General features: G+C 43.6%; 1 protein-coding gene across 3 annotated transcripts; it reads right to left on the minus strand.

The window, feature by feature from the left end:
• Window positions 1-31,154: 31,154 nt before the first annotated feature.
• CXXC4 (CXXC finger protein 4) lies at window positions 31,155-90,042 on the minus strand. Of its 3 annotated transcripts, XM_028743256.2 has the most exons (3): window positions 88,928-89,271; window positions 85,267-86,806; window positions 31,155-36,859 (listed from the first exon to the last, which is right to left on the minus strand). In XM_028743256.2, the coding sequence occupies exons 1-3, from the start codon at window positions 88,933-88,935 to the stop codon at window positions 36,815-36,817; spliced, it is 1,593 nt and encodes a 530-aa protein (XP_028599089.2). In that variant the 5' UTR covers window positions 88,936-89,271; the 3' UTR covers window positions 31,155-36,814. The 3 variants fall into 3 exon arrangements, with proteins under 3 accessions (XP_028599089.2, XP_077790012.1, XP_077790011.1); XM_077933886.1 differs by lacking the exons at window positions 31,155-36,859; window positions 88,928-89,271 and adding an exon at window positions 89,679-90,042 and having other exon boundaries at window positions 83,126-86,806; XM_077933885.1 differs by lacking the exon at window positions 31,155-36,859 and having other exon boundaries at window positions 83,126-86,806; window positions 88,928-89,261.
• Between the last annotated feature and the right edge of the window lie 54,137 nt (window positions 90,043-144,179).

A 144,179-nucleotide genomic window follows, 5' to 3' on the forward strand; every position in this document is an offset into this window, starting at 1 on the left:
CATTTCATTTTGTCCTCAACTAAAAAAGGAAAAAAAGAAAACTCCCCACCTTCAGCACAATCTCCCCTTCCTGGCTCTCTCCCACCCACCCACCGCCACGGCCCCTTTACAAAAGGCATCTCTATATTCTCTGGTCACCTTTTACAACATGGGCACTCTCACAATCTGGAACTGCAGACCACACACACACACACACACACACACACACACACACTCAAGGAGTTGTTTATGCATTTGCGTTTGATTCCCACGCATACTGTACCCATTGTTCTTTCAAGCTTCTCATGAAGATAAAATGCATTTACGATCAAGGAAGGAATGTTGTCAGCCCAATATTACCATAACAAGAACGGTCATAAAAACAACAATATTTTAAAATAATAATCATAATTATATCCCATGGAAATTAACTACTTATTTACCTACACAGCTATCTAGCAGGTAGGGTATTAAATTGGCCTAATCTCATCATCTCCCTCCATGATGCAGATTTAAGGTACATCATGAAGCAGAAAAGGACCATTTCTTCATGGGCAGCTACCTTATACCGAGTCTGAACACTGGTCCATTTAGTTCAGTATTGTCTACACTGATTTTCAGCGGCTCTCCAGAGTTTTAGGCAGGGGACGATGCAGTGGGAGAGTGCAAAGGGTTAAGCATTTGCCGAGGATTAGAAGTACACTTGTAGAGTGGAGTTGGGGGAATCTGTGACTGCCCAGATGTTGTTGGACTCCATCTCCCATCAGCCCCAGCCAGCATGGCCAATGATCAAGGATGTTGGGACTTGTAGTTCAACAAATCTTGGGGGCCATAGGTTATCCACTCCTGCTGTAGATGAAGTGATGGCTTGTACTTTTGACTTTCTTTTGCTCTTTTAACAGGCTATGTTGGCACTCCAGTGGAGAAGGGATTGCCCTTTAAAGATCAAGCGCATGACAAACCCATTTTGAAACATGTGCCACAATAATGATGGGGAGGAGCATTCTCCAGCAGGTGCCTCTGATAGTTAACTAGCCACATTACATAGCACTAGCGGAGCAAAGAACTGTCTTTCCCCAGCAACAATTATGTGCAACTAGAGAACTGAGTGGGACACAGGTGGCGCTGTGGGTTAAACCACAGAGCCTAGGAATTGCGGATCAGAAGGTTGGTAGTTCGAATCCCCACAATGGGGTGAGCTCCTGTTGCTTGGTCCCTGCTCCTGCCAACCTAGTAGTTTGAAAGCACGTCAAAGTGCAAGTACAAAATAGGTACCACTCCGGTGGAAAGGTAAACGGCATTTCCGTGCGCTGCTCTGATTCGCCAGAAGCAGCTTAGTCATGCTGGCCACATGACATGGAAGCTGTATGCTGGCTCCCTCGGCCAATAAAGTGAGATGAGCGCCACAACCCAGAGTTGGTCACGACTGGACCTAATGGTCAGGGGTCCCTTTACCTTTACCTTAGAGAACTGAGGGAAAAGGATGGAGCTTCAATGGAAGTGTAACCTGGATGGAAGATGTCTCTAGGCCCAACAATCAAAGGATACAATGGGCACAGTCCTCTCCCCCCCTCCATTGCTGCCTGCAGGGGTGCCAACTTGAATAAAATATTGGGGGAGCCCACGTAAGCCCTCCCCTGCATAATCAATCACATGACATGGTGTACACACACCATTTGAATGGCAATGATCATTAATATTGGGGCCTCCTGTCCCCCTCAAATATTATATTGGGGGGCAAAGACCCCTCGGCCCCTAAGAGGAGGCTCCTATGGCTGCCTGTATTTTTCTCATGAAGCAGGATGGATTGAATGTAGGGAGCTGCCTAACAGTAGAAAGAGACAAGACAAGCAGAGGAGTAACAGGAGGCAAGCTGGGATATAAAGTCTGGGATGGAGAGGCAAAGTACTTCAGAAGTACTGTCAGGGATCAATATGCCCAGGGATATTGCCCAGGGAGTCCCCTACTTCAGATTCCTTCTGATGGATCCTTAACTCTTCAGACAGTGAAAGACCCTTCTCATCACAGCATCCCCTTCCCAGATGCTGCACCTGTTGGTCCTCTTCTCTTGGTTCCTCCAGCTTGGTCCTGAGGCTGGAGCCTCATTCTTTCCTCCCAACCCGTCTCATCTTCTCTCCCAGCTGTTTCTCTCTTTCATCTGCTCCAGCAGCTTCTCCAGCAGCCAAGGTTTTCCCTCTGTGGCATCCACTTACCTCCTTTCCCCCACTTTTTTTTTTTTGTGGTCAGCACAATCTCTTTCTTCCTTCTGTTTCCTCGTCCACTTGTGCTGCTGCTGTACTCTCATGTCCCCAACGGCCACCATTTATGGAGCTGTGGGGGTGCCTACCCCACTGCAGCAATGCATATCTAGCTGAGCCATGTCTACACCTGGCTGAACTAAAAGCAAGATGCCACAAATTCTGATAAGAAGTGCCATGCTTGGGTCCTCGCAATACAGCCAAGACACTTGGACTGACTCCAGAAAATGACTGCAAACAAAAGAGTGCAGAGACTTACACTGCAATACAATGGTACCTTGGTACTCGAATGGCTTGGTGCCCGAACAAATCGGCTCCCACACACCACAAACCCGGAAGTAAGTGTTCTGGTTTGCGAATGTTTTTCGGAAGCTGAACGTCCGATGTAGCTTCCACTTGAGTGCAGGAAGCTCCTGCAGCCAATCGGAAGCCACGCCTTGGTTTTCGAATGGTTTCGGGAGTCAAATGGACTCCTGGAATGGATAAAATTCGAGAACCAAGGTACCACTGTAGTATCTCCATTGGGAATGAATACAGTGGAGCTTAATTCTGAGTAAGCTTATGTAGAATTGCCCTGTTAAAGATGTGGTTGACATAATCATAGTGATGAGAGATGGAATTAAGTTTAGGGGGGCGGAATCTAAACCGACTGGAAACAGATGAGATTGTAGCAGGAGGCACTAGCAGGGTACAGTGGTCTGGATGATGTACAGACAAAGTTTTGGCAGTAGTTATCAAAAGGAAATAAGAGATCTTGGAGATGCAAAATTTTTTTGACTAGGGCCTGAAGGCAAAAGGTAAAGAAAATGCAAGAATCAAAGGGGGTCAATCACTATGGTCCAGACCATTTTCAGAATATGAAGGTTAGCATGTAATTGTCCTGACTTTTCATTTGAAATCTGGGAGGAAAGAGGAGGGCAGAGGAACCATTAAGGAAAAATAAGATAGCAGTTATATGAAGATGTTCATGGAGATCAGACTAACGGGGTCTTCTTTTCCCTCCCCACTTAAGCAATATCTCACTTTTGCATCAATTTTCTAAAATAGAAGTTTTGCAGCACCATAATCTAGCATGGATGTCTTTGAATTCTCCGTGAAATGATATAGCAAATCAGGTGTGGTTTTAAAGGTACTATGCAGATTGATATCGCTATGGAGCAATAATATTTTCCCCTAAGAATTTAATGCTTTTTAAAAAACAACAACTTAACAGCGGCTTTTCTTGTCTACAAATTTTGCACATGCTAAATAACTCCCCCTGTGGGCCAGAGCAGAAAATTCGTCCCTGATAATATTCTGTTCTTTCTCAGCGTGAACACCAATGCAGCTTGTGGGGTGGGGCATTAGTTTGCAGCCTCCCCCGCTGATGTGTTGTGGTTTTGGTGGGATTTAAACAGTGATAGAAAGGCATGTACATTTTCTGCACTCTGGATTGCTGTCATGTGGCTACCAGTCACTCACTACAAAGTCATGATCTCATCAGCTATTCCATCATTTAGGACACTTTGTCAAATCCTTTTCTCAGAAAAGCCAACAATCAGAAATAAAAACCAGTGTGTCAGAACCCGTATCTGCTTGCTCCTTGTCTCAGTATAGCTTGTTGCTTTCGTGTCACAAATGTTAGATGGTTTCGCTGAAAGTCCTCCTACTCCCCCCGCCCTCTGAAATTTCAAAGTATTGGCATTGAAGATCCACCGGAAAGAAACTGTTTTCTTACCCTTTGTCTTTTGTTGACCTTACAGGTGTCAGCAAAACTGGAACTATTGACAGGATGAGATTCAAATGGGTCTAAAAGGAAAGGGACCACTGAGAATAAGCTGGACAACCCTGAGTAAAACGTAAGGATAAGGAAATATTTCCAGATTCATACGAAACATTTCCATCATTCTGGACACAACTGTTGGGTTCCTGTTGGGTTTTTTAAAAGCATCCTCTGCGAGAGGTTAACCTCCAGGAGAGTTTTCCTGTAACTTGCCTGATCATTATGTTGTTTTGATTAATTGCGTGATTTGTCAAAATTTGTCCCCCACAGGAACAAGACCGTTAACAAGTACCTTTCTGGGTGGCGTATCTTGTATATTTATTTGCTCCTAAGACGATACATCTGTTGCTTTAACGTCCTTTGTTGTCTGAATATATTTCACTCTTCTGTCACAGCGTGTCAACTCTAACCTTCCCTTTTGCTCTCGCGGCATCGCCCCACTCTTTTTTAAAAGGAAAAAAAGTGCCTGTTTGACACTTTCGTCTGAAACAGCCGCGACAACTCTTGGCATAACAAACTGGCTTTGGGAAAAAAATTAAAATTAATAAATCCATTACCCAGAAAGGAAATTTAAAAACTTCTCATTTGGGGCTTCTGTTGTCATTCTCTCAACTCAACATTTCCCAGTACAACTTCTCCTAAATTAGCACAAACATTAACATTCAGACACTAGTTTGGAGGAGGAAGGAGGTAAACCAGGTTTTATTTCTGAGCAAGAAAACCTTAGATTTGAGCCTATTTCCTCCACCTCCCTCCTCTGCCACCTTAATCTCCACAATGCCTGGAAATCTTTACTTACAGATATCTTCCTTTCAGTTTGAATATTCCCCTCCTTTGAAGAGGGTGGGTGGAATTAGAGAAGAGAAAATCGGTTTGCCACTTTTTGTCACGCTACTGGGTGACAATTGGGTTGGCCTAATAAAGGCATTGCCCTAATATGGATTTTGGAATTGCGGCTTTATGTTAAAGGTGCATTCTTCTTCCCTATTATAACAGCATTTCCACAATCTCATATGTGGGATAAAAGCAGGGTGTGGGGGGAGAGACAGAGAAGGCATGATACGTGTGGAGAGGAGCAGTGCCTTCGCCACCCAGAGAAAGAAGAGCTAAAAGGATTATAAAAGTTTAGATTAAAATGATATAAAATCTAGCATTTGGCTCCAACACTAGTGCCTTGGTCCTCTGTAGCTAATCTGTATGCACCCTGTGACCTCCTCGCAGCGAACCCTGCTAAATATATTATTCCCACGGGGGCTTTCACTGCTGCTTGGTGTCAGAAATCAATATGTATGAGGCGCGTGGATGGGAATTTCTAATAGATCTTGCCTGGCCCTGCGCTGCTTTTCAATATCTGCCTTGGACTATTAGTGCCGGCTCGGTGCCTGTGAAATAACCGAGATAATCTTTTAAGGTGCGCTGTTAAGGTGGAACCTAAATGTTGCTGTTTCAATTATCCCTCCACACACACACACACACACACACACACACACACACACACACACAGAGCAATTATATAAATCAGCTAACGTTGGACGTGTGTGTGTGTGTGTTGCCCCTGATTATAAAAAAAAAAACAGCGCTGGGGATTAGCGTTTTAAAGGCAGCATTGTCTGCTTCGGTTTCCTGGGAAGGGGTGAGGGTGCTGGGGAATGGAGATGTATTTTAGGGGTTTTTTGGTTGTGTTTTTAATTCTTAAAGTTGGGGGAGGGGAGAAATCAGCACCTTAATGAAGGTGTAACTGTAATGAAGGGAAATGCCTTCCTCTGGAATCATAAAGGAAGCTGGGTGGGGGGAGGGGAAAGAAATCTCTGTCCCAAATCCTGTATGTCGGGGGTGGGGGTGGTGTATAACCGGGGAGAGGGACAGCAAGATTGCCTTAATGCCCTAGATAATTCATCCATTTTACCTGGGAGCTGGGATTTTGCAGGGCTGTCATTAAAAGAAAGAAAAAAAGTTGACTTTAATTTATGCACACTAAAATGATTGCCTGTGTGTGTGTGCGCGCGCCCCCCCCCCACTCTCTCTCTGGAAGGTGGCGATGGAGGAGGGATTGATAACCACCCAAATTAATTTTTTATCATTATTATACCATTATGTCATGTCATCATTTATATCCTCCTATCTGCCTGGATTCCCTGAGTGGGCAGGAGAGAGACAGAGAGAAACAGGGTCATTAACGCGCCGACCCCCCCCCCGCCCTGCCCCCAGTAGACGGGGGCGCGCGCAGACACACACACACGCGCGCGCGCGCGCGCGCGCGCGCGAATCTGCTTCTTTTTTCTTCTCCTTTTCCTTCTGGTTTTTTTTTTTTTTTTAAACCACCATTCAGCCCATAGCGCCGCGACGCTCAGGTCTAAAAGCCCTGTGTACACAGAGAGCGGTGCTTCGTGCTCTTTCATTTCCCCCTCCTTCCTCCCTCTCGCTCCTTCTCCTCACTCTTTGTTTTCAGTTCAATGCGCAGAGGAAGCTGTTTCAGTTCAATGCACAGAGGTGCGGCATATAAAAGCAATAACTTGCAAAGAGAGTCTCTCTCTCTCTCTCTCTCTCCCTCTTTCTCTCCCACCACCTTTATTGGGAGGAAAGGAGGGAGGTAATCACTAATCCGTGCATACTTTTATCTGCATGCATATATATATATATATATATATATATATATACCCATGCAGCAAAGCTGAGTTGAAATCCCTGCTAGAGATGACATGGAGAGAGCAGTCAGTCTCTCTCCCACCTCCCCCAGGATGGGTTTTCAGCTACATTTGGCTCCCATGCCCTTCTGAGGTTGTCACCCGACCAAAGGTTGATTTGGCACACACAGCCTTATGGATTCCTTCCCTTCCGCCCCCTGCCCCCGCCCCACACCTCTTCTTTCTGCACACTTCACTTAGCACATCACTGTCCACCTGACAACTCTGCAAAATGCCCTTGACTGCTTGTCTGGCCTTATCTGGTTGTCTGTCTGTGTGTGTGTGTGTGTGTGTGCGCGCGCGCGCGCGCGTGTGTGAAGGCTATTATCAAGGATGTGGCAAGTTAAGGACATAAGGGCTTGAAGGGAGGGGATAACTCAAGACACATGGAAATAAACCCTTAAAAGTTTTAGAAGTGGGGTGCTGCCCCATTGTAATTTCAGTTCAAACTGCTAGTCAAGCAAGGCTCTGGTGGTTTCTCAAATTTAGCTCTTCAGTAATCCTGATGCCACTTTGCAGAGCAATCCTGCTCAGAAGCAAGTGTACTGAGCTCATTGGAAGTGCACCAGAATACTTCATTTTGATGGAGCTCAGTCCATACAAGCGAATAAGTGTGCTTAGTCTCCCCTGTTGACTCTTCTCTTGTTTCCACTTTTCTATTGAGCTGGGTGTTGCCTTTTCAGCTAGGAATAAGTAAGATATCTGGTGGGAAAGGGACTGTGAAGGCAAAGCTCCTACCACTTTCTGCTCTTCTTCCAATATGCCTAATGACCTCCAGATTTCAAGTACATAGCATACTTGGATTTTCAACGAGCTTTTGGTAAAGTATCTCATGAAAGTTTTGCAGTCCTGAAATTAGAGATGAGGTCTTCTTGTGGATCGTGAATTGGCTAAGTTTCAGGAAGCAGAAATAAAGTGACAGCTCTCCAAATGGAGGAGTCTAGAAAGTGGAGACCCTCAAGGATAAGTATTGGGACCTCTGCTTCTTAACTTGTTCGTAAATGATCTAAAGTGAGCAGTGAAGTGGTCTGGTTTGCTGATGATAACAACATTGATCAGGGCTCTTAGAACAAAAAGAGATTGTGAGGAGCTCCAGAAAGACCTCTCCAAACAAAGTGAATGTGATGCAAAATGGCAAATGCAACTCAATGTGAACACATGTAAAGAGATGCATGTAGGGCAAAAGAAAAAAGTTCTTAATTTCACATATGTGCTCATGGGATCTGAACTGGGAATGACTGACTAGGAACGAGACCTTGGTGTCAAAATGGATAGCTCAATGAAGATGTTGTCCCAGTGTACAGCAGCTGTAAAAAAGGCAAATCCCATGCTCAGGATCATTGGGAAAGGAATTGAAAATAAAGCAACCACTATCATAATGCCATTATACAAATCTATGGTGTGGCCATATTTGGAATACTGTGTACACTTCTAATCACCTCGCCTCAAAAAGGATATTGTAAAGTTGGGAAAGGGTGACCAAAATTATCAAAGGGATGGAACAACTTCCTTATGAGCAAAGGTTACAGCATTTGAGACTTCTTACTTTAAAGAAAAGGTGAGTAAGTGGAGACATGACGGCAGTTTATAAAACTATGCAGAGCATGGATAAAGTGGACAGAGAATTTTCTTTTTCTCCCTCTCTTGGAACACTAGAATCTGTGGACATCTAAAGAAGCTTAATCTTTAAAGATGCAGGACAGGAAAAAGAAAGTACTTCTTCATGCAATACGCAGTTAACCTATGGAACTCATTCCCAAAAGATGGTTACCGACCAGGATGGCTCTAAAGAGGATTAGACACATTCATGAAGGATGAGATGATCAATGACTACTAGCCAGGATGCCTATACTGTGTCTCCATGATTGGAGGCAGAAATGTTTCTGTATACCAGTTACTGGAAGCCTCTGGAGGGACAGTGCTGCTGAACTCAGGTCCTGCTTGTGGGCAGTGGCGGAGGAAGGGGGTGCAGTCCGCCCCGGGTGTCATCCCTGGAGGGTGTCATCGCCACGCCCTCATACTCTCACCACAGTTGGCGCACCCCTCTGACGCTCACCACAGGCACCAGACTTTTCAGATGGTCACCGCAAGCAGCGCACCCCCCCAGATAATTGTTGCGGGCAGCACCCCTAATATTCGCCGCAGGTGGCACCCCCCTGATGCTTGCCGTGGGCAGCGCCCATCCCCACGTGTGGCTAGCTGGAGCAGGTTGCCGGAGCAGCTAGCTCCTTCTCTGCTTGTGGGTTTCCGATCGACAACCTGGCGAGAACAGGATGCTGGCCTAGGTGGGCCACTGGCCCGATCCAGAATACTCTTCTTCAAGGTCCTCTTCAGCTGACTGGTTGCTCCTGTTAGAATGGAGCACTGAGACTGACATTTGAATTGTTTCTGAATATGTTGGTGTGCATGTGTGAAAGACAGCAATGGTGTTTTTTAAATGGGTTTTGTTGGCTGATGCCCATTCAGGAAGGTGGATTTACAATTCCATCTCAAATTACATTGTGTTGCCTACAAACAGATGCTTAGTCTTCCTTCCAGTATGCCTGCCCCCATTCAGTAGGACATGTGCATGTGTTGAAGGCGATTTCCCATTCTGAGCCAGAAAAGAATTTCCAGGAGAAATGGTGTGTGACGTGCAATATAGCCAAGGATTATGAACTGGTAAATTGGTGTTTCGAACCAGGTAACAGAGTCTTGTGACAGCTGTAGACACAACCAATCACACACAGCGATTGAGGTGCAATGTGGCTCTCTTGCCCAATTCCTGTTTATTTTGTATGAATGTGCCACATGGCACTTCCATTGCCACCTTCCCTTTCTGAACTCTGGTGAAATTGACAACTGATACTTTCTTCCCATTGAACCGATAAGACCGAGGGAAAGTCTTATACATTTCACCAGAAGCATGTGTTTTTTTCACCAGACATGGTGTGCACAGACATGTATACAGTACATACTTTGTCTTGGCTGCAGAATCTGTCTTCAGAACTGAAACAGCATTGCCGGTTGGGAGAGGAGGAGAAATAGGCTTTGCTGCAATGGATCCCAGCACCACCTGGCTCCAGCCACCTCCTCATCCCTTGCAGCAGTGCCTTCCAGCTTGCTTATGCATCCTGAAGCTGGTGATGTGGCACAGCTGGTGCCCCTGTGCATGTCAAGAGAGCTGCAGAGGAGGTGACAGATCTGGATTCCAAGGAATATGCCACGGCTATGAAGGTGGCAGGCAATGTGTTCCTTGGAGGCTGGATCTGCCACCCCTGTGGATCCTGCCACGCGAAGCAGTCACTTCCCATTGTCTCATGGTTGGCCGGCCCTGGATGTAAGTTCACTTCGGACATCACAGATCTTGGGCTGTGAATGTAGTAATTAGCTATATGTGGGAAAGGACATAGGCACCATAAGGGAGCATTTCCATCTTTGCAATTACAATGGCAGATTTTACTAGGCCAATAAAAAAGCCCCAAAGCCTGAAGGTAAATGGAGTCTACACAGAGAGAGGCCTGGATAGGGTCTGTGTTAGGAAGGCCATCCTTGATTTGCTGTATTTCAATGCTGTCACTGTTCTTAGGTTTAGGTTTTAAAATACCACATATTTTGAAGTTCCATCAAGGTCACTGAGTAAGGATGGAGGAGAAATTCAACTTGGTTTACCTTTCAATTTGCATTTCCTGAAATGATATGGAATCTGAACCACAGCTGTCTTTCAAAATTCACATTCTCCAAATTTTGCAGGACATTTCTACAACCAACCTGTACATCAGGAGAAAGCATGAAGCAAAATGCATATACTGGTGGAAACAGCATACAAACATGCAATATGTTCAATGAACTTTTAAATGCAAAAATGTATATACTGGGCTAAACTGCATTCACAACTTTGTATATTAGGAGTGATGGGAACTAAAATGATGGTGAATTTTCATGAGACTTTTCTTTTTTGAGGGGAAAGCAGATGGATACAGAAATGTAGTAAACTGAACAGAAAACTGAGAAAATGAGGAACTGAGATAAACTGAAATCGACAAATTTGTAAATGCATGTTGTTGTTGTTTAGTCGTTCAGTCGTGTCCGACTCTTCGTGACCCCATGGACCAGAACACGCCAGGCACCCCTGTCCTCCACTACCTCCCGCAGTCTGGTCAAACCCATGCTGGTAACCTCGAAAACACTATCCAACCATCTTGTCCTCTGTCGCCCCCTTCTCCTTGTGCCCTCCATCTTTCCCAGCATCAGTGTCTTCTCCAGGGAGTCTTCTCTTCTCATGAGGTGGCCAAAGTACTGGAGCCTCAGCTTCACGATCTGTCCTTCCAGTGAGCACTCAGGGCTGATTTCCTTAAGAATGGATGCGTAAATGCATACGTTCCATGTAAATGTGTTTAGGATTCATGCCAGCTTGAGGGTCAAGTCAAAGGTCTAATAGCTTTGCAAGAGCCAAGATTGAACTCATAATCATTTGAAGTTGGTCTGTGCTAAATTTCAGGTGTATGGTGTGTACTAATATAAACCCTCCCATCTTATAGAAAAATGTAGATGTTTACAAAATGCTCTATTGCTTATCACAAATGGAGCAAGGCAGCTTGCCAGTTAGTTCAATAGCTTTTTGAGCCCCCAGCAGTATCCATAGCACAAACAATTTTAATCAAATGCCAGTAATTTTCAGATGCATACCTGGTCTTAAAGTTCCTTTCTACTTTCTCTCTTCTTAACCTATGCCTTCTAAAATCCCATCTTTTAAAATCTAAGATGGGACAGTGATTACAATCATGTAATTTTATGTGCATCTTAAATGCTTGGTTTTATTATTATTAATTTGCTTCCAGTTTCCCTCAATTTCCCCCCCTTTAAAGATGACGATTAAAGTTATGCCTAGGGGATTCAATGACTCTTGTTCAGCCTTCACAAACCTCCACCACTTTCATTTGACACGCTTGATGTCATCTAGGAGGGGAAGGAAACTTGGGAAGCTTATCTTAAGTATGTGCAAATCTCTCACTGGTTTCATACACTCCTGTTTATGTTTCCAGAAATTTCAGCCTACCTAGGAGTAACGGAAGATGGGGACTGAACATCCAAAATTAGGTACAGGCATAAATCCTGGTTGGTTTGTACATGGGAGAAGTATGTCGATGAAGGTACAGCAGCCATCCATTTATAACATCTCAGTGGTGGCATAATATATAGTTGTGTAATCATTGAGATCAACGCAGAAGACTGTTGACCATACTGCAACCTGCAGATTTCCCTTCTCCAGCGTGGCACTAGTTCTCTAGACCGTTTTCCTCGCTCCTATCTAGGAAGCTCCAGATGTGTTTCTGAAGCTTCTTGAAAATATAATGTCGGGGCCGGAGTTAAGCATAGGTCAATAAAAAAACACTGTGTCCATTAAGTCAACTCTTTATTCACAGAAGCTAAAACAGCACATGCCTAGGGGTCCCAGCAACTCTTTCCCAGTCAGTCTTGCCCCAATGAGATGGTTGTGTGGACTGAAGGTCCCCACCTTCTCACCACTCAAGGCTCCTTCTCTCCAGGGTCTTCCCCAAGCAGCTGCAAACTGCATCTGCTCACAACCAATCTGTGCTCTGCTATTTTCATTTCTCTGTGTGTTCTAGGAGACCTGGGGGGAAGGGAGCTGGTCACAGCAGGAGAGAGTGATTCCCTGGATTCTTCAGCAGCCTGCCTCATCTCTGTCTCCTGTCTCCTGTCTCCACTCTTCTCCCGCCTCTGAATCTGGACTGCCATCTGCCACAGCCTCTCCCTGCTCACTAAAACCTGTTGCCTCTTCAGCTTCTCACACCTCCTCTTCCAAGTCTGCTCCTTCTCCATCTGACCACTCATTGTCGTCCCACCACGAATCCCCTAGCTCTGAGCCTTCTACCCTTGGGGGTTCCCTAGCTGCTTCCTCCCACCTCTCCCCTGCATCCAGCCAGTCCATTGAGAGCTGGATCATAGTGTTTGTTAATTTGAGGATTTTATAGTGTTTGCTTTATTTATTTGTTGCTAGTTATTTATATTATCTGTATTGTGGTGTTGTGTATTTTGAAGTCCTTGGATCTTTGGTGTTTTAGAGTTCTTGCCAGTGTTGAGATATTATATACACCATATAGTAAGCCCTCTATAAGTTAAATAATTAAGTACACCCATTTTCCCAAATACCTCCCTAGCACTTTGTAGCATGTTTACTTTTATGTTGCCTGGCAGGTAAAAAGAGGACAATGGCAAACACAGATAAAGTTAGTTTAATTTTTCTCAATTTAAAAAGATAATAGCAAACTACCATGTTCTTAAATGAGATTTTAAGGCTGCCACTTGCCCAGCTGGTTATAAGTTTCATGTCACAAATTATTATCCGCTTACTCTTGTTTGAATGCATGGTAGATAGGCAAACCCGAGATCTAAATTAAAGCTCATGTATCAATATATAAGCGCTTAAAGAAAAATGGCCTGATTCACAAAGGTGCTTGGTGCCTTTATCTTCAAATAAATGTTGAAAATTGGCTATAAAATGTCAGGCAGTGGTTGTAAACAGCTGCACCAGCAACAAAGCAGGCACCTTCTTTTGGATAAATAATGGTGATCAAGATTGGGGGTGGGGGGCAATACACACTGCTTGATTCCTATGAGCTGTAAGGTATGTGCTGTCTCATGAAATGCAACTGGGAAAGGCAAGACAGAATATATAGGAAAGAGTTTATAGGAAGCAGGAACCCTGATGTAGAAACCTTTGTTTCAGTTAACTGTTCATTGAATCCTTTTCCAGTGTTTGTGTTCTCTTGAACTGTGGCCCTGAGCTCTAAAACCAAGTGTGTTCTTACCATTGCCAAGTGGTATGTCAGTGCTATTTCCCAGGTGTTGGCAATGAAGTGCAGCAATCCTAATGCACGGTCCATTCATGCACCATGACAAACTCTGTCTCTGTTGCATTCAGAACAGGATACGGCGATTTTTATGGAAACATCAAGAAATGGGTATTCTTAAACCAGAACGACAACTCTGGAAATAAACATCCTGAACCTAAGTAAAGGTAAAGGGACCGCTGACCATTAGGTCCAGTCATGACCGACTCTGGGGTTGTGGCTCTCATCTCGCTTTATTAGCTTTATACAGCTTCCGGGTCATGTGGCCAGCATGACTAAGTCGCTTCTGGTGAACCAGAGCAGTGCACGGAACCACCGTTTACCTTCCTGCCGGAGCAGTACCTATTTATCTACTCGCACTTTGAGGTGCTTTCAAACTGCTAGGTTGGCAGGAGCAGGGACCAAGCAACGGGAGCTCACCCCATTGCAGGGATTCAAACCGCCGACCTTCTGATCGGCAAGTCCTAGGCTCTGTGGTTTAACCCACAGCGCCACCCATGTCCCATAAAGACATCCTGAACCTAAAGACATCGCATCCTGAACCTAAAGACATGTAAATGTGATGATGCACTAATATAGAGTGGCATCTTTCTTGAGGTGGGAGAGATGAAGGCCGGGTGTGCTCTGCTGGGCATGAACCACAACATTTTAAATAAGAAGTCTCTTAAAATTAGGCACATGTGGCTCATTTGGTAATGGAGGCAGGCAGTTACCACACATCCACATCCTGTCTCAAACTATAGGTGCTATCCATACACAGTGACTTCCTTTGGCCATTTGGATAGCTTAGCAAAGTCATTTATCATTCCAGTGGTGATAAATGTATGCACTGGGCATTGTGTGGACCTTGATTTCCTGGGATTTGAAAGCAAATAGTTGCTTGCTTGTTTGGTGTTTTTACCACACCTTCCCTTCCAATGTAGGCTGGTCCATTAGGGTGGCTGGGAAGCTGCGCCATCATCCACAGTTGACCCCCACCTACCTGACTTCCTACATCCATTCCATGGAGGGGTGCTGGCCATCAGCTTCCTTCTCTTTAGCCTCAATGTTGCCTTTGTAGAACTCAGCATGGAAAAGGATGGGGACAAAACTGAAATTAGTTGGCTCCACCCATCATAGGCTCCACCTCTGCAAGTGATTGGATCTGAGTCCACCTATCCTGAGGCTCCTTACCAGTCCCAATGGGAACCAGCCAGCATTGCCACCTTTGCACTTGAAAAAAGAAAACAACCCTTCAAGGCAGCTTACAAAAGAAAATTGCATAAAATAGAGATTGTATAAAAATAACAGGGATATTTTTAGTGGGGTGGGGCCTTAACCCCAGGTTTTTTATGTTGGGCCCCATATCTCCTGCCCCTTTCCTCCTTTCTTCTTCTTTTTTTTAAAAAAATATTTTATTTCATTTTTACTTTGCATGAAGAGTTTTTACTATGCAGCAAGTGGGACTCCAGTCAGCCACCATCTTAATTTGCTCAAAGGTCTAAATTTGTATCTATACATACAAATGAGTATGTGCAAACTTTGTCATGGGTCTGTGCCCTGAATCCATTAACTACCTAGCAATGCCTACTGAACTCCTAGCCTTCAAGCAGAAGGAGGGAAGGCGGACAGGACTGGTGCTACCAGATTGATGAGGCTGCCTGTGTCTGATACTGAGGAACAGAAAGAGGCATGTGTGTCATGTGACTTGCTCTGTCCTCAGTTACATTAAAGGATGCTATGATCTCACCAATGTGGAAGTAAGATGCAGTTGCCAGCCAGTCTAGTCAGTTTTTGTACCTGCAAGAAGAGTGAGGTACCATCCTGAACTTCCCTCTTGCACCTGGGGGTGTGGGAGCCAATTGGCGGTTCTTCCTAGGCATCTGAAGGAACCCCACTCTCCACCCCGGTGCAGCCTGAAGGAATGGATACAGATGGACACTGTTCTTTGAGGGGAGGAACTAACTGGCATCTGGTTCCAACAGGGGGAGGCTTTGGTAATATGGCGGCAGAAGCAAGGACAAAATTTGGTGCCCTCCCTAAATTCACCCCTAAATGGCAACCCAATCGCCCATCTGACTGGGGCCTAACTTTGAGTAGGTAAACATGTGAATAGATGTGTTGCTGCTGCTGCTGCTGCTGCTGCTGCTGCTGCTGTTGTTGTTGTTGTTGTTGTTGACCCTCTCAGCTCAGTGCCCTGTGTGAGGAAACCAGCCACATTGCCCTAAATCCAGAGCTGGTTTCAAATATTTTATTGACCCAAGACCCAAGATCCTGTCCCAAATTGATCTGGCATAAAGCTCCAGTTTGAGCGCACTGCAGCAAAAGGTAACGTCTCCGTCGACTTCAGCCTAGAGACAACACATACAATTTGTCCACTGATTTCTTCATAAAAAGGTGGGTCATTTTGTATGCATGGCCTGTACCCTACTAGATCATAAACAGGCATCTCGTAATCTGGCTCTGCCGGGTGAGGAAAAAGATATTGTAGTAAGTGGTGCACTAGATTTATCCAATCTTGGAGTCACTCCTGCTATATTGCCAGGCACCATATAGAGATGATAGAGACAGAGATATAGATATAGATATAGATAGAGGTAGAGGTAGAGGTAGAGGTAGAGGTAGAGGTAGAGGTAGAGATAGAGAGAGAAAATTATCTCCTTGCTCCTCCTACCCAAAAATTCAGAAAGGTTCAAAATCTCTCTTCTCTCTCTCCCTCCCTCCTTGGACCAAATGCGAAATGAATTTTAAAATCAGGGTTCTATAAGCAGGCATTTCTGAGTTTACTACCAGAAGCAGCTGTAGGCACAATTACAAATATCTGGTCCCATCCAGTCAATGCTGGCTTCAGATTTATGTGCCTTATGCTTGTTTGTGCTCTTTTAGCTGCAGAAGGGAAGTGCTAGTTCTTTGCTTTTAATCCCGATCTAACCCATGTTTATTAACCTGTAAAACTCTGCATCTGCAAACTAATCATACTGCCATCTGTCATGGATGCTTTAGTTGAGATTCCTGCATTGCAGGGGGCTGGACTAGATGAACTTTGGGGGCCCTTCCAATTTTATAATTCTTTCATTCTATAATTCTATATGTGAATAATGCTTATGGGATGTGGCATCTCCCAAAGCATGCATTAAGTTAGCAGGAGGCTGGAGTTTGATGGGCTCATAAGAAAGGAAGAAAGCAGTCATTGGTCCATGTGGTGCTCATCAAGGAAAGGGCAAATCAGAGAAGAAGAAGAAGAAGAAGAAGAAGAAGAAGAAGAAGAAGAAGAAGAAGAAGAAGAAGAAGAAGACCTTCAGACAGTCTTATCAAAAGGGCCAGACAGAGACTGGCTGAATGTATGAAGGGAGCAGCCAATGTCTCCTTAAAACAAGGTAGGGTTCCAGTGTGTCTAAAGGAGGCAGTTCTAAGACCTTAATTGAAAAAGCCCTCCCTGAATCCCATCATATAGGATAATTATCAGCCAGTCCCCATTTGAGCAAGGTACCAGAGCATGTGGTAGCATCTCAGCTCCAGGGTTTTCTGGAGCAGAGTGATTATTTAGATTATCTAGATTTCAATCTGGTTTCAGGTCTGGTTATGGGACAGAGATGTCTTTGGTCACATTGATGGATGACTTATGCCAGGAACTGGACAGGGGGAGTTTGTCCCTGTTGGTTCTACTGGACCTCTTAGTGGCTTTCAATACCATCAACCATGGCATTCATATGGACCACCCTGCTGGGATGGAACTTGGAGGCACTGTTTTATAGTTGCTCTGTTCCTTCTTAGAGGGGCAAACCCATTGGCCTGAGGGGTCCCTCTAGGGTTCGGTTCTGTCCCCCATGCTATTTCACATTTACCTGAAACCACCAATAGGGGTTGTCCAGAGTTTCAGGGTTTGGTGTTACCAGAATGCTGATGACACCTAGCTCTAATTCTCCTTTCCACCTAAATCTAAGGAAGCTGTCTCAGGAATGAACTGGATGAGGGTGAACAAACTGAAACTAGATCCAGACAAGACAGAGGTGCTCTTGGTCAGCCAGAAGGCAGAACAGGGAATAGGGATTCAGCCTGTGCTGGGTGGGGTACCACTCCTGAAGGATACGGGTTCGCAATCTGGGCATAATCCTGGACTCAGCCCTGAGCCTGGATGCCCAGGTCTCTGTGGTGGCCAGGAGCACATTTGCACTGATGAGTGTGCCAGCTGCACTCATTCACTGAGCTGTCTGGTTTAGCCACAGCGCCATATGCCTTAGTTACATCCCATTTGGATTACTGTAATGCACTCTTTGTGGGACTGCCTTTGAAAAGTGCTCAGAAACTGCAACTGGCTCAAAGAGCTACAGCCAGATTGCTGGCTGGGGCTGGTTATAGGGAGCATATGGCTCCCTTGCTGGAACCGCTCCAATGACTACTGGTCTGTTTCTGGACAGAATTGAAAGTGTTATCTGAAAGACCACATCCCCTCATATGAACCTGCTCAGGGTTTTAAGATCTTCAGGGGAGCCCCTTCTCTCAATCCCACCACCCTCACAGGCATGCTGGGTGGGGATGTGGGAAAGGGCCTTCTCAGTGGCTGCTCCTAGACTCTGGAACTCTCTCCCTGGGGAAGCTAGAGTGGCTTCTTCTTTGTTGTCCTGGTGAAAACCTTCTTGTTCTAACAGGCTTTGGGGAACTGACTGCTTTTAATGAACGGACAGGTGCTGTGCTGCTTTTATTGTAATTATTGGTAAGTTTTAAGCAGCTTTTATTCTATATGTATACAGTGGTACCTCGGATTACATATGCTTCAGGTTACAGACTCCGCTAACCCAGAAATAGTGCTTCAAGTTAAGAACTTTGCTTCAGGATGAGAACAGAAATCGTGCTCCGGCGGCGCGGTGGCAGCAGGAGGCCCCATTAGCTAAAGTGGTGCTTCAGGTTAAGAACAGTTTCAGGTTAAGTACGGACCTCCGGAACGAATTAAGTACTTAACCCGAGGTACCACTGTATAGTTTTAATTCTATCAATGTTTAATTGTTTTTCAATGATTGTTTTTTCTATGTTTCAGCCATTCTTGTTTTTATCTGTAAGCTAACTTGAATCCCTTCCGGGGGGGGGAGGCGGAATATTATAAAATATACAATCATACCTCAGGTTGAATATGCTTCATATTGAGCGCATTCGAGTTGCGCTCTGCAGCAACCCGGAAGTAACGGAGCGCATTACTTCCAGGTTTTGCCACTCGCGCATGCACAGATGCTCAAAATGATGTCGCGCGCATGCGCAGAAACGGCGAAAAGCGACGCGTGCATGTGCAGACGTGCCGTCGCTAGTTACGTTTGCTTCTGGATGTGAACGGGGCTCCGGAATGGATCCTGTTCGTATCCAGAGGTAGCACTGTATAACTATCGACATGTTACCTTTTCTTTCGCTGATATTCTAGGTGAATGTGAAGATTCAAAAATTTGCTCTTCCACTTGCCTTGGAATAGTAGTTCCAGTATCACAAGTCTGTTATAAAATAAAAAATGCAGACATTTCAGAGTAAGGAGTTCAAGGACTTCAGTATTTATATGTGGAGGAAATCAGGTACTTGAGTTTCTTTCTAAAGGTATCTCTTGGTTACAGATGTTGAAGAGGCTGTTTTCGTTTGGCTTGTCAAATGCCAGCCATAGTTTACAGGTGTACAAGTAAAACTTGCAAATGAGCTGCATCTCGCTGGCCTGTGGTAGTTTTCTCATGTGTCCCCCAATTGTCAAGTTGTTGCCCCGTTGCTTAATTAATGATACCCAAAGTAATTCAGAAAAAGGGCTGGCCTGACCATCTTTTCACTTTAAAAATGCCATTCCACGATCTCTGTTCTACTCTGTGTGTGTGTGCCACACAGAGTCCCAGGTGTGCCTTTAGTCTTATGGATATTGTTGGCGCATTTGCTTCATTGAAAAGAGGAAATAAATCAACACCAAAAATGGGGCAAAGGATGGTGCAAATTTGCAGCCACCTTGTATAAACTGCAAATCATGGAAATACCTGTCAGTTAGCCTTCCTGTTTACCTCCTCCAAGCATGGGCTAGGAGAGCAGCCAAAGTCGCAAGCCAAGTATATCCAGGAAAGTAGATGTGTCGCAGGGTATCTGTGTCCCTCTCTCCCATCAGTTAGTGATGATTGCTATGCGTAACCTAAAGTTTCATAGCACTTCATCCTGTGCCGTCTTCACCACCCCACCATGCAGAAGTGAAATAATGGCACGCTTTTTATTTTTTAAAAAGTTTAGAAAGAAAGAAAGAAATGAGAGAAATTCCAAGGGAAGGTGATAAGGGAAGTTAGAACTTTGTAGAAGAAATTGGTCCAGGACGTTATGCATACAGGAGTGTCTCACTTGGTGGGACAGGACCTCGGCAACAACCTCCTGTGATGAATTCAGTGGGAGTGAGGGAGTAGCAAGATCAGGACTGCATGGGCGCACCAGTGGAACCAATCCAGCACAGCAACTGGTGCGCCTGCGCATGTCCTACCTTGACCCTCCCCTGCCCCATAAGTAACAGGGATTGCCCTGCTGGAAAGCTACTGCTACAGCTCCACCCCACCAGGTAATGCTGCTGGCTGAAGGGTCTGCTGATGAAACAGCACCCAGCAGGATTGACCCTCCTGATCTTTGCAGTGAGAAAAGGGAGCAAGGTGGGGGGAAAGATGCCACTCCCCCTGGGCCTAATTAAACATTAGTCCTGTCTTGAAATAGATTTGTTGCTGGATCCAGGTTGGGTGTTTCCTGAGTTGGCCCGGGTTGGGGCTGGGGGCCTGGTGCACAGCCCTAGAATGCAGAATGCCTTGTGCATGCAGAAAGACCTCTCAAAAACGCTGGCATCTCTGAATAAAGGGCCATGTTGCGAATGATAGGAAAGTCTCCTGCCTGAGATTCTGGAGAGCTGCTACCAGTCAGAGTAAGTAATAGGCTAGATAGATTGGTGGTCTGATTAATACACTCATAATCAGAGATTCCAATTGTACATATATGTGGAGAAAGAGGCCCATGTGCCATCGTCACACATTTATCATTGCACATATATAAACCATGAGGGTTTTTGTGCTTTTCCCAACATTCCTCTATACAGAAAATTCTGACCTAATTTCTGGACTTCCTGTATCCCTTTTACACTCTTGCGTGGGACATCTGGTGGTGAAAAATAATGGAACTGGAGCATTAATAAGGATTACTGTCAGGTGGTTTGGATAAAGAACAGAGACTTCTGACTTGAAATATTTTAGCCTTCGTTTGGAGAAACATCTCTGGAGCTAGCAGTTTGGTGTCGGTGTTTTCTTTTCTTCTTCCCCTTGTTCTCTCTTGGAGAGGAGCCATTTAGGATGAAGACCCGGAATTGACTGGGGGGGGGGGCAGGGAGGCAAAGAATAAAGAGGTCAAAACTCTCTTCTCCTTTGGAATGTTTATACTTCACAACTTAAGCCAGGCAGGCCCATACCAAATAATTAATCGTGGCTTTGTTTAACCTAACAACATCTGCACAATTTTACTGGGAAATTGTTTGGAATTCTGTTTGAGCTGAGATCCTTGACGTTAAGTGAGACCCAGCAGGTCTGTATAGTCCAGCTGTTATATTTCTGTCACCCCCGACAGGAAAATAAAATAAAACTTTGGACTGGCTGCCGAGGAAGTGAATTGCCAGCATTCTGAGGAGAGGAAGGGAAGGTAGCTCCTAACTCAGCCATTCTTTGGAACAAAAAATAGCAAGCAAAAAGAAGCCCTTGGTTTTGCCTTAATTGTTGTTTGAAATGTTGGGAAGACTGATAGCCTTATTGTTTCACAATGAAACTTTGCTATTTTAGGAATGTTCACACACTCCTGAAGGAATTCCATGCTTGTGGCAGGTTTCATCATGCCTCCAGGGCTGCACACCAAGAATAGTACTTTTTAGACATACTATTCAACACACTATGGCTACTCATTTAAAGCACCATGATACCATGTCATAGCTTCTCTGAAAGAAACCTGGATGTTGTAGTTTGTTAAGGGTGCTGAGAGTCATTAAAAGCTTTCTCTATTCCTCTCAAAGACCTACAATCCAGAGTAGATTAACAGTTAATCCTTCTTCCTTGGGAACCCTGGGAACTGTAGCTCTGTGAAGGGAAAAGGGCGTCTCCTAACAACTCTCGGCACTAACTACAGCTCCCAAAATTCTCTGGGGGAAGTTGTGACTTTTCAAAGTGGTATTGCAGTGTTTTAAATGTATGGTGCCGATGTGGCCTATTTGGCAGTTCACTTCCAAGTGGACCATTTGTAGAACAGAACAGAGTCATTGTGATAGAATGGCAAATGTGTCCAGTTTGGCTGGGTAAGCCTAAAGTAGGGTGGATAACTTCCCCTCCCCCCAACCGAAGGGCTGCATTCCCTTTTAGGCAACCTTCTGGGAGCCACATGCAGTGGTGGATGGGACTGGAGGCAAAAATGGGTGAAGCAATGAAAAATGAATTTCTGCACATGCACTCTGTCCATCATCCAAGCAAGCAAGATGTTGCACTTTGCAGAGAGGGAAAATCAGTTACAGAGCTTTAGAGCAGGGTCATGGAGGTATGTGAAAGGGTGTCCCAAGGGAAAGTACCAAGGCCAGAGAAAGATGTTTGGAGGGCCATAATTGGCTCTTTGGACCTGAGGTTCCCCATCCCTGATCTAAAGACTCAGATATCATCCCATGGAGTTGAGAAATGCCACAGACAAGTCATCTTCTCTCCATCTAATGCACCTTGCAGTGTTACTGAGTGCATCATATTTTAGTTCCTTGTTTCCACCATTTCTCAATGGATCTCAAGGTGGCATCCACTTTTCTCCCTGTCTCCGTACATCCAGTGGCGTAGCATGGGGGTGCAGGGGGGGGGGCGGCCGCACCGGGTGCAACATCTGGGGGTTAGGGTTAGGGGGCGCAAATCCACGGGTTAGGGGGCGCAAATTACTTGCCTTGCCCCGGGTGAGGACAACCCACGCTACGCCACTGCGTACAACAACCCTGTGAGGTATGTTAGGCTGAGAGACAGTGGCTGGCCCAAGGTCTCCCAGTGGGCTTCATGGCTATGTGGGGATTTGAACCCTTGTCTCTCAGGTCCTAGTCCAAAACTCTAAGCACTACACCAGACTGGCACTCTGTGATATTCTGTAGATTGTATGATGCCCTGGAAGAAGAATGGGCTACATATATAGCACCTAGAAGGTCTATGAGAAATGCAATAATGAAGAGGAGACAGCGGCACATCATCAGGGCTGATGCAGACATAACATTGGATCAAAACAGCTGGTGCAGGATCAGGGCTACTGGCTACACTTATTAGGCACTGAGCACAGTCAGCCTGACTTCCGGGTAAACACGTGCATAGAATTATATAGTAAAAGTGAGAACTACAAAATCCTTTTTTTCAAATTGCACCTCCTCCACTACCGGGGAAGCCTCTGTTTTCTCAGCCTCAATCCTCCATCTGCAATGTGGCTTATTTTACAGAGTTGCGGGGATTAGTGGGATAATGTATGGGAGGCACTTTGAACTGCGGAAATGTGCTACATAAATGCCAAGCATTACAACACAGATGGACACGTAGGGTGACAAAGATGCTGGGGCTCCTGCACCTTGAGTAGCTGTGCAGAAGAGGGGATTTCAGCAGCTGTCACTTCTACAAATGACACCTGCTGAAATGACACCTACTATACAATTATTAAAGGTGCAAGAGCCCTGTCGCCTTCTCCACCTGGCCACTGAATACAACAGCTGGGGGAGAGAAGCACATGGGCCTACATATTGACTGGTTTGAAAAATGTGTAGGCCACCCTTTCTCCAAGGCACTCTGGTTGGCATGCCTGATTTTATTCCCACAGGTAAGTTAAGGAAAGAGAGAGAGAAAGAGAGAGGAATAAGTAGGTATTATTTAGCAAGGCCAGAGCTCAGGGATGATGGGAGTTGCAGTCCAACAACATCTGAGGACCCACAAGTTGAGAATCGCTGTTATAAGGGATGGGATTCAACTAATTGAGCCCCATCGATGGAAGCCTGAGCAAGAGCTTTTGCTAGTCGCAACAGGGCTTCTCCCAACTCTTTCTCCCAACCTGTTCATCCCCAAATTGACTCCAGAGTGGTCAGGAGAACTTCCAGAATGGCACCGGAGAGCCAATTGTTGCATCAGGGAAGTAGAAATGTTTGTGCCAATTGAGTGATCTGCTTAGCGCTACGTTGAATTTCTCCCAAAGTTATTGTAGTTACCACTTTACAGGGTCCACAATCTTCCTGGGGTTTGGGCTTATCTGCACATCCAAACTGCAAGAGAAAATCCTTTAAACACATGCTCTTCAGAAAATGATGCCTTATTGCCATCTTGCCTTATTGTTCCTTCAGCAATTGATATTGTTGTTGTTTAGTCGTTTAGTCGTGTCCGACTCTTCGTGACCCCATGGACCAGAGCACGCCAGGCACTCCTGTCTTCCACCGCCTCCCGCAGTTTGGTCAGGCTCATGTTTGTAGCTTCGAGAACACTATCCAACCATCTCATCCTCTGTCGTCCCCTTCTCCTTGTGCCCTCCATCTTTCCCAACATCAGGGTCTTTTCCAGGGAGACTTCTCTTCTCATGAGGTGGCCAAAGTATTGGAGCCTCAACTTCACGATCTGTCCTTCCAGTGAGCACTCAGGTCTGATTTCCTTAAGAATGGATGCGTTTGATCTTCTTGCAGTCCATGGGACTCTCAAGAGTCTCCTCCAGCACCATAATTCAAAAGCATCAATTCTTCGGCGATCAGCCTTCTTTATGGTCCAGCTCTCACTTCCATACATCACTACTGGGAAAACCATGGCTTTAACTATACGGACCTTTGTTGGTAAGGTGATGTCTCTACTTTTTAAGATGTTGTCTAGATTTGCCATCGCCTTTCTCCCAAGGAGCAGGCATCTTTTAATTTCGTGGCTGCTGTCACCATCTGCAGTGATCATGGAGCCCAAGAAAATAAAATCTCTCACTGCCTCCATTTCTTCCCCTTCTATTTGCCAGGAGGTGATGGGACCAGTGGCCATGATCTTCGTTTTTTTGATGTTGAGCTTCAGACCATATTTTGCGCTCTCCTCTTTCACCCTCATTAAAAGGTTCTTTAATTCCTCCTCACTTTCTGCCATCAAGGTTGTGTCATCTGCATATCTGAGGTTGTTGATATTTCTTCCGGCGATCTTAATTCCGGCTTGGGATTCATCCAGCCCAGCCTTTCGCATGATGAATTCTGCATATAAGTTAAATAAGCAGGGGGACAATATACAGCCTTGTCGTACTCCTTTCCCAATTTTGAACCAATCAGTTGTTCCATATCCAGTTCTAACTGTAGCTTCTTGTCCCACATAGAGATTTCTCAGGAGACAGATGAGGTGATCAGGCACTCCCATTTCTTTAAGAACTTGCCATAGTTTGCTGTGGTCGACACAGTCAAAGGCTTTTGCATAGTCAATGAAGCAGAAGTAGATGTCTTTCTGGAACTCTCTAGCTTTCTCCATAATCCAGCGCATGTTTGCAATTTGGTCTCTGGTTCCTCTGCCTCTTCTAAATCCAGCTTGCACTTCTGGGAGTTCTCGGTCCACATACTGCTTAAGCCTGCCTTGTAGAATTTTAAGCATAACCTTGCTAGCGTGTGAAATGAGTGCAATTGTGCGGTAGTTGGAGCATTCTTTGGCACTTCCCTTCTTTGGGATTGGGATGTAGACTGATCTTCTCCAATCTTCTGGCCACTGCTGAGTTTTCCAAATTTGCTGGCATATTGAGTGTAGCACCTTAACAGCATCATCTTTTAAAATTTTAAATAATTCAGCTGGAATATCATCACTTCCACTGGCCTTGTTATTAGCGATGCTTTCTAAGGCCCATTTGACTTCACTTTCCAGGATGTCTGGCTCAAGGTCAGCAACCACACTACCTGGGGTATACGAGACATCAATTTCTTTCTGGTATAGTTCCTCTGTGTATTCTTGCCACCTCTTCTTGATGTCTTCTGCTTCTGTTAGGTCCTTTCCACTTTTGTCTTTTATTATGGAAATCTTTGTACAAAATGTTCCTTTCATATCTCCAATTTTCTTGAACAGATCTCTGGTTCTTCCCATTCTATTGTTTTCCTCTATTTCTTTGCATTGCTCGTTTAAGAAGGCCTTCTTGTCTCTCCTTGCTATTTTTTGGAAATCTGCATTCAATTTCCTGTATCTTTCACTATCTCCCTCGCATTTTGCTTGCCTTCTCTCCCCCGCTATTTGTAAGGCCTCGTTGGACAGCCACTTTGCTTTCTTGCATTTCCTTTTCATTGGGATGGTTTTAGTTGCTGCCTCTTGTATAATGTTACGAGCCTCCATCCATAGTTCTTCAGGCACTCTGTCCACCAAATCTAAATCCTTAAACCTGTTCCTCACTTCCACTGTGTATTCATAAGGGATTTGACTTAGATTGTATCTTACCGGCCCAGTGGTTTTTCCTACTTTCTTCAGTTTAAGCTTGAATTTTCCTTCATGGATCACTGCCTTGCCGTGGCGAAGGGGCTTGAATAACTCAGAGAAGCTATGAGCTATGCCGTGCAGGGCCACCCAAGATGGACAGGTCATAGTGGAGAGTTTTGACCAAACGTGATCCACCTGGAGCAGGAACTGGCAAGCCACTCCAGTATCCCTGCCAAGAAAACTCCATGGACAAAGACAACAGGCATATAAAAGTTATGACGCTGGAAGATGAGCCCCTCAGGTCGGAAGGTGTCCAACATGCTACTGGGGAAGAGCGGAGGACAAGTACAAGTAGATCCAGAGCTGATGAAGCGGCTGGGCCAAAGCCGAAAGGACGCTCAGTTGCGGATATGCATGGAAGCGAAAGGAAAGTCCAATGCTGTAAAGAAAAATATTGCATAGGAACCTGGAATGTAAGAACCATGAACCTGGGTAAGTTGGATGTGGTCAAAAATGAGATGGCAAGAATAAATATTGACATCTTGGGCATCAGTGAACTAAAATGGACGGGAATGGGCGAATTCAGTTCGGATGACTATCATATCTACTACTGTGGACAAGAAACCCGTAAAAGAAATGGAGTGGCCCTCATAGTCAACAAAAGAGTGGTGAAAGCTGTACTGGGATGCAATCTCAAAAATGATAGAATGATCTCGATACGAATCCAAGGCAGACCTTTTAACATCACAGTAATCCAAGTTTATGCACCAACTACTGGTGCTGAAGAAACTGAAATTGACCAATTCTATGAAGACTTACAAGACCTTATAGAAATGACACCAAAGAAGGATGTTCTGCTCATAATAGGGGATTGGAATGCTAAAGTAGGGAATCAAGAGATAAAAGGAACAACTGGCAAGTTTGGCCTTGGAGTTCAAAACGAAGCAGGGCAAAGGCTAATAGAGTTCTGTCAAGAGAACAAGCTGGTCATCACAAACACGCTTTTCCAACAACACAAGAGACGACTCTACACATGGACATCACCAGATGGGCAGCATCGAAATCAGATTGATTATATTCTCTGCAGCCAAAGATGGAGAAGCTCTATACAGTCAGCAAAAACAAGACCTGGAGCTGACTGTGGCTCAGATCATCAGCTTCTTATAGCAAAATTCAAGCAATTGATATAGTGATGTAGTTTAGATTGGTTCCACCAGCGGCTTGACTTCACCCCCTCCATTGTCTCCTGAGACAGACAAGATGCCAACAGCAACAAATCTAGAAGGTATCATCGAAAGAGTCAGAAGATCCGTATTCCCATTTTGTCTCCACTGATGTCTTATATTGCATGCTGGCAAATCACTTCATCACTGTTTTCCCCTCCCAAACATTCCTTATCCTGTCTCTTTAGACGACAAAGTTTTTAGACCATGGATGACCTCCATGGGGCCAGATCTTAGTTGGGTTCATTTTGGTACTTCCTTCCTCCTTATCCAAATAATTATACTAATAATTGTCTTTTAAGGAAGAGTTATGCATATAATTAGAACCTGATTAGTTTGCAAGTGAGAATTTAATGATGATCACTATCTCTGGGCAAGCATGTGGAACCTTGCAGGATCGTGACATTAATAATTGCCAAGCAGTTCCTTGGAGAAATACTTCAGAAGAGGAAGTGGCTAGTGGTTAAAACAACATTGCAGCTCAGTTCTTATAATAAGACTATCTGTGCAGCCATGCTGAGTCTGTGAATCCACTGAGTTTTTCCTTATGTGAGGCTCTGAAGAATAATATTTTCTTTGTGAAGGAAAAAAATGAGATTAAACTGAGAGCCCAGTATGATTCGATGAATAGCATGTTGGACTCAGGAAGCATTAGTTCAAATTGCAGCAGAGTCAACAAACTGGGTGGCCTTGAGCAATTCATTGGATGACAGTCCCATTTCCCATTCTGTCAACTGGAAGTAATGGGAACCTGCCTCACAGTTATGGAGACGGCATAACATAAAGCTTGCTAAGGACTCTCTACAGATTGGAGATGAAAACACATTAAATCTGGAACAGGGAGCATGTGGTTCTCAGAGTGTGGTTGGACCTCAGCTTCCATCAACCCCAGTTAACATGGTCAATGGTCAGGCATGACAACAACTGGAGAACCAGAGTTTTCCCAGCTGTGCTCTAAAACATGGATGGAGTCAAAGATCTGCACAACTGGTTCTGTGCACCTAAGAGGGTTTGTGGGCTTGTGGTTCTTGAACAAGAGCTACCCATACTTTGTGATAACTTACTTTTGAAAATGAGTGTTTCATGGATGAGGAGTTGCAATGTAAAGTGGATTCCAGTATTGCTAGTCTCTCCTCCTCCTCTGACCCCTAAAAACCACTGGTACTAGCAGAGCGCTCAAGAACTAAGTTTCATCCTGTGATGGCCACTTTAACATCTCCCCATGGTAGAATTTAAAATGTTGTTCCTGATTTCAATGTTATTGAAGCTCCTAGAACTGGTCCCATTAACTTCCTGGTCTGGGTTCTACTAATCCTGGCGCATTTGTTCCTCTTCCCCTTGCAATCCAACTGTGTCACTTGGGGTATTTGTTAGGGAACATTGTTCCCGCAGTGTGACTTGATCCCTTTTCCTGGGGAACCCATAGGTGTTCATGGCATGTCTCCTTCCCATTGGACTACATGGCCAACTTGCTATTGTGGTTTGAAGGTCGTTATTTTGCAGTGGGCTCCTGTTGGTGGATCGTGGGGTTCTATTAAAAAAAGAGAAAGTAAGCAAAGTAGATCACGCCAGCCAGACGTCTGCCCACCCCTGATAGCCATGAAGCAATTTTTAAAAGTAATCTTTGGATTTGGTGTTATCATTACTCCACCACACCACCAAAAATGATAAGAAGAAAACTTGAAGAAGACTCACCTTGACTGTTTACATTTTCTTAAACTGAAACCATCATGGCAACCACAGCACATCACTGTAAAGACATGGATGAAAATCTGGGCCTCTTTGAAAAGCCTTCATCTTTGTTGGGCATTTGAAAGCAAAAAAGCAAAGAACAATGAACTGGATCCAGCGTTCCAGAGGGTGGAATGCTTCACTCATCAGGACACTCTCACCAAAGGAAGTGGGGATCCCTTTTTTGACAGTTCCCTGTACTTCTTGAATATCTGCTATGGGGATATAATGTGGGTGGTGGTGCAGCAGCAGGGAAACAGAGGTCCAGTGTGGTGTAGGGGTTAGAGTCCAGGAGATCAGGATTCAAATCCCAGCTCAGCTATGAAGTTCACTGGGTGACCTTGGGCCTGTGACTGTCTCTTAGCCTGAACTACCTCACAGGGTTGTTGAGCAGATAAAATGGGGAGGAGGAGAACTGTGTGTGACATTTTGAGCTCTTTGGAGGAAAGACAGGATATAAATGTAATAAAACTTGCCTTGTTGCTCTGGGGCGAGCCTCTGCCAGATCTCAGTCCACTCCTTGAATGGAAGGAGTGTTTCTATTCATGGAAAGCCAACTCTGGATCCAATTTGGCATGTTCAGTTCAAAAGTTGTTGAAAACGGGGCGGGGAAGCAATCAAATTATCTTCTTCCTGAGCCAATTAGCATTTGATGCCGTAAGTCTAGTTACTATGGTTTCCTCGTATTTCCGTAGAATATGATTTCAAAGTTTATGTCAAAAATAATAAAAATGCAATCCGACACAAAATGAGGCATGCTCAAGATGACTGATATCATTGGGCTTAAGTGCACTTTACGCAGCGTTGGATTGAACCCAAAAACTTTAAGCTGTTTGAAGTCGTTCCAGGTGTTGGTAACCACAATATGGATTTACAAGGCAAAGGGACCTCTTTTTTCTTTCTCTTGGGAGTTTACAAGGCATCTATTGAACAGGACTTTGTACTGTGAAGCAGTAAAATGGAGCTAAAATGCTTCTGCTGGTATTGAAACAGCTCCACTATCCAGAAATGTTTTAAGAGATTAACAAAATGGTGATTTCATCAGAATGACAATACTGTACAGCTTGATGTTGTAGCTCTGTGGAATTCTCCCCCTGCCTCGCCAATGTGGTTAACGCCATGAAATCTCACCTCTCCTTCAACCAAGAAATATGTATTTTGGAATTAATTGTATGAAGCTCTTTATATTCCCTAGGTATATGCTTCTGGGTCAGTAACCCTTTTTTAATACAAAGATTTACATCAGATCTTTATTTTAAAAAAGGTCTATTTGCAGCTGCAGCTAGTTTGCCAGCTATGCCCCCTTTTGGACCGAGATGATCAGCCATGGTATTCCATGCTCTGTTGACCTCTAGATTGGGTTATTGCAATGTGCCCTTAAAGACAAATCTGAAACTTCGGCTGGTTCAAAATGCAGCTGGGGTTGCCTTTAGAACTTCTATAACCCCTCTTCTTAAATGTCTACTGGTTTGGTTTTGGGCCCAATTCAAGTGCCCCATACTAGCATTTATAGCCCTACATGACTTTGACTGCAGATATCTGAGAGACTGCCTCCTTTCCCTACAAACCTCAGTTGTTTAGATCAGCAGAGAAGGGCCATTTTGGGAGTTCCACCACCCACAGATGTCCAGGGGGTGACCTAGGAGAGCTCCTCAGTTGTGGCACAGTGTTGCATCTGGCATCTTCAATATACAACTTTCAGTGGATGCTGAAGATGCACCTCTTTACCTGGCCTTTGACACCTGAGATGTGTATTTTCAGGCCCCACCTTATTCTTGTGACTGTAATTTGTTTTAAATTATTGTAACCTGCCCTGGGGTCTAATGGTGCAAGGTGGATAATAATTCTATTCAGTGCTTTTTCTCTTAAAAAAATGTTTAGGGGTATTCTCATTTTCTTACTCATATGGAAATACTGTCCCTCAATGAGGCCAAACTTAGATTCACAAAATGTTTAGGGGTAAGTGTACCCCTGCATCCCCCCCAGAAAAAAGCCCTGGTTCTATTAATATTGATGATAATAATAATTGATAATGGAAGTGACGTGTGATAAGCAATTCAAGAGACTTTTGTTGAATGCTAATAAAGAAAAAAAACACTGAACATATATCGTACCAAAACCTTATTGCATTTATTGGAGTAAGTATGAATTAAGAATCTGAACCTTTTCTCTCTTTTTTTGGTTATTTTTGCATGGTTGTTACCAAGGATAATCATTTTGTTATTTAAGATCCCTCAAATTTAACCTGTTCATGGAAAAAGAGAGATCTTTAGAGTACTAAATTCCTTTATTCAACAACACAGAAATATCACAAAAACAACTTTACTGGGCAGATTGAATGGGTTTATACAGTTTTGTACATGCCCCATAAGTGATTTGAAATAAATACACCATTTTCAAAAACTGCTTTTTTTCATAATTGCACAAGCATACATACACTTTACACAAAGATCTATTAGAAAATTTAATAGATAACTGCACAGTTCAGAAATAGGAGAACAGTGTGAAAGGAGTACATTTTTGTGGTCTCTTTTTCTGAGGGGAAAAAAAGTAATCCTAGCTCCCTGCAATTGTGAAAATGGAATACTTTCTCACATTTGAGCTGTCCTTTATTTGCCAGGAATCAGCAGATCTCAGTGTGAAACTGCCAAATTTAATAAAAACAAAATCTGAAACATTTAGCTGTTACATGAGAACCATCCGTTTGATATCACTATGCATCCAACTATGATCAAAGACCCACCACTGATTTTTGCTAGATGTATTCGACCCTGGATGGTATGTTCATTTAATTGCTTTCTCTCTGTTTTTTCTCTTTCATTATTTGATTACAGACACAGCCCGTTTAAAGACTTCATATTCTTTAGTGTTAATTGTGTGACTTGCATACCAGGGGGTTCTGAACAAAAGGGAATATTTCCTTTCTCTTACAGAGTTGACTATTATTAAGTCCTATAACGCCTATGCATGCTTCACTTGCAACCTTACAGCTGAACAGGTTTATCTGAGGTATAAAAATACTGCATTCAGTTTGGCAAACTTAGCGCTCAGCTCTAAAAGACATCAAAATTGCAGTCTTTTGTCCCAATCCTTCCTGTATTTTGTGAGGCACACACAGAACCTTTTGCACAGCGTGTTTTGGTTCCCCATTCACTCCAGTGAAATAGGGACCTCTGCAATTGCATCCACTAGTTCACACAGAGTTGTCCATTTGCCCAAAATGGGAGAACCTCAGCACGAAACTACTGGACCAAATTTTGTGTGTGTGTGTGTAGGAGCAGTATTAGAAGTCCATATTATATATGTTAAGGATGCAACTGTATGATCCATTGGAGGGCATCAAAGTTGCTTTAGGCTGGATTGGCTCAAACCCCATGGTGTTAGAGTGGAGCTCTGATCTTGGAAAGGGAGTTTTGACAGAGCTCCAATGTTGGAGATTCCAAGCCCTCCTGGTCCCCTGTCCTGCTCACAAGTCAGGTGGGAACTCAGACATGCTTCTGAGCATGTCTAAACTCCTCCCTCCTTTCCCCCTCCCATTGGAAACAATGGAGGTAAAATGGGGGGGGGGGTGTAAAAAAATTAAGATATGTATGTGTAGAGTTTTCCAATGCCTTCACTACCACCCAGCAAGCCAAGAGATCCTAGCAGAATGTTGGATGAGGATGTTCAAACCACCTTTGTTCTCCCCCACCCCCATCAACACACACCGGTTAGGATTGCAGCCTAAATCATTTGAGGAGGTTTTGTGAAACACAAATGAGATTCAAACCCCTAACAATAATCTATGTTACAAATGATAACCATATACAGGAGAAAAGAGGCTAAGAGGTCAGAAAAGAGATTTCCTTCTTCAAAACACTTGCAACTAAAATACTCAAATATATGCAGTACACATCATACAAATTGTGTGTCAATGAAACAAAAATTCTTGATAAGGCTGGTAGACATAGACTAAAAGAAATTCCAATAATAATAATAATAATAATTGCGGGGATCCAAGTGAATGTATCCATGTCCTTTTTAATAATAATAATTATAATTGACAGTTTTGGAATTTTTAACCATTCGGATTTGACATGTAAAAAACATCACAATTACGATATACAAATTCATCAGCTCTTCCGAAATCAATCAAACAAAACAAAACAAAACATAAAAACCTAGAAATGAAACCACATTGACACATGCAACATCAGGGTATTAAGACAGTTAGTACATTGCTATGAATCATTGTACACCTAACGTAGCCTGAACTGAATTTTTCTGTCCCTACTTTTAACCACAATCACAAAAGGTCTTCCAAACAAGGCAAGCTCAACAGCCAGCTGGGTCAGTAAGGCTTCAAGCATATGCTATACTGATAATCAATTATCTGTTGTTTCTTAGTAATAATAAAAAGTTTGGGGCTTTTTTTTTTCTCGGAATGAAAAAAGGCCATATACAACTTCTTTACTCTAGAGCAGGATATGGGTTTCTTCTCCTCCCACGCTCCCTTCAGGGAAAGATTCGGAGAGCTACATCCCTGCGGTAGATGGGGCCATAGGCAAAAGCCAACAGAGCAATGAATGGAATTGTGATCTTTGTGCGATAAGCTTGTTTTTATACACCTTTGCGTGCCCCTCTTTATCCTCCATTCAGGTAAACAAGAGGCACCATCAGAGTTCAAGGATACACCTCAGTGAGGCAAAAACCCTCAGGGAAGATGTGAAACAGGGCTGCTGAGAGGTGTGGCACGGGGAAGGGTCCCAGGAGACAGGTCCCCTGGACCTGAGGTTTCCCCCACTTATGTAGATTTAAAGTAGAGAAACTTTCAAGGGCTCATCCAGGATGGCACTCAACAAGAGGTGCAGGAAGTGTCTCCGGGGAAGGGCAGAGATCTTTTCCAAAGGGATATCTTCAGAAGCATCTTGGGAAGCCAGCCCAAACTGGTCCTTCAACCCTGAGATGCCTACAAGGTTCCCATGGGAAGTTACTTATAGTTCAAGAGGTGTACGTGTGTGGTGCTGCAGGAGATGCTGGGGCTTACCTCTTAGGACATGTATAGTAGCCATTTTGGACAGCAAAAACCTAGACCAGCCCTGAGAGGCATCATTGTGTGTCAAAATACCACACACTTGGGTCCAAAGTCTAGGGATTAGAAGCTTCCTGTCTCCACAGTCGAAGATGCCTGGAAGGGCCCTTGAACACATCAATTTACAGGGACCTGGTACAAACCTATTTATTTAATTAAAAGGTGTAGCCCAGCTGAGAGGTAGGTGTCTCCTACTAGGACATGGGAACATTCACACAAGCACTTCTCATACACTACAACTCTTCATAGCAAGATTGTATCCTTTCATTTGAGCTTTCCAGTAGAAAGCCATAGAGAAAATGTTCCAAAGATGTATAAAGTTGAGCTGTGAAAAGAACCTGGAACTGCACACACACTCCTCAAAAAGTTAACCCCATGGATCTAAGAGAAAATAATGTGCCTCAAGAGCTCCTTTTAAACCCTTAAATTCCATTGATTTCAATTAGACTAATTCTGGGAATAATATGTAAGTGTGTTGTCAGACATAACACTAAACCATAGTTTAACATTACACAAGACAAGCCCAGTTTATCATGCTGTCAGAACATGTTGTTTAGTATGCTGTGCAATAAAGATCAACAATGGTTAGTGAAAACATCCTATCTTTATAAACCATGGTTTAAAGTTGGCTTGTTTCCACTAACTATAGTTAAGATTAACCTGAATTTGTCTGAGTTTCAAAGATAAAGCAAGTTGTATTGTACTAAAATGCAAGTGGGAGCTTTCAAACTCCAGAGGAAACTCATAGTCCTGGGGTGCAAACTAGGCTTGCTGTTGTAATGCTAAACTATGGTGCAGCACTATGGCTGAGCCAGAGCTATGTCCTTGCTGTGTAGTGAGAGAGAACCAATTCACTCTTCTGGTGCTACTCCTCAAATGCTACTTTCAAGGGTTAAACAAAATTGATATGATAAAAGAAATCTTTTTAAAAAAACACCCTCCTGGTTTTAAAGGCAGCTGAAAACAAGCTAGACAGAGGAAGTGATTCATTGTGGTGGCCTTTTCTGCTCATCTTAAATCAAAACTCTTTGAGGCTGCCCAAACCATCTAATACTCTTCAAGCCTGTGAGTTTTCCCCATGATAAAAAATGACTGCAATCCTATGCACAGTTACCTGTTCAATCTCATTGAACTCAGGGGGGCTTACTTGTGAATGGGCATGTATGGGATTTTGCTATGAACGATTTAACCAGAGCCTAATCAGCAAAGCCAATGGTTTGTCGGTACAGTTAAAATTCCATGCCGAGTAATTCCACTGACTCCCAGCGGGGCCAGCAGGGCATAATTAGGCAGAGAAAAGTATAAATCACACACCCCCACCCCAATTTTAATTGCATTAGAAGTGCTAATATTTGTGAACACCATAAAGATATTCAGGCTCTCATGACCTGCAGAGATGATGCAATGCCATCTAACCTTACAAACTATTCTAAGAAATAAATGTTGCACATAGGGCAAAAATAGTTTCAGATACATTATAAAGGGTATTTTTTAAAAAATCCTATTGAAAGGTCTATAAAACAATTTCCAGAGGGAAGGTAAATATATTGAGTGACAAATTTCCATCTCCCCCACCCCACCCCGAAATAAGGTTTGGTACTCTTTTCATTTTGTATCCTAAAACAACTTTGATATAACTCTCTGTTAAATCTTTTCTGTATGTCCTCTTATTATGTAAAGTCTATTTTGTGGTGCAGTGCAAAGTGGGTCTGCTAAATGTACATGCTTTGGACGGATCCTGTTCTGTAAAGCTCTTTCCGAAGCAACGCAATTAAGCATTTGCTACTCTAATATCGTGCTCACAAACAATTAACTTTTACATTTTATGTCTTTCTTTTTCATACAACAGTATGGTCCAAAAGATATTTGTTGGATGCATAATAATCTTGCACATGTCTTGCACAACTTTGCATCAGGTATAAATGGTAAAAACAGTGGTGCTACTGGACAACTGGCAGAAATAATACTTAAAAACTTGGATTTATTGCTCCGGATTTAACTTGCAGAACCACACTGTTGTGTACAAACAGTTACGCTCCATAGACGCTCAGACGTGATTGTCTCTTTGTGTCTAAACACACAAAATACAAGCTGCTATCTGTACAGTTTACAGTACTGAAACACATATATTGGAAAATGAAGTATAGATATGGTACTTTGTAAAGATACATTATTTTATAGCAGGGGTTTACCCAAACTTTTTTTTTTTTACAGCCACTTTAAAAATAGACAACAACTTCACTAGTATAGCTAAATTACATCAAAGAAAGAATTGGTGTACTGAATGTGAGTCAACTGGCCAATTCCCCCAGGGTCCCAGATGTGGTGGTCTCCTGATAAGAGAGTGGCCCTCACGAGCTGGTTAGAGTCCTCTGGTATGGCGTGTTCCCTTATTTGGAGGGGTCTTTAGAGAGGAAAACAAATGGCGGTAGCTAAAACTGGAACCAGTTGCTAAAAATGCAACTGGGGTCATTTGGGGAAAGGTGGGCAGCAGTGGGGCGGGGACGGGCAAGTGACTGCAAGGAGGGTTTTTCTGAACAGCATGAAAACACAAGACAGTGAACGTAAACATGATGAGTTAGGAGCTCAAACAGTACTATCTTATGTTCAGGCATTTCAGTGGGGAGAAACATCTGCATTATCGCCGATGGGTTATTCAAAGTGGCTTTCCCTTCCCCTCTTACCCGGAGACCACCCTACTTCATAATTTGTTTTTTGTTTTTGAGGAAACCCCTATACATAAGTGAAAATAGTTATCTGAATATATTCTTCAGTGGTGGACTAAGCAGTTTCTTAAAACAAGACCTTAGCTTGCCATTCACTTCAGGCTGCCTTGAAAATAAGATAATACTACTGCTTAAAAGAACCATCGGAATGCTTCGGCGCTGGGAACTGGTGTTCTCTATAAAAAAAAGCAAGAAAACAAGTTAAGCTTTCTTTCCATTGTGCATTGTAAGATTTGTTCTTTCTTTTCATTCACCTGCTTTGCTTTGCTCTTGCCTTGACATGTCAATCATGCTCTCCAGTTATCTAGGTATTAGACAACACCTTGTGATGTTTTAATTATCCAAAGAAATACCTCGGCTTAGCAAAGGTGCCATTTTAGTAATCAGGGATTTTATTTATTTATTTAAAAAACCTCCCTTTTATTTCACAACTGAACCGCTGGCAACCAAAGCAGGTTCCACCAATTGGAAACCAAACATCACCCTTCTGATGAATGTATATGTGATTGAGATGTATTTATTTATTTATTTAGCCATGGAAGCACATATTTGGTAATAAAAAAAATTAAATGAAATAGTAATAGAGTCCCAGTATGTGGTCTAAAAGCATATGAGGTTACAACCTTTCTGAAGCTAAGCAGGGCTGAGACCAACCAGTGCCTGGATGGGATTCCAAGGTGGAAGAAAGGTACGATATAAACACATTTACAGCATAGCATTTAATTAAAAAATAATAGCCAAAGCCATCCCGCTACACATCAAAACAAAGGAGTTCAGTGGCAGCTTAAAGTCTAAAGGTTGGAGCTAGACTTACAGTACCATCCTGACCATGTCTACTCAGAAGGAAGTCCTACTGAACTCAATAGGGCTAACTCCCAGGTAAGTAGGGCTAGGACTGCAGTCACAGGCATGCATAGAATAAGTCAACTGAAATCAACGGGACTTCATTTAGTCATGATGAATTTAAGTTCCCCTGATTCCAATGGGTCTACTCTAAGTATGATTAAATCAAGATCCATCACTGAGAAACTTATTGTAGCATGAGCTTTAGTGGACTTCAGGCTTCAAGCCTAAGGGACTGATTTTGTTACTAAAACTTCCAAGGTTCACCAAGTGGAGTCAGGTGCAAAACTGTAGCTTGGAGGTAAAGGCAGGTGCAACATGCTGGCTCACCAATTACCTGTTGCACCCTATGAGCTAGATACTGTGATGACCTGAACATAAATGCACAAATCTATGTTTGAGCTACCACAGATAAAAGATTCTAATGGCCACTTGATTTACGCAAAGACATGATCAATGGCAACCAGTTAATACTCATATTTTATAGGTAAGGAACATGGAGGCTATGACATGGGTGATTTACCAATAGATGGTCAACCTTGGCAGAATTTTTTTAAACTTGCATTTTCACTTGCTATTGTTGAACCATTAGAAGTTGGCTGTCTACTGCATATCACCTCAAGAGCTGCCATTACGTTCCACTCTTCCTTCTACCTGTACCATCCTATGTTGGATAAATGACAGCAAGCTCATCTCATGAAAAAAAAGTTCACCTTTGAGGTTGTTTTTGCAATAGTCTGCTATAGTCTAACACAGCAACTTTCCTACAAAGTGAATTCTCTCTCTCTCTCTTCCTGCTTTCAGAAGTTAACCCAAAACTTTTACAAAATGATGACGGTGACAGTATTGTCGTGGTATATAGACCATGATTGTTCCCTCTCTCATTCTCCCTCTCACTCTTTTGATAGCTTGAGAGATTAGCCCAGTGTATTCACAATTGGTCACCTTTGTTTTGTCACCCTCTCATACAGCCCTGTGTGCATTATAATGTGTACTAGGAAATGTCCATTCGCTTCTCTGGATGCAACAGTTAAATGTTGCATCTGGAAAGGCTAGATGCTAGAGAGAGAACAGAGTTTCTGCACTTTTAAGATTGCATTATGGCAGCGTGAAACTTCTTATGTCATTGTGTTACAGGGAAAAGTAGTATCTGAAGAAAGAAAGAAAGAAAGAAAGAAAGAAAGAAAGAAAGAAAGAAAGAAAGAAAGAACCTTCTTTTGCACAACTTGATTAGCATAATAAGCAGTCCAGCAGCAGCAATAGCACAACAACACACCATCCAAGATTACGAGATTGACTAAAAGGCTGTTGAACTCCCTCAGTCCCCAGAGCACTGGTCACCAAGTATGCTGGCAAACATTCTTTTCAGCCTTATCTGGTTTTAGCTCTGCTGGGGCTTGCCTACATCCAGTTCCCAATCACAGGGAGAGATCAAGTAAACATTAAGACTGCAGAACCTCAGTGAAATGAAAACAAACATCAGAGCTGGGTATAATTAACATATTGACATCCTTTCACTACAAATTGAAAGAGGGGGGCATAGCTCAGTCGTACAGCACATGGTTTACAGAAGTTCCCAGGTGCCATCTCTGGCATCTTCAACTAGGGCTGGGGAAGACCCTCTATGGAATCCCGGGGAACTGCTCTAGAGTAGACCCATTGCCTTAGCTAGGTACAGCAATGGAACTGTTTCCCTATAGCATCTAGACCAATCGACCATAAGGTACCTTCCTATGTTCCTATGATAAAATGCAGACATACCCAGAAGGTCCTGGGTAGATGACAAATAATCACACATTACTACTCTAGATATAAGCTCTTGACTTGGAATGCAGTTCTGCTTATGGTTAGGCCACTTAAATCCCCTTGAGTTCAATGGGATTTAAGGAGCTTAATTGTGTGCAGGATTGCAGCCCAGGGGAATACTTCAAGTCTTAGTGACTTATGCAGGTCAAAGAGTTGGATTTGTACAGGGTGGTACATGAAGCTGGTGGGATAGAGGCATGCTTGAAGCAAAGCAACTGCTCATTCAGCAAACACCACCCCCACCCCCACAAAAAAGAGGGTGGGTGTGGGAAAGAAAATAGACAGTGAATTTGTGTCCATTTCTGTTTGTTCCTGAGCAAGATAACTTTAAAGTAGTGTGGCACCTGCTTGTCCAAAGAGTAGCACTGATAATTCCAACATATAACAGAGCCACAAGATAGTAAGCTTTTGCTTAGAGTTCTTGTATGGGTGCCACTGTCTGCACCCCACTTTCCCCTTTCTTTTAAAACACCAGCATTAAGGCCCCTTCTGCACTATACAGTTGAAATATCACTTTAAATAGTAATGGTTTCCTCCCCAAAAATCCTGGGATCTGTACTTTATTAAGGGTGCTGAACACTGATGGATTTACATATAAGCTAACCAAGCTATAGCTTAGGGCCCCACTCTCTTGGGGGCCTCCAAAAAAATTTAAAGGAAAAAAACCTGGATGTACATTTCCAAAATATAAGATAAAGAACAAATAAAAGAAAAATTACAAACAGCAACAGTGTTTTGTGTTGTGTAGGCTCCAATTTGTTATGTGCAAATGGCTTTAGATACCTATTAGGTCCATAAATTACCATATAGCATATATACAACACAAAAAAACGGTGACAATTTGTTGTTGACAAAGGACAGCTGGACATATAAAGGGCCCCATTACCTTCAGTAGCTTAGGGCCTCATCAAACCTAAATCCGGCCCTGGTGCTGAAACATACACAGACCTACAATTCCCAAAGTGATTTAACAATCAATCCTACTTGCCAAGGCACTCTGGGAATTGTACCCCTGTGAGGGGAATAGGTGATCTCCTAACAGCTCTAAAACGTCTCTAATATGATCTTGTAACTTTTGAGGTGGAGCTAAGTAGAAAGCCCCAGTAAATACTTTTCAGTGTTTCCCTGAATCAGGAAAATTTTGTGGGGTAAATGCTAGCTGTCCTAACTTACTTCTAATATGTAACTCTTTAATAACTGATTGGCGGGGGGGGGAGGTCTTCCTTAAAATGAGATATCCAGCAGTTGTTCAAACATAAGGTCAAACCATGGTTTGGTGGTACATGGACAAACCTGGAGGAACCTTGTGCCTGTGTGCTCTTCCTGCCTCATGGGGAGCAATTCTCTGATGCTCAGTCCTGGTTTCAGGCAAATCAGAGTTTGCCAATGTCAATCAGTGAGACTAAGTCTTGCACTAAGTATCAAACCAGGATCAGGCAGCAAGAAATTATTGCATGGGAGGAGACAGGAGGGGAGAAGAAGTGTGTGGATTTAGGGTTCCTCAAGGTTTGTTTGCATAGCACCAAACCGTTGTTTGACATTATGTCTGAAAGCAACCAGTAGGTTAAAAGGTACATGGATCCTTAGTCCATTCTAAAATATATGTAGACTAATTAGGTATTTTTAATACTTTATGGATTACATAATTTATAGCCTCCCTTCTGCCTCCAAAATTAGGGCACTCAGGTTGTCATACATCATGTTGTCAACATTGTGCCCTCCATATGTTTTTGGTCTGCAGTTGTCATTATCCCTGACCATCTACCATCTACCCTGATCATCTACCTGGCCATGGTAAGTGAGGCTGATTAGAGTTGCAGTGCAACATCTGGGGAGCATCACAGTGGCTACCTCGGGATACATAAACAGAAAATTAATTAATGATCAATAATACACTATAATTAAGTCAATAAGAAAAACAATATTTAAAAGACAGCAGATTAAATGGAACCGTCAATAATTAGAGAAACAGAGGGCATCAATGAAACAACAGATAAATTAAAAGCTTATTGGAAAAGCAAGGTCTTCATTCAGCAGTGGGACACTGGGAAAGGAGGAGACAAGGAAACCTCCCAGAGAGTTCCGTAGTCTGGATGTCATAACAAAAAGGACCCATTGTGCATCCCAAGCATATCTCAGAGTGTAACATAATGCACAGAAGGGCTGCATCAGATAAACAGATATGGAGATTAACACAGGGCCCAGAAGCCCATTAGGCATCATGGTCTTAAGTTATTTAGTGCTTTAAAGGTGACAGTAACCAGGACTTGGAATTGTGCACTGAAACAGACTGGTGGCCAATGGGGCTGGTAAAACAACAGAGTGGCATGCTACTATAAAAGCATGGCACCACACACAGCATTTTGTACTGCTGACGTTTCCAGCCTTCAAAGGCAGCTCCATGTATAATATGTTATAGTAATCCAGTCTCCACATAAACAAGGCACAACTGTGGACAGGTCCACTCTTCTCAGAAACATGAACAGTCTAAGCAGAGCAAAAGAACTTCTGGCCACAGCTGCAATGTGGGAATTAAGTGCAATGCCAGTGCCAGATGCAGCTTTGTGAGCCTCGTCTTTCAAGGGGAGTACAATCATTTCCAGAAAAAGCTCACATCGCTAGGCCAGCCACCTTCTTAATCTAGAGCAGTACTATTTTATCTGGGTGTTTGTCCACTCAGATAATGGTTTAGAAGCTCTCCCCAAACTGAGATGTAAGGGAGATACAGAACTGAGGGGCATTTGCATACTGATGACAACCAAATCTCTGAGGGATCTCTCCTAAAGTTTCCAAAGGCCAAGACATTGAACAGATATTCTTCAGCACCAGCCTTCTGAAATCTTATCCTCCAGGAAAGAATGGAGTCACTAATACAGTATCCTCGAACCTCATTCCAGCAAGACAAACTTGAAGGATACTGCAGTTAAGGAATGGAGAACTTGTGGCCATTCAGATGTTGTTTGATTCCAACTCCCATCAGCCCCAGCCAATGGTCAGGGATGGTGGCACTTGTAGTCCAACATCTGGAGGGTCATAGGCTCCCCATACCTTCTATTGCAGGAGGCATTAAAAGCTGCTGAGAAGTCCAGCACAACCAGTAGGAATGAATTCCTCCTATTCAGTTCTTAGAGCAGATCACCCAAGAGGGCAACTGAAGGCATTTCAGTCACCAAACTGAGATGTAATACAGTGGGTCAGTATATTCTGTCTCATCAAAGGAATCCTGGAGTTGTGTCTCAAACTCTGTTCAAGCACCTCACAGAAGAATGGAATATTGGATACTGAGTAGTAATTATCCAGTAAGGTGGGATCTCAAGAGGGTTTCTTAAACAGAAGTCTAACCACTGCATTTTTAAACAGATTGTATCACTCTGCCTCTCAGGGAAGCATTAATCACTTATTACACCCACTGAGCCTGTCCTCTGTAAACTAGCCAGGATGAGCAGGGATCTAGGGCCTCATATCCTCTCCAGATTCTCAGGTTGCACAAGCTGAAAAGAATGCATAACAAAATAAGCAGCTATCAGAGGTATACTGACAATGAAGAATCCAAGTCAGAACAGTCATGAACCACTTTATCCACCAAGTGCCTCACAAATTGGTCACAGTGGACCAATGAGAATTTTTCCCGTTCTGCTCAGGTGTAGCTTACATGGAAAGGCTCCACTTAGTTTACTACATTAGCAGATGGATGGAAGAGATCCTTTTTTAGCCTCCGCTACTTATGGGTACATCCGCCATCGCACTCAGATGTTCTGCTGCACAACACCTTTGCAGAGCATGTCCAGAGGACAAGATTGAAACTGTGCTCAGAGGAATGGTTGAAAGAGCTGGGTATATGTAGCATGGAAAGGAGATTAAGGGATGGACTGACAGTAGGACAGAACATGCAGGTGATGGAAAAGGCTTGTTCTCATTGCTGTGGCTTACCAGGAGGAAGAGGTGAAGTAATACAGTGTCAGATTGGCACAGTGCTGAATTGGTTCTGCCAGTGCCCTTGCACCATACTGACCTCACGGCCATCTTGTCCCTCCCCATCCTGGTAAGGCAGAGTGATGTCAGTGATCGGAGGTCAGATAAGTGCAACCATCCCACCGACTGCTACAGTATCCTTGACAGATGACCATCAAGCCTCTGCTTAGAAGATACCCATGAACAGTGTCACAAGGCAGTCTGTCCCATGCACTCTTGAATGCTTCTCCTCATTGGGAAGTTTTTGCTAATTAGGAAATTCTGCCTCTGTGCAATTCCCACCCATTAGGTTTAGTCCTGCCCTCTGAAGCAACAGAGAACATCTCCGCTATGAATTGTATCCTGCACTGTAGGGCCTGCATTGAGTGTAGAGTTGCAATAGATGATCTCCAAAATCATTTCCAATGCTATGATTCCATGAGCAGAATGTGTTCAAGAGCCCCATCGTGCTCACATGTAGCTGCCATTCATTTAGATGGCAGAAGATTATCCCAGTATTTATTCTTGAGTTCTCTCTAAAACTACGTTACTACAGTCTACTCTGTGATACAGAATTTCAGTGGTGGCTGGTAGCCACTGAAACTGGCAGGGCATCCAAGAAGGTCACTGGAGATTAAGGGTGGGCGAAATGTAGATTTTTCTCAATTTCTTAGACAGTTCTCCACTAAAATTTGCATTTTAGTGCATGTTTCTCCTAATATACACTTTTTCATATGCAATTTTATCTAATACAGTACATACATTTTTGCAAAGCACTTGCAAATATAATGAACTTTTGTATGCTATTTTCAGTAATATACACACACACACACACACACACACACACACAAATATTGTACATGCATGTCAATTTTGTACACATTACTTGGCTGGAAGACTACATTGCAAAATCCAGAGAAAAGTGAATTTTGGATGTCTCAGTTTTGGTTCCCATATTGTTTCAGAAGGTGCAGATTAGATAGGCTCACCTTTAAATGCAAAATGAATTGGAATTCTCCCTCATTGCTCCCACAGGCAGGACCAAATTGTTTTGCTTTTCTCCCCATCTTCCTCCCTAACAAAGCCATTGTGAGCACTTAAGCACTGCAGTTGTAAAAACTGCCTGCTCCACCTTGCCCTCCAATGTTTCTATGTCTATATTAGTTAAATATGGGGGCAGGGAATCATATTTATTTTCTGAGGACTTGCAGATTTCTTTGTTTCACAAAGGTATTCTGAATATCCTGATTTTCTTTGGTACTGGTGAATCCCAGGATAGGAATTTATTTTCTCTATCTATCCCTGTTCTATACTGACACACACTGAGGTTGCAAGGTGTTACTAGTACTAAAGCAAAGTAAACATGCTTTTCAAAGCTACCAAGAGCACAGCACATATTGCTGCCAGACCTTTTCATGCAGCAGTGCGCAGGCTGTAAGATGGCTGCTGATAGTAAACAAGCACATGGATGTATAATTTATAAAGAAGTTGAGTATAAAAGGAGATTGAGTTCAGAATGATGCCAAGCAACTCACGTTTGCCCAAATCAAATTCAAAGGAACATAAAAGGGGGTACATGTAAATAACACCTTTGTTTGAGCAAGGTATCGAAAAGAACTAAAAAAGCCACCTTTCCCCTGAAAATGACAGGATTTGGGTTGACTTTTTCTTCTTCTTCTTGCTACAGCATGTTGCATCAGACATGGCATCTCAATCGAGAGCAAATAAAGGTCAATCAGACCTTAGCTCCAAATTTGCAAAATGCTATTTTGGAAGGACTAAGATTCTCTTTAATATTTCTGTTTCTATAACCCAGATGTGGGAAATATTGATGGGAACTGGAGGGCAAAGAGCTCAGCCACCTTTCTCCATTTGTTAACCCCAGAAGCTAGAATAGGAACGTCGGCATCTTGCCAAGTCCTTTGCATAAGCTCCCCTGCTTCCATTCTACCCCAATGAGAAAAGGCAGGATGAGTGGTGGGGATAATGATCAGAGCGCAGTGCCAATTTCCCTGGCAAGATCTTCATTCCCTGGCTCTCATTAATCTGCCCCAGGCCTGGATCATACAAAACTGGGGCTTGGAGATCACAAATGACAGCTGAAAACCTCCCATGAATGTTGTCTGTCTGAGCTCTAGGAAGAGATGGGTGAGAAATTTGTTTCAGTTCTCATTTAAAGGTGAATCAATCTATCTTGAAGCACACTCATACTCCAAAGTTTGCATTCCTCCAAATTTCGCAATGCAATGTGTACAAGTAATGTGTACAAAAATGCACATGCTCAGCAAAGCATGCATAAAAGTACAGATATTAGCGAAATGTGCATGTGAAATTACATTGTTTTAGGGATAATTGATTGCAAAACTGTGTATATTAAGTAACATTGCATACAAAGATGTGCAGACTAGGAGAAATTGTCACTAAAATGCTGATGAATTATTATAAGGACTTTTTTGTGGGGGGGGGGGTGTTCACAAATGTATGTTGAAATATGGAGAACTGAACTACAAATTGGAAAAAACCAAGAGAGAACCCAAAACGGACAGATTGGCCTATCTCGAGCTCTAAGGCAGAGGTGGGCATATTCAAACTTGTTACATCTACACTGTATTTCTTTTTTTACTAGAATCTCAAGATCCACCAACTGGAACCAAGTGCAAAATACATAGAATAAAGTCGCAAGGTGCTTCTGAGCCCACCAGGAGCCAAGTAATCAGTTTTTGACACCACAACAGAACTGTGCTCATAGTCCTGGTTAGCATCCTTAATTTCAGTAGCCTAATTTAGGTGGGAAAAGCCATTTCATTGTTGCTGCTAAACAACTGGGAGCCAGAAACCCTTGCTGACCTACTGCAGATTGAGCTACAGTTGATCTGCTGCCATTGCCTTTCTACTTTGCCCCATTGCAACTTTGATATAAATAAAATACTGTAGAAAATGAAAGCTAGAATGAACTGGGGAGGTGTGGGTTCAAGTCACCTCTCAGCCATGAAGTTCACCAAATGCCCTCACCAACTTTTTTATATGGATAAAAAAGAGGGGGCCATGAGTGTTGCTGTCCTGATCTCCTCGGAGGATAAAAATGTAATTTATAAATAAATATATATCCAGATACACAGAAGCAACTTGCTGGCTGGGGTAGAGCCTCTATGCTAGCATCGGGAGGCAGAGACACTACGTTACCTCCCTGCCTGTTGGTTACTGGGAGGGGGCAGCAGCAGGGAGGTCAGCATGGTGCAAATGCACTGGCAGGAGTGCCAGATTAGCTCTGCTGCTGCATTTGCACCATGCCGACCTCTCTGCTCCCTCACCTCTCTCCTCACCAGTAAGCCAGATTGACCCACCTGCCAGGCAGCTAGCATAGCAGCTCTGCCCCACCCTGCAAGCAGCTTCTGTGGTGATTCCAGACAGATTCAGCCATTAATTAATTGCCTGGGTGTCGATAATGAAGGATGAGTACAGACACTGCAAATATTACATGTAAACTACTTTAAATTGCTCTATGGGCAACTGAACAGTTAGCATTTTCTCCAAGACAGTCCACTTAATAATAATAATAATAAGGACATTGATACCAATGCATAAAATCAGCTTACCACATGATAACAGCTGCCACACAGTGCAATTTAAAATAGCTTCCATGTGGAAGCTGTAATGCGTTGACTGAATGACCTAATTCATGCTTTCTTAGCCACACTTCTCCATGGCAATCCCAGAGATCTGCCTCACAGGGTTGCTGTTGGAAGGAACAAGTTAAGGAACATAGGGGCATTTCCAAGGTGGGGATAAACATCGTTGGATTACAGAGCTGGGATGCTGGAGGAATTTGAGTTCTGTGAATTCCAGTGTGAATTGACAGACAAAAGTATGGACCAAAATGTAATTATCTCTTGGGCTGCATACTACTCTGAATTTTGTGGTACCCCCCAAAAAATTTAGCATATGAGTTCATTAAGAAAATACGTATTTAAATACAAATGGTTGTGCAGTGCTATTTTTTAAAAAATCATATGAATACAGAAACATAGAACAGTCTTACGAATGAACACGTGCAAAAGTGATATGGGATGAAAGTAGGTTGATCGGCTCATGTCTAATACAGGGACTTGCTTCCAAGTAAAGATTGTTAGGATCTGGATGTATACTTTGCAGAATGCACAGTTAAATGCATATAAATCCCATGTATTTCCGCAGGGCTTGCACACATGCAATTTGAAACAGGCTTACAGCATCCAAATGCTACAGAAATTATTAATCATAATGATAATCTTTGATCCAGAGATTGGGCACTGCTATGCTTCCCCCCACCAAAAAAAAAAAAAAAACCCCAATCACATTTAAAAGTAAAAACAGCAACATCAAATGCATTTAGAGTTGAAAAAATAAACCAAGATCATTTTAAACTCAGTTTGTGGAATGAAATCCTTTGGTTTTGCCTCTCTAAACAAGCAGAGTTAAAAAGCCAGAAGGAAATCTACCCATTTTAGTGGCTGAACACACACAGATGTGGGAAGCTAAAGTGCCCCAACCTCCTGGTTGTATAAATTCAACAGTCCCTGCTGGGGAATCAAAGTCTTGATGAGATTACAGTGAGTTTCTGGATTCTCGGCTATGCTTGCAGGGGGATCATTATCCTGAGTGACAGGAAAGACAGATTCCTCTGGAAGTTGGGGGGAGGGGAAGTCAGGAATAAAATTGGAATTGATCAGCATTGTTTAAGGCAACCTTCACTGCTCATGCAGGTGCAAATACTGACAAACAGCAGCCTTGTTCCCCGGAGGAAACTCAAAAATCCTGCTGTTCCAGCTTCTGCTAACAGGTAATGCTATAAAAGCACTGGCAGCCTAGAAAATTTACCAAAACATAAGCCTGATAACCTTCAAGCCTTCAATTCTTTGTTCTGTGTGTCTTTGTTGGTGAATTTTAATAGAAAAGGGCATCCCCTCCCACAAACTAAAATAAAAGAAGGAAGTCTTACATGCAATTTTCTCCTCTTATTACTGTGGCTGTAATGCTTGCTGAGTGATTTGAGGCAGGCTACTCTCTCAGGCTATGGGACGCGGGTGGCGCTGTGGGTAAAAGCCTCAGCGCCTAGGGCTTGCCGATCGAAAGGTCGGCGGTTCGAATCCCCGCGGCGGGGTGCGCTCCCGTTGTTCGGTCCCGGCGCCTGCCAACCTAGCAGTTCGAAAGCACCCTCGGGTGCAAGTAGATAAATAGGGACCGCTTACTAGCGGGAAGGTAAACGGCGTTTCCGTGTGCGGCTCTGGCTCGCCAGATGCAGCTTTGTCACACTGGCCACGTGACCCGGAAGTGTCTCCGGACAGCACTGGCCCCCGGCCTCTTGAGTGAGATGGGCGCACAACGCTAGAGTCTGTCAAGACTGGCCCATATGGGCAGGGGTACTCTCTCAGCCTAGCCCTGCACAGAAGAGGCGTTTGCACATTACATCCCACAAAGTGCACAACCTGCGCACGCAATACTTGAACAGTCAAACAAGTGTACACTCTTTCACACAAACAAGTGTAGGGGATCACAGTAAGTAGCGCCAGATACAGGTTATTGGTTCACAATATTTTGATAGATGAAGCTGGGCTAATGAGGATAAGCTCTAATTACTGACTATTATTATATAATATTACGCAAGACTGAATTGTTGTGTAATGCTCTACTATCAATCGGAGTAAATAATATCGAAACACGCTCGTTGTTATCGAGGCATACGTATTCTCATTTCGCATTTTGTTTGGCTAAATTATGTACCAGTCATATTATGATATGCATGATATCTATTTAAAAAATGTTTAGGGGTACTCTCATTTTGACTCATGAAAACCACCATTTTATAGTTCTAATCGGGGGAAATAAATACAGTAAATGGGCAAAAGTACAAAGATTAGGGGTATGCGTACCCCCCGGAAAAAAGCATTAATGACATATGTTATGATGATATGTTAATAAAAGGTGTGGGGGTTTTTTTTTAAGTAAGTCTCTAACTTACATAGATTAATTTCAAAACAAGGATACACCTGGGTGTGCCCAGGAATAATTGAGTGCCCGTTATTTGTCTCTGGAGGGAGGGGCCTTAAAACAGCAAATTTCCTAATTGGTCAAGGACAGAAGGTGATGTGTTCAACTCAGATACAGAACTATGTCATTCTCCAAGCACACTCCCAAAGCCATTCTCTCTTCTGAGATATGTATAGTAGTGCCTAAGGCAGGCACAGGCATACTCAGCCCTCCAGATGTTTTGGGACTACGACTCCCATCATCCTTGACCACTGGTCCTGTTAGCTAGGGATGGTGGGAGTTGTAGTCCCAAAACATCTGAAGAAGGAGAAGGAGGAGGAGGAGTTTGGATTTGATACCCCGCTTTATCACTACCCGAAGGAGTATCAAAGTGGCTAACATTCTCCTTTCCCTTCTTCCCCCACAACAAACACTCTGTGAGGTGAGTGGGGCTGAGAGACTTCAGAGAAGTGTGACAAGGTCACCCAGCAGCTGCATGTGGGGGAGCGGAGACGCGAACCCAGTTCACCAGATTACAAGTCTACCACTCTTAACCACTACACCACACTGGCTCTCTGAAGGGCCGAGTTTGCCTATGCGTGGCCTACAGTTTGGATGTATCCCATAATCATTGCACAAACTCCATCCTCTCCTGTCTCGTATCTCAAACAAAATGATCTGCAGCCAATGATTGCTATTCTTCTCCACAGACTCAGCTTAAATAACACAGCCGCTTTGTTGCAAGAATGGATATTTTTTAAAAAAGCAAAGTGTTTATTTTGTGCTGCTGAGATGGGAGCCGCTCAAAAGCAGAGTTGCTATCTAAGCCCCTGGCAACTGCTAATTGCCTTTTTAGAAATAATTAACCATGACACCAGGGTAAAAAGTTCCATATTTCAAAGAAAGTATAATAGCTTATGGGGCCCATGCACCCAAAAGTGGGTAGGAGGGCAAACGAAGCTACATTGTTATGAGATAAAGATCATTTGCCCTTAAAACTTATACTATGTTGCACTTTGCAGATTCATTTTTTTGCAAACTTACATAAAAAGAAAATTGAACATCATTGTTTGCTGGCTGTATTACACATACACATGGATTGTTTTCATCCAAATACTGAGACGCTTGTATACAAAATTCTTCAGAGATCACATGAGCTAAAAGCTTATTTCCCTCTACTGCCCCAGCCAACATAGGAGAAGCAAACAAAATGTATGCAGGTAAACACGTGTAACAATTTGCGCAGGCACACACCTATTGCACTAGATCTACATGCAGCGGAAAGGCACAGACGCAGCTTCTGAGCTCTTGCTCACAGACACACGATCTATTCATGGCTTGCATGAATTTCTTTTTTCCCCTCCAGTGTAGAAGTGCTGCTTTCTGCATAGGAAACTTGACACACTTGAAACTGACTCAAACAACACACACACAGCAGTATGCTCAAACCAAGATTTCAATCCACAAACCTCTTTCTTTGAAATGTAACCACACATGTCAGTAAACCGAAGCAGAGTAAGCTTGTGAGGTCTTTTTTGGACATGACCATCTGATCACTCCTGGAGTGACATAACATGCCATAACTTACTGGCATATTGCCCAGTGCCACCCTAAGATGATACGAAGCAATTGCTTCAGGCACCACCACATTCCCAAAGAATGCCTTTCCCCCACATTCAAGTGTTAAATATGTGAGCAAAGCAGAACTCTTGGCAAAATCTCAAAAGCAACAGCAAAGGGCAACCACTTCACAATAATGTGTGGCAAGGGCGAGCTGCGTAGAAGATCGTTGCCAGCAGATTCCTGAATCATGTTTTCCCATTGCTAGGGAGATTTGGATTGCAATGTGGTCTTTTGAGCCCAGGATAGAAGACACCCACCTTGCACTGCTTCCTAAGTGAACATTTTGGACTCTGCTTACTAACATTAGTGAGACCATGGGAATCTGGCATTGTGCCAGGGAAAATACTAGGCGAAGAGATTGTAAGGGACTACTAGCAAATCGATTTATAACAGATTTTGTCTTTCTTGTTATAGAATGGTAAAATAATGGCTCCCCTGCCCCCCCCAAAAATGTTTAACATTCTGGGGCGATAATTTAGTTATTGTGAAGAGACACACCTAATCTGATAGGGGGGGGATAGATTAACAAAGGATTAGGCAACCAGAAATCTGAGCGGGGAGTGGAGCCCATTGCCCCAGTACATCTTATCTCCTCCCCCAACCACTGAACAGATGGTCAGGGTGCTGATCACATGTGGTGAGGGGGAGAAGAGGGGGCTTGGAGATGGCGGAATGAGAGACAGCCTCTGAAATGATCAGCTCCATCAGGGCTATGAAAGTGCTAGTAATCTGTGCGGCAGTGCAAGCTTTGTGCAGGCGCATGATGCATTCAGCCCAGTGGGGGCTGGGCTATTAGGGAGAATGGGCCACCGTCCTACCAATCACCATCTGCCCATAGCCACCACCACCCCGCCTGCCCTCTTACTTACAACCTGCCACTGGCTCTGGTTTCCCCTACTGTTGGTCCCTCTATCTGCCACACTACCAGCCCCAATGGCCACCATCTCCAGACTTGGATGCAGGGTGTTCCACACAACCAGACATAGCAACAAGTATTTGGGGGAGACATTGCAATGTTATCAGTTAATGATGAACAGGCCAGAGGAGCTGAACAATACATAGTCTTATTGGCAAACTATGTGCAACTGGTCTTCTCTCAATTTGCTGCTTCCTGCTTTTGGCTTCTAGCTCTAACTCCTACTTGGGCCTAACCTCCTAAAACAGATATTCAGTCATTCATTTATTCATTTAAATTTCTTGGTTGCTTTATCTGAGGTCCAGTGCCAAGGGCCTTCTGGCGGTTCCCTCGCTGTGAGAAGCCAAGTTACAGGAAACCAGGCAGAGGGCCTTTTCGGTAGTGGCACCCGCCCTATGTAACGCCCTCCCATCAGATGTCAAAGAGAAAAACAACTACCAGACTTTTAGAAGACATTTGAAGGCAGCCCTGTTTAGGGAAGCTTTTAATGTTTAATAGATTATTGTATTTTAATATTATGTTGGAAGCTGTCCAGAGTGGCTGGGGAAAGCCAGCCAGATGAGCGGGGTATTTATTTATTTATTAATAATAATTATTATCATTATTATTATTATCTTGCCCAGGGCAACCCAAAGCAACTTACAACCAACCAAGCAACAGTCAGACAAAACCCCTGCATAGATACATTAGGAAAAAGAAGTACATTAAAAGCATCCTGCTCATTTCTAAAATGCCACAGATAGTTAAAGGCCAAAGCCTGGTTATAGAGGAAAGTTTTTGCCTGGTGCCTAAACACATATATAATGATGGCACCAGGTGAGCCTCCCTGGGGACGGCATTCTGCACATCAAGAGCCACCACAGAAAAAGCCTGTTCTCGTGTTGCCACCCTCCAGACTTCTGATGCCTCACACATATCGTTACACATCTGAGCAGAGAAACTCCACATTAAGTTGCAATGGTTTATATGGGAACAGAACAGTTAATGCATATTAAGGGAACATTAATCTTTGATCTGCAACCCTGAGAATGCATCCTAAGTCACTGAGTCATTCTCTTCGCAAATGATGAACAGGCTGACCTATGCTAATAATTGTGGGCACAGAACTATGTGGAGCTATTTCTTTTCAGTTAATTAATGCACTGTGCTGTACAATCTTCTTTATGCCTCCAAGCCATACAAAGATGCAACAAATTACTGGTCCAAAACAGCATCCTTTGAATCTTAGTTTTTCTCCTTTCTTCTAATTTAAAAGGGCAAATCTGTTCTTAAACTCAGCACCATCTACACATTGTGGACATTGTCCCTGGCCACTGGCCATGCTGGCTGGAGCTGATGGAAGCTGGAGTGATCCTAGTAACATTTGGAGGACGACACGTTCCCCGTCCCTGATTTTCAGAGTTGCAACAACTCTTACCAAGTCCTTTGTGCTGTCTCTGTGGATGATAGCCAGGCACATGCAGGACAGATTCAAGGTTATCATGCAGACCTATCAGAACAGATGAGTGAACAGATGACTTAAATTGGCCGAGACCTGTGGCAAACATCCAACACAGCCTTCTAGAGATCAAGCAGGGCAGTACTTGCCATGCAAAATACAAATTTTCCTTCGTAGTACAAGGCACCTGCAACCTATGCATTACAGGAGGGCATTGTGCAGTCATCTGGGTGTGATACAGCATTAGGGGACAGAAGAGAAATGTCATCCTTGAGCGAGGAGTGGATGAGAGGCAAAGGTAGCACATGCAAGTCTATAAATGGTCCCCTTAGTTGACACTTTGGGAGCTGCTGTTCTAAGATGCTCTGGGATCCTCTGGGGAACTGGGGGTTTATGGAAGCAAGGGATACAGTACTGCATAAATCAAAGGCAGCCTTTGAACATTCTCTTCTCGCTGAAAGCATCCAGGTTAGGAAGGAGCATAACATAATGGGGAGAGTTGGAGCTTAGTGGTAGAGCATCTACTTTGCATGCAAAAGGTCCCTGGTTTAAGTCCCAGCATCTCCAAGTAAGACTGGGAGAAACCCCTGCCTGAAGTCTTGGAGAGCCACTGCCAGTCAGTGTAGACTATACTGAGCTAGATGAACCAATGGTCTGACTCTGCATAAGGCAGCTTCCTCTGTTCCTATGTTAATGCATCAGAGCATATTCTTCTCTCTCTGAAAGAGAGCAGGAATCTGACTTTTCCCTTTCTTTCTGCCCCTTGCAGTGTGGCCTACATTCAGTTCACTTTGAGAGTTGAGCTGAGCTCTGTGGGGAAAGGCCATGCGAAACTCACACCTCCACCTTCTCGTCTCTCCACTTCCTCTGCTTGAGGGAAGGTGGAAAGGTTGCCAGATCAACATTTTGAAAATAAAGCTGTAATGCGCGTTCCACGCAATGCTCTGCAGGGCTGTGACATTTTGAAATATGGGGCAACCATTATGCTCCGTATTGTTCTCGTTATACGAAATAAAGGGGAATTCTGTAAATCTAGATATTTTAGATTTTGTTTTGGGATGCAGGATAGAATCCCCTCCAGATGTTTCCAACTATTATATGAATCAACAAATATTTGCCCATGCATCCATAGGACACACACAAACACACAAACACACACACCATTTGCAGCTATTTAGAAACTGTAATAAATTTAAGTCTCCGCATATTTTATTCTAGAAATCAGTAATAGGAGAGTACAACTGGATCTGATGAAGCAGATCAGTGTTTAGGAACTCCCTTTAGGAACTTCCTTTAAATTAACAGCAGCCATGGGTGGGAGGGAATGAGTGGTCACATTTGGGTCACAAAGAGGAAGACAATTAAAATAGCCTCCTTGAAGTTGCTATTTGAACTGCCTAGGAAAACCTACAGGGATCCTCCTGGAGGAATCATTGTATTCCCCCTTTCCCAATTCCATGATCCTAACTTGATTCGTGCTTTGCTACAGCCCAACTTTAATAAGAATAAGAATAAAAATAGGCAGGAGTTCATGGTCCTCTCACATCATGTCTATTTTCTCCTCAAGTAAGCAACTTTGCAGCTGAGGAACTGCGTATTCGGTTTGCTCCTCTAGTTCCATCACCTTCTGTTACCAAACACAAAACAACACATGAAACTGCAAGAACTGCTTTGCCAAACATCCATTTAGTCCAACAAGCCACTATAACAGGGGTCAGTCAGCTGCCCTTGGAACTTAACAACCAGAGCACAACAGAGATTTTCAATCCCCTGTTACAATCTACAGTGTCCGATAATAATCAGGAATACTGCCTTTGAATATGGAGGGTATCATGACCAACGTTCCTCTACAAATTTATCTTTTTCAAAGCCATCTAAGCCAGAACTCACCACTGCATCTTTTGTCGATTAATTTATGCATTGTGATGAAAGCATGCTGTGGAGAGCCACTAAATATGCAGAGATCCCAGTCCAAACAAACACCATGCATGCTTGAGACCAATGGGGCATATTGGTTGTATGACTAACATAAATATATGGTCAGCCACTATGAGAAGAGAATGCTGAACTAGTTGGTCTTTTGGCCTAATCCAGCAATGCGCTTCTGATGTCCTTATTCTAAGTAGTCAAAACAGAACCAGCACAGAATAAAACCAGGAGAAACCACACACCAACATACACACAAATTGCAAAATTGTTTGCCTTGGCCACCAACCGGCATAAAAGGACTGTTTACAAAAAAACGTTTCATAGTGTTTTTCTGCAGTCACTTCTGTGGATACTTGCTGACATGCTTCTGAGTCCCAGCCAATACTTAATTTACTTTTAGTACTGGGATCCACATGCCAGAATACAAAAAGAGCACGTGCTGCATCAGATGTGAAGTACGTACGTGTGAATTGTGTGTGCACGGTTATCTCTTTAAAATGCACATGAGCAAGAGCCCAAGTTCAAAAAAGAAATGCACACATGTGTCCTGCGCATCTCGTGCAGCATGTGTTTATTTTGTAACAGACTAGGCATGTCTATGTTAATAAAGCAAGACTTTGCACGCAAGCACCAATGCCATTGTATTGGAGGGTCTGCTACTTTCTCCAACTAAGAAATCTCCAACTAAGAAATCTCCACTACGATTTGCAGAACAACTCACTAGGGCTAGAATGGGAAGTATGTGCCTCTGCCTCCACAAAAGGTTCCTGGACTCCAGCCCCATCATCCATGTCTTTTGGCCATGCTGGCTGCTGGTGCTGAGACCTGGGGTCCAAAACATTTGGAGGACCACAGGCTCCCTATATCTGTGCAGGAGGAAGCTGAATGTGCTTGGGAACCTCTGAATTTTTCTGACAGGTTGCAGATAAGACCATCAGATGCCTTTTACAAGTGGAGAAATGTGAAAATACTTTTCTAGAGAGCTGGCTAACTTTCCACATTCTTTGAGAAAAGGGGTCTTAACAGGACCAGACCCTACTACTTTCTCGCTATCTTATTTGAAATTTACCTTTTTTATTTTTAAAAAAGTGAATTTTGTTTGCATGGCAAGGACATGAATCTACTCTTTGGCAGCTAATTTTCCTCTTCTGTTACATATCTCCTATATTTCATTTGACAGAAACCAGAAGCTCATCTGAATCTCACACACAGAGAATAAATCATAACATTTAATTCTGCATAAAAATAGCAATGGATTTTGCTTTCAGGGTTTGGGCCTGAATGGCATTTTGCCCATACAGTGGTCCCTGGGATTGCAGTGAAGAAACCTGAAAATAAGGTGTGGTCCTCCACTGTGATCCATACACTTTCTTCCAAAAAAAAATGTGCTTAGAGTTCAGGGTGGGATGAAAAGGAGTAGGAGAGTTGGAGGAGCTTTGTGAATAAATGCTGCCCTTAATTGGTAATATTTCAAGGGCTGCTTTGAAAGAAGATAGAATGCTTTAGTTATTTGGGAATCATTGGTCTCCCTCTGAATACTTTGGTTTGCTCTCACTGATGTCAGCACTAACCAAAACCAATTGTCTGTGTAACATCATGATGCCATCCCATTCATTAGCCAATCCTTAATTAGCCAGGGTCTAATGTGAGTAATCCAGGAAGCATTGCTCAATGTGTGAATGGGCCTCTATTTTCCTCGGTAACATTATGACAGCCAAATCTGACTGACTGCTTCGTATCATGATGCTATCACCTTTTCTATATGATCTCTGACTCAGAACAATCAATCTAGGAAGGAGAAAGAAGCCCTAAGCTTTAGGCTAAAAGGGCATCAGCACAGAAGCCGATAAGAGAAGCAAAAAGCAGAATTGAAGGGAAAAAAGATACTAAGGGTTTGCGGCAGGGAAAATGTTTTTGGAGGGGATTTTTAAACCCCAAAATTAAAACAGGAGAACACAACTCTTCTTAAGATTACCTGGGTGTGGGATGCGATCTGAATCTGATCTCATGTAATCAGATCACTACAAAATATTAAGAATTATTATGTCAAAATCCAGTGCTGCTACTCATGTATGAGAAAATGAGCCTTTTATTCTACGTTCACAATGTAAACTGCAAAATCCTGCACCTTCATTTTCTCTCCCTCTCTCACACACAAATGACTTTAAACATATAGAATCCAAAATTTTATGCAAAATATTTTTGAAGCAAGACAAGAGATGTTGCTATAACTAGGGCCACTTCTGGGGTTCTGATCAGATGGTAGTCATCTTCCAGGAATGTGATGCGCGCCCCCCAACACATATGCTTTAAGGATACACTGAGATGCCCTGTGCATTTGAGGTTCCACTGCCATATTTTGTTCTTAGGTATTCAAAGCTGTGTACAAAAACTCATGTAACGACTAGCCTTGTGAGATGTGTGTTTGTTTTCTTAAGGAACCCATATTCATCCAGAAGTGCTACTTAGCAGCAAAGCAATAGTTAAATCAGAGCAAGCATATAAACCAGCATGTTGAGCCTCCCCAAATGATGCACCAGGGGAACAGAGAGGAAAATTTCCGCCAGTTTCTCAAGGGGAAAGAGAAATTTGCCAACAGTTTCTCAGAGTTGAGGCTCACTGCTGGCAGTAACAGCTGCACGGCTTCTTTCTTTTTTTCCAGAGGGTTTTGTGGAGGGGGTGATGATGCTCCCTTTGCAAAAAAGTAGCACGGGAGACAGTATTGGAGGCCTGTCACCATTTTGCACCTTTCACAATGCTCCCAACCTAGCGTCATTCCTTGCCTCCCTCTCTCCCTCTGCGTGTGCTGCAGCTATCTGCAAAAACTAGGGGGTGGGGGAGGAATCATAGAATATTCTGCAAAGTGCCCTCAGTTTTCTAGTGGGTTGGGGAAAAGACAACTATCCATCATTTTTGCAGGAGAAAAAAAAACATTTTTCAAGAATTTTCAGCTCAACTCTCCTTTATTTTGTGCTGCAGTAACAATGTATAATCTCTGACTTTATGTGGTACTGAACGAGTGGTGGCAATTCAGGAGAAAGGCTCCTTGTTTTCTCTGCGGCAGTTTCCTATTCCTTGCCCTTGAAAGGAACACTGTACTTTTTACTGAAGATCCAGACACTTCTTTTACATCTGCTGCTTTTGAGCACACTTCCTCTTTCAAGTACGCCTTCAAAATGATTTTTCATTCTCAGATTCCCTTCTTACTCATAGAGATGCCCTCTTCTTCATCTGAGTGAAATGAGGCCTTCTTCAAGTTGGGATACCCAGAATCAGAAAGATGGCTTTGTTTGTTGCCTTCACTTAGGGTAACCTTTACTATCCTGCTGCTCTGCAGATGGTTTGGACTACAACTCCCATTAGTCCCTGCTACTGCAGTGTGCTGGATGAGGCAACTGGGAGTTGTGGTCTGAAACACACAGAGGGAGCCAGGTTTGGATTGGCTGTATTAAGGAACTGGATCTTTGAAGGTTACAATCTTCCAGCAGGCTTCTGGAAAAATCACATTCCAGGAGCCCAAGGAGATACAAAAGAGGAAGAAGTGGCAGAAGAAAGCATGCTATCTCATAGACCCACCTTCCCCAACCTGGTGCCCTCCAGGTGTTTTGAACCACAATTGCCATCATCCCTGATTGGTTGAGGATGAAGAGAGTTGAAGTCCTGAATATCTGAAGGGGCTCAAGATGGAAATGCTGATCTACTGCTTTTGCAGTGCTAGCTGGATGCACTAATTCACCAGTGCTTGGGTCCTGCTTCCCAAAGGCATCTGGTTAAGAACAGGAGGCTGGCCTGGATAGCTCAGGACTCAGCTATACGGCTGCAAATAAAATGTAGTAAGTGTGTTTTATGTGCAATATACAATGAGACACTTAGATGGCGATGGTGAGCCCTATGGAAAATTCTTTGTATTTTTAAAAACGCTTTTAAAAAAAAAGTATTTTCAGAACATTTTTTATATGTGTGTAGATCAGTGTTTCCCAACCTTTTTTGGGCAAAGGCACACTTCTTTCATGAAAAAAATATCGAGGCACACCACCATTAGAAAATGTTAAAAAATTTAACTCTGTGCCTATATTGACTATATAAAAAGTACAGTGGTGCCTCGCAAGACGAAATTAATTCGTTCCGCAAGTCTCTTCGTCTTGCGAGTTTTTCGTCTTGCGATGCACGGTTTCCCATAGGAATGCATTGAAAATCAATTAATGTGTTCCTAGGGAAACCGCCTTCAGACCAGGTCCGGGGACAGTCTGTCCCCCGACCTCTTCTGAAGGCTGGGGGGGGGTACAAGGGCTTTTCTTCCCACTGCCAGCCTTCAGAAGGCTGTTCTGAAGGCTGGCGGTGGGAAGAAAAGCCCTTCTTCCCACCTCCCGCCCCGCAAGCTCCGGGGACAGGAGGGCTTTGCTGCCGACCGCCAGCATTTTAAAAGCCCCTGCTGTCCCGGGGCGATTTTAAAATGCTGGCGGGCGGGAGCGCTGCCCCGAGGAGATTTTAAAATGCTGGGGGTCGGCAGCGAACGCTTCGCTCCCACCCGCCAGCATTTTAAGATCGCCCGGGGCAGCGGAGAAGTCTCCGCTGTCCCGGGAAGGCAGGCGGGGGGAGCAAAGACTTTTGCCCCCGCCTGCCTTCAGAAGAGGTCCAGGACCTCGTTCCGATGCCCGGCGGCGGGGTGCGAGGTTCCCGCCCCACCGCCCCACTTCGGAGCAGCGCTCCGAAGCGGGGCGGCTGGGGCAGGTGTTCCCGCCCCCCCGCCCCGCTTCGGAGCAGCGTTCCGAAGCGGGGTGGCTGGGGCAGGTGTTCCCGCCCCCCCGCCCCGCTTCGGAGCAGCGGGAGAAGCGATCTCCCCGCAGCCCCTTGCTTCAAAAGAGGTCCGGGGGCAGCGCGAAGCGCTTCCCGCTGTCCCCGGACCTCTTTTGAAGCAAGGCTTTGCGGGGAGAAGCGATCTCGGGCGCCGCCTCTCCCGCCTCTCTCCCACGGCACACCAGGCAAGGTCTCACGGCACACCAGTGTGCCGTGGAACACCGGTTGGGAAACACTGGTGTAGATTCTATGTCAGTTGCTTAAAGTATGGTGCTGACATGCCAAGGTGGCAGGTTCAATCCCGTAAGGAGCAGCTGCATATTCCTGCATTGCTGAGGGTTGGACTTAATGGCTCATTCTATTCTATTCTATTCTATTCTATTCTATTCTATTCTATTCTATTCTATTCTATTCTATTGAGACTAGATGGGCATCAGTCTGATTCAAAAGGCTCCTCTTATGCTCTTATTGTAACACAATTTGCTCAAGTTTCACCAGCGGAGGTACAGAGAACAAATATCCCTGCCCAAGGAATTGTTAGAACCATGCATACCTCCCCTCTCTTTGTCCTAAACAAAGAGTGATTTCCTAACTTTTAAAGGTCTGTCCTAGGTCCAGTGGACAGTGGACTGGGCCCCTGCTGAAAAAGTTTGCTGACCCCTGACTTATTCTATCTGGGGTTTTTTTTATCTTCTGGGTTGTTGTTTTTTTTAAAAATTGCCTTCTCCATGTAGCAGATAGCAGTTAACAGTTAATAACGTACTGCCTGGTCTCTAAGCAAATTATCTTTCTCCTCTGCTTGTTCTCAGTACCTCTCTTGGTGTCACCAATTACCGTATTTTTTGCTCTATAAGACTCACTTTTTCCCTCCTAAAAAGTAAGGGGAAATGTATGCATCCTATGGAGCGAATGCAGGGTGCGCAGCTATCCCAGAAGCCAGAACAGCAAGAGGGATTGCTCCTTTCACTGCGCAGCAATCCCTCTTGCTGTTCTGGCTTCTGATATTCAGAATTTTTTTTTTCTTGTTTTCCTCCTCCAAAAAATAGGTGCGTCTTGTGGTCTGGTGCTTCTTATAGAGCGAAAAATACGGTATTCCCCCTTTCCCAAGACCTGGCTCAACGTGGTCCTTCTGTGGCCTGTTTCTTCCCCCACCCCACTGTGTTGTTGGGCTGCTCCTATTCCTAGTGTTTCTCATGCTGGCCTCACAACTGCAGCTCTTGGCAAACACCATCCTTTCCTACTCCAGAAAGCTATCTATGGCAGAAGTCTATTTCCTGGATAAATCCCACAGGCTCATGTTTCTGATTCCACAGTTATCCTCGGCAGCTCAAGCCTCAATTTTGTTCCAAAGATCAAAGTCTTTGGCAATAAAAGTTGTGCTCCGAGCATTTCCCCCCCAGAATTTGATTATCTCTCAGTTTTCCGACGCATGAGCTCCAAAATTCTTGGAGCAGCAGCTTCTGCTGAAAACTTTAACGACACAATCACCGGGGCTCCCGTACCCAACTCATACCTGTAATTATTTGCTTATTAATTTATTTTAGAAATTTCCACCCTGTGTTCCTAATCACCATGACCATCGCAATATTATACTTCCAAAATAAACCCACAAAAGCACAGTGAAACCCTAATAGAAACCATTAAAAAGAGAACACAAAAGTACAATATAAAGAACGACATGCAACGTAGAAACAGGAGGCCACCTCTAAAAACCAATTATCAGCTCTCAACAGCCTACACTTAAAGGACTGGCAGAGGAGAGTTATCTTCAAAGCCCTTCTAAAAGCACCAATTGAGATGATCAGGTGAATTGTCCCTTGGGAAGCAATTCCATCCACCCCTCCCACCCACCCCCATTTTTAGTACAGGCCAGTTTGCCTCTGATGATAGTAGCAGCACCATCCATTATCCTCTTTTATTATGTGGATCCCAGCAGTTAATTGGATGGCCATCAACATTTATAGGGGGGAATTAGAGGAACATGTGCCTTGCATGGAAGGCTCAGGGTCAATCCATGGTATCTCTAGCTAGGTCTGGGAAAGACAACACAACACCACCACCCCACATATGAAGCCCTGGAGAGCAGCTCCTGGCTAGTGTAGTCCAGAGATTAGAAATCTGTGGCTTTCTAGATTTTGCTGGACTTCATCTCTCATCAACCCCAGCCAGCAAGACCAAAAGGGATGACAGCAGTTGTAGTCAAACATCTGGAAAAGTATAGATTCCCATCTCTGCTCTACACTGACTCGTAGTAGCTCTTTAGGGTTTCGTATAGGTGTGGAATATTGAGTAAGATGCACTAATTGTCTGATTTGATATACAAAAAATTCCTGTGCTTTGGATGTTGCTGTTGTTGTTTGTTCTGAGTAGGAAGACCTTATTTTATTTTATTTTATTTTATTTTACTTATATGCTGCCTCATACCATAAAGTTCCCTAGGTGGCATGCCTGAAGCTATTTATTCAATTTCACAATTGGTATATGGTAACTGATACAAAACCTCCATCTTTTCTTTTCTTCTTTTTTTCCCAAAAAGAAAGTTCTCACTGTGGGGATTTTATACCAGGAGAGGAGTGTGCATGCTCATCCAGTTGCTGTTAGATTACAACTTTCAGCATGCTTAGCCTCATGGCCATTCATCAGGAATGGTGGGAGTTGGTAGTTCAGCAACATCTGGAGGACCACAAGTTCTCCAATATACAGGTTCATTTGGCCAAAGTGATCTGCGGGTAATATTTTGATAACCTGCATAGCTAAAAGTCCCTCCAGCATGACCTTCTCAAGCTCTTTCACCACAGATGCTCTGCTCATTCCCAACCTGCACCTCACAATGTTTGGTTTGAGTCATGTGTGCAACGCACCATCACAGTTAGGGCTTTCACATCCCCTGCAATGCAATTATTTCTTCCAGTAGAATCTGTTCAAACGTTTACTTGCCAGTCATCAAGCATAGATTGACCGAACACAGAGAATTAAAGCAACATATATACAGTGGCACCTCTGGATGTGAATGGGATCCGTTCCAGAGCCCCGTTCGCATCCAGAAGCGAATGCAACCCGCGTCCGCGGGTCGTGATTCTCCGCTTCCATGCATGCGCGTGACTTCATTTTGACCGTCTGCGCATACGCAAGTGGCGAAACCCAGAAGTAATGCGCTCCGTTACTTCCAGGTCGCCGCAGCATGCAACCCGAAAATACTTATCCCGAAGCTACTTCAACCCAAGCTACAGTCACGAGGTGTGACTGTACATATGTCAACTAGGCTCTTGTTGCAGAAGGTTCTATTTCCAATAAAGATTCAGGCACTAACTTTCTGGGTATTAGGAAGCTGAAACCATGAAGGAGGCATAGGGCTGAGAGTGCTGTTCCCCTCCTCTTTCAGCCTCGTAAGATCTAAGGGAGGCTTGTAAGAAAGTTTGCCTGAATGTACGTATAAGCTTCCCTTGTCTTGGGAACCCTGATTTTGTAGGGTTCCTGATGACAGGGGTGATTGTGCTATTTACTTCTTACATTTGTATGCTGCCTTTCCTCCAAACAGCTCAAGGTGGCACCCATGGTTTTACCAACTGAGCTGTATCCCTCCCCTGCCCATTTTATCCTCACAACAGCCCTAGGAGGTAGCTTAGGGTTGAGACACGGCAACTGTCCCATGGTCACCCAGTGAGCTTCATGGCTGAATGGGGATTTGGTCTCCCAAGTCCTCATCTGGGTGCAGGGAGCCTGTGTCCCTCCATATGTAGTTGGATTACGGCAACTCCCATCATACCTGACCATTGGTATTGCTGGCAAGGGCTGGTAGGAGTTGGAATCCAGCAATGTCTGGAGGGTCACAGGTTCCCCATCCCTGTCCTATTCTCTAATCACTGCACCACACTGTCTCAAGGCAGTAAGATCAGGATGGAAGGAGCAGTAACAGAACTGGCACCAAAGGCCCTGAACCTCGAGCATGCTTAGAACTTTCCAGTGCTTAATAAGAGGGTTAATAACACTGTCCAACAAGCAGCCTGGCATACAATTGAACAATCTGCATAACTTGCTTTGTGAATAGATTTTGCTTTAGTTTTAAGAAGCCAAGCTTTCTCAGTAAGGATGTTTACATTTTTCATACAGCACGTCAACTGTCCTGTCCATTCTTGAGCTTGTCATTAGTTAGCTTCAGCAGGTGCTGAATGCCAGCCAGAATTGCTGACTATGAGAAATGTTATATATATATTCTACCCAAGCCTGTCATTCAGCTCATTTTCATCAACGGTACTGTTTCTATTACCTTTGAACCCCCTTTCTTCTTAAAATTTGCCAGGCTTGTTTTTTGTGTGTGTTTTTTGCAACCATTTAATCAGGAATGCTCTTTCATACCCTGCTCTGAATAATTTTATCCAGTTGAAACCTCTTTGTTTTCTTTAGCTGAACAATAAACTTCTTAGAAAAGTGGTTGTGCATGTCTGTAGACACACACACACACACACACACACACATCTACACACACATACTGGGGGCTGCATCCCTGCTCAAACCACTCACCAACCCCTCTGCCATTTCCACCACATTAACCCTGCTACAGCTTCCCCTTCCTATGCCATGCAACTACAAATCCACCAATGGGGATTGTGTGATGACAGCCTTACATATTTATGCATATAGGAAGATATAGATATATTCTAAGTTTTAGTAAACTGTAGTTAAATGTTTGATGAGGGCTATTCAAAGAGAGGAATAAAGTGTAGATTACATAAGTTTGCCAGTGTTCTCTTTTCCAATATGGTGTGCTGTATGAAACTGACCAACTAATTCCTGAAAAAAGGGAAACATACATTGCAATACAAAAAAAATTCCTTCCAGTAGCACCTTAGAGACCAACTAAGTTAGTTCTTGGTATGAGCTTTCGTGTGCATGCACACTTCTTCAGATACACACATGCATGCACACGAAAGCTCATACCAAGAACTAACTTAGTTGGTCTCTAGGGACGCGGGTGGCGCTGTGGGTAAAACCTCAGTGCCTAGGACTTGCCGATCGCATGGTCGGTGGTTCGAATCCCCGTGGCGGGGTGCGCTCCCGTTGCTCGGTCCCAGCGCCTGCCAACCTAGCAGTTTGAAAGCACCCCCGGGTGCAAGTAGATAAATAGGGACCGCTTACCAGCGGAAGGTAAACAGCGTTCCGTGTGCTGCGCTGGCTCGCCAGATGCAGCTTGTCACACTGGCCACGTGACCCGGAAGTGTCTGCCGACAGCGCTGGCTCCTGGCCTATAGAGTGAGATGAGCGCACAACCCTAGAGTCTGTCAAGACTGGCCCGTACGGGCAGGGGTACCTTTACCTTTAAGGTGCTACTGGAAGGAATTTTTTTGTTTGTTTTGACTATGGCAGACCAACACGGCTACCTATCTGTAACTGATACATTGCAATGCTATGCATGTCTAATCAGAAGTAAAACCCACTGTGTGCATAGGATTGCACCCTTAACAAGTGGAGGGGGTGGCAAGGGGGAGGGAGTGTTCAATATGCTTCCCACATACCTGACTATGGATTTTTATAGCCTTAAAATAAATTAATCGGAAGCCCATGGATTCCTAGGAGGAGAAAATATTTCCCATAATGTTTCAGAGCAGAAGTTAACAAGCCTGCTGGGATCTTTTTAGCCCCTGCAGAGCTAAGGCTTCAAGATTATTAAATGGCTGTCGCATCTGAAGTATGGTGCAACATAACTCAATAAACAAGAGAAAACATATGATGCCGAGTGGGGGAGGCTTTCGATTACCCTGCAGAATAATTCAATTTGAGGACAGGTGTTTGCATGAGAGAACAAGATACAGCAATGTGGTGGGGGGGGAGGCGAGGAGCAGCTAAAAAGGAGGCTGTCACACAAACAAGGACACACAGAACTTGCCGCTCCAAAATAGCATAAATATCCAAAACTAAAACCTGCAGGAAACATGCATATTTTATATTTACACATAAGCTGGAATCTCAAAGCGACGCAGATCAACAGGGGCTTATGCTCCCTTCACACAAGCAACACATGAGGGAACAAGGCCACGGGCAAGGAACAGCCCACTGCACCGATAATGAGATGAGCAATGCCTTGCGCCTGGTGTATCAACAAAGCTGCTTTTTCCTCCTCTGCTTCAGTCCTCTGCCTAGCGCTTTTGGCTTCTTGGTTCTGATCTCACGGGGTCTGGCGTTACCCTTGCAAGTGAATCAGCTGCTTGGCCCTAGGCTTGCAAGGCCCTCTGTGACATCAAAGGACTTGATGAAAGTCCCCGTGTGCCACTGCCCTTCTGGCTGCCATTAGCGCAGCTGCTCTGATGCCACAGAGTTCGGTGTGGCACCTCAGGCAAAAAAGCCGACTGCTCAAAAGCAACGGGGACACCTCTTAAATTCCAAACGTCAAGGTCCTCTGTCAAGTTTAGGATAAATTAATTGTGGCTGGAGTTTATTTATGCCAAAGGATTTCATGGAACAACTTTGCTGCAGTTGTGGATTGGTAGTGCAGCCTTGGAGCCTTTCGTCAGGGGGAAAAAGGGGGTACTTGTGGCTTTTTAAACCTACTCTTTCTAAAGCTATGGTGAACAAATGAATAAAAACCTGCATTTTAAAAGTTAAAGATCCCATGCCTGTCTATGCTAAAACATATTTCTCACGGCAGATTCCTAAATGCTTTAATATTCTTTTCACTAAAGTACCTCTTTTTGAAATATTTACTTGACAAACGCAGTTGATTATATAAGAGGGGAAGGGATTAGAATTTTTAGAATAAAAAATCTGAAGTGCTGAGATAAAATATTCCCAATGATACTTTGTAGATTGTTTGTAGGTGGATTGACACCTGTTTTATATTTTTAGACTCTCTATAGAGCTTTTTAGTATACAGAGAACTTTTTAGTATACAGAGAACTTTATATAGTCTCACAAGTGCAGAGAAATAATGAGTTCCTCAAGGCTGTGACAGACCTACATTTTGGGGGCCCTGAAATTTGAACAGATATGGGAGGCCCTTTGCAACCAGCAACAAGGTCTGGGTAACCACTGTTATCTTCTTAATGGGGTTGTTCCATGACAGATCACCACATTAAGATAGATAGATAGATAGATATATACAGTGGTACCTCATGTTACATATGCTTCAGGTTACAGACTCCGCTAACCCAGAAATAGTACCTTGGGTTAAGAACTTTGCTTCAGGATGAGAATAGAAATCGCGTGGCGGCAGCAGGAGGCCCCATTAGCGAAAGTGGTGCTTCAGGTTAAGAACAGTTTCAGGTTAAGAACAGACCTCCGGAACGAATTAAGTACTTAACCTGAGGTACCACTGTACAGCTATAACATCTCAGATTTTGATTAAAATCGCTGCACTAGATTTTCTGACATGCCAGAATCACTGGTTGAATAAAAATTTCCTATGCCTTATAGTTTTTGAGTTATGGGAGGGGTGAACATTAGGAAAAAATAGGGAAATGTTATATATGCATGATGTGCTTTTGAAAGCAAAATTGTTAAGCAATGTGGACTTTGGGGGCCCCTCCAGGATGACGGGCCCTGAAGCTTAAGTTTCATTCATTTAACAGTAGATCTGCCCTACCCCAGTTAACAGTCCTGTGCCCCCCCCAACACAATCCCAATATGCTATCCATTGCACACAAATGCGCTTCTTATTAAATCTTGCCCCAGATACTATAAATTCACACCTGAAGAGACCCAATCACATATTCTTGCAAACTGGCATTCATTCAGTAGCGCACATGTTTCTGTACACACTGATTCATACTTATATTGGAACGAAGCAGAATTAATTCAACAAAATGCAATAACCACCTCATAGTGGAGCATAAATACTCCCCGTTGCTAAGCCCCATCTGAAACAAAAAGCTGATTCAGCTCTCACGGCACAAACAAAGGTGTGCTCATGGGCTATCCGAACACATGCTCAAAGTTTCCTAGGAGGAAAATAACAAGCTGAAAGCTTCCAAGATGCCAGGCATAGCTTTGCTGATGCATGAGCTCTATCACTCCCCAAAAACCACAAGAAGGCATGAATAATGGCTGTCAGTGTCCAGACAGTGAACAATAAGAACCTGTCCACATCTATGCTACAATATCGATTGGTTTTCTCTCATTAGTTCCCTAGGAAACTTGGGAGCTGTAGTAAGTATGGTTAGAAGAATTCTGTTGGAACCGCTGACCCTTCGCAAAGGTGTAACTCCCTGGGTTCCATGGGGGAAACTGCAACACTCAAACTGCTCAGATTCTTGGTGCAGATATGCTCAAAGACAAAGGGGTCCATTTTCACACACAATTCTCAATCCAAATGGACCTTTGAGCCACTCTCCTGCCGTCTGTGTGAATGAGAGCCAGTTTGATGTAGTAGATAGGGTCTTGGACTTGGTTCAAATCCCTGCTCAGCCATGAATCAGACAGTCACCATCACTCAGGGTGTAACGAGATGTGACAGATCTAATAACAGATTTCCCCTGGTTGCTTTTAAAAAATAATAATAGGTGAGGGAGAGGAGAATCAAATCAGGAGTGCAGTGCTGGGGAAGGAGGGTTTATGCACACACAACACACACAGTGCTACTTCCCCAAATTTTTTTTTTTAAAAAAAGCCACCCTGAAGCTATTCTTTGCTCTGCGGGTAAATATTTATCCAGTTTCTTACAGCTCAGCAGCAGTGCATCTGCTTTGTATGCAAAAGCTTCCAGGTTCAACCCCTGGCATCTGAAGGTAGGCAAGGCTTCCTGTCTGAAAAACTATTAGGAAGCTGGGAAGATGCCTTATGCAGAGTCAGACCATCGGTCCATCTAACTCAGTCCTGTCTGCACTGACTCATAGCACCTGTCTAGGATTATAGACAGAGTTCCCTCCTGGCCCAAGCTGGAGATTTCGTGGACTGAACCTGGGACATTTGGACCTGGAAAACTACTGTTTTCTGACTTCGGAGCATAAGAAGCCACTTTACACTAACTATGATTCCTGAAAGCTTCCCTCTGGGTAAATGACAACTTTAGGGAGTGATTTTAACCAGTAAAATAGTGTGGGAGAAAAGGTATCTCCCACCACCACTCTCCATGTAGTGATATTTTAACATTGTGGGAGGTCCTAATTGCAGATCTCACACATTGCATCGAGTTGCACTTTGCCTAATCTTGTAATAATGCCCTACTTATAGTGTCAGCCCCTTGAAGGTAGGATGGATACAAATGTGAAAAATACATATAGAAACATCATGCAGACTTTGCTGCTGCAGAATGGAAAGCATGAGAGATGTTTTTAGGCCAAAAGGGCATTCTAGAAATGCCAGTCTCACATTCACCTACATTATAGACATGGAGAAACTTAAAAATTAAAAAAAAGCACTTGCAGTATCTTTTGTGAAAACAGTTACAGACCTTCTGTTTTACTACCTCAAAAAAGAGCACACTCCATTGTAACAATATAGGGGTATAAAGCACAGTTGCGCTTATCTATATAAGGCAATAGCCATGGCTATTGTTTATAATCAGTCAAATAAGTTTGCATCGCTTTACCAGCTATAAGGAAGGCACTGTGCTGAGAAAGACTCGCACCAAATGGAAAGTACTGTACTCTGACCTAAGCCTGCCCACATCTCCTTTATAAAGATGAAGAGAACACGGTGACCTCTTTCAAACATAATTGCTAACATCACTGCAAAAAGAGAAGGGCTGGAAGTCCTCATCATTCACAGGAATATAGCTGGTTTGCTTATTTCTGTGTAGAACACTGTTTTCTACATGCCGAAAGTGTTCTGGTGTCACCATAGTTCTGTCTTACTCACGCAAATGTGAGACTATGTCAAGGGTGTGGAGCCTGTAGCCCTTCAGCTCCCAGCAGCCCCAGCCTGAACATGGCCAATGGTCAGGGGTGATGGGAATTGTAGTTCAACAACATTCAATGGCCACAGATTCCTCATCTTAGCTCTAGGCAAACCACTCATTACAGATCAAATTGTTTCTGGGCTGTACCACTTCAGATTGCAGGCAGGGAACTGCAAGCTTGACTGTTCCTCCAATAGGGTAGGGAATCAGGGACATGGAAAATTAATTATGTCACATTGTCTAGGCTGAAACATTTTTTCCTTGACATCTAGGAGTTGTTTTTAATATGTGTTTGTTTCTTTTCATATGGAAGGACAGCCTGAATGGAGCAGCTTCACTACAAGATGAGCTGTTGAGAATCCCTTGACAGCACCATGCTAGGCATCTTTACCCAGAAGCATGTCCCACTACATACAATGGAACTTACTCTGCTAAATACGATGTGCATAGGATTGCAGCCTGAGTCAGTTGCTTGGTTGCTCCTGGAGTAGAAGCAGGATTGCACCCAAAGCAGTTGACCCGACCCTTTGAAACAAAAATAAATATTTAGTGGATTGTACTTCTTCTGGAGATGAAGGCTGAGTTAGATGATTGAATAAACATAGCCCAAATAACCACCCTTTGGGAGATTAGGGTCCCCAGCAACATGGGTGTGTAGGAAGAAGCTTCTCCTCCAAAGCTACCTTGCTCCAGGACAAGAGAGGAAAGAAAATAGAAATAGATATTAGGAGCTGAGCCCCTCCACCATTTCAGGTATCCTGCTGAGCGGGGAAGGAGCAGGGAGATTCCACAATCTTGGTGGATATTACATGTTTACATTTGTCTCAGATGCTCCTTGAAAGAACTAGGCTAGCAGATAAGAAAGCACATTGAGCTAGGATTGCCAGATCTCCAGGCCTGAGCTGAAGTCTCCAGGTTTGCCTGAACCACTCCAGGAGGCAGGAGGAGGGCTTGAATCTCCAGGTGGGCAAAAAAATTCAAAAAAATCTATTTTTATTATTAAGAAGACTATGTGTGTGGCTTGCAAACTTCAGCCTGAGGAGCTGGCTGCAAATCATTGTACAGACTCTCTACAGGGTCTGCCCCACTCCACTCCCTCCTGCTCTCTCCCAATTAACCTTTGTCTCCAGGACTCAGTGGTGGGAGAACGTGCAGAGGAAGAATCACCAGGGCCAGCCCCCATTACATCAGCAAGGACTACTTCTACGTCTCAGATTTGGTCCTTGAAAGTCTGGGATTCTTCTAACCTGGCAACCCTACATTGAGCTGATGAGTTGGTGGCAATGGGGCTCTATCTGGTCACTGGTCAGAATTTGCCAACACCTTTCCCTTTTTGAATTAGGGTGTAAAACACATATGAAAGACTGCAAACTCCAATTTCAAGCAGGCTGAATACAGCCAAAGAGCCATTGAAATCAAAGACCCTCTTTATATGCACCTGTGCAAATATGGATGTTGTCACCTCTGTAGTGACTCCATGCTGGTCCAAATATGTATAAAAAGTTCTGGCCTGCTGGTTCATCCTGGTATGTATCACACAACACAGAGACAATGCACTTTCCAAGGGGCTAGACACCCACAAATATACAGACCAACAAAACGTGTGAAAGTTTTTGTGCATATCTGGACTGGTGTAGAAGCAGGAGCTGAATACAAGTGAAGTGTAAAGAGGGACTTAATTCTATGTGAAGGATAGAAATCTTTTTAAGAATGACTCCTAATGTCCTCACCAGAAGCAGGTCATGGGGTGTGGCAGGGCTGCTACACTTCCTGACAGGTGGGTTGCTGTTGTTTACTGGAAGGACAAGGTAGTGGGGAGGTCAGCACTCCTGCCAGTGTGTTTGCACTGCACCAACTTTCCCAATGTCTTGCTTTTCCATCTCATGGTAAGCAACCATGCCCCTATATGCCAGGATGCTGGTCTAGTGTAGGGCTGCCATACATCTGGATTTTCCGAAAGGTGGCACTTTGTCAATTGAAAAATCTCATATTTTTTGCGTTTTTGAAAAGAAAGAAAAAAGCTGAACAACTTTTTAAAATCTCAGCATTTGGGGGGGGGGGGGTTCCTAGAAAAATCTCAACAATTTTGGGGTCTGACCCACCCCATGAACTGTTTCCTTTCTACAGTTCCCATGTTTCCTTGGAGCAGTGAAATGTCTGATCCTTTACCCACCTTCAAACAATTGTAGAGGCCTTTGGACCATCATTAGCCCTATTCAACTCTATTCTCTACAAGTGGTAATTTGGTTTGTTATTCCACCCACAACATGTTGCGAATCAGTCATGGATAAGAATGGATAATACATTGTGGCTACTTTTGTAGTGTTTCGAAGTAGCAAATGTAACTGGGTGAAACAACTCCAGAAGGAACATAGCCAACAATACCTAATCATCATTGCTGTGTGTTATTGCTTATAAAACGTGCCTCAAAGGCCTCCAGACTGTCACTGTCTTGCAGGAAGGCTTCATGTGCATACTGGAACTTTAAATTTATGCATTTGAAGTGGAATAAAGTGCTCTGTTGCCTTAACACAACAAATTCACTTTTTCTAATAAATGAACTTCTTGCAGTTTGAAAAGTGACAGTGAATGCACTGAAAAGGGTGGGATGAACAAATGATTAACAAGAAGACATGTAACCCCCCTGCAAGCAAAAAGGATGCATGCATGATTAATGCTCATTGCCACACAACCAGCCAAAAAATGCTTAGCGAAGACCAGACACCATCTAAGCATGGCATAATGTTAGAGCAAGCAAATCAGGATGAATGCTGAATAGGAGCCACTTGATCTATTTAGGGCCAAACCATATGGAGGTTAATTGCTAGAATGCAGCTTGTCATGCAAATAGCAACTGCAGGAGGACCTGAGCAACCTGGAGCCTAAGCAGTGGGGCCAGGGGTTAAGTCTTTCTCTCCCCGCTAAGTCCCAGACAAAAATTGTCATTCATTGATAACTTGTATCCCTGGTTTCAACAATCTTGATAAGAAGTGTTCTCTTTTGAAGCAGCCTATCGCACAGCTACAATTTACAAAATAATAACCCCCTCACATCTCAAACAACTCCAAGGCCAAGTTTAGCACGTATTTTTAAAAATCCACACACTGCAATCCTATGCACACTTACCTGGAAATAAGTCTTATTGAAAACACTGGGACTTTAGTAAGTAGAGCAACTCAGAGGGCACAACTTTGAAGTGCACAACTTTATAAAAAGCCAAATATATTGTATAGTACATGGGAAGGCTTTCCAATTCACTACAGGACAGTCAAGACCTCTTTGCTTATTTAAGCAAACCATCCATTGACTTGGGGAGGAGAACTCAGTAAATTTTGCATACTGCTAAATATATCAACCAAATTCTGCTCTTCTATAAGTAATTAAAAGGATAGAAATGTTGAAATTTACTAGTGTTTGTGTTTCCTCAGCTGCCAATCTCTTCCCAGTCAGCTATGTGTGAATCCCAGAAATATCAGTGGGAGTTCTACATAAAATAAATCTATGGCCTTTAAAACTGGGTATTGTTTTTGTTTGTTACTATGCTATATATTTTTTGTGTTTTATATTGTAAACTGCCCATGATCTTTGGGTGAAAGGAGGTATAGAAATTTAATAAACAAAACAAATAAATAAAACTGTGTGCAGCCTGCAAACCTTAATGAAGAAAAATAGAAGAAAAGATAGCATTCTAAAATAACAGAAGACTCTTAAGAATTAATACAGTAACTTTCATCCAGATTAACTCAAAGAAGTAAACTAATTGGTTTACCCACTCCTAAGAACATAGGAAACCACTTTGGGACCAACAAACACACACAGTGGTCTATCTTGCCAAATATCACATAAGGCTGCTATTGGGTTGGATCCATAGAAACATGAATGGACAAAGGAAATATATTACTGATGTTCTATGAATGCTTGTGCAAGCTAATGGGGCGCTCATACTGCAGCATCAATACGAGAAACATGGCATATAAGGAATACATAGGTTGTAACACAGGGATGGGGAACCTGTGGTCCTCCAGATATTGCTGAATGACAACTCCCATCACTCCCTGATCACTGGTCATGCTGGTTGGGGTTGATGGGAGTTGGTGTCCAACAACTTCTGGAAGCCTCAAGTTCCCCGTGCCTGCTACAACATTTTTTTAAAAATCTAGTGGCCCATTAAAAAGTCTTAAGCATTTGTGCAAAGCAAATAACTTGTGCAAACTTAACAGTATGTCTGGATTTGGGGTCATTTTTCTCATGCAACCCTCATCTGCTTGGTTGGCAACATCCACAGTCCTTCTATGAGCAGAAGAGATGGGTGGATCATGATATGAGTTGCATTCAACTAACATTTACTCACAGTAGAAGAAGAGGAGGAGGAGTTTGGATTTGATATCCTGCTTTATCACTACCCTAAGGAGTCTCAAAGCGACTCACAGTCTCCTTTCCCTTCCTCCCCCACAACACACACTCTGTGAGGTGAGTGAGGCTGAGAGACTTCAGAGAAGTGTGTCTAGCCCAAGGTCACCCAGCAGCTGCATGTGGAGGAGCAGGGATGCGAACCCGGTTCACCAGATTACGAGTCCACCGCTCTTAACCACTACACCACACTGGCTCTCACAGTAAACCCATAAATATTAATGGGCTTCAGATAGTCATCACAGCTATTCATTTCAATAGATCTACACTGAGTATAAATTATTTGAATATAACCCTGTGTTTCTTTCTCACATTCTTTCTCACAGTGTTTACCAATGCCACTCCACTTTCTGCATCAAAGTTACAAAACCCTGACTTTGGTGGGGTTAGCACTCACTTGAACTGAAAGTGACACAGTGTTAATTATAATGTCTTATTTGTCTGCTATGTCTAATTATTGGGAGACATGCAGCTTCTGAAGTCCATGCAGTGTCTGAAATGAATGAAACTTTTTTAAAAATATAGGTGATATGAATATTCCAAACAAACTGAAAATCTCAGTTTCTGCATCTCTGGAAAGGAAACAGTCATAAGAATGTTAATCTGCAGAAAGAACAATTCTCTCCATTCATACTTCTGTCTGGGGTACCTGGTGACCCTCTGGGAATTTGGATAAAGGAAATTGTACCTAATTTACAGCAAACTCCAAATATAAGTGTCAGAAGCACAAAGTGAGGCAAATTCCAATCTGTAAAGGAAACAGATACAATATCACATATGCTTCCCACACAGCATAGTTGTGGAATTTACTACCACAAGATAGTAATGGCCTGCAACTTGGATGGATTTTAAAGGGGCTTAGACAAATTCATACCAGCTACGATGACTTTATTATAAGAAGTAGAGCAATTCTGAATACCAGTTGCCAGTGATCACAACTGAGGAGAGGGCTTTTGTGCTAATTTCCTGCTTATTGGCTTCTTAGAGGCTTCTGGTTGGCCTCTGTTAAAACAAATTACTGGGCTATGCGGGTGTTTGGTCTCATCCTGCAGTGCTCCTTCATGTGCTTATGTTCCTAGATTGAACACACTGAATAAAACTTGGTTTGTCTAAACTAAGGCTGCGGTCCTATGCATACTCACTTGGGAGTTTGCCCCATTGAAGTCAGTGAAACTTACTTTGAACAAAGTAAACTTACATAAGACCAGACTGGCAAAATATAAGCAACAGAAGCACAGTGCGATTCACAGAAAGCTACATATGCTTATGTTCAATTTAGGTCTGAATTTTTTTCTGTAGAATGTGGCCATAGTCACTGGTCTCATTCAGACAGCAGAAAAACATAGTTTAGCCTTATAAGAACAAACCTGGCCTCCTTCCCCTCCTTTGGTACAGTTGGAAGGATCTATTCAGAAGCTTTCACTTATTCTTAAAACTAAAAGCAACTTCTTGTGTCATCCAAAACTCAACAAACCATGGTTTATCTTTACAATGGTTTGTTGAAGCAATTCAAGGTTAAATCCTTAGTTATGTCACTAGCTTGCTTCAACTAACCATAGTTAAAAGTTACCACAATTTAGGGTTCAGGAAACATGCTAAACTGCAGTCAATTTAAAATGGAAGTAGAAGCTTCCAAACTCCTGCTCATGGCCATAAATGGCAGAAGAAAGGGGATGCAGTGAGCGCATAGGTCCAGGATAAAATTATGTTTGTTCTTGTAATAGCTATGGTCCAGAAGTATGTCTAAAGGCATTTCAGCTCTGGTGCAAAAGCTATCATCCAGGGCTACAGAATGGAACCAAATGTTAAATTTATATTAAAGTTTAAGAACACAGCAACATATCCAACAAAGTTTGAATATATGCAAAGTTTGAAAATGCTTTTAAAAAACCACAAAAAATCAAACTTGATTAAAGTTAGTCTGATATCAGTAGCTTCTTAATCTAAACTGTTTAAAATTATAATTTAAAATGTGGTGCGGGACAGAGACTCAAAACACGTAACAGCGCACCACACAGAAACTGCAAGAACAGATTGTGTTTAACAGATTTTATATTATAATATTTACTGTCTGAGTCACTAAACAATCCTCCTCAACCATCGTATTTTATAATAGTGAAGGGGCACTCCGTATGCCATGCCGGATCCATTGTTGAACCCAACCCAGTCGGTGGACTGCTTAAAATAGTGTTGTGCCAGAATTTGTCCTCTGATTGCTTGATAAGGTTTTCTTCCCCTGCAAAAGTGCTTCCACTTTTCTGCTTCATTCTTGGGGGGCATTAAAATTCCTTTAGAATTTCAGCAGGTAAGGGATTTTGAGCATACCTGCTTGTTGCGAGGTGTATATTTTCTTCCATTAAGCTTTCACCCACCCAGTGCTCTGAAGTCTTCCCCGCTGCCCACATTTCCTGACCTTAAGAGTGGTTTTCTAATGGTGTCTTCTCCTGAGCTTTGACCAAAGTGTGAGCACCCAGGAAGACAGCATAGTAGTGCAGATCATTAGAGAACTTGCAGAAAGGACACTCACAAAAACCCCTCAGCCACCTCACAAGAATTTCACTCATGTTTCCTCTCTCCCTTTGACAATTTCAAAATGCAATTACTTTTCTCAATAACTGATGGAGAATGGTGGGGAACTGGACAAACATTTTGAAACAACACTAGTTTATAGAGTCTTTCCCTTTCCCCCCTAAGAATCTAAATTCACATGTAAACTTAAACTTTGGGTAGTACATAATACATTTTCAAATTAGACATGAGCTTATAGAACAATTGAGCAGTCTCTGAAGTTTTACTGAAATGGGATGAAGGATGCTTGCAGTTTATAAAAGTAGTCTACTGAAAATCCATTTAATTTCAGCATGTATTTCAAATATTTCATGAATTGGGAGGGAGTTGTCTTCCTTCTTTCAGGGCATTTATGTACTACAGTTGATTAACAGATGTGCCAGCAGATAAGCTACTAAAAATTGTTGTGGGCTAGCAACTTTTCTGGACTTATCTACATTCATATAAATTGGATTGCCTTCTGAATGCAGAAGAAGAGAGTTTGGCATTTTTCTGTGCACAAACCCAAAGGAACTCCATCCACATTAACTGAGACTGAACAGAACAGAACAGAACAGAACAAAACAAAACTACACTCCTATAGAAATTCCTTTTCACTTCAAAGAGGTTTGTTGGGGGCAAGTTTCCATGTTGCACACCTACTTATAATCACAGTACATGCACCCACAACTATACATGCTGCAGTGTACTTTTTGTGGTTTGCTTTTATTTGTTGAAAAATATCATGCGTAGGAATTGGTGAGAAAAGAGAAAACTGAATGGAGGGGATTAAATTTCAGCTGTCTTTAAGAGGATATCAAGTCCTCTAAGGGTTTTAAAGATCAAGGGGCCATTAGAACAGCTGATCAGCAAAAAGACTCTAGATCTGATCCTGCTGCTTAATCCATTGGTCTGACATTGCCAGGTGCACAGTGACTCCCATGACAATATTTAAAACCTCTTGAATTCCCCCCCACACACCAAACTCAAAAGAAATCTCAAGTTCACAAATGAAAATCCAGTGGTTCCATGAAAAGATATAATAAATCTGATGAAGCTGGGTAGCAGTCAAAGTTTAGGGTGAATTCAGTTCCCATTCAAGTCAGGAGGGAGACAAACATCACATTCATTGCCACAGGCATTGCTTCATTATTTCAGAAAATATGCCTTGAAAGTAGGGAGATGCACAGCTTTAGTGAGAACTCAAATGGCTTCAGTCTGCTTATTAATTCAGGATCCACACACTATTTTAACGGGCGTATTGTACACAATACCGAGGCAGAGTACAAAAATGAAACTTGGGTGGTTTATAAAACAAAACCCTGCCTCTGCTCACAATGAAATTTGTGACTACAAGTACCCAATTTAAGGGGGGGGGTGGAGCCCAACCGTACACCAATCCATGTTTAGTTTAGCAATTGACAGACAAAACACTTAACTCTACAACAGCTAAGGTACATGCATTTTAGCTCAAGGATGTAGCCCCCTAAATGTTGCTGAATTCTAACACCCATCAGCCCCAGGCAGCATGGCTGATGGTCAGGGCTGATGGGAGTTGGAGTCCCACATTATCTAGACGCAGTGTTTCCCAACCTTGGGCCTCCAGCTGTTTTTGGACTACAACTCCCATCATCCCTAGCTAGCAAGACCAGTGGTCAGGGATGATGGGAATTGTAGTTCAAAAACAGCTGGAGGCCCAAGGTTGGGAAACACTGATCTAGAGGGCCACAGATTCACCACACCTGTTTTGAGTTATATTTTTCTATCCCATGATGAGTACCAAGGGCATTTCCAGGCTGTCACTATTTCCAGGTGGGATCCAATCACAAACCAGCAAATTCATAGAATCATAGAGTTGGATGGTACATCGAGGGTCATCTAGTCCACCCCCATGCAGTGATGGCATTGTTTGCCCCACGTGGGACTTGAACCCAAAACCCTGAGATTAAGAGTCTACCAGTCTACCAACTGAGCTATGGGCATGCTAGACAAACTCTACCATTATAATTGACTGGGAGTTCTTACACAACCAACCTGTTTCCCAAAAATAACTTTTTGCGAGAAGAAAAATGATGGAGAAATGCTTTGACAGAACATCGTCTAGCCTCCCCGCAAACAAATCAGAGTGAATGCTTATTAAACAGGCAGTGTCATCTAAATGCCCTGCAAACAAATGAGGGCGATTGTTCAATAACCTGGTCATCTGGAAGTACCTCCCAATTGGGTAGAATCCGGCCAATACAGCAGCACATTCTGCCATAATGAAACTTTCACTAACAGGAATGATCTAAAAATGTTGGAATATGAGGCTGAACAGGAGGCCCTATGTTCCAGTGACTTGCCTTTTTACATGGTTTCAAGTAGCACAAATCAAGACAGAACACCAAACAAATACAGGTGTGTTGGCTGAATATTTTTCTCCCTGTGGCACAGTCTAGCAGCCAGAAAGCAGACCAGCTTTTCTGCTGATTTCCAGTTAGCTACCCTAATCATGTTAGCAGCCTGTTCCATTTTTGTCTCCCATAATCTCCCTGCACAGCTGATTGCCATCACAGAATGCAATCTACAGCTACTGAAAGGGAAAAGGGGGAAATATCCCCTCTGAGACTCTTCCTAATTGATCCCTATCCACAGAGCTCAGTGGAGTTGCATTAACAACCTTCCCACTCCCCAGAAAAACAAGGAGCAGACAGTGTAACACCAGCCACAGGACCTTTCCCTTCCCTAGTGGCTACAGCAGATTATGCTACATTTTTAAGGGTCAGAGACTGCTGCTACTTTCACTTCAGTCAGTAGGTCAGATTCAGGTTCTCAGTCAACTCATTTTCAAATACCTCGCTGGTATAAATAAAAGCAGTTATGTTCCTCAGTGTTAATAAAAACAAAAAGCTATGGTCATGCACTCTGAAGCGGGGCCATATCCTGGCTTGGAAGTTCAGTCCCATTGATTCCTATGGAACATATTTGGAAGTTATCATGGAGCTTACTTTTTTAGTGTGTTTAGAACCCTTAAAAAAGATTTAATACTTGGAATAAATTGCCATAGTTAAAAATTTAATAACCAAAATTAGATATTTAACAACATGGAGGTTTAATATGACCATAATCATTTTGTTCAAGAATCTGTTTTGAAACATTATGGCTCAAATCCTGATTACCTGTCTTTGCCCTATACTACAGGAACGGGTTTTGAAAGCAAAATGGGGCAAATGTGGGTGTCTTATTGGTAACATCAATAACATTGGGCAAAATGTAAAATAATGGCAATCAAAACGAAGTGGAAGCAGACCCTTTGATTTTTCAATGTGTGAGAGAGGCAATGTTGGCCATGCCCCTTAGTCTATAATTTACAGTAGAAATTATATTAATGTACACTAATGGGAGGCAAATAAGTAGTCTCTCTGGATAAATAATGATTATGCCTTTTTAAACATACCGTAAATCTAAATGAACGCTGTGGATGGGTGTGAATACACAGGGCTCTACATGACTTCAATCTTATTTTATGCATTTGCTACTATTAATTGCATGCACTGAAATTTTCATATTATTATGTTACATTTTTAAAAATCACTCAGTCACTAAGTGCTCTTTGGGTGAGATTTATGTAAGAAAAATGAAATCAGATTTGTGTGTGTGTATACACACACACACACACACACACACACAGGGAGGCAACTCTTTCTTCAAAAGCTTATGGGTCATGCATAAAATACACAGATCTGAAGATGGAAACTTTTTGATCTTCTTGTGGCTATATGAAATGCCTCCAAGTGACCAACAGTATCTTTTTCTGTGAACAAGAGAGTTGATTTCTTCCACTAACTAACACAAGTGACTTGCCCTGGTATGTGTAAACAATGGGCAAATGAATTGCCCAGGTATGTGGCTAGCAACACAAATTAAAGTGGTTACAAACTTTTGTGGACTTATTTGCATATTAAAAGAGAGGGGTAAGAGGCTTTAAGAGAAGCCCCAAGACTTGCTTCTCCTGCATACCTTTAGAAGGTGTACCATAGCACAGTGTCACAAAACATGCTATATTGTCAATGTTCCCATGTCCCAGGAAAACATGCTGATGCAAACGTGAAGCACTGCTGAACTTCATTGCTCCAATCCTAAACTCAGCAAGCTTAAAGCAGGAATGGGGAATCTGTAACCCTCCAGATGTTGTGGGAATTCAACTCCCCATCAGCTCCAGCTGGCATGGACAATGGCCAAGGATGATGAGATTTGGAGTCCAACAACACCTGGAGGACCAGAGGTTCCCTATCCCTGCTTTAGAGCTGGGGACCATTTCATAGATGCAAAAGACTGATGTGAGCAAAATATCCAGAGTTTATTGAAGTGAATAGGAAATCCTTCCTCTCAGATAGTTCTCTTTGTACACCAAAGTCTCTGCTTGCACACCAGAGCATTTGGCTTGGAGCTGTAACTGTATTAAAATCAAGTGCTATTAATATAAAGGAGAAAAAGCAGGGGAGGAAGAAGTTCGACTGGAGGATGGAATACATTGTTGTAGCTTCCATTTCATGCATGTCCGGGTTTTCCAGGCAAGATAGGATGCATTTTGTGCTAACTGGGAAACACCATTCAGGGCTTTTTCAAAATACACAACAGAACTGAAGAGCCCTCCTTTTTCTGCCTCCTTTCAGACAGCAACCCATCAAGACTGCAGAGATTCACCGCGGGCCCAAGCATTGATTGGCAGACACCATGAGCCAATCTCAGCCTGGGAAGCCAGTTCAGCGGGGAGACTATTCTCACCCACCTGCAACCGCTGTGGAGGCGTCAGTTCAGTCCTGTAGGCCCTGTCAGTCTCTGACATGCTTCCAGCTGGTTGCCTTACAACCAGACCCGTGTTGCTGCACATGAGCTTTAAGCAGTCATGCTGTCACTCTTTATTATCCAATTAAAACAAAAAGGGGGGAAAGAAGGGGAAAGGAGAAATAAGGGGAGGGGGGGAATAGTGGACCTAATTCGAACAGAAAATGAGTCGATTTAAACTTCTTTCTAACTGGCAAGTAATGTGCCTATATGGATATTAGTCACATGCAATGATATCCTTTGCGACTGAATGGCTACAATCCGCAGAAGTGAATGACTATTGGTAACTAGTTAGAAGGGGGTGGTTCCTTTCTTCTAGTTCAGGTGTAACAGCACAGTGTGCGTTTCAATAGGAGACAAGCAACAACAACAAAAGTTAAGGAAGTACTAATAAACCCATGCATTTTTTACTAGCCATAGCTATTAAGCAGTTTTAATATGCAATGATCTCATATGACATGCTTGGGCAATTTTTGAAGGTACAGGGCTTTCTTTGTCCGGCAAACAGAGAGTGCATCAAATGTACCTAGAGACACCTGCCAAATCTTCATTCATAAATCAGTTTCCACCCACTGTCTCATTGATTGGACAGATCAATAATCCTGCAGGATTTACATCCCCAAAGCTACATTACAACCATACTTTATGGTATAGTTTTGAGCATCGTTGCTAGGAAGCAAAGCCAACTAAATTCATTGGGGCTTATTTCTGAGCACTTGGGGTGGGGCTATAAAGTTTAGGGAAAGTTCACAAACCAAGCTGCTTTACAAAAGATTGCAGACTTGTTGAAAGCAGACCTGGCCTCAGCCCAGCAAAAATGTTCAGCTGCGACTAAGGCATGAACGAATCCTGAAGCCCCTACCCTGTGTCTCAAACCTCGCAACACTTTTGTGGGAATGTAAGGAAAACTAGAGGATAGGAAGAAGTGCCTATATCTTCACATTTTGCTGTCAAATCCCCTTCCATTGCGTCCCAAGCAGTTTTTCCTTAACCTGGGTGAGGGTATTTGCAGACAAAAATCTGCTGGTGCAGGAAGGGTTAAGCACCTCTTTCCTTACCTCCAACATTCCCATTATTTTAGCAAATATGGGTTTGGAAACATGCATTTGCCAAGACAACCATGTAGTTCATTGCTAAGGCCTACGCACTTAGCTAAGGCCTACGCACACTTACTTAGGAATAAGCCCCACTGAACATAGTGGGATATACTTCGAAGTTAACATGCACAGGATTAGATTCCCTATCAGTTTAATGCAATGGGACTTCAATCATTACAAAAGTTTTCCCACTAATCTGAATGGGACATTCAGCCCACTCTTCCCTAGGTATACTCTAAAGTAAATCCCATGGTTTTCAATGTTGCATACTCATGAGTAAATGTGCTTCGGACTGCAGCCTTACCAGAGACATAACTAAACTAACTGAATGGGGGGACATTGTCTACGGAGAAATATCACAGAATTGCAAAGATTACACTTACTGCCACCAGGAAGAGAAAAATAAATTATTTTTGGTTATGGTTTAGTGTTCAAATCCAGCATTTACCGTTTATTGTAAAAATCACAATATACATTCTTTGAAATGTTCTATGAAATAAACAGGAGTGCATTCGCAACCAAAAATAACAGGCAAATCTATATACAACCGATTTCTACCATCTGAAGCGTAATCCACAGAGTGTGTTGCATTGATGTGACATCCATTTATCATATATGCACAATAAGCAGCAATGGGAAATGAAGAAGGAATGACAAATGCAATCTATGCATGTTTATGCGGAGGTAAGGTCCACTGCGTTCAATGGGGCTTACTCTCAGGAAAGTGTGCATGGGATTGCAGCCTGAGTTATTAAACTTTCCAAAAGGATAGTTCAATCTTGCAAAGGGCAAAGAAAAAAAAAAAAGATCATCATGTGTTAGTTGGTTGTTTTTTTAAACGATAACTTTTAACTTAGTGGTAACATTTAATGCCAGTGAAATGTATCCATTTATAGAACTCCTGTTGGTCACAGTTGCGAGTCTCACCAAGTTCCTAATTTGGGTGACTTCACATCAAGACTGGGGAACCTGTGGCCTTGCAAGGTGTTGTTGAGCTACAGGTCTCCAATTTTACCTGGCCATTGACCCTGCTCAGGCCACAGGTTTCTCATCCCTGCTTTACATCTCTCAGCCTATAAAGAACTTTTGGTACCATTTCAGCTCTCCCCAGCCACACACAGTCTCTTCCGATATGTTCATCTAACCAGCAACACTATAATTTTAATAATGACAGGGGTTTAAATATGATTGCAAGTCTTTCCTCTTGTTTTCCTCCATCTAAAAATAATACCATTAGTCATTTTACACATTTTTTTTTCTTTCCCACACCCCTTTCTGCTAGACTAAATACATGAACTGCAATTTCCACAACATCCCCTCTTGGCTGTTGTTTTTGTGTTGTCTACCAAACTGGGAAACTTGTCTTTTACAGCTTTGTGATACATTGTCAATTCTGAGGACAAGATTCTTTTTAAAAATAAATGTATATACATTTCAATCACACATAATAACTTCAGTCATAGATGTACTTTTATCAAATTGTAAAACATACCGCAAAAGGGTTAATTTTTTTTGGTAAGGATGCATTGCAAAAAAAGTATGTTATTCTTAGGCCAATTCACCAACTGCTTTACCTTTACCACCAAACGTTTCCTTGCATCTGATTAACACCAAGACACCCCTAAAGAGTCATCCTAAAAAATCAGCTAGCTATTAATTTGTTCCGAACTGATGACAATGGTAAAATTGGGGGTCAACTTAAAAAAAAAAATTTTTTGCCCTAACCTCCAAATGAAACAAAACCCACACAGCACACACACACACACACACACACACACACACAATGGGGGGGGGGGTTTCCCTCCAAATGGCCACAATTTAAAACTTAAAAATAAATGCTTCATGTGCATTAAAAAATATTTCAGGTTTTCAAAAGATTCACCCTTCACCATTGGTTTCACATAAGTAAAAAATAGTTTACATGTCACCAGACAGAACTCTTTATAGCAACAGAAAAAATATACAGGATTTGTTCAGATCAATTTATAGTGTAATAAGCTCAACTTGTGTAGAAGTGTTTCTCTTTTTCTTTTTTAATCTTCATATAATGATTTTTTAATATATATAAAAAATCCTTTTCTCTGATGTTAAATGATTATGTCAGACTTTTCTCTTTTCATTTCCACATAACAAAAGTTAGGGGGCTTCCTGATTCCACCCGCCACCACCCTTATTTTATTTTCCCTTTTCCATAGGACCAAAAGAAAAAATAAACGAAAAGCGGGACAAAATCCCTCAAAGTCCCCTTCCATAGATTTATTCCAGGGGACCTGCCACCCTATTTTTGACAAGCTGGGTTCCTGGGCGATCCAAAAACCAGTGGCTGGGGACCTGGGGGGCTGGCTTGCGCCTGTGTTGTGTGTGTGGAGAGGCCCAAGCAGGGCCGAGGGAGAGAAGGCAGGGGGGGTCTCTCTCTCTCTCTCCCCACCTCCTCACAACCTGAAGGAGGCTTCAGAGAAGGGGTGCTGCATCTTGAAACTAGACAAGAAGCACTGGAGCGGCGGGGGAAGGGGGTTCACGAGGGACGGCGGCAGGCTGGGAAGAAAGAAATCATCGCCTCTGACCTCTAGCGAAGTGCCAGGTTTTTTCTTTAGCTCTTCACATTTCCTAAATTTGCAGATCTGGTGTCCCGTTTTGCGGTTCCTGCAACTGCTGCACACGCCACAGTTGATGAGCCTCTTGCAGGGCACGCACACCCCGCACCTTTTCCTCTTCTTCTTGGCAGGGTTGCCTGCCCCTCCTCCGCCTCCGCCTCCCCCGCCTCCTCCTCCTCCCCCGCCCCCGCCTCCCCCTCCGCCTCCTCCTCCTCCGGCGGCTCCCAGGGAGGAGGAGGACGACGAGGAGGAGGAATGGCTCTGCGGGCAGTCTGCCAGATTGGCAATTTGAAACGCGCTGTCTGTGACGGCTGCGGAGGCTGCGGCGGGGGAGTGCAGGGCTGTCATGACGATGACCCCGGGAGGTAATGAGATGCCCCCTAAAGCCGGGATAGCGGAAAAAGTCCCCACGCGCTCGGGGAGATTCATTATCTCCGCTTCGGCGGCGCCGCATTTGAGCTTGTTCATGCATTCGCCCGCCAAAGGTCTGCAGTGCTCGGGCGCCAAGGTGGAGAGGAAGTTGTTGTTGGCCATTTGCAACGAGGCCTGCTCGGCCGGCGCGCAGCCCGGCTTGCCTAGGCGCTGCTGGGAGTCGCCGCGGTGGTGCAGGCCGCTGGCTCCGGCCCCGCCGCCGCCCCCGCCGCTCCGGCCGGCGGCGTGCAGCGACGACGACGACACAGACGACACCGACGACGACACCACGGCGGCTGCGGCGGCGGCTGCTGCGGCCGCGGAGGAGGCGGCAGCGGCGGCGGCGGCTTTGCGGGCCGCCACGCCGCCGGCCACGGCCGCCGCCGGGTTGGCGGGGCCTCCGACGCCCGCGCCGCCGCCGCCCGCGCCGCTGCCCCACAGCATGGCGGTGGCGGCGGCGGCCGTGGCCGTGTCGCAGTTCCAGGGCGACATGCCGATGCGCGCGGCGGCGGCGGCGGCGGCGCTGGGGAAGATGGGGGTGGTGATGCGCGCGATCTTGGCCGCCTGCGGGAAGGCGCCGCCGTTGGTCTTGTAGAAGGTGGCGAAGGAGCGGTACCTCTCCATCTCCGAGTTGTAATCCACAAGGCTGTTGAGGGCGCCGTCGGGCAGGTGGTTCTCCTTGGGCAGGCCCGGCGCCTCGGCGGTGGGCCCCGTCTCCACGCACACGTTGGTGTTCATGGTGCCCAGGGGGTGGTGGGGGTGGGGGTGAGGGTGGGGGTGCGGGTGGGCTTGGGGCAACAGGGTGGGCGGGAAGGAGGAGGACGAGGAGGTGGAGGAGGGGGGAGGGGGCGAGGAGAGGAAGGGGGGGCCGGGGAGGGCCAGGGGAGGGAAGGGCAGGGCGGGGAGGAGGGCCACGGGAGCCGTCGGGGGGGCCGGGCCGGGTGCTGGGTAGCCCGGGGGGTCAGGGGGAGGGAAGGGGGGGAAGCGCTGCCCTCTAATCCTCTTGGGGGGGCATCTCGGCACACGGCGAAGTCTTCTCAGGCAGCCTCTTCTTTTGCATCGTCCTCGTCGTCGTCGTCCTCCCCGGGAACCGTCGCAACTGAAAGAAAGAAAGTCATTTCGGGGGGAAAGTCTACGCAGAAGGAGGGAAAGAGGATCCGCGCGCGAGAGAGAGGACTGTCTGTGCGTGCGAGGGTTTTTTTGTTTTGCTGTGTTCAAAAGACACCACACAACACACGCTGCGGGGAGAGACGGGGCCCGTCAGTCACCCCAGCTCGTTTGCATAACAATCAATAAAGACATGATCCCAGCCCAGCAGCCGACGGTGCCTCCTCCGCTCTCCGGCCACCTTCCCTTCACCTCCTCCTCCTCCTCCACCCCCCGCCGCCGCCGCCGCCCCCTCCAATCCCACCCCGCGGTAAATGCTTTAATAGCTGGGGAGAGGGAGGGAGGGGAGGGCGGGCTGACAAATGCCAGGGGAGAAGGGGCAACCGGAGTGCTAAACACATGCAAATGAGGGGTGGGAAAGGGCTCCCAATCCTCTCACCAGAGGGCATCGGAGCTTTAGGAAATGTGTGAACGAGCCGGGTTGCCAGGGCAAGACGGGGCTGGAGAGCAGCGGGCTCGGGAGGAGAAAACCAGGCCGGGGGGGGGGGGAGCAAAGGGAGCGCGAGGAGGAGGAGAAGAAAGTCTGCTCAGGCGTTAAAAAGTAGGAGGAAGCACAATGCCGCCAAGAGTCGACCTTCCTCCGTCGGAATATCGAGATTTTGTTTTCACCTAGTTGGTTCTTTAGAGGATTAGCAGGAACTGTTTTCTGAATCTGGGGGAGGGGGGGTGTCATCAGTTTGAATCACAGCTGGCTGTGTTGCAGGGTCCCTAGATCAGGTCTCTTTGGTAGAGGGGGAGCCCAGCCCCCCAAATTAAGTAAATAATAAAGGGACCGAGTTGAGGTGGGGGATATATATTTATACACACACATGCAAGGCAATTTCACAGGTTTGGGTATGAGATCCTGCAGCTGCAAGGGGACTGAATATCCACGCAGTCACTTAACATGCTACACAACCTTCAAGCCAGGGACGCTATGTAAAAAAAAAATCTAGATATCAAGGAGGCACGCACCACCTCCCAAATACACTTTATCAGTCTTATTAAAAAAAAGATTTGCAAGGTATACCCCTTGCTGTGGGTTACCTACTGGCATATGGGTCGTGGGGTTTTGTTTTTATTTCACATAGGCCATCCAATATCAGAGAGGGCGTATTAGTTTGTAACACGGGGGAAAGTACACTCTTCCAACCTTTAGGAAGTGAAACAAACCAAAAACCAAACTGGACACAATATATATCTTTGTCATCCAGAATGTGGTTCCACCTCCCACCAAACAGTGTTTTTACTTGCAACATCCCCCTGTTTTTTCCACTTGTAAACAGAATATTAGGTCCCCCAGAGACACTAAGAAAGGACCCCAGTACAGTTTTATGCCTGATTCCTACAGTTGAAAAATAGTTATCAATTATACTAATTACAGTCATAATTAGACTAATGAACCATTTCTAGCCCATCCTACTAGCTTGGGGGGGGACTTCGTCATTTAACTGCTGGGATAGACTGAAAAGCAGGGTTTTAGGTAAACTAATCCAGATTATGAGAGCAAATCTAGAAAGAAAGAAAAGTCACATCAGCCTTGTCTGGCAGATAGGGACCAACACGCATCTTTTAATCAGGGAAAGACCCTAATCACACCAGAGCCACCTCTGCATTTTTACATCAGGGGGAAAGACTGAAACCACTGCTCCTTGTAAGGATTTGGTTGCAACAAGGAGGTCTTCTCCCTATTCTGAAAACACGCACAAAAACAACCTGATCACAGAAAAATTCAGTGTATGAAATAAGGCTACTTTTTAAAAAGGAAAAGAAAGTATAACTTCATTTCCATTAACAGCAACTACTTAATACAAGTAGTTTTCCTGGTTCTGCATAGGCAATGCACTCACATTGGAAAAGATAGTGATAATGTTTGAGTAATAATAATAATAATATCACATAGGCTCTCAACAGAACACACTTCTATGCCCCATTTTCGTTGCATTTTAAATGTTTCCCCCCCCTCCAGGAAACCTCTGCTACAATTTCAGCCTCTTCTCTCTTACCGCCACCACCAAATCCCCTTTCAAGGTTTACTGCTACCAGAAACGAGAAAATTATGGTGCCCACCAACCAGGTCATTATTGTTTAATCGATGCATCTCTGGAGCGCGAAAGAGGTGTCTAAGACGCAGCTATTGATTTTTCTTTTTTAAATTAAACTATCGTGCGATTTTTTTATTTTATTTTTTAATAAAAAAAAACCCGGATAATTAAAAGCAGCTAAAGAGACTGCGATCTACTCGCTGCTTAAGCCAATGTGACTGTACATGTTCAATATTGCATATCTGCTCCTGCTAGAGACAGAGAGATCAAAGGTCATATTTAACATTCAGGAGGAGGGGCTGGTGCAGATTAATTAATAAATTAATACAGCAGCGCCTTTTATTGCCCAAGCCTAGCATTCATCTACTTTAACAACCCCAGCGGACCACAAGAGGGGGGGGGGGGAGAGGAGAGGAGAGATAACAGGAAGGGGGAAGGGAGAAAAAAGAAAGAAAAGAGAAAGAAAAGGGGGGGGGAGGAAGGAAAGAGATCCAAAAACAATCACTTACCAGTCTCTGTATTTTTTGGGGGGACACTTGGATTTTGCAGACGCTTAACCCGCCTGTCTGTCTTTAATTAGTTGCACATCACTCCCTAACACAAAGAAGAAGGGGGTGGAAAAAAAGAAGAAAAAAGAAAAAAAAGGAAGAATATCCCGATGTGTCTTTGGCAGCTCCTCAATTACAACTTTGATACTTGTAAACAAACTGTAAAAGGGCGGTGATGAGGGAGGGGGGTCGGTGGGAAAGGAATAAAGACGCCGATCCACTAAGCAAATACCTGTAAGTGGCTTTCTTTTTTTTTTTCCTCCTCTCTCTCTCTCTCTCTCCTTGTTGCAGAGAAAGGAGGAGGGGGGAAGGGAGGGGAGAGAGAGGAAAGAGCAGGCACTGAATGTGTGTGCGCGCGCGCTTGTGTGTGTGCTCTGTGTGTGTGTATGTGCGTGCGCGCGTGAATGTGTGAGAGCGCTTGGCTGTGCTGCTCGGTGGTCTCCTCTTCCTGCGCGTTGCGCTCCGTCCGTCTCTCCAGTCGCTGTGTGCGAGGGAGGGAGGGACGCAGCCGGGGGAGTCTCTCTCTCTTTCTCTCCCCCTCGCTCTCCCCCTCTCTGTTTGTGTGTGTGTGTGCCTGCGTGTGTGTGGTTGCTGGGGGAGGGGAGGGAAGAGAAGAGAAGAGAGACGTGGGGGGGGGGGGAGGAGAGGGAGAGGCGCGCCAGGGAGGTGAGGAGGATGCAGGGATGTGGACACCTACTGATGATTGGCTGCAAATTACACCGGGAACAAGAGGCGCGCACGGGCCACTGCTCCGCTTTCCCTCTCCAATCCCCTCCCCCACGCCTCCTCCTCCTCCTGCGCGCTCAACGCAGCGAGAGGCCACGTTTGGCCGCCCCTCCTTCCTCGACGGAGGGGCGGGCGGCGGCGGCTGTGGAGGAGCAAGGGGGGCGGTGGGTAGGTGGGTGGGAAAAGCTGCCTGGAGGCTCATTTGTAAGGAGCAGGCACTTGCCGCGGACTCCAGCCTCTTTATTCCCCATTAACTTGCCTCTGTGCGTGCGTGCGTGCCGAGAGCGCAAGGGAGGCCGGGGGAGAGAGAGGGAGGAGCGGGGGGGGGGGAGATGGAGAGAGGGAGGAAGAAGGGAGAGCGCGCGGGGGGTGGCTGGTGTGTGTGCGAGAGAGAGAGGGGTGGCGTTGGAGGGTGTGCTCCAGTCGACGGCAGGGAAGGCGAAGGCGAGAGAGTTCCTCCCCCAGCCGCAGCCTGAAGTGGGAAGGTCCTTGCTCGTTGGAGAAGGGTGCTCTCCACACCAGCACCCCTCGCCTCGCTCCCCCAGGCCCAACCCTTCGCCCAGGCGCCCTCTTAACCATTTGCAGGCGGCCGCCGGCGAAGAGAAGCCGTTGGCTCTGGAGAGGCTTTTCGAGAGGAGGCGAGAGAGGGGAGGCGCTGCACTGGGAGGTCTCCCACTCGCGCGGAAAGAGCTCTTAACAACCCTGAATCCTAGAAGTTAAAGACCCAGGCGGCTTTATTCCTCCCAGCGCCTTCCGCCAAACGCAAAAAAGGGAGCCTCCCTCTGACTCCAGACTTAATCTCACGGAAATAATCCTGCATGCCCGGCGCTGCCTCGGTGCCAGGAGCAGCAATAATCATCGCCGTCGATGATGACGATGATTAATAATAATAATAATAGTCTCCTTCGAAGGGTTTCTAGCAGCTGCTGAGCTTCCCCTTCGGAGGTGAAATCGTCCCGCGTAATGAGAGGGTTGCTCTCCTCTTAAAGCATTCCAAAGTGTGTGCAGCCACAAAGTTTCTCTTTGGCTTTTTCTTTTGGAGACAAGAATAGAGGTGACACTTTGCACCAATGAATAGGCTAACATGTAGCCACGTTCGTGGTGTCGAATGAGCGTGTTGTTTCCGTGTAAAGGTCTTAAATGCTTCATTGTGGCACTTTACTGGTGCTTATGTGGTATCTATTTTGTTTAAGAGGAAGGAGGGAGGGAGGACAGGATGGCTGTAATACGTAAAGATGAATATCTTGCACTAGTTTTACCTTACAGAAAAATGAGGACATGCATGCACTGTTAAATAAATTTAAGCTTATGCGTGCCCAATGCCACCCAAATATTTCATTTCCATGATATTTGATAAGGGAGGAGGTAATTAAAAATATAGGCAACTTTGGAATTATATGGACTGATGAATCAAATTCATTATATTTCATTTAAAAGCTTAGTGGATACCCACTGATACCTAATAAAATTACTAGTAGCCTGTAGAAACCTATGAACCCAAGGTGCCCCCCCATATAAATCAAGAAATTGTGGAATAATTCCTCCACTTTGCCCCTTGCCACTTCTCTCACCCACTGTAACCCCATTTTTTCGTCCTTCAGATCTCACTTCCCTCCAAGGTCCCAACTCACAAACCCATTTTCCCCTGCTCCCTCCTACTGTTAATTCTTCAATTATCATAACCCACACCCTACTTCTTTCTCCTTCTTCTGACATCTCATTTTTCACAAGATCCTAACCCCAACCTTATTCTTGCTCTCTCTCTCCTTCCTAGAATTCCATTATCCCCCCCCCCTAATTCTCAACCCCACCTTTTCTCCTTCCTTTTATCCCAGATCTCACATTCTCCTGGAATTCCAGTAGGATTCTCCCTATTTTCCCCCTGCCTACTGCACTACACCCTTCCTCCTCCAATTTCCAGAACCTGGCAGCACTCTTTCTCCTCCTTCCTAAAACCATCCTCACATTATCACATAAAATGTACTGTGCTATATCCACTGCTTCTCTTTCTCTCTTATAGTCCACCTTTATCTCACTGTTTCTTCCCAGCAAATACCATGCTCTTAGCAAGGCTTCACTGCTGCAAATGCAATGTAATATATCAGCTACTTGTATAGAGCCTGTTCTCATAACTTCTAGTGTTTAATCCAGAAATCCTGAGATAATCAAGTGGCAACCAACTGGCTGTTCCACCTGGCCACCAAAACTATTCTATTTGGCTTCTGGTGGCCCAGCTGAGCACTGACCATTCTAAAGTATGGCTGCCTGAGAGTAAGGAAGAGATTTATCCCAGTCCCCTCACCCTGTGCCCTCCTTCTTCATGGACTTGACCCAGCAATGCAGCTGCAGCTAGTGATGACCAGTTCAGTTCTCTTAAGTTTCTCTAAGCTTCTCATTTTTCAGTCTTAAAGTCAGTTCTCTACATTTCTGCAGCAATTTGCATTTTTATTTTATTCCTAATGGAAATTTGTCAACATTTAAACAGAGCCAAAGTTTGTGCATGCAATTTACTATCTATCCAGGTAAATTTGGGATACAGAATCCCACTACTGTACACAAATGGCTCCTAGCTAGTTTGGGGAAAATGTTTTTTCGGCTCAAATTAATCTAGGGCATTAACCTGATTCGCACGTATGCTAACCATGGTTAGTGTTAACCATAGTTAACACGAAGCATAGTCAATAAACCATAGTTAAAGCTGAAGCACCTGGCAGACAATCACTTATTGACTTCTTACCCCACACAGCAGCTGAACTTTGAGAGTGATTTGAATTTTTTGCTGCCCTTCCTTCACTTGTGGCTCTCTAGCCTTTTGGTGGTGATAACTCCTTAAGCATGGTTAAAGAGGAGGTCTGGATTTTCTCATAACAGTAAGCTGAGGTTAAATGTTAACTATGGTTTTATAAACCAGCTGCAAACATTGGTTAAGAAGTTACCTTTAACAACAGTTAATAAAGCATAGTTAAGCTACTGGGCTGGGTTCAAACACTAAGACATGGTTTAATAAACCATGGTGTAATGCTATGTGTGAACCAGGACACTTTTTCTCTGAAAGCAAAAGTAGCTTGTGTACAAGTGTCTGTTTCTCTCATGGTTCTTTGAACAGCCTCATGAGGTCAGACTAGAAGCACCAACAGTTCACCAGCTATATAGGACAGTCAGTGCAGTGGCTAAGAGCTAAGGAGACCTGAGTGATATTTGCCCATTCATTATATTTCAGCCTAACCCACCTCACAGGGTTGATGTGAAGATAAAGGTGAGATGGAAACCAGCCCTAGCTGCTTGGAGGAAAAGTGGGGCAAAAATGTGAGCAATAGAACACCCACGTGGAAGGTTTTCTTAGCCTGACATCTGAACCTTTGCTAAAAATAAATCACTGGATGACGTTTGCAGGACACAGCTCTTTCATCTTTATCATAAACACATTTCGTGAGAATAAATCCTATTCATTTCCTGTGGAACTTATTTTGGCATGTGTGCTTAGAGGCAGCCTCAGAGGGAGTTCTCCTTGACAGCTGGTGCCAGGGCTCCAGGCTATGGATCCTGTGTAAGGAAATAGATAGCAGAACAGTGTGGAAATGAAACGTTCACTACATGGATTGGTTTAAATGTGCATTGACTTGAAATCATATTGTTTATGTAGGTGTCTCCATGTTTCTTTTGTGGTCAGTCGCACTGATGGCTAGCTGAAAGGACTTTTTAAGCAAACACACTATCTGCATTTCTTGAGGTTTTAAATGCAAGTGCCCCACCCAGAAGTTCATGGAAGTTCTTGGAAATACCAGCAGGTAAAAAAGATAAAGGTAAAGGACCCCTGGACAGTTAAGTCCAGTCATCTCGCTTTCAGGCTGAGGGAGCCGGCGTTTATCCACAGACAGCTTTCCGGGTCATGTGGCCAGCATGACTAAACTGCTTCTGGTGCAACGGGATACCTTGATGGAAACCAGAATGCACAGAAATGCTGTTTACCTTCTCAGCACAGTGGTACCTATTTATCTACTTGCACTGGCATGCTTTCGCACTAGGTTGGCAGGAGCTGGGACAGACTAACAGAAGCTCACCCCGTCATGGGAATTTGAACTTCCAACCTTCTGACTGGCAACCCCAAGAGGCTCAGTGGTTTAGACCACACCACCACCCATGTCCCAGCAAGTAGATTTGTGTGTGTGTTCTGTTCTCAGATTTTTCAGAGGAAAACACCTTGAAACAGACTTTCAAGAGGTAAAAACAAAACAAAGCACATATTCATTTAATAAAACATTAATCTCCAACTCATAAACTTGGATCCTAACTTTCCTTAGATAAATAGAACAAGAGTTTATGGTCACAGAACAAGGCTTTCCCTCTGCTTTCCCCCCTCTGCATACCTCCCTTCTGAAATTCTGCTCCTGGAGGTGGATGGACCATGGCAGAAGATCCTGATGGAAATCAACCCCCACCCCTTTCAACATGGATGGAGGAGTAACTTTGGATGCAAGCCATAATGTGTTAACATCCAGAATTTCAAAGAATATTAGAAGAGCTCTGCTCTGTTTTTTAAAATATCAGTCAAATGTAACTTACGTAAAATCTGGAAATGTACACAACTCTGAAGTTTTGTCCATTTTCAGATTGTACTTTCAGATCAGTGGCCACTGGCTACAATCCAGCAAAAAATTCAAGCATCCTTAAAAACTTATTGAACTCGGTGGACTTCAGAGTGTCTGACTCTGATGAGGCCTCCTGACCTATTTAGTTTGTGAATGCATTTATTTCAGTTTGGATTTTTAGCCTGCCCAGTCTTCCTAGACCAGGATACAGAAAAGCAAATGAACAGATAATTAATTCAATGAATACTGTATAACTAACAATCAAAATCAGTCAAATTAAAGCCTAACAAATGTAAATTCCTCACATCTGTTTACCCCTCGCTAGCTCAAATAGTAATAATAATAAATACTTGCATCACTTCTGGAGGGGGGGAGGAATCAGATTTTGGAGATTCTTCAGAGGAAGGGAATTTCACAGTTATGAGCCATCAAAGAGAGCTATTATAGACCCTTGGTCACTGCCCGAATAGTGCATAGGTTATTAACCAAGGTGCACAGTCGTGGGTATGGATGGATGGACCTATTAAAGTCCAATCCATCCCAGTTCTCAGAGGAGACTAAAATGCTTACAAATCTGCCTGGAAATACACACTTTTAAAAAAAGAAGTACTTATGAGGTGGTCTAAGGGTTATCATTTAAAAGTCATTTAAAAGTTTTAAAATTGGGTATCCAGCCTTGTATAAGATTACCTTCTGCAGAAATAATAATAATATCAAACTCTTAGGAGCATTGCATATTGCCAAAGAACAGCATGAGAGAGAACTGGCTGTATATACATACTTTACAAACTTTGAATGCTGCTGTTTTTATTGCCACTTTCGTTTACTGCAGCTTCTTTGTTAAAATTAACATTCAAAAGGGGCCAGACTGAGATAAACTGCTGTTGCTCTTTTGACTTCTCTGAAAATGCACATAGGAGGCGACCAGAGATTCAGGGATTTATAATTAGGGCTGCAGCATTTCACAGATTAATAAGCAAGATAATTGATTAAAAACCATTTGAACTGGCAGAAAATGTCCCCCAACTCATCATGCAAAATATTCTCTGAGCTTTTATTTTTACTTATTTACTTATATTTACTTTTACTTATTTTATTACATTTATATATCCCAAAGTTTCTCCACTGAGCTGAGTGTATCTTGTTCCCCACACACCTCCTTTTTCAAATCCTTACAAGAATCCTGTGAGGTAGGTTAGGCTGAGAGATAGTGACCAACCCAAGGTCACTCAGTAAACTTGAACCTGGGTCTCTTGAATCCTATTCCAACACTGTAATCACACCACCACGCTGGTTCTGAAAGTACTTACAGAAGCTGGAGACCGCAAGCACCAACCTAGAAGAAACATCTCCTCCTTCCCTCACACGCAGGATGGAATCCTTCATCAAAGAGGATGTCTAGTGTAAGAAATGGGCATCATCAAAAACCTTTTTTCCCCCTTCAGAAATCTTGTACTATTTAATCGATCTCTGGCTTATATAGTTAATCAAATAAGGTTTCACTAATCAGTTTAGAATTAATTAGTGCTTTTATATCCCAACTTTCCTCCATTGAGCTCAAGGTGGGGTGTGTGGTTCTAACCCCCTCCCTCATTTAACACCCCCCCCAAAAAAAACCCAATGAGGAAGGCTAGGCTGAGAGGCAGTGATTGGCTCAAGGTTACTCAATAAGCTTCATGACCGAGTGGGGATTTGAACCTTGGTTTTCCAGGTCGCAGTCTGACACACTAACCACTACACCACATTGGATTTCCACCATCGCTCCTTTTTTCTGTACTATTTCCAATTCCTTCAGCTTTGCCCCATATCCTCTGCATGGCCAACAGTCAGAGGTGTTATGAGAGAGCGTTGCTGGTTGGCATCCATCTGTCTCGGGAGGCAATAAAAGCCTCTGGAGGTGAAGTCAAACTGTTGGAGAGCTGGAGTCCAGTAAGATCTGCAAGACCAAGAGCTTGTCCTCCCTACTTTAAAGAATTATACATAGCTGGGGGCAGCTTTCCTCAACTTAGGGGTTGTCAATGTAGTGCCCTCCAGGCGTCTTGGTCAGCTCTCAGCATTGGCTATTGCTGAATCGTGCTGATGGGAACTGTGGTCCAAAACATCTGGATGGCACCATGTTGGCTACCCCTGCCTTAAGCAATGCCTTTACCACTGCAGTCCTCAAGCTTTGAGATCCAAAGATGATGCTCCCTGCCAGTTCCATGCTTTTAGGGCAGGGATAGTCAACTGAGTGTCCTCCAGGTGTTGTAGGACTCTAGCTTCCACCAGACCCAGCTGGCATGGCTAACAGTGGATAGTGAGACTTGTAGTCCAACAAGAGCTGGAGGGCCACAGCTTTCCCATCCCTGATCTAGACCATTCAGAGTTTTCATATGGAAAGTGAAACTAAGTGCAGAAGTCCAATTAAAAACTACCCAGCGCTGGGTGCAATGGAACCTCCCATGTCCTCCAGGTGCATCATTTAAGGCTGTCCATATGGCAAGCCCCTTTGCATTAACAGCCCATGAGCTGTTACTTAGCAGCAAATTAATAATAACTGCATTGCACTGTTCTCAGTAGTCCTTGTAGGTTTCTTCCGCTCAGATTCTCAACAGTGCAATAATGAGCTTCCACCAGAGACTGCTTCAGATAAGAGGACACCAACTTTGCTTCCCAAGGTATAGTCTTTTCTCAGGAGATCACGACATTTTAATATTATTATTTTTTAAAGACATGGCCTGCTTTCTGGTTCAGTAAATGCCTCTTTCTTTAATCTCTCTTCACATGAATCGATCTTTATTTGCCTTCTAATTCTCGTGCACTCAGAGCCAGAGGAGGCAAGAAAGGCACTGCAGCCCCACCAGCTCACTCTGCCTTCAGTCATCTCCCAGCTGGCTGCCTACCCTCCTTCCTTGCAGCCAGTCTAGGGAGAAGGGCTGGCTGCCAGTCAGTCTCCTCCACCTTAGTTTCAGTGCTGCGTTTTTAGAGCTTGACAGGGAGGGATATGGGGGCAAAAGCAGAGCTAGTTGGCTCTGCCTCTCATTGCCTCCAGCTCTGCTAGTTATTTGCTCTGGCAGTCTGGTGCCACCTGCTGTTTGCCTCCCTGCCTTCCACCCTACTGGTCCTAAAAAGGTAAAGGGACCCCTGACAGTCAAGTCCAGTCGCGGACGACTCTGGAGTTGTGGCGCTCATCTCACTGTACTGGCCGAGGGAGCTGGCGTTTTTGTCTGCAGACAGCGTCCGGGTCATGTGGCCAGCATGACTAAGCTGCTTCTGGCGAAAGCAGAGCAGCACACGGAAACACAATTTACCTTCCCGCCGGAGCGGTACCTATTTATCTACTTGCACTTCGATGTGCTTTCGAACTGCTAGGTTGGCAGAGCTGAGACCAAACAATGGGAGCTCACCCCGTCACGGGGATTTGAACCGCTGACCTTCTGATTGGCAAGCCCTAGGCTCTGTGGTTTAGACCACAGCACCACCCGCGTCCTAATGAGCATTAATTTCCACTGCTCATAGCCATATTCAACAATATGAAAACGGGGGGCAGGGGGAGAGAGAGTATCCATTTAAAGAGTATCCATTTAATGGCATGCTATGAATATTATGCTTGTGAAGGGCATAGGTTAAAGTTGCAAATGCAAGCGCACTAACTTAGAACTCAGTTCCATTTAAATAAATGGAGCTAAAATGCCATTAGAACTGGGAAGTTTTATTTAGCCATTTATTTAGTCTAAAAATCATATGCCACCAGCTAGACCAAAAGTAGCTCTCAGGCTGAATGAAGAGCAAAATATTTAAATATTTGGAATATTAAAACCATTAAAATGAATTTTTTAAAACAAACAAACAAAAAACCTCACAGTGTTAAGATCAGGCAGACCATGGCATCTAAGAAATGAACGGTGTCACCATTCAGATCAAATCCCACATAAGGAAACATTTTTTTTACTCCTTCAAAGCATCTAGTACGGTGGCTAGATGGTCTTTTCTCATCAGGGGAGTCCATAGGGAGGGTTCCACCATAAAGCAAGCTCTACTCTGAACTCAAGGAGAACCAGATTTGGACCTAGGGCATTCCATGCTCTTTCTGGCATCAATTCCAAATACAAGGAGGCACCAGATTTGGGGAGGTGAGTAAACCTTACAGACCCAATGCACTCTCACTGAAGGATGGAGCTGAAAATCTGGGCAGAGGAGATATAGGCAAACTACATTAACTGAAATTTGCCTAATGGAGATAACAGAACCAGCCCAGCCCATAGGCATGATATGGAAATAAATCTCACATTTTTGTTGCTGTTTCCAAATCAAATATCCCTTTCTTCCTCCGCATATCCAAATTACTAACTGTCACACGCAGATGCAAGCCAGTGGCTTCCAAATGAAAATGAACAACTTGTCACCTGACAACTAACAATAAGTGTTTTAGCCTGCTGTGACACTGCCCTCCCGTTCCCTGCAAATGCTTATTAATGACAATACTGTTTTTACGGCATCCATTACTGCACCGCTGAGAGGCGCCCTAAGGCAGCAGTTTTCAAACCAACTTTCTGGTGGTCTCAGTTTGCAGCCATCAACACTTATTAACTACGCTGTTTGTTCTAACAACCATCCAGGAACATAGGGCAGGTGCCTTGCAAGGTTTCTCCGGCAACGGTCAAAGCCCGGGTAATCTGGTGCTTGGATCCCTGTTTTGTACGCATGTGCACATATATATAATTGTTCCCTTTCCATTAGTTGAACCTTGTAAACCAGCTGCCTAATCGATTAAGGTGAAGGTTGACTTAGGGGAGAGTTGAATGTCAACCAGCCAAGAGAATCTGAGGGCCTCTGGCATACCTGTGAAGATGGATGCTTTTATCCCAGAGAGCATCCTTGTTGTGCTCGTCTTTCAGAGATTTGTGTGCCACACATTCCTTGCCACTTGGGTCAACTCTGTCTTGAACATCAACGTTTCACTTAGTTTCAGCTTTCCTCGCCTGCTTCTTGTCTGAAATGTTACTCAGGACCAAGCTACGGGCCAAATCCCACTTGCGTAGCACTGCAGGTAACTTGTTGCTTGCTGCATCAAACACATCAAGTCTGAAGGGGACACCAACACATGTATCCAAGCACACAGGAAACATGGGCGCCAGTACACCACCCTGTCTCATTTTGCAGGATCAGTTCCGGCGAATGATGCCTGAATATGTGGACAAAAGATTTCCACAAGCCCTCTTTCCCTCTCTGCCATCCCAACAATTTGCTTCCCTTTCTCATGACATCCAACTTCCTCTACCTAATGGTAGGGCAGGCTCTAACAATGGGGAATGATGTGCCTCAAGACCACAACAGTGTTTAGCGGCACTAATAAACAAGCAAGCCCCTGTTTTTGTAAGCTTCGCAACCTGCCTAAGATCATAGGAACTTGTAGCCCTCCAGATATTGTTGGACTACCACTTCCATAATCCCTGAGTATTGGCCAAGGCTATTGAGAGCCCAACATCTTGAAGGCCACATGTTCACCATCCCAAGCTTAGATGAGCTTGTCAATGCTCATGGTTGCTTACTAGAAGAGCTGCTGTCCTGTTTTCAGCTGTACTTCAGTACCACCACTGAAGATGATTAAAGGGCAATATTGTAGTTCAGCGGAAATCAAGTGATTCAGTGGGTCAATAGTTTTGCACTTAGCACTATGAAGCTTCTGACTCTAGACTGACTTCTCAGTCAGCTGCTCCTGACCACTTCCACCTTTGTCTGACTGCACACACATTTATTTACTAATTTACACTCTTATTTATATATCTTAAAATTAAAAATTTCAAAATGGCATACACTAAAATAAATATGTTATAACATCAACATACTGCAACATTAGGTTTGCATTTGACGTCTCTGTTCTTCACCATCTACATAGATCTAGAGCAGAGGTGGGGAACCTGGGTTCTGCCAGCTGTTGTTGCACTGCAATTCCCATCATCCCTTGCCATTGCTTTGCTGGTTGGGACTTCTGGGATTTAGAGTACAACTTCTGGAAGGTCCCAGGTTCCCCACCTCTGAACCGGGGATTAACATTATCGGTCCCAGAGCGACATCCTTTGTTCATGAAATAACAGTCCTCATTTAAGGTTGTGGAAGTGAGCAAAATATCAGCTACTTATTTGTTTAGTTCAGTTGGTAGAAAAACGTTGAGAGACTGTTTGCCAGTGGGTGGATACTGCTAATAATTTGCTGTGCAATTGAGTAGAAAGAGTAGAAATCTTCCCCCTGCCTGGAGGAAAAGGGTTTGGGTTTTTTGCTAGCATCTGTCTCATCTCAATCAAAATGCAAAAGTCACAATAAAGAAGAGATTTTGAAAGAACTGAGGACCATGTTGTTCCAAGAATGTAGATGTTTTTAATGACTGAATGCCACGTATCATAGCCATTACATAGTTATTTATGAGGAAAGCATTGCTGTTATTATCTCAACTAATTGAGGATAGAGTCTGTCACCTAAATTTTTATTGTTTGTGTAAAATAAATGATGCATCTTGACATTTTCCTGCCATTTAGCCTGAGTAAACATTTCTTTATTCAGAGAAAGAAAACTCACTATTTATCACTTTAGTGATTGTTCCATTGTGCATCCAATGGAAACTTAGTTTATGTTGGTGTTAGAAATTAAGGCATTTGTTTTTTAAATGCTATTTTGGTGCAAATTACGCACATGAGTCTTTGTTACTGTTTAGCACCTGTTTCCCAGCAAATATAGAAAAATTAGGCGCACAAATGTTTTAAAAAGGAATTAGCGATAAAGGATATTTGTGGATGAGAAGAGAAAACTTTTAAAATTAATGTCATTGGAAGAAGAAGAAGTTGAAAATGGAAGCAAAATACTTATTGCATACTCGGAGCCATTTTGCAATTTTCCAATTTAAATATATTATGTAAATCAGGAGATTTTTGTTGTTGTTGTTAATGTCCCTTTGGTTATACCTCCTTCATTTATTTGCCAGCTTGAAGATAGAGACAAGCCCTCCTGCACAGTCTCATTTATTGCTCTTGCTGCTCTTACACTACGAAATGCCAGCAATATGAAGGCTGTGCCCACGCCAGGCCATTATAATGTCTGTTTGTGTGCCATCTTCCTCACAAGTGATTTAAACGAGCCACACCACTGGGCAGTGCTTAATGCGATGTATTCGCACTATGTGTTGTTGTCCCCTTTCCACACTCCACAAGTTCCAGACATCTGAAGTCTGCCCTAGACATGCACACAGGTATTTGTGTATCTCTGTTTGCTCACACACATTAAAAGAATAATAAGGTGGAAACATGCAGCAACAAACTGCCACCAAAGCCAATGTTTCAAGCAAAGGCAAAACAGCATTTTTCTCTTTAAACATCATCATCATCATCATCATCATCATCATCATCATCACATCATCATTATTATTATTGGAATAGAAGTTTTCAACCTGCCAGGTTGAGCAGAATAAATGTGTGTGAGTGAGAAAATGAGAGGCAGAGATGGCCAGCCCCAGCAGCAGCCCACTGAAGAATGACATGAAAGGTCAAAGAACATCCAGGCAGGCAAGGAATTTGGGTACCACCCATCCTCAGCTGAAGGAAAAGCCTTCAGGGTACAATAAATGTGGCCAAGCAAGAGCATCACTCACCACAAAGGCTGCTGAGAGAGAGAGAGAGAGAGAGAGAGAGAGAGAGAGAGAGAGAGAGAGAGAGAGAAGGCCTTGTTCTATCCCTTTTCCTTTCTTATTGCCTATACCTGCAACGACAAACTTTTAATGAAGCTGCTATGCACTAGGGCAGTTCAGCAAAAATAAAAATAATAACAGTTGGTATTTTTAAAAAGAATTATCATGAGCACTACGTCCTTTTCTGTGTGCTGATAGAAACAAAATCAAAGTAGCAGGCATGGTGACACATGACACTCAGGAAAATATCACCACATGCATAAAACTCTCACCGATTTAAGGACACCAACAGGTAAGCATGCAAATTTTTACTGGATTTGCTTATCACAGAATCATAAAATCGTACAATTGTAGAGTTGGAAGGGATCACGGGGGTCTTCCAATCTAACACTCTGAAATGCAGGAATCTATTGCCTGACATGGGCTTGAACTCATGACTCTCATGTTCTACTGACTGAGCTAGCTCAGCTGAATCCTTCAGTCACATGCTTCCTGGATCAGGAAAATCCAAATTTAATGGGGGGAAGTGCTGGCTGCCAATTGTGTGAGGAGGGCTGTGTGAGGAGGGCATCATGTAGACAGCACACACAAAAATTGAGACACAAGCAGCTTCAAGTCCACATCAAACTTCCAGGTGGAGAGCCAAAAGACAAAAGGGTAAGAACAGGGCTTCCTCATGGGAAAAGGGTGCACCATTTCAGGCTACTTAGTTTAGGGGGGAAAGACAACTCCTCATAGAGAGTTATAAAATCATGCAAGTAGAGAAAGTAGATGCAAGATTTTTCTCAGTCTCTCCTAACTCTGGAACTCAGTGCCACCCTATAGTAGGAGATTCAAAACAGGAGAAAAGGAATGTACATCTTCATGCAATACAATTGTAGAGTTGGAAGAGACCCAGAAATGTAGGAATCTCAACACACAGCCCTCCATTCAGTTTGAAACCATACCTGATCCTGCTTAGCTTTGCAAATGTGCTGGCAATTTTATCACTGATCTGTATATAAAAGCCATCACGATTATACAGAACGTCCAGATTCAGAGAGTCCATCCAGTTTGCAGAGCTGATAAACCACAGGTAATGGTTTACCGTGAATGTGGAGATTGCTTCTGCTCCTTTCCTCTCCTAGTATGAGCAGGATCCACCAAGTGCGATCCCTGGTTTAGTGTTGCAGCCAGCGAGGGAGTATGGTTTCCTTTGCCTAAACAAACCATGCTTAATAAGCCAAAGAACAAACACAGCCATCATGTCTCTTAATATTGGTGCCCATTATTGATCCTACTGTGAAGATCAGGTGCAAGCATGCAATCATAGCACATCCAGAAAACTTTTACCAGTCTGAGCCCCCATTTAGGAAAGGTAGAAGGCTGTACCCACCCTGGGCTTCAGACCACACCTGATTATGTCTCAGGAGTCCCAATGCCTCTATTTATTATTATGAAGCATAAAAAGTCATCACAGCAAATGCCCTAAAAATATTCCACATTGTGCAATTTAATCTTGACTATATCTCGAAATATTGAACCTGGCTGCAAATCTCTCTCTCTCTCTCTCTCTCTCTCTCTCTCTCACACACACACACACACACACACACACACACACACACACACACTTTCGTTCCAAAGCTAGCATTTTGCCAACTATATCAGAAGAATCATGAGCTATACAGCCTGTAGCATAATCTTTCTGCCACTGGCTTGATCTCTTAGCTACATGCTGTTAGAAGGCTCACCCAAACTTTCGACATGTTTTCATGATTTACGCAGAGAACTAAAAATCTGCAGAAAAATTAGAAGCTGCTTATATGCTGAGGATTCCACAACAGATAACACTATCCTTATTGGAGGCCATATGCCACGTCCTGAAGCATCATCAGGGTTATGCAGATTTCTGAAGGAGCATTTATCGGGCATTTCCAGCACTGGTTATCCCCCCCCCTTTATGACAAAAGGACAGTCTGCCTCTGTTTGGGTTAATAGCTGCAGCTGTTCTGCTTCTAAGCAATCACCTAGCTGAAGTGAATGAAGACTGTGGTGGATGGGAGACTTTCACTGGCTGCAGTCAGAAGGAAACAACCCGGAGGTCTTACGAAGGGAGAATACAAAGGATGCATAAATAATTGGTCAACTGTTTTCTTTGAAAAGGAAGATTTCTCCCTTAAGAGGGTGATCTGAAGGGCACCTTATCTGTCACAAACTCTGCAAGACAGTGGATGATCTGCTTACCACCATGCACTGGGAACTTTCCCTATAGAAAACACCAAGGCATATTGTGTAAGCAAGTACTGGTGTATAAGAAGTGTGTGTGTGTGTGTGTGTGTGTGTGTGTGTGTGTGTGTGTAAATCATATAATACATTTGCAGTTGTATTTTTAAAAATCCACCTTTGTTCATATGCTGACATAAATCTGATATCAGGAATCACAAGACAGAGAAACCAGTAGGAGGACACTTCAATCTTCCAGGACATTCTACACAAGATCTCAAAGTAGCTGTCTTATTACAAAAGAATTTCAGAAATAGACTGGAAAGAGAAGTTGCTGAATTGCAACTTATTACCAAACTTAAAACCATGGAGAGACCTGGTCTGAATAGAGACATTGGATTCTTATCTCATTATACAGTACATGATAAAGCTATTTTTAGCCATCTCACCCCTTGCTTTTTCCTGTAAGACCAACTGCAGTCATTAACAGTCGTCAGCAGGTTTACCACACCTATCAGCCAATCACCCATTCCCACCCCCCTTCTGAGTAATACCCCTCCTCATCCTCTCACTATATATAAGGGTCTGGTGACTTCTGTTTCAGTGTCGCTGAAAAAGTGTGCATGCACACAAAAGCTCATACCAAGAACAAACTTAGTTGGTCTCTAAGGTGCTACTGGAAGGAATTTTTATTATTTATTTAGTTTGAATGTGGATTCATCACGGGCTACAATTACAGTGTGTGGTACCATGTTGCTTTGCTTTTGCACAATGAAAACAATTAAATAAAAATCAACAAATCTGCATATCCAGCAAATTATTCTTTTCATTATATTAGCATACATCCACAGAAATTTGTCCATAGTAAGATCTCATTTCCCACAAAACATTTCTTTCTCTCCAAATAAAGCATTTTAATATTTACCGTATTTTTCGCTCTATAGGACGCACTTTTCCCCCTCCAAAAATGAAGGGGAAATGTGTGTGCATCCTATGGAGTGAATGCAGGCTCCTTGGCTTCAGCGATAAGCAATGCGAAGCCTCTGAAGCACAGAGGGAGTGCTCCCCCCGCGCTCCGGAGGCTTCACATTGCTTTTGCTGTGCTCCGGGGGCTTCAGGCAGCTATCTGCAAGCCTTCAGAGTGCAGCAGGAGTTCCCGCTGCGCTCTGAAGGCTTGTGGATAGCCACCTGAAGCCTGAAACCCCTGGAGTGCAGTGCGAACTCCTGCTGCGCTCCGGGGGCTTCAGGCGGCCAACCGCAAGCCTTTGGAGCGCAGCAGGAATTCCCGATGTGCTCTGAAGGCTTGCGGATAGCCGCCTGAACCCTGGAGAGCGAGAGGGGTCGGTGTACACTGATCCCTCTTGCTCTCCAGGCTTCACTTTGCTGGAGAGGAGCTGCACAGTTTTCCCTCTCTGCGCAGCGCCCCTTCAGCGAAGCGGGAGGAGAAATGGAAGGGGCTCCGTTTCTCCTGCTGCTTCGCTGAAGGTGCCCTGAGCAGAGAGGGGGAGAATTTTTTTCCCCTGTTCTCTCCCTCCTATGGTGCGTCCTATAGAGCAAAAAATACGGTATATAAAGAGAAGGACCTGATAGGCTTGCTCATTCATTGGGCTCTTAGAATGGCTGGGGCTTTTTCTCACAAGATATAAAGCTGAAATTTGCTACACACATAAACCAATTTGGCTTCATGGCTAGGAGCATGAAGACTAACTCCCACCCCCCCCCACCCCCACAAGTTGTGGTGCTTCCACATTGACTAGATAAAACACGTTGGTGACATTTGGTACACATATAACCCAAGACATTCTGATTATTAGAAAAGCTCAGGAATGTCAGGCATTGAACCTTAGACCTTCTGCATGCAAAGCAGTTGCTCTGCCACTGGGCCATAGCCCAGCTCTTGCTAGAGCACAGCAGATTGACGCAGTTATAGACATTGCCAGAAAGAGCATTTCAAAGTCATGGGTCTGCATTAGAGAGCCCCCAAAGACATTTCTGTTCCAGTCTGCATTTGGTTAATGGTCTGTGTCAAGAATTGTTAGCTGCTGCTGATTTTAATTTAATGATTTTCAGTTTAATGGTATGTTTGGTAATTATTTTATTTATCTGAGCTTTAAAACTGCAAATTGCCTCGGCGAGGGCAGTGTGCCATGAAAGGTGAGTTAGCAATCCCTCAGATAGATAATCTTGCTGGTTCTGGATTGGCAGCCCTAATGATGGAAATGTCCTCATTACCTCCCCATTTTGCCAGTTTCTCCATCGGAGAAGGATAGAGCTCTGCACTGTGTGTGTACATCCTTAGTGTTACAACTAAGCAGGGATATTTCTACAATGTGAAATATTGTATAGTTACCTTTCCAGAATGCTCCTTCCCCTCTGTCTGAGACCTTCCTTACACAGCCATTCAGCACCTTCAGACTAGCAACCAATGAAAGCATGGCAGCTATGACGACAACAATGACAATTCTGATGGTAGTAACTGTGTTGCCGGTGGCGTGCACGCCAATCTCTTTCGCTGTGCTGGTTTGCAGAGGTGTTCAAACAGAGCTCAGAGAGTGACAGCTGAGATAGTCGTCTTTGTACCACGCACAATGCATGTAGCCATTTGGCAACTTATCTCTTGCCGCACCTATAACAGTGTTTCCTTTCCATTTCAGTCAGGTAAGGTAGAAATAACCATAACAACCATGATGGTGTCATTCACTGAGCCATTATTTTTTTTTTACAGGCAACATTTCATGGTTCCAGGGAGTCTTGTAAACAATGGAATGAAGGCCAAAGTACACTTAGCTCCTTTTTAAACCATGCTTAAATGGTCTCCTTTTATTTTAAATGGGAAACAACCCTAGGGCCCCAATCTAGGGTGTGCTTCCAATCTGGTATAGGAGCTCCATGCCAGTTTCCTGCCAAAAATTGCCCCCTCCTGGGTGCTCTTTGGACCCCAAAGTGCTGTTTCCTGTGAGTAGCACCAGGGGGGTGGAGGGGGGGACATAGCAACTGTGGAACAATTAGCACATTGTGCCTTCCAAGTCAGGGCTACACAGCTGCTCTTTCTTCAGATAAAAGTGACCGATTTAAGCATGTTGTTTCAAAAAGTGTAAATAATGTTAGGGTGTGGTTTGGCTCTGAGTGTTTCATGATCATTCACTGCTGTCATGTCATCTGTGCACATTTAACAGCAAGAGATGCCTGCCCTGATGAGCATACTATCTTAATTTCAGTAACACAGAAGAACTAGTAACTGAATCATTTCAATAATGCAGAAGAGCAAGGCGACAACCCTAGACAACAGGGAGTGAATATACAAAATTCCTATGGCACACACTTAATATTTGTGTCCCTCCAGACTTCGTTTTTATTGGGCATTGATGATCATGATGTTCTTAGAGTGGTTATAAGCTTTCAATACAGTTTGTGCCTGCAAAAGTTTTTTAGGGGGGGGTATACTGCTTGGTTTCCCATTGGTGCATACCCCATAAAAAGGGCAAGGTAAAGGGACCCCTGACTATTAGGTTCAGTCGTGTCCGACTCTGGGGTGGTGGCGCTCATCTCGCTTTATTGGCCAAGGGAGCCGGCGTACAGCTTCCAGGTCATGTGGCCAGCATGACTAAACCGCTTCTGGCGAACCAGAGCAGTGCATGGAAACGCCGTTTACCTTCCCACCAGAGCGGTACCTATTTATCTACTTGCACTTTGATGTGCTTTCAAACTGCTAGGTTGGCAGGAGCAGGGACCGAGCAACGGGAGCTCACCCCGTCACGGGGTTTTGAACCACGACCTTCTGATCAGCAAGCCCTAGGCTCTGTGGTTTAACCCACAGCGCCACCCGCGTCCCTGCATACCCCATAGCTTCCTGCTAAAATCCTGTAGATTTCTATACCACAAATGTTCTGGGGGTGTGCATGTGTCTTGCTTTGTTACACTGTACTGGAAAACTGCACCTACAGATGGCAATCATGCAATAACATTGAGGAAGCATGAGCAGATGACTAATAAAGTAGAATGACATGTCGATGGCTCAGTATAAATTCACCACCAGATCCATTACCATTACATCAATGACATGTTTCAGAATATACCCCACTCCCAATCACCTGGAGAACAGGAGTCTAGAGTGGCCCTTTGTTTTGCTTTGCCCTAAGGAGGAAGGAGTTAAACCAAATATTTCATTTCCAACAACTACATTCTGATTAGCAACCGGAGTCACTTCAGGCAAGTAAGGTGATTATGAATGAACCATTTGCACACCAGAAAGTTGTGGCAGCGTGGAAGCAAGAACTCCTGAGGATCGCAGTCTGCTGTAGCAGCTCACAGTCAAACCATTTTTAAAGCTCATCGTTGCTGGAATCCAGCTGAGTTCAGCATTTCAGACCTCTAACTTAAAAAATAAATAAAAATCCATACAAATTCCCTTCTAGTTTATTCAGTAAATCTAGTTTGTCATCATTTCACCTGTGATCTTCATTTGCTTATACTGCCAAATAATTTTGCAAATATTTTATTAGTTTGGGTCAGCTGATGTTAACTATAGGCTAATGCGAAAAGGAGAAAAAGTAAAATGACCAGAATCACATGTTTGTATTACAGCTCTTCCTCCATGGTAGTAATGGGCAAATCTGACCACTTCAGTTTCTCATTTTTTTCATTTTTCTAGTATTAAGTTCTCCATATTGCCACATCAGTCTTCAATTTTTAAAAAATATGCAAATCCATCAGCATTTTAGTATGAACTTCTCTTAATATATGTTTTGCAGAGCGATTCCTTCCATTGTAATGCATTTTGTTATTTTGAATAATGTATGCATTTTTGTTCATCTTTTACCACAGTAAAGGCATTTTTATGCACTTTGCTTGGCTGGAGAGTGGTGCTGCAAAATGTGGAGATATGCAGAGATTCTGAGAAATTTGACCCCCCCCCCACACACACATTTTAATGCAAAATCACCTAATTCACACTTCACGAACCAATACGCAAACTGAAACAGTTATCTTTTGAAAACTGCACTGGTTCAAATTTTGGGATGCAGTTTCCTCAAAGCAAATAATATGTACAAAGATGCAGTTATTAGGTGAAAGTGTGAAGAAAAATGCAAATATAAGTTAAATTAGCATACAAAAATGCATGGCATTAGGGGAAATTACTTGCAAAAATGTGTATTTTAGTCAAAAGGGCATACAAATATATATTGATGATGAGATACTCACACTAAAATGCTGACAAATGTTCTCAAGGATTATTTTATTTTATTATATTATATTTTATTTGCAAATTTCTGCAGAAACATGGAGAACTGAATTCAAGACTGGCTAAACACTGAGATACATTGGAATTCATCCATCCCTAGACTGTAAAGCACAATAGGATTATTACGGTGGATTTCCACAGTCCAGATAGAGGGATACAAAAAGAATCTAGACCATCTGATTTTACAAAAATGCTTGGAAATTCTGCACACTGTGATATAATATAGCACAATGCCATTTTAAAATAGTATATGAACAAGATATCTTTCTTTGTCACTCAAACCAATTCTACTTTTTTTTCTAAAAGTGTTGAACCAAACCCCTGAACTGCTGCATAAATCATTAAGCGGCATTCACACTAACTTTTTAACAGGCATTTTAAAAGAAAGGGATGCCACATTAATTTTATATACGCTAGTAATATTTCATTGCATTCAAACTTTCCATCCTAGACTTTATCTCGTAGCCAATTCTAATTTATGGCTTAAGAGAAAAAAATCTATCATGATAATGACGTATTTAGAAACAGCTGTTGGCAAAGGATTTTGTGTGGAAGAGAAAAAGAATTTCAGAGAAGAAACCAGTACAAAATTGTTTTTGCCTGTTCTCGTTATGATGTTCTATGGAACATTGGAAATAGAGAATGGTGCAATGAAGGTGGCCATGTCTCTGATACCTGAATGTAGTCTTAGAGCAGACCTCCCCAAGGTGGCACCTTCCAAATGTTGTTGGACTTCAGTTCCCATCAACCCACCCAGCTTGGCCAATGGTCTGAGGTGATGAGAGTTGTAGTCCAACATCATCTTGAAGGCATGGACTTGGGAAAGTCTGTTTGGAGGAATGGAAAGGGAATTTGCAAAGCCTTCCTTTCTCCATTGTTTGTGGCACATTAACAACTCCTTCAAAAATCAGAATGACACATATGTACACACATGTTGTGTACATATGCACGCGCACACACACACACACACACACACACACACACACACACACACACTTTGGGCAGAAAGTCAGCTAATTTGACTTAAACATAGGGGAAACTGCCAGATCAGGTAGCATGACAGAAAACGTGTTCAATAACAGTATTATTAGAATATTAAAATTGAAACACCAATCTTTGAAGGGATAGCACTTTATGATTGCAATTGTGGATAATTTAGATGGTTACCACTAAGAGGGAAAAATACTTCACATCTCTTACCATTGCGCACTGGTGTTGTAGTGCTAAATTTTGAAATGCAGGACCTTATCATAACAGCCCCCAGGGCTATGGCTTAAGAAGAGTCAGTCCAAAAATGTGAGCAGTTGTGTTCATCCACACACCAAAGAGCAACAGAACATAGCATAATGTCCACCTGATTTGAATCAGCAATCCTATGCATTGAACTTAATGGTGCTTACTTCTGATTTCGTAGCTTCAACTTGCAAAACACATGGATCTTTTAATCTAAGATCTTCGGCCAACTGAAATGCAAACTTCAGCTTCTACACTGACAAGCAAACAATCTTGCAGATAAGAGTTGACTTTTAAACTACTAGCTTGAAGTAAGAACCCCATCAAAGAAGAGGTGGGGAAGTATCTAGCCTCTACTTGATTATTTTCCAGCTTCCTCCAAGCTAATCTAGAAAGAAAAAAGTCTCATTCACTTGCCAGAATGGGGGTGGGGGGTGGGCGCTGCAACATTTGAAGTCATCACTTCTGCTCTGAAAACTCCCACATCTACACTCCTCTGCATCTCCCCCCCCCCCCCAGTACACCATCAGTAAGATCTAGTGGAACAAAGCATGACACCATTGTGCCCCAGCTTTCACACACACCCTTCCTTGACTACCAATTTCTAATAAGTGGTTGCATACGTCTATGCATAGATCTTTCCATAATTTTCTGCTGTAGTTATCATGGTATTTTTGTGTATTTATATCATAAACCGCCCTGTGATCTTTGGATGAAGGGTGATATAAAGGTAAAGGTAAAGGGACCCCTGACCATTAGGTCCAGTTGCGGACAACTCTGGGGTTGTGGGGCTCATCTTGCTTTACTGGCAGAGGGAGCCGGCATACAGCTTCCAGTCATGTAGCCAGCATGACTAAGCCGCTTCTAGCTAACCAGAGCAGTGCACGGAAACGCTGTTTACCTTCCCACTGGAGTGGTACCTATTTATCTACTTGCACTTTGACGTGCTTTCAAAGTGCTAGGTTGGCAGGAGCAGGGACTGAGCAATGGGAGAAATTTAATAAATAATGATCATCATCATCAATATCATAATACTGTATTAAACCCATAAAGGAAGTCATAATTACATGGAGCATCTTTTGTTTGAGAGTGAAAAGTGGATGAATGACGAAAACACATTTCCTTTCCCCCCTCTGCTTCCTAGGAGAAGAGAGGGTTAAGCTGCCATGCATTAAAAGCAATGATTTTATGTTGAGGTCTCCAAGTCAGTGAATTTACATTTCATAAGAACACCCTGAGGGGCTTTCAGCTACTTTGCTTATAATGGTAGACAGATACATTTGCGGCAGAGAAGGCAGAGCTTTGGGTCTGAGCGTGGCCTCCCACCGCAGCCAGCCTCCTCATGGCACACGTGTGCGAAGGGTGACTTACTTTTAAGTGGATAATGTGCACAGACACTTTTATGTGTTAGCTGGGAATAGCGCTCAGTAAAAAGAATCTGACTGTAATTACCGATAACGAGGATATAAATTTCGGGGCCCCGCTTTCTTAGCTGAATTGTGCTCACATTTTTAAAGCATTTACATTTTGCAGTTGCTGTATTTACAGCTTGACTGCAAGGAGCCTCGTTTTTCATCCACGCTGGATGATTTTAACTCTTTGGCCAAGGAGATGCTCCTCCTCTCTTCCCCTTCATTAGGGTTTCCAATGATTTCGATTCTATTTTTAGACGGTGAGCCCATGGGGCAGAGAGATTGGGCTCCTAGAACATCACCTAGCACATAGTAGGCATTTGACAAATGAAAAATAGCAGGTTTATGATGCAGTCATAGCAATGAGGGGTATACAGACGTTGTCCTCCCCATGTATTCACTGAACACACAGAAGACAGATAGGTTCACCCTAAATCTCAGCATCCGCACTGACCTCTTTCCTTGACCTCTGCACATTCAACGTTAGTATGAAAGGGGCTCCATGTGTGATCAGGAACTCAGGCGATCTCAGGGTTCCTGATTTCACAGAGGTTTCAAGAACTGCTAGACCTCCCTCCATGAACCTTTTAACTGAAGGTGACAGTTTCTCTGTAAAGTACCCTGTGACTCTGCCCAGCCAGGGTGGCCATTGGATCCTTGAAACAAGAAAGAGAAGTATTTTTGTTCCAGTTGGCCCTTGTTTGAGCAACTTTGTTTTACAAAGCCTTGGTTGTTCATTGGTCATGCCTTCTGTCTTGCTCTTGGATTCTGCCTTCTGGTTTCTCCTCCCATTCTGTTCCTGATGGTTTGTGCCTCGACCCTGCTTCCTAATTTGCCCCATGGCTCTGATGTATTCTCCATTCCTGACCATTGGCTCGTTCCAGAGCTTTTAGCTGTCCATGACCCAGCCCTAACAAGCAAGGGTCATGTCAACAGCTCAGGACCACAGTCCTTCAAAGATAGTCTCTCCTGATATGAATGGACCCAGACTCTGGGATCATCATCTGAAGCCTTTCTTTCGGTCCCTCAACCATGAGAGGTCTGGAGGGTAGCAACATGAAAACAGGCCTTTTCTGTGATGATTCCCTGTTTGTGGAATACTTTCCCCAGGGAGGTTTGCCTGGCACTTTCATTAGATATCTTTAGGTGCCAGGCGAAAGCATTTCTCTATACCCAGGCCTTTGGCTGATTACCATCCTATGGCCTTGTAAAGTGTTTGTGGGAGGACGGTTATTGGGTCATTTTTGTTTTACTATATATTTTATGTTCTCATTTTATACTTTTATGTTATGAACAGCCATGTGATCTTCAGATGAAAGGAAGTATACAAATTTAATTAATAATAATAATAAATGCAGCTCAGCGTTAGAGCATCAGCTTTGTGTGCAGAAGCTCCTACATTAGGTTCAGTCCCAGCATCTCCAGGTAGGACTAGGAGAGACAAGAGCCAGAAGCTCTGAAGAGTCACTGTTAGTAAGTGTAGACAATACTGACCTTGATGGACCAATGGTTTGACTGAGTGTAAGGCAGTTTCCTATGTCTGGAGGGCCAGACAGAGAAGCTTTGAGGGCCACATTCAGCCTCTGGGCCTGAGGTTCCCCACTCCTGCCATAGTCCACTATCCAACACAGCTTGAAAGCAACACATCAATTTGTTGTCTCTTTTCCACTTCCTATACCATTATTGCAGCCACTAGAGTACATCTGACCATTCTTAGGCTTACTTCCAAGTAGAGCAAAGTACTGGAAGAGTGGAATGAATGAATGAATGAATGAATGGTAGAACAGGTACCACAGAACCACAGAAGCCACAGTCTGCAGAAATAATTAGTATCTGCTACAATGTTGCAGGGACACACACACAGAGAGACATCCAGTTTTCACCTAAAGAAAAAATAGACTCACTAATAGGTATGAAAGTTCAGAACATGGTACATCTCTATCCAAGTGAGAGCTTGCCAGGGTAACGGCGGAAATGTAAATCATCTCTTCCCCCCCATAAATCTCAAGGCAGTGGCTTTTTCATCTTTTGTTCAATCAAGATCCTGTGAAGATACTTTTATAAAGAGCACAAGAAAGGCTGTGTTTTGCAGGGCCCCAGAGCTGTTTCTCCATCTTACTGCTATGCACTTTTTGACAGACTACCAGTCCCTAAGTCATCTGCATTCCCCTTGTTTTAGGCTGAAGGATTTCTGATTTTTCATGCGGCAAGCCAACTGTATGTGTTCCTCAAGGAAACAGTACAAAATCGACAGTCGAAAGTCCTTTGCACAGTCTTTATATTTAGGGCAACTGGGAAGGTGGCCTACAGGTGACTATTGTAATGACATTTCCTTCCATTCCCAATGATCAACAAGTTCTGATCTTTGAGTAATTTAGTTTGGGCAGCAAAACAATGCAGCGTTTTCTTTCCTGCTTGTGTTGTCAGGACCAAAACATTGACCCAATGTGCAGCAGCTGTGAAAAAGGCACTCTCCAGGCTAGGGATCATTAGGGAAGCAATAAGAATAAAAAATCAGTGTAATAATACCTTTAAGAAAATGGATGCCATACTTGGCATTCTGCATACAGTTTTGGTCACTGCATCTTAACAAAGGTGGTTGTTGAGCTGGTAAAGTGCAGAAAAGGGAAGATGATTGTTGCTGAATATTCAGCAATTTGCTGAACAAAGCTGAGCATTGAAAGATTGAGTGCAGATAAAAGAAAGTACTTTTTCATGCAGGACATTCTGAAACTCGCTCCCATGGGATACTGTGACAGCCACCAATTTGTTGTTGTTGTTTAGTCATTTAGTCGTGTCCGACTCTTCGTGACCCCATGGACCAGAGCACGCCAGGCACTCCTGTCTTCCACTGCCTCCCGCAGTCTGGTCAAACTCATTCTGGTAGCTTCGAGAACACTGTCCAACCATCTTGTCCTCTGTCGTCCCCTTCTCCTTGTGCCCTCCATCTTTCCCAACATCAGGGTCTTTTCCAGGGAGTCTTCTCTTCTCATGAGGTGGCCAAAGTATTGGAGCCTCAGCTTCAGGATCTGTCCTTCCAGTGAGCTCAGGGCTGATTTCCTTCAGAATGGAGAGGTTTGATCTTCTTGCAGTCCATGGGACTCTCAAGAGTCTCCTCCAGCACCATAATTCAAAAGCATCAATTCTTTGGCGATCAGCCTTCTTTATGGTCCAGCTTTCACCTCCATACATCACTCCTGGGAAAACCATAGCTTTTACTATACAGAACTTTGTTGGCAAGGTGATGTCTCTACTTTTTAAGATGCTGTCTAGGTTTGTCATTGCTTTTCTCGCAAGAAGTCACCAATTTAGATAGCTTAAAAAACCTGGAGGAGGAACCGGCAAGCCACTCCAGTATCCCTGCCAAGAAAACTCCATGGACAAAGACAACAGTCACCAATTTAGATAGCTTTAAAAGATGACCAGGCTTCCCACAGACATCTGGTCCGTGAGAACAGGATGCTGGAAGAGATGGGCCGTTGGCCTGACCCAGCAAGCTCTTCTGATGTTCTTATGACAACCAATGTGATCAGAGAGGTTGGCGTAACTTCCTTATCATGAACAATATGTGAGCTAAAACACAGCTATCCTTCAAAATCCACCTCACTTCTCCAAATTTTGCAACACAGTTCTCCAACCAAACAATGTTGACAAACATGCATATGTAAGCGTGTATAAAGATGATTGAAAATGATATGCAAAAATACATCATTCTAGGGGGAATTGCTTACAAGAAATGTGTACATTAGTCCAAACTTTATAAATGAGTTTATTGGTAGAAATAAAATGAGTTTATTGGTAGAAATTCATACTAAAACGTTGATCAATCTTCATTACGATTTTAATAATAATAATAATAATAATAATAATAATAATCTATTATTTATACTCCGCCCATCTGGATGGGTTTCCCCAGCCACTCTGGGCGGCTTCCACAAAGACCGAAAATACACTAATATGTCACACATTAAAAACTTCCCTGAACAGGGCTGCCTTAAGATGTCTTCTAAATGTCAGGTAGTTGTTTATCTCTTTGACATCTGATGGGAGGGCATTCCACAGGGCGGGCACCACTACCAAGAAGGCCCTCTGCCTAGTTTCCTGTAGCTTTGCTTCTTGCAATGAGGGAACCGCCAGGAGGCCCTCGGCACTGGACCTCAGCGTCCGGGCAGAACGATGGGGATGGAGACGCTCCTTCAGGTATACTGGGCCACAAATTGGTACAGAAATGTGGAGAACTAAATTGAAGGTTGGGGAAACGAAAAATGGGGAGAAATGAAATGGGCAGATCCTTCCGTCCCTAAACCTAAGTAAAGGTGGTGCCTCTTTCTTCTTCCCTGAAACCCCTAAAGTAGCACCAGCAGCTGTGCCATTTTGCCCGAAGAGCCATTTAACTCAGCAGACATGCTTGTGAAACATCTGTGCAAATTGCTGAATGCCAACTGTGTGGGGCATTGGAAATGGGGCTTCCAAGCACTCCCTCCATTACACTAGCAGAGCTGCAAATGTGGGACTGGGATGTAAGAATCTTAAACACCAAATTTCTCTTTAGTTATATCTAGGAGTGCTCTGATATAACTAAATAAGGCTGATCGGCGAAGAATTGATGCTTTTGAATTATGGTGCTGGAGGAGACTCTTAAGAGTCCCATGGACTGCAAGAAGATCAAACCTATCCATTCTGAAGGAAATCAGCCCTGAGTGCTCACTGGAAGGACAGATCCTGAAGCTGAGGCTCCAGTACTTTGGCCACCTCATGAGAAGAGAAGACTACCTGGAAAAGACCCTAATGTTGGGAAAGATGGAGGGCACAAGGAGAAGGGGACGACAGAGGACGAGATGGTTGGGCAGTGTTCTCGAAGCTACCAGCATGAGTTTGACCAAACTGCGGGAGGCAGTGGAAGACAGGAGTGCCTGGCGTGCTCTGGTCCATGGGGTCATGAAGAGTCGGACACGACTAAACAACAACAACAACAAGGAGTGCTCTGATGGGTTTCACAGTCTATGATTACCACGACGGGACTGGGAAATCAAGCTACTTGTGCTGGGCAGAACTGTTAAGACAATTGTCATGCCCCGTACAATGCTGATTCTACTTCTGTGAAAGCAAATCCCTCAAAGTTAATGAATTAATTTCCCCCAATGTTAATAATACCATTTTCAGTAGTTTCATCCTGGCACAGAACAAGAATTTCCAGGATATGGGTTCTTGGCTCTTTTTATTGCATTATTCTATTTAGCAGGTCTAATGATGACATTCCATTCAAAATTAAACACTTAGGAAGATTGGCAGGAAACGCTAAAGTAGGAAATGCCTTTTTGTGCTCCCCCCCCCCACCAAAAAAAAGGAACGGAAATGAAGAAAACCAAATGAAAGCTTTCTTCAGCGTATTAAAAGCGCACAGCTAGATGAGGAATTGGCAAGGCCATTAAGGGTAGGAAGGAATGGGTCGTCAGTGACAAATGAAGACAGTATTACTGAGAGGCTGGATGAGTATTTGTGCCCGAGTCTTTATGAAAGAAGCTTAAGGTCATGTCCCGGATATTGGGATCCATTTTTTGGAAATGTTTATGATCACGCCAGGGCAGATTGTCAAGCAATTAGAACTATTAATTAGAACTATTAAGCTCTGACAGGGCACGAGGCCCCAGATTAACTGTATTTTAGAATTGTAAAAGGAAATATCAAGGAAAGCAAGAAAGTCTTTAGTAGGGGTGCTTAATAACTCATTAAAGAGAAAGCTGTTCTGCTGCATGCATATAAAGCAGCCTGGCTAGGTTAAGAGCACAAGTTCTCATATATGAAGCAACCTTAAAGAGAGTCAGATAGTTGGTCTATCCAGCCTGGTACTGGCTACTTTGACCAGCAGCCAATCTCTCATATCACAGGCAAAGGTCTTCTCTAGCTTTGTTACCCAATATTGGTGCCATAGATTGAACCTGGGACTTTCTGCATTAAAAAAGGCTGGGCCATTCCCATGTGGCAACCCTCTGATGTGTACTCACATAAGCCTCCATCATGCAATACATACATACATGGAGGAAGGCACTGCCCCACCAACTTCAGTCTGCCCTTCACCCAGCCAGCCAGCCACCACCTGCCTGCTTTCTTACTTACTGCCAGTCCAGGGAGTGGCACTGCCTAACAGATTCCTCTCTTTAGTCTCAGGGTTGTCCCTATAGAACTCAGCAGGGATGTGGATGGGGACAAACCTAACTGGCTGTGCCTGTCATTGGCTCTAGCCTCCACTGCCTCCAGTAAAGGGGAAATGCTGAGCAGATCCCTTTCTGATGATATTCATCAGTGATCAGACTCACGCAGAAGCAGGCAATCTTTCAGGCACCCTGCAGCCAAGGGTTTAAATTATTCTTACCAGCACTCTGAATTGATCTCAGATTCCCAAACTGGAATCAGTGTACAGTAGTAGCTCGGGTTACAGACGCCACTAACCCAAGAATAGTACCTCAGGTTAAGAACTTTACCTCAGGATGAGAACAGAAATCGTGCGGCGGTATCACGGCAGGAGCGGGAGGCCGCATTAGCTAAAGTGGTACCTCAGGTTAAGAACAGTTTCAGGTTAAGAATGGACCTCCAGAACAAATTCAGTTCTTAACCCAAGGTACCACTGTACTTGGGAAAACATCAGAGTCACCCCTGCCACCACCCTCATGCAGTTTCCATTCTCCAAAGGCAGTCCCATGTAGAGCACTTTGCAGTACAGTAATCTAGCCTACATAGAATATACTGTAGTCTCTGAAACCAACAAGTTTTTGTTTTGGTTTTTGCAGTACCAGAGTAATCTGCAGGCTGCTAAAGGGTAAAAGGACCCCTGACCATTAGGTCCAGTTGTGACCGACTCTGGGGTTGCGGCGCTCATTTCGCTTTATTGGCCAAGGGAGCCGGCATACAGCTTCCAGGTCATGTGGCCAGTATGACTAAGCTGCTTCTGGCGAACCAGAGCAGCACACGGAAATGACGTTTACCTTCCCGCCAGAGCGGGACCTATTTTTCTACTTGCACTTTGACGTGCTTTCGAGGTTGGCAGGAGCAGGGACCAAGCAATGGGAGCTCACCCCATCGTGGGGATTCGAACTGCTGACCTTCTGATCGGCAAGTCCTAGGCTCTGTGGTTTAACCCACAGCACCACCTGCGGTTCCTGCAAGCTGCTAAGTTATAAACTAATTGATGTTTTTGAACAGTATTCGGAAGCCCTCCCCAAAATATGGCATTTTCCAGTCAGGTTGTTACATGCACTACAGTGATCTTATGCCACAACATAGAGAAACAATCCTTTGTTTATTCCTACTTCTATGGAAAACTCCCCCCCCCCCGCCCCCATTTATTGAATATCTTCTCTTGGCCTAAAAAAAGTCACTTCTGGGCCACAGGCAACTAAGTTATTATTGTAAAACAAATTTAGAAGAGATTGGGCTTTTTATTTAGAAATACAAGTTTCAAAATAAGTTTCTGATTTTATTAGAGACTAACGTGAAAACATACCCTGACCATCCAAAAAACACAATTTCTACCGTCTCCCTCAAAACATGCAAAGCCATTTAAAGCGGCTTCCTCTAAAAAATGATCAAAATTGCCTCTCGCCATGAGAAATCCACTCTGCTTCCACAACATCATTGCAGCCCAGGGCCCTCCAAATTTACCATGTCCAATTAAAATCATGAAATTAAAATCTGGATTAAGCATCCAAGCAAAACCTTTCCAGATGGGTATATATATTATCTCTCTGTCATTATTGCTTAAGTATAAATCCCAAGCACTTATCTGAGCATTGCACTTACAGGAAAAATTGTACAGCGTCCATAGGCGTGAGGCAAAAGCGAAAAGCAAAATGGGTGGGGTTGCAAGCCCCTGCCTCAACAGCTGGAGGATAAAACATATATCTCTAGGAGTGGTGAGAAACCTCAGTCCCAGGAAGGAAATGCAAATCTCCAGCCCTCTCCACCAAGCCCTCTCCCCAGGCAGTGTCCCCAATGAGGCGTCTGCTGCTCTTCTGGCTTCCCAACAGAGCAGGTCACTGGTACCTAGAAAGTTGCCTTGAGTCCCTGTCATGGAAAAAGGTGAGGTATAAATAAATATAATAATCATCCTGAGATGGTAGAAGGAGAACAAGGCAGAGGGTGCTCAGCATTGTGTGGGCAGTGGAGCAATTCTGATACTCTCAGGGCTGCATCTATGCTGTGACCACACCGCTCCAAGCTCCCACTGCCTTGCCCCCTATTTTCTCAGGCCACATGCACAACATGCATTCAAAGGACTGCGGATACCACTTTAAATAGCCATGGCTTCCCCAAAACAATTTTAGGAACTAGTTTGCTAAGGGTGTGGAGAGTTGTTAGGAAACCCTCCTATTTCCCACCCAGAGCTACGCTTCCTAGAGTTCCCTGGGAGGAAGGGTTGATAATAAACTACTCTAGGAATTGTCATTCCGCCAGGAGAATAGGAGTGTCCGAATGACTCCCAACAGGACAAATGTATGGCTGCTTCTGATGTGTGAGCTCCATTCTGAAAAACTGAAACATACATTATCTCTTCTAACATATGCGTTAAAAATAATAATTAAAAATCCAATTTGGTTGAATGGATGCATTTTTGCAAGCAATTTTATCTCTTAGAATGTAGTTGTGTACATTATTTTCATTAATAGAGGCATACTTGTGCACGTTGCGGGTTGAATGGAATTCTAACAAAATTCAGCTAAGTGCAAATTTCAAAGGATCACTGCTATTGTTTCAGGAAGTGCAAATTAAATGGGTTTGTGCAAAAATTCAAATTGGATGGATTGCTTCCCCATCACCCCCAGTGACATCAGTAGCTGCCCTTTACTCCAGAAATAACAACCTGACAGCCCATCATGATGCAAAGAGACATTGGGAAAGAATCGCTTGGCAGGAAGAGAAGAGTGTTTATACCTTTATCTTGCCAGCTTGGTGTTCCGGATTCTTGATGTCCCAGATTTTGTTCAGATACATTTATACTTCACAGATGACCATTGCAGCCCCTTGGTTTCAAGCCTTGGTTGATAGCCAAAATGGGAAGGAGAGCGCTCTCTCTATCGGCTTCTTCCTCTTTCCAGCTATCTTTTTATTGCTTCCTTCCCTCATTACTCTTCTTAAAGACAGACTTAGAAAGAAATTTAGTATCTTTGTGACTTTAATCATTATTCATTTCATCCCCCTCCTTATTTATTAATAATCCCATACGTCTCCTGGTGATATATTTATACATTCCATTCGCATTCCTTGAGGAACCTTTTGCTTGAAAAAAGAAGAAGAAAGAAAGCTTTTCATAATGCATAAAAATGCTAACTGCTTTTAAAAGATTGCTAAAGAATGTTTCCTTTGCTTAAAAAAATAGCATTCAGTGAACTTGCACGCACGCACATACTGTTTTGCACAGAGACACTAAAGAATATTGTAGCACCTTAGAAGGTTATAAATATAGGAGGGATGGAGAACCTCTGGTCCTCCAGATGTTGTCGGACTGCACCTCTCATCATCCCCAGCCAGCATGGACAATGATCAGGGATAATGGGAGCTGTAGTCCAGCAACATCTGGGGGACTAGAGGTTTGTCATAACATATATACAGTAAGTATAACATAGATAATGGGGCAGTCATCTGTTTAAAGAACTCTTCACTGACTGTTCATATGAGGTTTACAATCCAATTATGGATGCTTACTCAGAAGTAAGCCTCACTGTGTTCAGTGGGTCTCTAGCTTTTACAATTCCATCATTCTCAATTAACCAGTCAGTTAAGTTAAGTTTACATAAGTAGTTGTTGAAAGAATTTTTTAACAAATACTTTAAATGTGCCAATTAATTCAGCAGAAGCCCCCTTTGTAGTAGTGATGCACAAACTAACTCCATTGCATTTCAGGTAACCAATTTATAAGTCCAGCTGCATAAACTCATATGAAATCTCTTCTACACTGCAAGATCTCACATTCCAAATTTTGAATCAAAGCTGAATATTATTGTATGTGCATTACTGAAATGCATCTTAGACAGTATACTGTGCTCACTGTTCTGGGAATTAAGCATAGTGAACTCAGTGAGACTGCTTTCTCAGCTGACGTGTACAGGATTGCCCTATTGGAAAGGTGGCGCATTAGCGACAACATTCCTCACCCACACCTGTGTGGCATAATGTCACATGCCATGACACAGTGTTCTCAAATTAGCTATTGTCACATGTGCTTTGTTTGCAAAGCGATTGACATGGAGCCACAGGTGGACAGAAGCAACAGCAATGTCACCTGCAATAAATTTCAGTTCTAATAATGAACATATTTCAATTTCAACACATCAGAGTCAAGGCATGTTATATTCACAGGTTAGATTTGTAGCATGAACTTGACTGATTATGGAATTTTGAATCAATTGAATTTAAATGTTGTTAATCAATTAATCTGGCCAGCTAATCTACCTAATGTTGCAGCCTTGAATTCTAGGTAATTAATCTTGTAAACTGCCCTGGAATCAATTTTGACAAAGGATGGTATATACAGTTTTATCTATTTATTAATTAATTACAGAAATATGGGGAGAGGGAGAAGGAAGGAGAGAGAGAATCATAGAATTGTAGCGTTGGAAGGAACCCGGAGGATCATCTAGTTCAACTCCCTGCAATGCAGAAACATGCAGCTTTCTCATACGGGAATCGATCCTGCAGCCTTGGCATTAACAGCACCACACTGTCACCAACTGAGCACGGCAAGCTTATATGGACTGTATATGAAGGCGGGTTTCAATTCAGTGTACATGTAAAGGTGAACCTACCTAATTTGCACTTTCCAAGACAACTCAAGAACCAAAACACAACCATCCTTTGAAATGCACACTTCCCTGAATTTTGCAATATAGTTCTCTAGCCAAGTATTGTATAAAAACATGCATATACTAAAGTGTGCATAGAAGTGCATATATTAGTGTAAATAATATTTTAAAATGAACCATATTAGGCAAAAATGCATATGAACACAAGGATGCTGGTGGCACTGTGGGTTAAACCACAGAGCCTAGGGCTTGCTGATCAGAAGGTCGGCGGTTCGAATCCCCACTATGGGGTGAGCTCCCATTGTTCGGTCCCAGCTCCTGCCAACCTAGCGGTTTGAAAGCACATGGTGCAAGTAGATATATAGGTACAGCTCCGGCGGGAAGGTAAACGGCGTTTCTGTGTGCTGCTCTGGTTCACCAGAAGCGGCTTAGTCATGCTGGCCACATGACCCAGAAGCTCCCTTGGCCAATAAAGCGAGATGAGTGCCGCAACCCCAGAGTCGTCCACGACTGGACCTAATGGTCAGGGGTCCCTTTACCTTTACCATTATATTAGGATAAATTCAATAATAAAATTCCTGGGAGATTTCCCCCCAAAAAAGAATTCACAAGCTGATGTGGAAATGTGGAAAACGAACGTTCAAAGTGGAAAAAAGACACTGAAATTGTTGGATTTGCCCATCCTTGACATGGATTAGCAGCGCCTCCCCTGTCCTGGAATTCCTTTCATCCTGAGGTGCATCAATTAGCTATTAATGTGCCATGTAAAATACTAAGATCAAATATCACTGGACACCATTCAGCAAATATGCAAATGTTCAGAGAAACAAAGTATTCAGTGGGGAAAAATGAAATGATTTTAAGGAGAATATTGAGAGCAGGCATTTGGAAGGTCTGCAGCTTGGTGACAAAACATCTATGTTTCCGAGCACAATTCAAAGTGTTGGTGCTGACCTTTAAAGCCCTAAACGGCCTCGGTCCTGTATATCTGAAGGAGCATCTCCTCCCCCATCGTTCTGCCTGGACACTGAGGTCCAGCTCCGAGGGCATTCTGGCGGTTCCCTCACTGCGAGAGGCCAAGTTACAGGGAACAAGACAGAGGGCCTTCTCGGTAGTGGAGCCCGCCCTGTGGAACGCCCTCCCATCAGATGTCAAAGCGGTAAACATCTACCTGACATTCAGAAGACATCTGAAGGCAGCCCTGTTCAGGGAAGTTTTTAATATGTGAAATTTTAGTGTATATTTAATCTTTGTTGGAAGCCGCCCAGAGTGGCTGGGGAAACCCAGCCAGATGGGCAGGGTACAAATAATAAATTATATTATTTATTATTATTATTATTATTATTATTATTATTATTATTATTATTATCTGCTTTGCATGCAGAAAGTCCCAGGTTTAATCCCTGGCATCTCCAGGTAGGTCACGGAGGCACTCCTGTCTGAAATCCTGAAGAGCCACTGCCAGTCAGTGAAGCAGATGAGCCAGTGGTCTGGTTTGGTATAAGGCAGATTCCTATGTTCCTAAACATGTTTGATTGATAGTGGTAGTGGCAGTGGACAGTGTGGTGCCAGCTTCTTAGGAGGAGGGCTATAGCTCAGTGGGTAGAGCATCTGCTTTGCATGCAGAAGGTCCCAGGTTCAATCCCAGACATCTCCAGATAGGACAGGGAATGTTCCTTGCCTGAAACCATGAAGAGCTTCTGCCAGTCAGTGCAGAGAATACTGAGCTGGATGAACCAATAGTCTGCCTCAGTATAAAGCAGTTTCCTATGTGATAGTCCTTCAGATATTGAGATAATATTATCATGTCCTTCCCTAGCCTTTTCTTCTCCATGTGAAACAGACTCAGATCTTTGAACGTTTCCTCATCAAACCTTGATATCGTTCCCCTTTGAGATCCACTCCAAACTGTAATGTTGTATGTTATGGAATTCTCACACATAGACTCTTCATAGAACTACAGTTTGCAGGATTCCTTCAATTGATGCAATGAGATTTAGCAGGTGTCAATGAGTTGCGCTGCATTGACCTACATACAGCTGGTTACAGCAAATAACACTAAGCTCAATCGTGGCTTAGTGGGAATGTGCAACCCGCAGAGGAGGTTATGGCTGCTGATTATGTCCTTCTGCTGCTGCACTGCTGTGAGTGCAGCCATGGTTTAGCTTAGCATGTTGTATGAACTCGAGCTTGTGGCTTGTCCCCACCATAAACACGTGAGCTGCAAAGTCCAGAACAAACCTTGGTTACAGCTCACGGTTTGTCTGGAAGGAGACAAATCATGACCTCCAATTCAGGTGATGCACTAAGCCAAATATGGAGTGTAGAAGCAGGAGTGCAGCAACCATGATCTCCACTCCAGGAACTCTCACACTGACACTTTTCATGCTAAACCATGGTATGTCTTAGCAGTAAGTGTGAACCAGATCATTGTAAAAGACATCATAATTAATTCACAAGAGGAGGGGGAGGACAACTGCTCAGAAGCTGCTTTAGGCAGCAATCTTAAGCATACTTTGAAAGCAGATCCCCTTGAACTCAGTGGGATGTAGTTCCAAGTAAACATTCATATGTTGTGGCCATGCCTAGCATCTCCAGCTCTGTTTGTGATGTGGGACCTGTGCCTTGAACAATCCCATCGCAACAGGCAAAAGTGTTTCTCCATGTTGTGGGAGAAAAACTGCAGTCACTGACATTCTGCTTGTCATGTTTTCGTTAAAGACCCAGAGCCTCCACGAGAGGGGGGGGGAGTGACAACCCCACTGTTTAATTATTAGAGCCTGTGGATAGGAACCTGGGAGCAACGTGACAATGTGTGCTTTAACGACACCACAATGAGAGCAAACTAATGTGCCATGAATATTCATCAGGCACAAGCGATTTGTGAGAACTGAATCTAAACAAAAGCAAAACAAGGGCAGAGGAAGCTGGATTTCGCAAACCAAAGCCAAGGCGGTAAAAGGGTAAAAGCGGCACAGCCACCTTTGGCATTGTGATTCACATGCCACTTCTTTGGCACACCCCCCCCCCAAAAAAACCCCACACCCTTAGTTTTCTGTGCATATCTAACCATTTTAGAACTTGAGGCTGTGTCCAGTTCTGGGCACCACAGTTTAAGAATGACATTGACCAGTTGTAATGTGTGCAGAGGGACGCGGATGGAGCCTAGGACTTGCCAATCAGAAGGTCGGCAGTTCGAATCCCCGTGTCGGGGTGAGCTCCCGTTGCTCGGTCCCTGCCCCTGCCAAACCAGCAGTTCCAAAGCACATCAAAGTGCAAGTAGATAAATAGGTACCGCTCCAGCGGGAAGGTAAACGGCGTTTCCATGCACTGCTCTGGTTTGCCAGAAGCGGCTTAGTCATGCTGGCCACATGACCCGGAAGCTGTACACTGGCTCCCTCGGCCAATAAAGTGAGATGAGTGCCGCAACCCCAGAGTCAGTCATGACTGGACCTAATGGTCAGGGGTCCCTTTACCTTTAATGTGTGCAGAGGAGAGCAACCAAGTTGATCAAAGGTCTGGAAAACTAAGCCTTAAGAGGAATAGTTGAGGGAGTTGGGTATGCTTAGCCTGGAGAAGAAAAGACTGTTAGGTGATAAGCTAACCACCCTCAAATATCTGAAGGGCTGTCACATGGAAGAGGGGGCAAGCTTGTTTTCCCCTGCTCCAGGGGGCAGGACTTGAACCAATGCATTCAAATTACAAGAAAGGAGACTGCAACACAATATTAGAAAGAAATTTAGGGTGGCAGTCTTGTCCCAACTCCTAACACCAGCCCTGGTTCTGCGTAACCCTGAGGATCCTTGAAAGCTTGTCAGAGGCCCATCAATGAGGACACTAAACTTGGGTAAAGGTAAAGGTACCCCTGACCATCAGGTCCAGCCGCAGACGACTCTGGGGTTGTAGCACTCATCTCGCCCTATAGGCTGAGGGAGCCAGCGTTTGTCCACAGACAGCTTCCGGGTCATGTGGCCAGCATGACTAAGCCGCTTCTGGTGAACCAGAGCAGCGCACAGAAATGCCGTTTACCTTCCCGCTGGTGTGGTACCTATTTATCTACTTGCACTTGACATACTTTCGACTGCTAGGTGGGCAGGAGCTGGGACCGAGCAACAGGACCTCACCCTGTTGCTGGGATTCAAACCGCTGACCTTCTGATCGGCAAGCCCTAGGCTCTGTGGTTTACACCACAGCGCCACCTGCGTCCCACTAAACTTGGGAGCAAAACTTTATTCACATGCTATTGGGTTTGCACTTCATAAAGTGTGCTGAGAAGTGGGATATAACTTTAAATAAATAAATAAATAAGAACTGGTGAGGAACAACAGGCTTGGCTGACAACTTGCATGAGCAGTGAGCATATTAGCACCCCCCTACACACACACACACACACACACACACACACACACACACACACACACACTATTGCCAAAAATGTGTTGTTGTCTCATCACAGATGGTTTGCAATTCCAGGGCAGACAGGCTGATCTCTCTGCTAGCCAGTCTCCCCGCCCCTCTGAAGTTGGTCACATATGGGGAAAGAAACTGGAAACCGGAAAGCGCAATTCTATATCTGATTTGTTTATGAGCTCTCTAGACACACTGTCATATGTGATGAGTGTTGTTTTATAATAATCAGTGGGTTAAGGAAATAAATACCGCTGTGTTAATTCTAAGCTGTTTTCCCCTGAATTGTTTTTTAAGCAACAATCTGACTCAATTCCTGCGACGTGCCTTTCAGCTGAGGAACAGCCTTTAAAAATATTGCACTTGTCATTTTTGTCTGAGATTTTGATCCCTGACCTTTGCCTTCCATGCTGCTGAGTTGTTGTCAAGGTCAGGTTTAAAAAATTCATGCATCAGCATGGCAGATGATGTAAACTCTTGTGCACCTGACATCTCACGCATGCATAGCTTAGCCGTGGCATGGATGAGTCAGTGCCAAATATAGAAACAAATAGGAGCTGTCCATACGCAGGCATGGAGAGTGCTGTCTGCGTTTTTAGCAATCGGAAATCTCAAGGTGTTTTTATCTCAAGTTTCCTCATTACAGAGCATTATGCTGTGAGCTATAGCAGTGGATGAACTTCTCTGGAAGGAAAGGAAACCTCAAGTTCTCTTCCAATCTACAATGTGCCATAATCTATTCGTGATGCACTTTAATTTCTCTCCCTCCCTCTCTCTCTCTCTCTCTCTCTCTCCCCCCCCCTGCGCTAGTCAGAATGCTGATTGTTCTTCATGCACTAGGCACATATAATCCTTTTCATCTTACGTCACATACAAAAGCATAATCACTGGGATGAGCCATGTTTTCTCTGCGGACTTGAAGCCTCCTAAATCAATATCATATAGAGGATTGTAGGAGACAGGAGGGAAAGGACTGAAAGATAATGCATTGGAAAGGGGGAGGGTGTGAAAAGTAGGGGTTTAAGAGGAAAATGTATCTTGACTTGAACCGAAACTGTGTTTTGTTGTTTTTCTCAATTTTAATGAAAGCACAAATTCATCTTCAGTATGAACAGAGGGAAGAAATATGGCACAATGTAACAAAAGTATTTGAGTGCTGCTTTTAAATTATGATTTGCAGAAAGATTTATTGGAATGATCATTTAATGCTCTATGGTTAACTGCATAATTAAAAGGCAAACAATAAGGCTGCAGTTCTATGCCCACCTACTTGCGACTAAGCCCCACTGAACCTGGTGGGATTTAGGACCCCTCTGCACCAGACATTACAAGCACTATGATACCCCAAAGAATCCTGGGAGCTGTAGTTTGTAAAGGATGCTGAGGAATGTTAGGAGACCCCTCTTCCTCTCCCAGAGCTACAATTCCCAGAGTTCCTCAGGAAGGGTAATTGACTGTTAACCCATTTTGGGAATTATTGCTTTGCAAGGGGAATAAAAAAAACAAGCCCCCCTTCCCTATCCATCCATCCATCCATCCATTTGTCACTGGTCTTTTCCATTGAAACTTTGGGGATAAAACATGCATCTGCAAAGCATTTTTCAACCCTCCACCAACTAAGCTGCATGCATAGGAAGAAGGTGTTTGAGCTTGTGGTCTTAAAATATAATGTAAGGAGGAAAAAGAAGCCGCCAAATTACAGTTTAATGAAAATATTAATTAATGAAGTGCAGTTACGGAATAATTGCATAATTTCACACATCGTTGAGTGTCTTGTAAACATATTTTAAAAATTAAATTCACATGTACAAAGCATTTTTAATAAGTTCTTTTTTTTCCATGAGATCCAACCAGTTCCATCTTTTAGAGGATGATTAAGGAGTAGCAGAGGAATGTCAATGATGGATGCAGCCACTGAAGATCAACCCCTGGTTTCAGAATACAAAGGCCAGCTCATCTACAGATAAAATAAAATAAAATAAAATAAAAAGGTAAAGGACCCCTGGATGGTTAAGTCAAGTCAAAGGCAACTGCAGAGTGTGACACTCATCTCACTTTCAGGCCAAGGGAGTCAGTGTTTGTCTGCAGACAGCTTTCCGGGTCATGTGGCCAGCATGACTAAACCGTTTCTGGCGCAATGGAACACCATGACACAGAAATGCTGTTTACCTTCCTGCCACAGTGGTACCTATTTATCTACTTGCACTGGCATGCTTTCGAACTGCTAGGTTGGCAGGAGTTGGGGCAGAGCAACGGGAGCTCACTCCATTACAGGGATACGAACCACCAACCTTCTGATCTGCAAGCCCAAGAGGCTCAGTGGTTTAGACCACAGCGCCACCCGTGTCCCTTTACCTTTACAATAAATTAAATAGATTGGGTTCAGCAAGGGACAACGTTGCTACCTTCCATCCCTGCCCCACACACCTGCTTTGGATGCCAGAGAGAAAAACACCCACTTCGGCATTTAGATTGTTCACATGTCAAGAATCACATGAAGAGCAGGAATGCTTCTAAGTCAAGCCCCCTTTTGCACATCAGCACCCTCTTAAAAGCCCAAATTGGTGCATCTTAGCTCAGTGTTGTCTAAATTGACCGGCAGCTGTTCTCCAAGGCTTCATACAGGAAGTTTTCCCAGCCCTACCTGGAAATGCTGGGGCTTGAACCTGGGACGTTCTACATGCAAGGAAGATGCTCTAGCCACTGAGCTATGGCTCTTCCCAACACGGGTGAAATACCCCACTTCCAAAACTTAGGCATGCATGCCAGCATGGACTGCCACTACACCAGTCCCAGTTCTGGTTCATGCTCTCAGTTCTGGGGGAACTGATTCCAAGTCCTTTCACCACTCCCCCAACTTCCTCTAGATGATGAGCACTGCCAGCAGATTTTTTCAATTTCAACCATCCATTCGGAGGGGAGTTTCTTTGTGCACAAGGTTCTCCAGATCGGGGCTGCAGTGTGCGACTCAAGTGAGATGATGAAGAAGCTTTGGTCTATAGCTGTTAAAAAGTTTCAGGTTTCATTGCTGAGTGCCATCCAATCCCCCATAAGTGGTTTCTTACAGGTCATCAGAAGCCGAGAAGAATGACTGCCTCTCCCATTCCCTTCTCTTCTTTCATTTTGAGCTTAAGTGCCATCGAGATGGAGGCAATAATGATTTCATACATCAGTATTGAGGGTGTGTGGGTTCCTCCCCCCACCCCCCGCTCTAATCTGCATGCAATCAGGTGCTCTCCTGATTTTAAAACTTTACCATGTAATGATAGAGAAAATTATCTAGGGGCACCGGATGAAGTTTTCCAGTAGAGCTTTCTATCCACTTCAGTACTGCTGACCTGCTATTATGTTAATTTCAATGGTGTGTCTACCAAGGCAATTAAAATTCCAAGCATTAAACTCATTATCAGCTTAATGTTCATATTTGCGTTTTAAGCTTGACTTCAGAACTCATAATCCCAGGCAAAAGCGTATACAAAATTCAAGCTGGTAAAATCCGGAATAGAATAAAAATAGGAAACGGCTCAGATAAGGCTAATGAACAAAACAATAAAAGAAGTAGGTGGCATCTGTGGGAGGCAGTCTGGGCATCAGGTCTGGAAATAAGCTGGTACAGGGTTCATCAGTGCGGTGGGAAAGGAATTTGACTGGAGCGAATTCACTTGATCTGTGCACTCTAGGTTAATATGTGGCTAGGACATAGTTGTTCTCCTACTAGGTTCCATGATTTGGTGGACTAAGGACTCCTTCCTTCCTTCCTTCCTTCCTTCCTTCCTTCCTTCCTTCCTTCCTTCCTTCCTTGACAAATAGCAGCTGCTTCGATCAGCTCTTGTCCCACATCTTGGCAATATGTCTGCAATTCTCCCTTGAGAATGCTGCAATCTCATAAAGTACTATCGCTGTCAGGGTGGTTATGTAGTAGGTGTGGTTGACCTACAGTGCTGCAGGTGTTATTGGAACTCCATCATCCCTGACCACTGGGCATGCTGGCTGGGGCTGGTGGGAGTCCAACAATATCTAGAGGATCACAAATTAGCTACCCCTGCCTTCCCTATGGTTTCATGGTGAGAGCTATGCCCTTGCAATTAATAATAAAAAAGAAAACACTCAGCGGCCATTAGTCTGCCTTGTAAGTATTTTTTAAATGTTAAAACAATTTAATTACTAAATCCAATTACTAAAGTTTTTCCCCTTTACTCTAGCTGAGACTTGTTTGCTCTTAACGAGGTCAGCGCATAGCTTAATCTGATTGGCTGTGTGGCATTGTGACATCATCCTATTCATTATGCGATCCTTAACTTTCTGTGATCATTCTGAGAAGGAGAGGGGAGTTTGAACCAGAAAAGTGTGCTGCTGAGGCTGTTGCAGATGGTGGAATAAATGGCAGCAGACAGGATCAAGGAAAATGAACGCTCACACGTTTAAGGGATTTGGGGAGGAAATGCCACTCTTGGGAAAGCACTGCTTTCCCCAGCAAATTAAATTGGGCGCTACTCAGTACAACCTGAGCTTTAAGGTATCTAGAGGCACACACACACACAATGTTACTAGTTGGCAGAGGTTATTGTGACCAGCATTTGAGGTAAATGTCATCTGATTATTGGAGGTGGCCATATTTTGAAATCACTCAAACTGGAAAAAACAATCTGCCTATGGCCAATTCGCAGGGCCCCATGCCCAGACCTCACTCCCATGCTGTCTGCTATCAGTATCTGCCAAGGATTTATGAAAGCCAGCCCCGCTTGCCCTGCCTTCTGTATATTCCTTGCAGACCTCTAACCTGAGGGCTGAGCCAATTTTGCCTTCTAACGCAAAACACCATTGAACACCAGTTACAGTTTGTTGCTGTCATAAGGAATTAATGCAGAGGAGCTTTGGATTGAAAAGGATCGGGAGTAGTCCCTGTAATCAGAAAACTGGCCTCCGAGGAAGGAAATATATGAGATTCCATAGCATCCATGCCATATCCCCCCCCCCCCCCCGGTAAGGTTGGGATGCAATTGTATAAAGTCAGCCAGCCATATGTCTTCAGCATATTTAACTTAAATAAATCCACAGCTGAGAAAGTGATCAGTGGGTCTAAGCCAGTTCCTAAGCAGAGAGAGATTTTAATGGCTTTAAGGTTAGCACTATTTGAAATACAAATATTTTCATGTTATCTTAACACTGTGCAACTGCCTCCAAAATGATTTCAGCGTGATTCTGCTGCGGCTGACAAGTGCGAGTTTTAATTTCTCTACTAATTAGCCCAAAGCAGGGGCAGTGTGAAATGCGAGTGATGCTTTAATTTGGTGCTGTGTTAGTTTATGTTTGCGTTCGTCGGAGTTCTCTCTTCTCACAGTTAATGAATTCCTGGCATCTCCTGGAACCAGGGAGGACTGTGGAGGCCAAATGACGTGCTGTGTAGACCTCCATGTAGCTTCTGCCTCTGCCAGGGGCAAACCAATATGTTTTGCTGCCTGAGGCAAAGCAAGTATAAAGACATAAGAACTTGCCCTGCTGGATTAAGCCACCACTCTCTTCTCACAGTGGCCAAACAGATGCCCATGATTATTAGCAACTGGTACTCAGAGGCACACTGCCTCTGGGAGTAGAGCTGGAACAAAGCCAGCATGGCTACTAGCCATTAATAGACGTATTCTCTACTAATTTCTCTAACCCTCTTTTTTTAAAAAACAGACCTAAGGTAAAAGGTAAACGGACCCCTGACCATTAGGTCCAGTCGTGACCAACTCTGGGGTTGCGGCGCTCATCTCGTTTTATTGGCCGAGGGAGCCAGTGTCCAGCTTCCGGGTCATGTGGCCAGCATGACTAAGCCGCTTCTGGCAAACCAGAGCAGCGCACATAAATGCCGTTTACCTTCCCGCCGGAGTGGTACCTATTTATCTACTTGCACTTTGACATGCTTTCGAACTGCTAGGCTGGCAGGAGCAGGGACCAGGCAAACGGGAGCTCACCCCGTTGCGGGCATTTGAACCGCCGACCTTCTGATCGGCAAGTCCTCAGCTCTGTGGTTTAACCCACAGCGCCACCCGTGTCCCCAAACAAACCTAAGCATACACTTTATTAACAACTCTTAACACATCAAGTTCTTAGAACATTCAGTGTGACCAATGTAATCACAATGTAAATAAATAATTTAAATATATAGTTTAAAGTGAATAAATCTGCATATAAACAATTAATATAAAAACTAAAGGGAGCACCTTCTTCCCAATGAGCTTATTGCTCTTACTATAAATATAGTGCTTTTCCCCCTGGGACACTATTATTTGACAATACAAAAGTCACTATGCTCTAAATGAGAAATCTTCTTCTCATTGCGGAATTCAGCTCTGTCAATGCGGGACTTGGGGCTTCCTGTCTTCTGAAGCCATTCTTGAAGTTGTCGCACCTTGACAGTAGGACCTTGGATTTGGCCTCGCACAGTGCCATAGTCAGTATTCTGCACCCAGCCAACGACACCCAACTTCTTTCCTTCAGCCTGTGTGTCCCCCCATAATATTTATTAAGTTTCATACATATACAACACATACTGTAAAACAACTAACACAAAATATAAATAAAACAAATAAAGAATAAACACAGAAGACATAACAACAAACACATAAACAATATAAATTGATTAATTAATTAAATTTCTAACTTCATAAACATATTACTTGACTTCCTCTAATCCCTCACATCTGAATTTCCTTGTAACTGAATGTAGCAGTTTTCCAATATCATTATTCCAAAACAATATTCCAGTTTAAATCAAATTTCTTAACTTTTCTTAACATTCTAAATCACATTTATTTAATTAACTCCTAATTTAATCCTAGGCCTATTTAGTACTTTCTGAGTGTTTTTGCAGAAAAACACCCCTTGGACTTTTCTCTAACCCTCTTTCAAAGGCATCCAAATTGGTGGCCATCGCTGCCTTTTGTGGGAGCAAGTTCCACGGTACAACTATGTGCTTCTTTGAAAAAAGTACCCTTTCTTGTGTGTCTTCCAATATTCAGCTTCATCGAATGTCCCTGAGAGGTGAAGATGATTTCCAGCAACTGGCATTCAGAGGCATACTGCCTCTGAAAGAATATAGCCATGTTGGTGCCTCACCTCCTTCCCATGTGCAACAGCTGACTGACATTTGAAAGGTGGGTCTACCTTACACATCACAAACCAAAACACAGCCGTCCTTTGAATTTTGCACTTTCCCAAATTTTGTAATTTCAGTTCTCAGGCCAAGTCATATGTCTGAAAAAATGTATATGGTAGAGTAAAAGATGTCTAGAGACGCAGCTATGAAGGAAATCTGCATTATGTCAGGAAACAATGTCTTGCAAAAAGTGCATAATGTTGCAAAATTACATGCAAAAATGTGTCTATTAGGAGAATTTCACAGTGAAATGCTGACGAATTCTCGTGATTTTATTTTAATTTTGAAAAAATTGCAAGCTTATGTGGAGAGCGGAAGCCTTGGGAAACGAGAAACTGAAAGAAACCAAAATTAAGAGATTCACCCTTGCGACTGAGATAAAAGCTAATGTCCACGACTGACACCGGAGCTTCCTCGGCTGATTCCAGCCCCTGCTCCAACCGTGTTTAGAAAACAGAGGATTATACAGCGCATTGCAAGCAACTTGCTTTTCAGTTGCTCCTTCTCGGTTGCCCTGGCAACTTCAAGGGTAAAAAGAACATTCTGACTTGGAGAATACTCTATGTGTGTCTGTGTGTCTGTGTGACTGCGTGTGGGGGTGTGCGAGTGCGCAAGCTCTCAATACAAATACACGCAGTGCCAGTGTGTGCACCTCAATGGAGAACTTTTACTACTTTGTGAAGGGAACTTTCCAGGGTTTGGTGGTTTTGTTCCCTTTCTCGGAGCGAGGGGCGGGGACTTCATGTAACGCCGTGTGTGGGAGCGAGAGCTGGGCACATAAAGGCTACTGTGCTTTCAGGGATTCCAGAAGGGGGTTCGGAGGAGCTGGGATGTGAAAGGAGGGAGCCTCCAAAGCCAAATTCTCTGCTCTGGGTTTAGAACAGGAGCTCTTTCCCACACTGTTTTTAAAAGAGGCAACCGAGCAGGTGTCCCTATAGATTGCATGACATTGAGAGAAACCCGACGCACAGTCAATATTCCCGAATGAATGGGAGAAGAGAATCTTACCAGATGCAGTTGATTAGGTTGTTTTCCCACCCACTCGCCTCACCCCAGTATTCAGAAAAATGTACATAAAAGAGAAGCTTGCTGAAAATGAAGTTTCGCACAAAATCCTTCTGCCTTCATTATGTTCACATAGCCACCAGGGCTGGATCTAGACACATTAAAGAAGCGTTCCAGTTAAACGCGTTGTAAACTTTGTATGAGAAATCGCATTGGCAAACATGGAACTCCACAGTGCCATCTGGTGTCATAGTGTTATAATGCATATACAACGCATATAAAGCGCTTTTTCTTTGCCAATGTAGCCAAGTCCTGGATTGGGGCTAATGAAGTATAACATTGAAGCAAGTGTAGGGGATTTTTAAAAATGGCTAGAAAACCCAATGTATCTGTAGTTCTCAGCAGGTCCAGCCAGCAATATTTCGTAGATTCAGTTGCTCATGCAAGAGTGGAGAAGGGCAGGGATGAATGTGGCAGCGATTGAGGGCCAAATGAGATGCAATGGAACACATATGGCTGCCATTGGAAACAACAGCTATACAACTAGGAATCTCTCCAGACATTAGGGCTCTGCAAAGGAGCCACAATTCAGTTTAGCACCTGATTCAGCTCCAGTCCTGATCAGGTCCTGATCTGAGGCAAACTGTTCCTACCCAGCCCCAAACCAAATTGGGGGCATTGTTCAGCGCTAGGTTTGGGTGGGGAGAAAGAGATGAAGATAGACAATCTTGCCCACATCATCTTCTTCTCTCCCTTCACCAACTGACTTCATCTTTAATTAGTGCTCAAAACCCTGATTAAACATGCAGTCTTACAAAAGCAGGACTCCAGGCCCATCCTTTGGGTTTTCTTCATTCTTGAAGATGTTTGCCATTCACAGTTTTGCCATTAAAGTGGCATAAAGGGTTGACCTGGTAGCAAACCAACTAAAATGTTCCTATTCCTTAGTTTTCACACTGTCCATAGTGATGTATTATGTGACGGAAGGGTTGTAGTTCAGTTGTGAAGCATCTGCTTTGCATGAAGAAAACCCGAAGTTCGATACCTGACATCTCCAGGTTGGACTGAAATTCTGGAGAGCTGTTGTCCCTCAGGGTCAATGACACTGAGCTAGCTAGATCCATGACCTGACTTGGTGTACAGCAGCTTCCTCTCTTGGAAAGGTATATTCCTTTGAAACCTTTAGTTTTACTTCTGTAATGATGATAAGACCAAAAACAACCCTTCTTCCAGATGAGGGGTCCACTGCAATGAAGGATTCCCCAAAGATGTTCTCTGCTCCCCACCACCACCACATAAAAAAATATAAATAGTAGTAAATACTGGCATGACTTCGATTCAACTGCAAGGGTTCCTTTTGGGTTCACAGACATTTACAACTGATAAATTATCTTGTACGAATCTTCATTTTCCCAGACACTAAGACGTTCCCAAGGAAACTGCTTTGACATCTGTTTTGTTGCGAGGGGAGATCACTGTGAACTTGTGCTGTTTTAGTGATATGTTTATTTGCAGAAATTGTAAATTAAGCTTATTTTCTACAAATGTAGAGACCCGTTCCTGACCTCCTACTAGAAATCGCCGCAGACTGATTCGTCAGGTCTCTGAAGTGGTGGCAGAATTCCCACAGCCCAAGATTCCATTCCATATAGAAGATTTTGCTGAAGTAATATTGTCATCTGCTATGAGATAAACTTTGCCCACAGCTTTGACTGTCAGGTGTAAAAACGGCATATTTAAAACAACAACAGTTTATTTCCCCCCCAATAATTAAGATGTCTTTGTCAAGAACAAAGCTTTGCTGCAGATTGAAGTTAAAGAGGAGAGAGCTGAACTTTGAACCTGGGTTCAGACTACAGATGGAGAAGAAATTTGATTCAGTTTGCAATTAATGCCAAACCTACATAACTCACACTTTTCAAAATGATCAACCGAAACACAGCCATCCTCCAAAATTCACTTCTCTGAAAATTACTATGGAATTCTCCTGCCAAGTAATGGGTACAAAAATTCACTGGGGTAAACTGTGCATAAAAAACACACATATTAGTTGAAATGACATCTAAAAATGTCATTATTATGGGGGATTGCTTCGCAAAGCTATGCAAGTTAGGCAGAATTGTATGCAAACATGTATATATCAGGATAAATTTTTATTAAAATGCTGGTGTGTGGCTGTTTTTAAAAAAATGCAAACTAATGTGTAGAACTGAACCTAAGGTAATGGGAGAGTAAGAGTAACAAAAATCAACAGATTCAGGTTGGTAGCCACGTTGGTCTGATACAGTAAAAAAAAATAAAAAAAATTGTCCAGTAGCACCTTAGAGACCAACTAAGTTTGTTCTGGGCATAAGCTTTCGTGTGCATGCACACTTCTTCACATACCCAGAACAACTTAGTTGGTGTCTAAGGTGCTACTATGGGACACTGGTGGTGCTGTGGTCTAAACCACAGAGCCTAGGACTTGCCAATCGGAAGGTCGGCAGTTCGAATCCTTGCAACGTGGTGAGCTCCCATTGCTCAGTCCCGGCTTCTGCCAACCTAGCAGTTCGAAAGCACGTCAAAGTGCAAGTAGATAAATAGGTACTGCTCCGGCGGTAAACGGTGTTTCTGTGTGCTGCTCTGGTTCACCAGAAGCGACTTAGTCATGCTGTCTGCAGACAAACGCCAGCTCCCTCGGCTTATAGAGCGAGATGAGCGCCGCAAGCCCAGAGTCGTTCGCAACTGAACCTAACGGTCAGGGGTACCTTTACCTTTAAGGAGCTACTGGACAATTTTTTAAAAATCAACAGATTTACTCACCTCCAGTTTGGATGACATGCTAAGCCAAAGGACTGGGAAGGAGCAAAATGGCTGGGACCTCTTACCAATGAGCAGGAAAGTTTACACATTTGTGCGAAGCTTAGCAGTATGTGTGACTGCAGCCAGTGTCTTAGAATATGAGTGTACTCCATCTCAGCTGTCTGGGTGGGATGAGAGGCCATCTATCTGAGAGCATCCCTTGAGTCAGGCAGAGATTACACAACAGGATAGGCAGGCATCGCCCATGTGACTTTGTGTGCCTACAGGCAGACATGTTATGCTCTATGTGTGTCAGGGAGTCATGCATCATTCCTGTAACTCATCATGCATACAACTTGGATGCTGGGCTGCGGTCATATGTTAACTGACCCTGAGTAATTATTTGATCGAGTTACATGTATGCATCCATGTGTGAATGAATTCACAAATTCAGTCTCGACTAGGAATGATAATGCTTTGAGTCCCAGATTCACAATCCCTCACATTTCCAGGTAGAGCTGGAAGACCCAAAAGCCCACTGCTGCCAGCCAGTGTCAACAATGCTGGTGTGTGTGTGTGGTCTAACAGTAGAAGGCAGCTTCCTATGTTCCTAATTTGTACACTTTCCTCCTTTTCTACACATTTATCGCAGATTTCTCCTTGTCTTTTCTTAAAGCCCAGAATACATCGCACCTCCAGGTCCCCCTTCTCTTTGACATGCGCTCTCTCTCTTTCTCTGTCTCTCTCTCACCCCCCCCCCACCCCATCCCACCCTCTCAAAGGAGCGACCCATGCCTGAACAGTCAGGAGCAGAGCAGGATGGGATGTAGAAGCCATTCAACTGCCTTGTCCGGGCAATTTTCTTGGAAAGAACTGAAGAGAATTTTCATCTGCTTTGCTGGTCGAAATAGGATTTTGTGGAGACCTATAAATTTTCTGGTCCATCCTATTCCAGTAAATATATAGCCTAGAGTTTGAAGGCAGCATTTCAAACTTCAAATGTGCATTGCACACGATATGCTTGGAATAGGGTGGCATTGTGTCCAATTTAGCCATGCATCCATATATTTATTTACCTACTTACTTAGTTGCAACTTCCATTATAACATAAGGAAAGCCTGCCATTTTTTTTCCATAATGGGAGGGAAGGGGGAATGGAATCCCTGGAAATGGATTTGAAATACTCCATCCTGTTCAGGCTATCAGACCCCCTATGGCTGTGTTGCTATAGCTGAAAGTCAGAAAACTCTGAACCTGATAAAGAATCGAGAAGATTCAAAACAATAACGGCAACAAAGACAATGCAAAGTGCATTATGCGTAATAAAGGAATGAATATCTGTAGGGAATACCAAGGTTGAAACTGGGGAAAGAGGTGGGTGAAGGGAACCCTCTGCATTTTCCTCGACTGTCATAGATTTAATGATACATTTCATGGATTCCAGGAAATCCATCCATTTCTAGAAATCCGATGAAATTTATTTTTTCACCTGAATCCACGTGAAATCATTTCCCCCCTCTGGGAGTCCCCATAAAATCGCCACATTTCCTTATCAGACCATGAAATTATAGAGGATATTGCAAGCTTGCCTGGTGCATCGGAAAATGAGAGGCTGGGCTCCTGAATTTGTGCTGGTGTCACAAGCTGAAGTTCCCTCTCACAGCAACATTGTACTACTAAAGGATGCGAGCTCAAAGGTGAGGCAAATCAAACAGAACACTATGGGAAAGTGTCCCTGTTCAACCAGTCCAACATTTCTCTTATATTCTAGATATTTAAAGATCAGACTTGCACAACAACAGGGCACACAGCTTCAAGCTGCCACCAAAATGGAGGTCCAGAGTCAAGTTTTCACCCCGCTCCATCTTGCTGCCATCTTGTTGTGCTTTTCCCTGCCTCCACCACTGGGAGCCAATGATATTGACTAGGATCCCATCTTCTTTTAAAGGGCCACTCTCTTGCAGTCAGTCTAGGGTATTGCTTGCATAATCCTCCTATACTCCCCACCCCAAGGGAATCCCTATCCAGTTGTTGTTGTTTGGTCGTTTAGTCGTGTCCGACTCTTCATGACCCCATGGACCAGAGCACGCCAGGCACTTCTGTCTTCCACTGCCTCCCACAGTTTGGTCAAACTCATGCTGGTAGCTTTGAGAACACTGTCCAACCATCTCGTCCTCTGTCGTCCCCTTCTCCTTGTGCCCTCCATCTTTCCCAGCATCAGGGTCTTTTCCAGGGAGTCTCCTCTTCTTATGAGGTGGCCAAAGTATTGGAGCTTCAGCTTCACGATCTGTCCTTCCAGTGAGCACTCAGGGCTGATTTCTTTAAAAGTGGATAGGTTTGATCTTCTTGCAGTCCATGGGACTCTCAGGAGTCTCCTCCAGCACCATAATTCAAAAGCATCAATTCTTCGGCGATCAGCCTTCTTTATGGTCCAGCTCTCACTTCCATACATCACTACTGGGAAAACCATAGCTTTTACTATACGGACCTTTGTTGGCAAGGTGATGTCTCTACTTTTTAAGATGCTGTCTAGGTTTGTCATTGCTTTTCTCCCAAGAAGCCGGCATCTTTTAATTTCGTGGCTGCTGTCCTTATCCAGACTCCTATGTAAATATGGCCCCTGGCTTAGATTATAGGAAAGCCTGGTTTTAAAAGCCATCAGGAAAGGAGCCCATCCATAGCAAGGACATAGGTTTTTTTTAATGCATTTGCTATTTTTGATTGTGTTAACCTGCATGTAATTATGCAATTATCCACAAATATTTTATGGGCGTTTTGCATATCTAAATAATTAATTTTAACAATTGATAGGCCTCTTTGATTAGTATTTTCACAGTGCAGCATGGCACACATTTGTCATCTTTCCCGTGATTAGTTATAATTTGGTATTTGTTTTATGCAAAGTGTTTTTATTGCGCGCTTGGCAAGGGGTGTGCGGAGGTGGGGGAAAGAAATATGTTTATCCACTCTGCAGACAAGCCTTCTCTCTATTGTTGTAAATAGACTTTTGCTGTATTGTGACATGTATTGTAATTTATGTCATTCCTCCTCTGATACTGGGTGTTTGAACACGCATCAAGGACACCCTTCCTCGTATGAAAGTACCTTTTGTTGCAGCTCATCTTTGATTTTCAGATCAAAAGCTAACTAAACAAATAAAATGCTAGGGCCCATTCAATAAGGCATTTAATTTTATTACTCCCAAAACAAAATGAGGTGCAGTTCAATCAGCACAGAAAGGTCAGAACATCATATAAATGCCACACACCGTTGTGTCCACTCAGCCTTCCCATTCTGAAACTATCAATATCCTAACGTAAGACGCATTCTATTAAATAGCGCTATAATTAATGATGCCATATTTGACCTACCAGCGACATGCAGTTGTCTCTTGGATGCTTGCAGGAAAGTCTCCGTAAGATAGGAGGGTCTGCCATTTTAGGTGGCAGCTCTGCTGGGTGATGTTTCACACTTTCTAAGCCAGATTTTCCCAAACTTGGGTCTCCATCTGTTTTTGGACTACAATTCCCACCATCCCCAACAACTGGTCTGGCTAGCTAGAGATGGTGGAAGTTGTAGTCCAAAAACAGACAAAGACCCATGTTTAGGGAACCCTGCTCTAAGCCATTGAAAGTCCCAGGAGATAGTTCCAGGGCCAACCCAGGTTGCTGCCAGAATAACAAGCTGCATTCCTCTGTTGTCAACTCACCCAACAACATGCAGAGTACCCAAGTCACATTGTTATTGCACCTCACAAGGAGAAGGGCAGTGGTAGAGCATGTGTTGTGCATGCAAAAGGTCTCAAGTTCAATTGCTGACATCTCCGTGTAGTGCTGGGAAAGGGTCCTCTACCTAAAACCCCAGAGATCAGCTGCCAGTCAGTGTAAACAATATGGAATTAGATGGGTTCAATGGTCTGACTTGTCATCAGGCACCTTCCTATTTCCCTAAGTGTCCATTCCCCTCCCTTGCAGTAAAAATACCACAATAAGAGCTGTTGAAGTTAGCTATTTGCCACCCTTTCATAACACCCCATCTCAGCTGAAAGAGGCAGCTCCCTCACTCTGCCTAATGGTAGGGTCGGCCCGGGTCAGTTGCCATTGTGAGGATAAGAGCACTGAAGAACTCAAGGCCCCTTTTGCAATAAAGCTGCAAATAAATGCACAGGATGGCTATTAGGGAAGGCGGCACACAGTTTTCCAATGAAGGGGAGCAGGATGGGGAAACTCATGGGGCGGGGATAGATAAAGGAGGAAGAGACATAGGAGTGGATCCACACTAGGATAGTTGGACTTCGTTCCCATTGAAGCCAATGGGAGTTAAGTTATTGCTAACATGCCCGATTAATTTCAATGGAGCATAACCTCAGCTAACTTAAAACCATAGAGTTGGACTAGATTAGCTTCAGGGTACCTTCCAACCCCATTCAGTGCAGGAAAACTCCTCACAGCCGTTCGTGGGTGAGCTCAAACCACGAACCTTCTAATTAACAGCCAAACACACTAAACCATTGTGGGATTCAACTCATAGGGTTACTGTTTTGGAGGCAGTCACACATCTCTTGTAGGGCTGGCCCCACGTTAAAAGACACACACCCTTATTTGATTTAATGGTATGAGTTTTGTGTAACAAATTGATTATATCTGCTAAAGCAATTGTTCAGAAGCACAACACATATTTGTTTCATTTGTAGAGCTGATAGTAGACTCATTTTCAGACTGTAGATCCTTATGTAGCCTAAAGGGAGGGGGGTGGACCAGGGAATGGAATGGAGTGTCCTGGAATGGGTCATAACTTGCTGGCTGGAATCTTGAAAAGGAACACTCCATACTGCAATGATTTTGTTGCATACCCCATTTGTCACCTTAGAAGAGGCAACCCATTCTGTATGAGAGAATGCCTCTATTACGATGTTTGTCATCTCTCGTTTTTTAAGTTTTAACCATAACAACTTTTTTACAAATCTGTCACCCAACTTCAGAAGAATCTTTATTTGCATCAGCCACTAGCCATAGTAATAAAATAAAATGTACTGAACATAGAGGTGAAAACTTAACTATACAAAATACATTTAGGAGCTTTACATCATCAAACAGTAGATCTTATTCTAATTGCCCCCACTAAAAACCTTGCAGTTTTTGCCACCTAACTTATTGAGGGCACCTTTTCAATTGATTAAAGGCATTTTTTTAAAAAAAATCTATTAACTTATTAATTGAATAGCAATTGTGGCTTGCAAAATTGCAAATTAAACATTGCAGACCTTAACTTCTGTAATGTTCAGCTCTGCCTTTAATAAAGACAAATTGGGCCCTTTCATCATAAGACATTTCTACACCACTGTATGTGAAGTAGTCTTTCCTTAACAGGTATTTTAACCACTAGGAGCTATAGATCTCAGCATTCAGCACTCAATCAACACAGAAAGCTCAGTTTCAAGCCTCACTCCTGACTACGGGCATAAAATGCAGTGATTCTCCAAAGGATTAAGTTGCTGCTCAGAATTCATGGTAAAAAAAACCACAAATGCTTTGTAGAGTTT

Source organism: Podarcis muralis, chromosome 9 (genome assembly GCF_964188315.1).
Source record: "Podarcis muralis chromosome 9, rPodMur119.hap1.1, whole genome shotgun sequence".
NCBI classification, from domain to species: domain Eukaryota; kingdom Metazoa; phylum Chordata; class Lepidosauria; order Squamata; family Lacertidae; genus Podarcis; species Podarcis muralis.